Source organism: Oryza sativa, chromosome 8 (assembly GCF_034140825.1).
Source record: "Oryza sativa Japonica Group chromosome 8, ASM3414082v1".
Classification (NCBI taxonomy): domain Eukaryota; kingdom Viridiplantae; phylum Streptophyta; class Magnoliopsida; order Poales; family Poaceae; genus Oryza; species Oryza sativa.
This window is the reverse complement of record NC_089042.1, coordinates 19,972,972-20,116,437: the sequence shown is the minus strand read 5'-3', so window position 1 is coordinate 20,116,437 and position 143,466 is coordinate 19,972,972. Positions and strand designations below refer to the sequence as shown.

Below are 143,466 nucleotides of genomic sequence, written 5' to 3'. Positions count from 1 at the left end.
AAAAGGTATTGCAAATGGCACAATTCTGGATCTCATACTACCAATGATTGCAAGGTCTTTAGACAGCAGATCCAGGTGGCTATCGAAGGAGGCAAAATCAAATTTGATGATTCCAAGAAGCCGATGAAGGTTGATGGCAATCCTTTTCCTGTCAATATGGTGCATACAGCTGGCCGAATAGCTGATGGGGGTCGTGCAAGAGGTTTTCAAGTGAATTCAGCTAAGGTCATCAATAAGTACCAAAGGAGGTATGATAAGCAACAGAAGAGGCATTATGAGGAGGATAATAGTGGTTTTGATCCTCATTGGGGTTGTGTGTTCTTTAGTTTCTGCTGGAATGAGGGTATGAGACTACCATCTATCAAGGACTGTCCTGGATGAGGTGGTGATACAAGGGGTTCAAGCCGGCCGTATATTAAAATCAATCGGCTGGAACATGCAAGGGTTCCTGTTCATCAAAGATTGGGCCCGGTAAATCAGGATCATGACCCTAAGGATGACGAGGATAGGAAAATTCAGTGGTGTCCTACTGGTATTTTTACAAAGAATCAGAAGAGAAGGGTTCAAAGATTGAGAAGCCGGAAACGCTTTCAGGAAGTCGAGCAGGAAATCAATCATCGGTTAAAGAAAACAAAGCCGAAGCAGGAATGGCGCGTTAAGAAGCAAGTTCCTGTAGCCGATGAAGCTGTGGTTGATGAAGCAAAGAGATTAGCCAAAGGGAAAAGCGTTGTGATTGCGTCGGTTAACATGGTTTTTATCTTGCCAGCCGAATTTAGGGTCGACCAAGCCGATGTTGATGAGATAGAAGAAGAATCGGCTAAGTTGGTTTTATCGCCAGAACAAGCAGTCTTTGAAAAGCCTGAGGGTACGGAGAATCGGCATCTTAAACCATCTTAAACCATTGTATATAAATGGCTATGTTAATGGGAAGCCGATGTCTAAGATGATGGTCGATGGTGGGATTTGATGCCTTATGCTACGTTCAGGAAGTTAGGCAGAAACGCCGAAGATCTCATCAAAACAAACATGGTGCTCAAAGACTTTGGCGGCAATCCATCAGAAACCAAGGGTGTTCTAAATGTGGAGCTGACAGTCGGCAGTAAGACTATTCCTACTAAATTTCTTGTCATCGATGGGAAGGGTTCTTACAGTTTGTTGCTTGGAAGGGATTGGATTCATGCCAATTGCTGCATTCCTTCAACTATGCATCAGTGCTTGATTCAATGGCAAGGCGACAAGATAGAGATCGTGCCAGCCGACAGGTCAATCAATGTTGCTAGTGCCGATTTAGCTCTTTGGGAGATGGACGGCCTTGATTGTTTATCTGGGAAGGTTTGGGATGGAGATTTTCTAAAAGTGTCCGATTCTGGTATACAGCCAATTGAAGATGGAGAGCACAAGTTATTACATTGAGGGCGTCGTGGAGGGTTCAAACGTCTACAGCAAGGACACGGTAGATGATCTCGATGACAAACAAGGACAGGGTTTTATGTCGGCCGATGATTTGGAGGAAATAGATATAGGTCCAGGTGATCGGCCAAGGCCGACATATATTAGTAAGAATTTACCCACAGAATTTAGAACCAAGTTGATAGAGCTGTTGAAAGAATTCAGAGATTGCTTCGCTTGGGAGTATTATGAGATGCCAGTACTCAGCCGATCGATCGTTGAACATCGGCTACCTCTTAAACCGGGGGTTAGACCGCACCAACAGCCTCCGAGAAGATGCAAAGCTGATATGCTCGAACCTGTCAAGGCTGATATTAAGCGTTTATATGATGCTGGTTTTATTCGTCCTTGCCGATATGCCGAATGAGTTTCTAGCATAGTTCCAGTTATCAAGAAAAATGGCAAGGTTAGGGTATGCATTGATTTCCGAGATTTGAATAAAGCTACCCCAAAGGACGAATATCCAATGCCAGTAGTCGATCAACTAGTTGATGCTGCTTCAGGACATAAGATTTTCAGTTTTATGGATGGAAACGCGGGGTATAATCAGATCTTCATGGCTGAGGAAGATATTCATAAAACAGCTTTTAGGTGTCCTGGTGCAATCAGCTTGTTTCAATGGGTTGTGATGACTTTCGGTTTAAAGAGTGCTGGAGCTACATATCAACGAGCTATGAATTACATTTACCATGATCTAATCGGCTGGTTGGTTGAAGTCTATATTGATGATGTGTTTGTTATATCTAAAGAAATAGAGGACCATATAGCCAATTTGAGAAAGGTTTTCGAGAGGACCAGGAAATATGGCTTGAAGATGAATCCGACAAAGTGTGCTTTTGGTGTATCGGCTGGCCAGTTCTTAGGATTTCTTGTTCATGAGAGGGGGATTGAAATAACTTAGAGAAGTATCAATGCGATCAAGAAGATTAAACCTCCAGAGGACAAGACAGAATTGCAGGAGATGATCGGCAAAATTAATTTTGTTCGAAGGTTTATTTCTAACTTGTCTGGAAGGTTAGAACCTTTTACACCATTATTGAGATTGAAGGCTGATCAGCAATTTACTTGGGGGGCGGAACAACAGAAGGCTTTGGATAATATTAAGGAATATTTGAGTTCCCCTCTAGTTTTGATTCCTCCGCAGAAAGGAATACCTTTTCGGTTATATTTATCGGCCGGTGATAAGTCAATCGGCTCGGTCTTGATTCAGGAGCTCGAAGGAAAAGAGAGGGTTGTGTTCTATTTAAGCCGTCGGCTCTTGGATGCAGAGACTAGATATTCCCCTGTGGAGAAGTTATGCTTGTGTTTATATTTTTCATGTACAATATTGAGGCATTATCTACTGTCCAACGAGTGTACTATCATTTGCAAGGCCGATGTCGTCAAATACATGTTATCGGCTCCAATTTTGAAAGGAAGGGTTGGAAAGTGGATATTCTCTTTAACTGAGTTTGATCTTCGGTATGAGTCGCCAAAGGCAATTAAGGGTCAAGCTATAGCCGGTTTTATTGTGGAACATCGTGATGATTCAATCGGCTCGGTTGAGGTTGTGCCGTGGACTTTATTCTTCGATGGGTCAGTCTGTACTCATGGTTGTGGCATCGGCTTGGTTATAATCTCCCCTCAGGGGGCATGCTTTGAGTTTGCCTATACTATTACACCTTATGCGACTAATAATCAAGCAGAGTATGAGGCAGTTCTCAAGGGGTTACAGCTACTCCAGGAAGTTGAAGCCGATACTATTAATATCATGGGGACTCTTTGTTGGTGATCAGTCAATTGGCGGGAGAATATGAGTGCAAGAATGATGTGTTGCTAGTTTATAATGAGAAGTGCCAAGAACTGATGAAGAAATTTCGGCTAGTAACTTTGAAGCATGTGTCTCGAGAGCAGAATATTGAAGCTAATGAGGGCATCGGGATATAAGCCGATGATCAAAGATGTTCAGATTGAAGTTGCTACCATAATAGCCGATGATTGGAGATATGATGTTTATCGGTATTTATGGGATCCATCTCAGTCGGCTTCTTGGAAGTTAAGATATAAAGCATTGAAGTATACATTGTTGGATGATGAGCTTTATTATCGGACAATTGATGGGGTGTTGCTTAAATGTTTGAGTATCGATCAGGTAAAAGTTGCAATCGGTGAAGTTCATGAAGGGATATGTGGTACTCATCAATCGGCTCATAAAATGAAATGGCTGCTTCGACGTGCTGGATATTTTTGGCCGACAATGTTGGAGGATTGTTTCAGATATTATAAGGGTTGTCAAGATTGTTAGAAATTTGAAACAATCCAGAGAGAGCCAGCATCGGCTATGAATCCTATTATTAAACCATGGCCGTTTAGAGGTTGGGGAATTGATATGATCGGTATGATTAACCCACCGTCGAGTAAAGGACATAAGTTTATATTGGTGGCAACCGATTATTTTACCAAGTGGGTAGAGACGATTCCTTTGAAGAAAGTTGATTCTGGGGATGCTATACAGTTTGTTCAAGAACATATAATTTACCGATTTGGTATTCCTCAGACCATTACAACCGATCAAGGTTCAATCTTTGTGTCCGATGAGTTTGTTCAGTTTGTCGATAGCATGGGAATCAAATTGTTGAATTCTTCACCGTATTATGCACAAGCTAATGGGCAGGCTGAGGCATCTAACAAGAGCTTGAACAAGTTAATTAAGAGGAAGATTTCTCATTATCCTCGGCAATGGCATACTCATTTAGCCGAAGCATTGTGGTCTTATCAGATGGCTTGTCATGGGTCGATACAAGTTCCTCCTTATAAACTTATTTATCGACATGAAGCTGTTTTGCCATGGGAAGTTAGAATCGACTCTAGGAGAACGGAATTGCAAAATGATTTAACAGCCGATGAGTATTACAATCTTATGGCCGATGAGAGGGAGGATCTGGTTCACTCATGGTTACGAGCCCTTGAAAAGGTTACCAAGGATAAGGAGCGAGTTGCTCGTCATTATAACAAGAAAGTAGTGCCCAAAGATTTTTCGGAAGGTGAACTGGTATGGAAGTTGATTTTGCCGATTGGGACTCGGGATAGCAAATTCGGCAAGTGGTCACCGAATTGGGAAGGACCGTTCCAAATTCATAAAGTGGTATCTAAGGGAGCTTACATGTTGCAAGGACTCGATGGCGAAGTTTATGGCAGAGCCCTCAATGGCAAATACTTGAAGAAATATTACCCTAGTGTTTGGATTAACGCATGATCGGCTGATGTTGCCGATGCATGATAGCCGACGTGTTTACATTGCCTTGAGATGGCCGATATTGTTATATCGCCCTTAGTTCTTTTTATATTGTAATCGGTTGTGGTTTGCCGATGTACATTGGCCGATATTGTTATATCACCCTTCGTTGTTTTTATAATTTTATCAATGCTTTTTGACATTGTAAAATTAGGGGGGGCATATATATACAAATAATGGAAATTTTTGAGCAAATTTCGAAGTTATATTAATCGGCACAAAAGATTATCAATACAGCAAAGTAATTAGAGTATCTTAGCCGATTACAAAAAAATTTTCTAAAGTTTATTACATAGAAAGTCATTGAGACAAGTAGCGCTGGATAGCCGAAATAGCCCTTTGCCTAATTGGTTCTACTTCCTCAATAGCTTGGGCATCTTGAGCATCGGTGCCAGGGATGACTTTCAGAGACTTGGTCAAATCCGCAACATTCTTATAGCCGATTTGAGTTTGGCTTTTTGATCTTCAATAGACTTCGGGAGATCGGCTAACTTTTTGTGCTCCATATCCAGCTCGGCGTTGCATTCTTGAAGTTGTGCCAAGAGGTCAATCTTACGAGCTTCAAGCCGATCGATATTTGACTTGATCGGGCCCTCAGACAGCTGATCAAGCTTGGATTTCTCTACATGCACAAGTTGCTGATTGTGCTGAATTGTAACTTCAATGTCTTTGCGCTCCCGGCGATCGGCTAATTTCTGCCTGGCCTTCTCTAGCTTGAATTGGTGTTGCTCAAGGTAGACGGCCTGTAACGCCCCGATTTTCGTTCGGGAATAAAAATCATTAAATAATGCATTTTCTAGAAATTAAATAAAAGATAAATCAATTTAATCAAGTAAAATAATGGGAGAATTTGAAATTTTCCCTTAAAAATCAATGGCCGGGAATATTTTGTAATATTCTTTGTGCCCTAATGTACTCTCCGGAATTTTCCGTGAATTTTCGGAGCTCAAGAAGTAATTTTAATAATACAAAGTTCATTAATCAATTAAATAAAAAGAAAAGGAATTAAAATCCCCTCTTTGTCTTTGGGCTCAGCCCATTCTCCCTTCCCTTCCCTCCTTCCCTCCTTCTCTCCTTTCTTCGCGTGGGCCGGCCCAGCTCGGCTCCCCCTCCTCCAAGTCCACATAATCCCCAACCTCCAGCCCGGGCCGGCAACTGCCATGGCCGCCCGAGCCGCCCACGTCGCCGCCCCTCCCCGCGCGTCTTCCGGTTCCCGCGCGCTTGTGGGCGCGGTCCACCCCACGTCATCCCCTTCCTCCACCATTTCCCCCACTTTCCCCCTCCAAAACCGGCGCCGGCCGAGCCGCCACCACCCCACGTCGGCGCCCCACTTCCTCGGCGGTTGCCGCCCCGACTCCGCCTCTCCCAGGCTCGATCCGGCCTCCCCTCCCCTATAAAAACAATCCCCGGCCTTCCCTCATCCTTTTCCCCCATTTTCCCCAAGCCGCCGCGCCCTCCCTCGCTCTCCCCGTGCCGAGCCCACGCACCGCCGCTCTCCGGCGGACTCCGGTCGCCGTTTCCCGCCGCCACAGCCGTCGCCGCGCCGAGCCGCCGCCACCGCCAGCTTCGCCACCGCAAGGGGAAGTCCGGCCGCCTCTTATTTCCCCCTCTCCACCCCTCGAACACCACTCCCACCGTACACCCGAGGCCGCCGCCCCTTTCACCGCCTTCAGCCGCGCGCCACCGCCGCCCTAGCCGTCGCCCCAATGCGCCACCACTGCCGGTACCTTCGCCGCCTCAAAGTCAAGCTCGGCCGCCGCTCGGTTGTCGCCCCTCGCTGCCCGAGCACCAACTTCACCACCAACCCGAGATCGCCGCCGTGTTTGCCGTCTCCATCTGTGTCGCCCCGCCTCCCCGGTCGACGCCGGACTGCGCCGTTTCCTCCCTCGGATCGGCAACTCCGAGCCGCACCCCGGCCACCGCTTCCTCGCCTCCGGGAACCACTGAAATCGCCTTCTCCGCGCCCCGGTCGTCCCAGTCACCGTCCGCCGCCTCGCGCCGTGGTACGCCACCGGACCACCGTTGCCTCCCCGAGGAGCCCGCCGCCGGCTTCCCCGTTGCAGTCTCGCCGTCGCCGCCCTTGGTGAGCATCCCTCCTCTCCTCCCCGCGCCGTCGCCGGCCGTCGTCGCCGATGGCCGCGCTGCCGCGCGCCATCGCTCGGTCGGGCCGGCTCTGAGCCGTGCCCGTGCTCTGGGCGCCCTGCCTCGTGGCCGCCCGATCAGCTCGGGCTGATCTGGGCCGTCGGTTCCCGTGGACCGGCGGTGGACCACCCCGTGGTCCCGGTCCACGGTGGACCGATTCCCTTGACCCGCTGACGTGTGGGGCCCGCCTGTCGGCGCCGGCCTCACTTGATGACGTCAGCGGCAGCCTTTTTCCTTTGAAAAATTAAATAATAATTGCGCAATAATTCGATAATAATTATAGAAATTCATTAAAATGGCTCAAAACCTTCTAAAATTCATATCTAATTCATTCGAACTCCGAATTGAGCCATTCAACTTGCAAAATTCATCTAAAATTGAGCTCTACATGTTTGTTTACTTTTTATGTACTGTTTCTTTGGTTTTTATTAGAGTTTTTCCTCGTTTTGCGTGCCAGCGTGTAGTTTCCGTCGTTTCGGAAGACCGCGGTCGCGAGGAAAAGAGTTTAGAAGATCCAAGTGAAGAAGCAAGGCAAGTCACACATTCCCCTTGAGCATGTTGATCCCAATTTATAAATGTTTTACCGTTTGCAAATAAACATGCATGTCTTGCTAATTACATGGGAATAGGGTTTACCTATCTGCTCGCTTGTGCCATGTTTACTTGATATCTATCCTTTGTCAACCTTGGGTGATAAATTGACTAGCTCGTGTTACTTATGTGACCTAGCTAGAACTATATGCTTAGCCATGCTTAATTACCACTAGCTCAGTCGATGGGATAATTGCAGAATTAGACATTCTAGTATCTTGTTGAGCCGCGTGCTCGAGACATCTGGCCATGTTTCATGGTCGTAATTATCCAACTAAAATGCGACTGAATGGTGGGCTGTGGGTGCATGGTTTTGTGAGTCGCACCCATGGCAATTAAGGACCGGTTCACGGGAAACCCTGGAAGACTTACAGCGCTTGCCACAAGCGGGAATGGGTAACTGCTTGATCTGAAGTATAGCTCGACCCTTTCCTAGGCACCGGTGGCGAGGGTGGGCGTGATGGAGTTGGGTCGGCCGGGGTGTCCGGTTGTCCAGCTGCCGGATTCACCGCGGCGCAAGAGGGGACCGCCCACTGCCTTTTGAGGGGTGGGGGTGAAACCTTAGCGTGGTGTGGATGGTTAGGGGAGGGTTATGCGAAGGGTCTCGTCACAATCACTCGACATGGTGACGTGTGCATCATGGGCACATGATGACGCGGTGACATGTCGGTGGGTTGTGTCTTGTGGGTACAGTTGTGCACCTCTGGCCAGAGTAAAACTATTCGAATAGCCGTGCCCACGGTTATGGGCGATCGACCAGATTCACCGTGATTAGTCTCACACCTAATAAATCGACCCAATGCACTGTAGTCCAGGTGGGTTGGTTGGGCCTGTTCAACGTGGTGTAGCGTTGATCAGTGGAGATTTAATGTTACTTTAATTACTCAACAGTTTTACTGTTTTGCTCAATAAAATGTTTTACAACCGCCTTTATGCAAATAGCCACAAACCGTCCTTGTGTTCCCCTTGCACGTCTGCATCGTTGGTGTGGCTTGCTGAGTACGGTGGTTGTACTCAGCCTTGCTATTATTCCCCCTTTTCAGAAGTGTAGTGCTTCTGAACTGAAGACGAAGTTAGAAGACCAAGGCTCAGACCCCAGTTGAGTTTTGCCTGTGGAGTGGAGCTGAAGCCCCGCTAGGATCGCCTTTTTCCGCTGCTGCTGCTTTTGTTTCGGTGCAAGGACTAAGTGCCTCTTTTGTAAGTATTTTACGCGTTATTTACGTTTGGAACTGTTTATTACTTGTCGTTTTGTGTACCCTGGCTGGTCCTGGACAGGGATTTAATACACAAAATAGTCTGGAAATTTGGGCTAAATTTCTGGGCGTGACAAAGTGGTATCAGAGCCAACTCGACTGTAGGTTGAACCAAATGGTCAAACCCTAAGGACAAGCTTTCTGAAAACCCTACTTGCAAATTGTCTCCTCTCGCCCTTCGGCATTTCTTTGCGAAACGGTTTTTCAAAATTCTCCTCCCAGTCTCTCCAATTCTTTTAGTTGTCAAACCTAGAGGACCAGCTGTCAGCTTCGTGTCTGTTCGGAAGTCAAGTCAAGCATCAAGCTTCGTGCAGCAAAGAGCGGGAAGGTCCGTTCAGAGTCGTCGTTCCGCGAAGATCAAGAAGAGTTGTCCCGAAGTTGACCTAAACCCAATCTGTCCCAGAAGAGTAGTTTCGTTAGCTTCTAGATCGTGTGTTGTTTGCTTGTGTGTAGGGGTATGGTTTGCATCATTGGTGGGGATGCGACCATACTAGGTTGTTTGCTTAAGCAACTTAAACCATAAAAATCTACTCACAACAGATCAATAGGCAAGTGGTTTAGTACCTTATCTTTAGCAACCCCTCTCTTCCACCTCTCTTCCGTCCTGGCAGCAGATGGTCAGTGTCAGAGATAAGATCAATTAAAGCCACAGATCAATGGTTAGTGGAAAGCTGCAAGGTGTCCCGATGCCAGAAGAACCCCTGCTCGTGATCAACATTTGGTATCCAGGATCAGAAGATGGGTGTATTGATGCAGGAGATGCAAAGCTCGATGCAAGGTCGAATGTAGCGGAAGCAACTCTAGCAGTAGTGTGTTGCAGTCAAAGTCAGTGGATCAGTTCAAGACAACAAGCTACCAGCTGAGTCGGAGCACCACGCTCTGGTAAGATCCTGGCTAGCCAAGATCTAATGATGGATGTGTCAGATGTTGATACCGCAACCGCAGAGTCCAAAGCAGCAGATGCAACGACAATGTCTCCAACAACAAGTACAAGCTCAGATGCAAGCCGGAATCAGGATCAGAGTGAAAGTCAGTTTGTTTTCCAAGAGCAAGCACCTGCAACCTCAGACAGTACGCCACCAAGTCTTCTGCAGACCAGCACAGCTAAGTCACCCCCCAATCCCGGAGGCAACAAGTGCTACCTATAGTGGTTATGGTTTACAAGGTCAGTTCTTGCAAGGTTGTTCAACGGTAAGACGTCAGCGTCATCACATCCCTAACTCCTCAAGTTGTGTCAATTCCAATGCGAGTCGGTCAGTTTAGTTTTGAGATATCAACTACACAACCCATTTAGGTGGACGACACCGAAGTCAGGTCAGAAGAAGGACAGTCATGCCAGTAGTTATTACTGAGGGGAAAGTCGGTTAAGAGTTAGTAAGATCAGGAGCTAAATGAGAATTTCTTTATGTGGAATTTCCTATCATCAACTAAGGGTTAAGTTCCAAATCTTAATGGGATGAAAGTGCATCGTTGTTACTCTATTTTGATCGATCGGCGAAGTTTTTAGTTTTCAAAGTCAGGGCTCTTCGCAAAACAGAGGAGTGTTGGTTATTTTTCAAGGACAACAGTTCAAAGGTTCTCAGTCAGGCGAAAGTAAGACTACCCACTGTAAGGGGGGGTAGGTCTCTGAGATGAGTTTTGGCTTACCTCGTCGCCGTTTCAGTCAAAGGATCGACGAGGTGAAACAAAGTGGTTAGTAGTTAAAGGAGTCAGTTGCGAGCCACTAGCAAAGTTACCCCAATCTCAAGTCAACAGGTTCGATTCGAAGGTACACCCGTGAGGCCAGGTCAACAGTTCAGCTTAGAGAAGTAGCATCGAGGACGGTTGCAGTTCAGACGAAAGACAGGTTAAGCAGGTTTCCTGGAATTACGTGTCATTCGAGGCAGGACCCATCCAAGCGGACGTAGGATCAATGAGTTACAAATGCCAGATGCAAGATTCAAGAACAACTCCATCCTTCTCTAGCCAATTTGGTGAACTGTCAGGTTATCAAGTTGCTAGCATCAACAGTTCAGTCCAAGATAAGTAAGTTTCAGGAGTATCCGCAGTTCTGGCCTAGGTCAGTTCAAGCAGAACCAGTCGGTCCAGTTTTGGCAAAGCAAAGGAACAGAAAGGTCGAATCCAGCCAGTGCAATCGTGCAGGTTCGATCAACCAGTCAATCAATCAGTTCGAAGCAGAATGTGGCAGTTCAATGTGCAGATCAGTCAGACCGCCCACCAGCACCGGCTTTCTTTCTAGCCATCCCAGAATCTCGGGACGAGATTCCTGTAAGGGGGGTAGATTTGTAACTCCCCGATTTTCGTTCGGGAATAAAAATCATTAAATAATGCATTTTCTAGAAATTAAATAAAAGATAAATCAATTTAATCAAGTAAAATAATGGGAGAATTTGAAATTTTCCCTTAAAAATCAATGGCCGGGAATATTTTGTAATATTCTTTGTGCCCTAATGTACTCTCCGGAATTTTCCGTGAATTTTCGGAGCTCAAGAAGTAATTTTAATAATACAAAGTTCATTAATCAATTAAATAAAAAGAAAAGGAATTAAAATCCCCTCTTTGTCTTTGGGCTCAGCCCATTCTCCCTTCCCTTCCCTCCTTCCCTCCTTCTCTCCTTTCTTCGCGTGGGCCGGCCCAGCTCGGCTCCCCCTCCTCCAAGTCCACATAATCCCCAACCTCCAGCCCGGGCCGGCAACTGCCATGGCCGCCCGAGCCGCCCACGTCGCCGCCCCTCCCCGCGCGTCTTCCGGTTCCCGCGCGCTTGTGGGCGCGGTCCACCCCACGTCATCCCCTTCCTCCACCATTTCCCCCACTTTCCCCCTCCAAAACCGGCGCCGGCCGAGCCGCCACCACCCCACGTCGGCGCCCCACTTCCTCGGCGGTTGCCGCCCCGACTCCGCCTCTCCCAGGCTCGATCCGGCCTCCCCTCCCCTATAAAAACAATCCCCGGCCTTCCCTCATCCTTTTCCCCCATTTTCCCCAAGCCGCCGCGCCCTCCCTCGCTCTCCCCGTGCCGAGCCCACGCACCGCCGCTCTCCGGCGGACTCCGGTCGCCGTTTCCCGCCGCCACAGCCGTCGCCGCGCCGAGCCGCCGCCACCGCCAGCTTCGCCACCGCAAGGGGAAGTCCGGCCGCCTCTTATTTCCCCCTCTCCACCCCTCGAACACCACTCCCACCGTACACCCGAGGCCGCCGCCCCTTTCACCGCCTTCAGCCGCGCGCCACCGCCGCCCTAGCCGTCGCCCCAATGCGCCACCACTGCCGGTACCTTCGCCGCCTCAAAGTCAAGCTCGGCCGCCGCTCGGTTGTCGCCCCTCGCTGCCCGAGCACCAACTTCACCACCAACCCGAGATCGCCGCCGTGTTTGCCGTCTCCATCTGTGTCGCCCCGCCTCCCCGGTCGACGCCGGACTGCGCCGTTTCCTCCCTCGGATCGGCAACTCCGAGCCGCACCCCGGCCACCGCTTCCTCGCCTCCGGGAACCACTGAAATCGCCTTCTCCGCGCCCCGGTCGTCCCAGTCACCGTCCGCCGCCTCGCGCCGTGGTACGCCACCGGACCACCGTTGCCTCCCCGAGGAGCCCGCCGCCGGCTTCCCCGTTGCAGTCTCGCCGTCGCCGCCCTTGGTGAGCATCCCTCCTCTCCTCCCCGCGCCGTCGCCGGCCGTCGTCGCCGATGGCCGCGCTGCCGCGCGCCATCGCTCGGTCGGGCCGGCTCTGAGCCGTGCCCGTGCTCTGGGCGCCCTGCCTCGTGGCCGCCCGATCAGCTCGGGCTGATCTGGGCCGTCGGTTCCCGTGGACCGGCGGTGGACCACCCCGTGGTCCCGGTCCACGGTGGACCGATTCCCTTGACCCGCTGACGTGTGGGGCCCGCCTGTCGGCGCCGGCCTCACTTGATGACGTCAGCGGCAGCCTTTTTCCTTTGAAAAATTAAATAATAATTGCGCAATAATTCGATAATAATTATAGAAATTCATTAAAATGGCTCAAAACCTTCTAAAATTCATATCTAATTCATTCGAACTCCGAATTGAGCCATTCAACTTGCAAAATTCATCTAAAATTGAGCTCTACATGTTTGTTTACTTTTTATGTACTGTTTCTTTGGTTTTTATTAGAGTTTTTCCTCGTTTTGCGTGCCAGCGTGTAGTTTCCGTCGTTTCGGAAGACCGCGGTCGCGAGGAAAAGAGTTTAGAAGATCCAAGTGAAGAAGCAAGGCAAGTCACACATTCCCCTTGAGCATGTTGATCCCAATTTATAAATGTTTTACCGTTTGCAAATAAACATGCATGTCTTGCTAATTACATGGGAATAGGGTTTACCTATCTGCTCGCTTGTGCCATGTTTACTTGATATCTATCCTTTGTCAACCTTGGGTGATAAATTGACTAGCTCGTGTTACTTATGTGACCTAGCTAGAACTATATGCTTAGCCATGCTTAATTACCACTAGCTCAGTCGATGGGATAATTGCAGAATTAGACATTCTAGTATCTTGTTGAGCCGCGTGCTCGAGACATCTGGCCATGTTTCATGGTCGTAATTATCCAACTAAAATGCGACTGAATGGTGGGCTGTGGGTGCATGGTTTTGTGAGTCGCACCCATGGCAATTAAGGACCGGTTCACGGGAAACCCTGGAAGACTTACAGCGCTTGCCACAAGCGGGAATGGGTAACTGCTTGATCTGAAGTATAGCTCGACCCTTTCCTAGGCACCGGTGGCGAGGGTGGGCGTGATGGAGTTGGGTCGGCCGGGGTGTCCGGTTGTCCAGCTGCCGGATTCACCGCGGCGCAAGAGGGGACCGCCCACTGCCTTTTGAGGGGTGGGGGTGAAACCTTAGCGTGGTGTGGATGGTTAGGGGAGGGTTATGCGAAGGGTCTCGTCACAATCACTCGACATGGTGACGTGTGCATCATGGGCACATGATGACGCGGTGACATGTCGGTGGGTTGTGTCTTGTGGGTACAGTTGTGCACCTCTGGCCAGAGTAAAACTATTCGAATAGCCGTGCCCACGGTTATGGGCGATCGACCAGATTCACCGTGATTAGTCTCACACCTAATAAATCGACCCAATGCACTGTAGTCCAGGTGGGTTGGTTGGGCCTGTTCAACGTGGTGTAGCGTTGATCAGTGGAGATTTAATGTTACTTTAATTACTCAACAGTTTTACTGTTTTGCTCAATAAAATGTTTTACAACCGCCTTTATGCAAATAGCCACAAACCGTCCTTGTGTTCCCCTTGCACGTCTGCATCGTTGGTGTGGCTTGCTGAGTACGGTGGTTGTACTCAGCCTTGCTATTATTCCCCCTTTTCAGAAGTGTAGTGCTTCTGAACTGAAGACGAAGTTAGAAGACCAAGGCTCAGACCCCAGTTGAGTTTTGCCTGTGGAGTGGAGCTGAAGCCCCGCTAGGATCGCCTTTTTCCGCTGCTGCTGCTTTTGTTTCGGTGCAAGGACTAAGTGCCTCTTTTGTAAGTATTTTACGCGTTATTTACGTTTGGAACTGTTTATTACTTGTCGTTTTGTGTACCCTGGCTGGTCCTGGACAGGGATTTAATACACAAAATAGTCTGGAAATTTGGGCTAAATTTCTGGGCGTGACACGGCCGGAGTTAGGGCATCGGCTAGTTCATCCGGGAGTAGAGCTTGGATATCTGTGAACCTTGCCCGGATTGAGCCACAGTTGGTCACCAAATTGTCTAGGGATGCTTCTAGCCGATGAGAGATATCCTCAAGCGTTTTCTTCACATCATCAGACAGAGGGGCTATGGCTTTACTAGTGGTGTCCTCCTCTGTTTCATCGAGATAATCCTTGATGTCGAAAGAAAACAGATCGGCTAAGACCCGTAAGAGATAGTATTATCGATAGTTAAGGATCAAAACATTGTTGGCCGATCTTAAATTTGTGACAACAAGACTTACTGGGATAGTAGGAGCAGCTGGTTGTTCTTCCTCCTCGACATTATGACTATCTGCAGCCGATGGAGTACGGTTGCCTGATTCTAGCTGCACAGCAGGTGAAGGAGGAAGAGGAGGCTGTAAAGGAGACAAATGTTAGACATAATCGGCCAGGATCGGTTAAGGAGAGGATCGAGAATATCTTACTGGTGGAGCCGGTTTGAGAGTTGGCACTACCGATTTCTTCTTCACAGCAGTTTTCTTCTTCTGCAACTATAAAATCAGTGAGCAATCGGCTATAAGAGAAATGATTGCAGAAGGAGTTAAGGAAAGCTACTTACTCTTGAAAAATGAGCCGGAGCAGAAGAAGTTGGAGGAGTTTGCTTAGGCGAAGCCGATGGTGTTCTCTCTGTATTGCTCACTTCGGCTGCAGCCTGATCAATGTCATCTTCAATGGCTTCTTCATCCAGAGCTTGTTCGATGGATGGATCCAAGACAGGCAGGTCATCAGTTGGCTTGGTTTTCTTTGATTTGATTTTCTTCTTGGGAGCCGGAGCTGATGTGTCCACAGCCGATGATCTGGTTTTTCTTTTCTTGCCTGCATCGGCTGGTTCCCTGATTAGGCCTTAGAGGAGGGTTGAAGTCCTGGGGGCATGATAGCCGATGACAGGGGGAGATGGTCCACTTCCATTGGGAATTAAACCTGGAGCATATTCAATATCCTTACCATTGTTGCTCTGGCGAGGAGGAGAGGATTCTGTTGTCTGCAGGTAGGAAGAAAAGATTAGTCAAGATTCAAATCGGCTACCAATTGTTCAAGCAAGATTGATAAAGTAAAGATTTACCTGAGGGATAACATCAGGGAATAGATCTGTCATGTACATAGAAGCTGGTTGATGGAAGATATGTTGTTTCCATTCACACCACCATCTGTCAAAGTTCTTGCTCCTGAACCTTGCCAGCTCTATGTTCTCAATACTGCCCAAGGGGGGTCCTGGGATGTTGAGTAGCCGATCCATCATCAGGGTTGATGAGATTTCTCCTCGGCATTAGATCTTGTCGGCAAAGAATAAGCCGATTGGGAGTTAGCCTAATCCAAGTAGTCTAGCCGAGCTCATTGGATGGTAAAATTCATAAGAGACTTGGATGTTTCTGCCCTGATGAATGCCAACAGGAAGGATGCATGGGTTGATTGCAGCTGCAAGAACTTCTCTGGATTTCTGGTATTTTTCATGATTGATATCTTCGAATCTGAAGTCTGATGGAAGTTCAAGATCTGCTGAGTCCTCATAAGGAAACCAAACCCGGGCATCTTTCTGAAAGCCTTCATAAAAGCTGCAGAACCAATCCTTAAGCAACTCAGCCGACAGCTTAGCTCCAGCATCAGTTGGTGTAGAAGCATATTCTCCATATGATATGCATCTACGATGATTGCGTTCTTCTCCATCATCTTCCACAATCGGCTCCAACCTTGGAAATTCAGCTTCTGTCACAGATGGCCAATTGACGACTTTCATAACTACCAAGTTTAGCCAAGTTTGCAGCAACCACCATGGTCCACCTGCCCCAACTACTGAGCTGACGGCTATCTTGGCCGATGCGTTATTCAACATTTGGTATAGATAGCCGAGGAGGATTTTGCCCAAGGGAAATTGTTTCTTTGATTCTAGGGCTTCGGCTACAAATTGCCAATTGGTTGTAGGGCCACAGCTTGATCCACAGAAAAGGAATTTCTCCAGCCACATCAGCAGAAATGCTACATGCTCTTTATGAGTGACAGACCCTTTACCCATGTATGCTGCTACGTACCCAGACCAACCATCTATGCTTTTGGTCTTGAAATCAAATTGGTTCTTGGTGTTCAAGCTCATGGGATTGGCCGATGAAGTTACATCCAATCCGGTGATCATGGTGATGTCGATCAAAGTCGGGGTCATCGGCCCTTGGTTGAATAGGAAGGCGTTGATGGTGTTGGACCAGAAATAGGTGGCTGCAGACATCAGGGGTTCGTCCTTAGCAGAATTGGCTATGGTAAGGGCAAGCGCTTGGCTAATCCCGATCTCATCCCAGTGAACTGCCTTGCTAGTCGATACACGCTTGTACCACGTGGTCCAACTTTTTTCAGGGGCAGTTTTCTCAAGAGATGGCCAAGATTTGAAGGTATTCTTCCAGTGACTCAGATTAGGGTTGGCTAATATAAAGGGGATTCTGTTGGTTTCACCAGTGATAAAATCAATGGGGTCAAGGTAGCCGATTGGGCCAAGTAGTGGTTCTCATGTGACAGACTGGGAATCGCAACCAGGTTGGACAGATGCTACAGACGCAAATGAGGGTAGAGAAGAAGAAAGAGATCTAGCCGATGGGTACTTACCTCTGCGTATTCGGACAATGGCGCGGCGGATGGATTGGCGGAAGTCGACATTGCCACGGGCGGAGATCTAACCGGGGACGGAATCGCCTTGAAATCGCTTGTGCGCTGAGGGGATCGCCGGAGAGACAAAAGAAAACGTGACTTGCTTCAGCGGTGAAAACGGAGGAAATGGTGTGAAGTTTCTCGGGGGAGATGGTTAGTATTTAAAGAGCTGGAGTAACGGTTGGAAAATGGCAAGCGCGATATTCACTCGGAGTCGATATATGGCAAATCCGAAACATTACCAAATATTCCGGACTTGGGGGGCATGTGTTAACGACCAAATTTGGTAATATCAGCATCGGAAAAGAAGATTAGATCGAAGCAGAATCGAAGATGAAGATCGTTGCGGAAACAGAGCAAGAATCGGCTGCAATCTGAATCGGCTATGGTCAAGATCGGCAGAGTTCGAATCAGACAGGGCTAGCCGATACAGCCGATTCCAAGAATACGACTCGGTGTACATCATCGGGTTGAGTTGATATGCTTCAAGATGATTGCCACGCATGGATAGAGTCCTGAGAAGGCAATTGTATCTATTAATTATGATATTTTATGTAATTTCCTTAGAGATATGTTTAGGTAAAAGTCTGCCGCAAAGACTTTTGGTATCTTAGAGTTTGTTAGAGATAATAGTCGTGTCCGGTATGGACATATCTTGTAATTCTCGGGTATAAATAGACCCCGAGCCCTATGTAAAAAAGATAGACACACATTCAATACAATTTCGGCGCATCGCTACCCTTTTTGCTTTAGTTTTATTTCGACGAGTTCTTGCTTTCGGGTTGAGCTGCATCGGTTTCGATCTTCAACAGGAGGTAAAACTTGTTACGGCGACTTGTGTTCTCGGGATTAGTGTTTCCATCTTTATGACACTCTAATATTGTTTATGTAATTCGTCAAGTTATCATATATCTCGTATAATCTTCAGTAATATCGTCATCTAACCTACAATCGGCTAACATCTACTAGTAGAAGGCGGCCGATTAGGTTAAATAGCGACGTTAGCTTGGATTGTATAAGATATCTACCACTCTATGAAACATCCAGCGGCTTGATTGTCTAGATATTGTTCTTCTTTTCATTCTTAATGCTGCATCAGTTGAGTTTGATCTATTAAGTCGTGCTTAGAATATCAATCTCTAGCCTGCTTCCTGGTTGCCGATTAGGGTAGCATCGGGGTTTCAGCCGATCTTACTTGATTTAACTTCTTTTACCTTATATGCTTAATTGATATGTTAAATCTGCCCTTTATGTTAAGATCTTGTTGCATTTAAGTATATTATGCTTCTGTTTGATATATTCTACTTGCTTTAACATCTTAATATAAAGTAATATCGGAGTATTAGCCTATACATGCTAGATCTATCTGATCGGCTATGCTATGAACGTATATAGTTCTATTGTTAATTTATATTTCGATCTAAGTGATTTATACTGTCTCGGCATGGCGACCGATCTATCCCAATCACTTGATTTAAGTATATATCGACATAAGGGTTATATATTGTTAATATCTACAGCCGATCGAATAGATTTAGTTCTTCCTTACTTATTCATGATTGCCGATCGATGTACACATGACATCGGCCTAAAAATAAATGATATGTCATCGGCACCTAGCCGATCGGCTATCATTTATAGGATTAATCGCGGTTTCTTTGTCTTTATTTCTTGTTGATGGCAGGATCAAATCAACTGGCACGCTCATACAACCGAAGGCGAGTTTTGGATCTGCACTGGAGTTAAGCAGATCTCCCAGGCCTCGTGTTTTCTGTCAACAACATCACATCAAAATGCAACATTCATATGGTCTAACTTACTGACATAAAGGATAATAAAGCATCTAACGGTCATTACATCCAACCATAATAGAATACGATTACATGTCCATAAGAGAGGAATAATAGAGAGGAAATCAGCCTGGCCGGAACCTCCGGATCACAGGACCCGGAACTTCCGGCCAAATGACCAGACAACAGTCAAGGCAGCAAAAAAGATTTAAATGACCCCCTTCAAAGCACAAATTCTCCCCCTATGGCATCAAGGCACCAAAAAGCAAGAAACCATGAAGAGAAGAAGAGGATCACTCATCGCCATATGAGGGAACAATCTCAGTATCGCCGGAGAGATGAGACTCATCGGACTATGCAGTGGTGTCACCCTCATCAACATCAGTGGGAGCATCCTCAGCAGCTGCCTCGGTGTCACCCTCATCATCATCATCATCATCATCATCATCATCATCATCATCATCTGAATGGGAAGACTTTTCATTGAAGTAGGAGGATGGACCTTCACCGGCAACGTTGCGGGCTGCCTCATAAGCCTCAAATGGATCAACATAGACCTCATCTTCAGAATCATCTGACACTTCTTTCCCAGCCTCTCTTCTATCTTCCTTCTGACGCCGTTCGATCTTCTTCACTTTCTTAGCAGTCTTAGCACACAAACAGAAAATTGCCTGAAGTGTCTTCTTGATGGGAGAAGAACTTGAGGAACTCAGTGGGGCACTAGAAGATGGACCAGCTGAGGTAGAAGGAATGGATCTAGGTACCACTAGAGAAGAGGCAAGTGGAGCACGAGGGTGAAAAGGATTGTGGCGCCCATCTTTGATGTAGAACACCCCGGTGACTGACTCAATCATCTTCATAATGAAAGGAGCATAGATGCAACCCCGCTTAGGCTCAAGAATGGTGTTAGCTATCTCATACCAAATCAACTTCATCACACTGAAGGGAGGCTGATGATAGCGCATGCGACTGAGAAGATGAGCATGCTTGGATGGCAAAGCTGTGGCATCTCCAACCTTTGGAAGCAAAGACCAACGAAAGATGGAGTACAACATCTTGTAATTTGGATGCAAACCATGAGTAGTTCCCATACAAGTCCTAGGAGCATCCTTAGCATACATGAACTTGGTCTTGATCATGGGGAAGAGTGCTTCACTATGAATATTAGGCCTATTGAGATCCTCATCCTCTAAGCCCAATATCTCAGCAAACTGTGCCATGGAAATCTTGTGCCTAACACCCTCAGTCAACCACTTCACATAAGGGGTTCCCTTCCTAGTAGTACCAAAGAATGCTGTCGCATAGAACTGTGCAATGACCTCCTCATTCCAATCATACTCCAAGGCAAGAATATCTCCAAGATTCTTGTTGTGGCACACTTGCATCGCTTGGTTGAACACTTCATTGTTCTTCTTCCTCATGTAAACCCAATCAATCCACTTCATCTCAACCACTGGATTTTCTCTAGCCATAATCACTGAGTTATACCAATCCAATTGAGTGAAAGTCCTGAAACGAGGATCCTGTGACTCCTCAGGCTGTATCTCTGGATCAATCAAACGGTCCCTTCTGCACTTGGCAAGCTGATGAAGGTAGTTGGACTTGGGTCTTCCAATGTGGTGCATAGGAGTGGTGTCAAATCCAAGAGACTTGTAGAGCCGAACGGGATTCTCACGAGATCCTACAGGGAAATCATGAGAGGCCCTTCCAGCCCCAGAACTGTGACCACCACCTCTCCCACGACCTCTTGTATTAGGAGCATCACTTCCTTGACCACTGTCAACATCCCAAATCTGAACAGGACGGTTGTTGGATTGCCTGGTGAACCTGGGAGAAGTACGAGTGCCACTGCCACCGCCGCCCTCAACCACTTTCTCTTTACCCAAACGACCACGAGGAAACCGAATAGGAGGACTCTCATCACCGGACACATCCTGAGAGGCTTTCTGTCTTTTCTCACGAGTCATAGTGCTTACTGCAACAGGAATCAATAAATTGGAGTACAGTAGTTAGGCAAAATTGAGAGAAGCAAGAATGGCAGGCTGGCTGGACAGCGCCCGGAGGTTCCGGGTGCAAGAACACCGGAACTTCCGTCTAGCAAAAATGAAGAACAGAGGTCTCAAAAATAGCCAGTGCATGTGAACAAATCCTATAGATCAGTGATCTACAAGGCAGCAGAAACAAGACTATCCAAGTGGTTTTCTCCCTAGATTCACAGATTTAGAGATCGGGATAAAAACACAATGAACCAAGAGAGGGAATCAAAAAGTGCTACCTTGAGAGAAGAAACTGCGAATCGATCACGGAAAGAAGCTCCCAGCCACCAATGTGGATGAATCCACGGAGAAGAAACGAATTTAATTGGTGGAAAGTGAAAATCGCCACTTGGGGCACTGTAGCGACGACTAGGGCTGGCGTCGGGGAGGGAGAAGAAATGAGGAAAGAGACTAGAGTTTCTAACTCCCCCTGAGAATATATACTCCCCGACACCCGGAGGTTCCGGACAGAGAGGCCCGGAACTTCCGGCCTGACAGATAAAGGGCAGTTAGGCCCAAAAACAATGTAGAGACGAGAATTCAACGAGGGGAATTAGGGAACTATGGACATGCAGAGACTTATGATGCATATGACCAGTCAACAATCAACATTACATAACAATGGTCAATATACATCACAAGAAGGGGATAAAAACCAAATTTTCGCAAGAAAGACACACAAGAAATTTCGCAAAAAATTTCACAAAAGGTTTTTTTTTTGGATATAAGGGGGAATGTTTGAGCTTTATTCCTAGTATCAAGACCATCTTCTACACAAGAAGTGATATCAAGACACAAAAGCTCATTTTTTTTAATTTACATTATAGTGATACATGTTTGGCTATGAATTAGCCAACCACCTATCACCTAATGTTACGAGAGTCTAAGATATTGAGCTCACTCATAAGCTCGCAAAATCTTTTCTCATCTAGAGGCTTGGTGAAAATGTCGGCTAATTGGCTCTCGGTTCTCACATGGGTAAGGCATATGTCTCCTTTAGTCTCATGATCTCTCAAGAAGTGGTGACGAATGTCTATGTGCTTGGTTCTTGAGTGTTGAACGGGATTGTTGGCTATTTTGATGGCACTCTCATTGTCACATAGGAGTGGAATCTTGGTGAAGTTGTAGCCAAAATCTTTTAGGGTTTGTTTCATCCAAAGGAGTTGGGCACAACAAGAACCGGCGGCAACATATTCGGCTTCGGCGGTGGATAAGGCAATGGAATTTTGCTTCTTAGAGGACCAAGAAACAAGGGACCGTCCAAGGAATTGACAAGTCCCGGTTGTGTTTTTTCTATCAACCTTACACCCGACATAATCTGAATTATAGTCTTTTAATATAATCCCCCTACATAATGCTGCGTATAATTGAGCCAGTTAGTACTCAGTACAGCACTAACCTCACTGACTTCTACAAATCTAACATGAAACATCCCATTGTTTATTTATATGCTTATTCGAATAATTTATTAGCAAATAAAATATTTTTATGAGTAAAACTTTTATGTACGTGTTATTAACTACTAAAAACAAATGTTATAAACTAAACTCACCTCCCGCACACGCAAAATGGAGCAGAGCATTTTTTTATGATTAATTAAGTATTTACTAAATTTGTTTTAAAAATAGATTAATATAATTTTTTAAATTAATTTTTTTTTATAAAAAACACACTATTTAGTAGTTTGAAAATGTGTGCACATAAAACGAGCAAGGTGAGTTGGGAAGCCACCAGGAAGAACACAGCCTAAGATGAACAAACAAAAAATATTAAATTTTACTCTCTCCGTCCCAAAAAAAACTTAATTTCTATAGTTTGAATTTTGTCCCACAAAAAACCAACTTCTATCATCCTGCCTCCCTTCAGCACGTAAAACGAGAAGTTTTATTCCTTAAATACTCATCACCTACCTATCACCATTACTACTTTTTTCATTAATAAGGGTCATTTTGGTTATTTCTACTTCCCACTAAAATTATCTTGGGATGCTAGAAATCCTCTCTTTTTGGAACTTTTTGGAACGGCGGGAGTAGTTTATAACTACTCCAAAAGTATTCTAAAAGTGGTCCAGATTCAGCCACCTAGCAACATTGTGGAACTAGTCCATAGGAAAGAAATAACAAAAGCTACCCATAAGTATATGGGATGCCCATAGAAAATAAAATATATTATTTGTCTCTATCTCTTCTCTCCTACCAATACTATTTGCTATTCATATACATTATGAAGGTTATAATAGTTAAAGTTCATATATGTGAGTCCTATCTTTATGTACTACTTTTGTCATATACATTGCTGTTGTCCTAAGCACGAGCGAAAGAACGAGACCAGAAGCATATGATTCCCATAATCCCATTTCTCATGTTGAAAATATAAAATTATAAAACCAGTGGGCGCCACGCCATGAACAGCTCAGCTCACCGCATCCTTTGACTTTTTAACCAGCTGTCTACTAGTAGTACTACTGCTACCTGCCCCTGTCAGTCACAGAGCAAGAAAAGCCACGAACTCCGGCGACGGCGAGGAGCAGCAGCGGCAGCCCATGGCGATGGCGATCCCCAAGGTGGACCTACGCGGGCTCGAGCCGGGGACGCCGGGGTGGGAGGCGGCCCGGGCCACGGTGACCGCGTCCATGGTGTCGCACGGCTGCGTCGTGGTCGCGCACGGCGAGCTCGGGGCGGATCTCCGGGAGGCGCTGTTCGGCCGCGCCGTGCGGGAGGCGTTCGCGCTCCCCGCCGAGGCCAAGCGGCGGAACGTGTCCACGGTGGGGCCTTACAGGGGGTACATCGCCAACATCCCCGGGATGGACTGGGAGAGCCTCCGCGTCCACGACGCCGACGACGCCGCCCGCGTCCGCGAGTTCGCCGGCCTCCTCTGGCCGGAGGGCAACCCGGAGTTCTGGTAAGGCCAGCTGCCTCTTCGCGGCCTCGCCGCCATGTTCGCCAGCCATGTTCTTGCTCCTCAGAGTCAGAGCTCGATTTCTCATGGGGGATTGGGGGGGTGTTCGTCCGGGGGATTGCAGTGAGACGATCGTGTCGTTCGCCACGAAGATGAGGGATCTGGAGCGGACGGTGGAGAGGATGACCCTGGAGGGCCTCGGCGTCGGGGAGGACCACATCGCCTCGCACCTCGCCGCGCAGGACTACGGCGTCCGGCTGTCCCACTACGGCCCGCCGCCGGACGCGTCGACCGCCATCTCCCTGCAGGCGCACCGCGACGACAGCATGACCACCATCATCGTGCAGCACGAGGTGGAGGGCCTCGAGGTGCAGGCCGGCGACGGGAGCTGGCACGCCATCCCCCCCGAGCCCGACACCATCGCCATCGTCGCCGGCGAGCTGTTCAGGGTACGCGCCAAACGCAACGCAATTCGCCGTCGGCGACACGTTGATCTTGAATTCTTGATCGATCTCTCTCTCTCTCTCTCTCATGGCGCAGGTGGTGACGAACGGGCGGGTGCCGGCGAGCGTGCACCGCGTGAGGACGCCGAGCGGGCGGGAGCGGTACTGCGTGCTGGTCGGCAGCCGGAGCAAGGACGGCGCGGTGCTGAGCGCCATGGACGAGCTCGTCGACGGCGAGCACCCGCTGGCGTACAGGCCGTGCAAGGCGGAGGAGTTCATCCAGTTCCGCTACTCGGAGGAAGGCCGCAAATTCAGCGACCCACTCAAGGCGTTCTGCGGAGTAAACGCTACAGAATGATATCGCACAGATGTAATGATAGCGTTCGAATAATTGTGACAGTTAATTAGTCCGTCCGTCCTAAAATATAGCAACTTTATACTGGATAGGACACGTATACTGGATGTGACATATCTTATTAGTATAAATTTGCTATATTTTGAGATGGAGGGAGTATTTATAATCAATCGTCTTCAAGTTGATTCTGAACTTAGCTTATGAGATGAAATTATTCGAGTGATTTTCTTTCAATACATTAAGATTAATCTTGCGTGTGATGTGAGGTGTACTGGCGAAGTGGCAATGTAAATTTGACCTCTGTTTTTCTTTTTCCTCACAAAAGAACGTGATTTCTATCGGAGGTTTCTAATGCGCGATTTGATATTAGGTTTGAATGGATGGATCATGGAAGAACGTATGATTATATGATTTTGTGGTAATAATCAGGGCCCTCCCGTGAAATTAAGGGACCCTATGCGAAATCTTGATAAGTTTAGTACTAAACTTAGTTGATGAAATAAAATGATAACGAATTTATACTTTTTTTTGATATTGGTGATTTCGAAGTGTTCAAGGTATTGAGAATGCCATTAGGCCAATCGAATCAATTAGAATTCATAATCTGTTTTACGCTTAGACGAGATAATGCATATGGAGTTCTGGCGCCACGATCAGGGTAGGCCGTAGGCGGAACGACGAACGGGCGATCAAGGCAGCCAAAAGGAATGAATCGATGTCCGTTCTCATACGGACTTCTGGCCTGCTCGGTTGCTTTCTTATTGGGCCAATGGGTTGCCTTCACCTACATATATACTTGGGCCTACGTGGAAATTGGGAGGAAAAAATACATCTGAGGTACCTCATCTTGTCACCGAATTACAAAATTATTGCTAAACTGACAAAATCAAATATATGGCATCCCTCAACTTACAAATTAGATTACTCCAGTTATTTAGACAGTATTGACTCTGGTTGATCCTGGTTTTATCTGACGTGGCAGTTGAGGGACCCACGTGAGCCCCATATGTCAGTGAAACCCTAGCTTCTTCTTCCCCTTTTCCCCCTCTCCACTCTCTCCCCCCATCTCTTTACAGTGGCCAGATTGGCGCCCCGCCCCCACGGGCCCCGATGACGGGGCGAGCGGCGGGTGGCGGGCGACGACCGACGAGCGCCACGCCTCACTACTCTCCTCCAGCTCCCTCTTCCTAAGGCTGACATGTGGGGCCCATGTTATCTCTTTGCCTTTGAAAATCTCAAAAACCCGGGACTCCCCTCACTGCTGTTGTGAGACGCCGGTACATGGGGGTGCATAGTCCATAGAATGTATACCGCTTCCCTACAAAGAGCCTTCAAAACCATCCCGTGACATGTCTGATGTGTTGAGATTAGACTTATATGTTAAGCAAGTCACAGAGTATGAGAAAACCATGCATCCACTACGTTGGAAGTAAACTAATCTATTCAAATAGCCATACTCACGGTTAAAAGAGCAGCTGGACTTGTACTACTCTTTATTAGTCTTATAATTTTGAAAACTAATGTATATATATGGTGGAAATGTCAGCATATGTGAATGTTACCCGTGGAACGGGTACATTGGAATGGCTGAGATTGTGAAATTGGTTCTAAAAGCACGCCGACCCAAGCGAGGATTGGGGAAGGGTGGACGTGACCCTCAGTGTATGATTAAACAATTGAGCATACCTTTGTTTTAGTTAAAATGTCAGGTTATAGAAATCGTGAAAATGATTGTGAAAACTTGTTTTGCACAAATCAAACCAAGCCATCCATGAAACCTGTATGCAAATGAGCATTTTGCGTGGTGGCTTGCCTAGCATTTTTGTACTCGTGGTTGCTCAATTTTTTTTAGCAGAATTTATAATAAGGCAGATGAGAATATCTTGCTAGTATTTTAGTATGCTAGTAGGAAGATCGGAGAGCTGGTCTATCTTAGATCGTGGCCCTCGTTGACTATTGGTGAGCACGTCATTTGGCTCCTACTACTAACGATTTCCACTGTTGTTTTCTCTGATAAGTCGTGGTCTATGTATGTGTACCAACTACTAATCTTTTCATTTTTAAAAACTTAGAGACTAAGATCTTCTCTCAGTATGTGAGTGGAAATTTTTGTTATTTTAAGATGGATGCAACAATTTTTATTTCGGTATAGCTTAGATAAAAACACGTTGCACTAGCAGTGCTGGTTTTGTCCCACATCAGTAATTGATGATGGGGAAGCATGACTTAAAAGATGCAAGCAGCCATTACCCTTCAGACTAGTTTTTTTGATTGTGTAAACCCATAACCTAAAGTTGTGGCTCCGGTTGAGCCTGTAATGGAGTGTATCCAATGGAACCCTGAACAATTTTCATGGGTCACAGGTGAACACGACTTAAAAGATGGGGTTGGTCCTAACCCATCATACTTGTCTTTTACGTTGCTAGTTTTTTACATTGTGTAGACCCATGATCTAAAGTTGTGGTTCCAATTAAGCTTGCGATAGAGCAGGTCCGATATGACCTGGATGACCCATGGTTAATGGACCGGGCTGCGCCTCTAACAAGCTGACATTATGCCACAGGAACCCACAGCCCCATCCTTTGTCTTTTTATATAACTGCTGCTTAATCTGCTACTAGCCCTGCCACTCAAAGAGCAAGAAAAGCCACGAAGCTCCGGGCGAAGCCGAGACGAGCCGGAGCAGCAGCACCCCGCCCGTCGCGCGCAATGGCGATCCCCAAGGTGGACCTGCGAGGGCTCGAGCCGGGGACGCCGGGGTGGGAGGCGGCCCGGGCCGCGGTGACCGCGTCCATGGTGTCGCACGGCTGCGTCGTGGTCGCGCACGGCGCGCTCGGGCCGGAGCTCCGGGAGGCGCTCTTCTCCCGCGCCGCGCGCGAGCTGTTCGCGCTCCCGGCGGAGGCCAAGCGGCGGAACGTCTCCACGGTGGGGCCTTACAGGGGCTACATCACCAACACCCCCGGGATGAACTGGGAGAGCCTCCACGTCGGCGCCGCCGCCGACGCCGGCCGCGTCCCGGAGTTCGCCGGCCTCCTCTGGCCTGATGGCAACCCCGAGTTCTGGTAAGAGCTAAGCAGTCACTGTTCGCCGTCGTCGTCCCTCATCTTGCGCGGAGCTCGGGTTTTTCTTCTCACCCTTAGGTGTTCGTCCAGTGACACGATCGTGTCGTTCGCCAAGAAGATGACGGAGCTCGAGCGGGCGGTGGAGAGGATGACCCTGGAGGGCCTCGGCGTCGGGGAGGACCACATCGCCTCGCACCTCGACGCGCACGACGACGCCGTCCGCTTGTCCCGCTACGGCCCGCCGCCGGACGCCGCGAGCGCCATGTCCATGGGGGAGCACCGGGACGACACCGTGATCACCATCATCGTGCAGCACGAGGTGGAGGGCCTCGAGGTGCAGGCCAGCGACGGCAGCTGGCACACGATCCCCCCTGAGCCGGACACGGTCGCCTTCATGGCCGGTGAGCTGTTCACGGTAAGCACAATAACCATCCTCGCCGTACGTCGGCGCCGTCGCCGGTGATCGATGGAGCTAGCTATTTCACCGGCGACAGATTTCATTAACCTAGCTAGCTATTCCCTCCGTCTTAAGTTATAAGACATTTTGACTTTGGTCAAAATTAAACTGCTTTAAATTTAACTAAGTTTGCAAAAAAAAATTATTTCAACTCAGGACAGATTTATTATGAAAATATATTCAATTATTGATTTGATGAAACTAATTTAGTATTATAAATATTACTATATTTGTCTATCAACTTAATTAAACTTAAAACAGTTTGACTTTTATCCAAGTCAAAAACGTCCTGTAACCTTAAACGGAGGGAGTAGCTCCCTGATGATCGATCGATCACTTGCCACCTTCTGAACTTCAGGTGGTGACGAACGGGCGGGTGCCCGCGTGCGTGCACCGCGTGAGGACGCCGAGCCACCGCGAGCGGCTCGTGGCGCTGTTCACCACGCGGTGCAAGGGCGGCACCGTGGTGAGCGCCATGGACGAGCTCGTCGACGGCGACCACCCGCTGGCGTACAGGCCGTGCAACGAGGACGAGTACGTCCAGTTCCGCCACTCGGAGGAGGGCGGCAGATTCAGCGAACCGCTCAAGGCGTTCTGCGGAGTAGACGTACGCTAGCTGCACAATGATCCACTGAAGATGATCCTTGGATTGGAAGTATGAGTGGTAGTACCTATCATCTTCAGTTAGTGCTGGTTACTCGTCTTTATGGGTTGTTTGAATGTTTGTTCTCTTACGTTTCTGAAAAATTCAACGGCTTCATATATTAAAAAAACGAAGGAAGTATCATATAAAATCTTTCGAGTAACTATCATCTTCATATGTGAGAGGATGTGTTCGGAAAGAAAAAGACAGTGCTAAATAAAATTGCGCAACGATGACGATCGAGCGTGGTTCTATAATAAACTCTCCACTGAGATACAAATACAATATTTACTTTATCTATTATAGGTTTTTATATACTCTTTCCGTCCCATTATAAGTACAGCTATAAGTTCCTGACTTCCCGTGCCTAATGTTTGACCGTCCGTCTTATTTGAAAAATTTATAAAAAAAATTTAAAAGTTAAGTCAAACATAAAGTACTATTCATATTTTATCATCTAATAACAATAAAAATACTAATCACAAAAATATTTCAAATAAACCGTCCGTCTTATTTGAAAAATTTATGAAAAAATTTTAAAAGTTAAGTTAAACATAAAGTACTATTCATTTTTTATCATCTAATAACAATAAAAATATTAATCACAAAAATATTTCAAATAAGACGAATGGTTAATGTTGGACACTAAAACCTACAACTGCGCTTATTATGGGACGGAGGGAGTACCCGTGAGTAGATTTTTTATTCGGGATGCGTGATGCGCTACCATGTACTATAAACAAAATAATAATAATAACTACATCCGTTTCAGATTATAAAACTTTCTAGAAATGCCCATATTTATAAAGATGTTAATGAATCTAGACGCATATATATATATATATATATATATATATATATATATATATATATATATATATATATATATATATATATATATATATATATATATATATATAAATATAAATGTAGGTAATGCTAGAAAGTTTTATAATATAAAATGGAGGAAGTATTTGGGACCAAAAGATATACACGCACTTGTTAGGAAAAAAAATACAACATTGATCGCGTACCTACTATTGTCTCCAGGCGTGTCGAATGGTGGTTCGTTCTGAAAGTGACCTTCGAACGGCTCGTACCAACATACACCCATTTGTGAGGAGTTAAGAACAAGCCGACACTCTCCGGCCTACTCCTGCTTGGCATGCATATGCGTCCATATGCATTGCACAATTTGCATTTGGTTTGCTCCACGTTGCGGCTAGTCGATCGTGGTAATCTATCGAGAAATATGTGAATTTCTTTTACTCCTGCTTTGGCCGAATCTGTATTTAGATTAAGAGTAAATTGCATCCACGGTACAATAACTTGGCGGGTGGGTGCGATATAGTATAAGAACTTGAGAATTGAACGTTCAAGTACAACAACTTGACAGGTGGGTGTGTTCTAGTACAAGAATTTAACAATTTAGTATTTTGGTGCATCAACTTAGCTAAGCATATGCTAGGTGAGTTTTTTTTCATGATGTCAATATGTCATTATATAGCAATCCTACGAATATTACCTTATAATATTAAATTTAATCTTTAAGAATTATACTGCACATCTAATTACCTTTAAGAATTTTTGTTTTCTTCACCTTCCCAAATCTCAATCGAAATATAATAATTTCTATATTTAGTTTAATTAACTTACAGTTATTAGTTATTAGGATAAAAATATAAATATGCTTATATAAAAATCCATGCTAGTATACTGTCAAATAAGTACTTAAAAGTTGAATATGTATAAAAAAGTGCTCCAAATAATTAAGTTGTCGCATAATTTCTTTAACTTGTTGTATCAAAATCGTACATATCTTGCAAGTTGTTGCATTTATGTGATCACTTATAAAGTTGTTGTACTAAATTGCACTTAGCTACCAAGTTGTTGTATTAGAATGCTCATTTGTCAAGTTCTTGCACCAAATTGCATCCATCTACCAAGTTGATGCATTAAATTAGAAATGTCCTCATGTGTTATTCCAAAATACTCCCTCCATCCAAAAGATTCAGGCGTATTTCTTTTATCATTAAGATTAAGAAGAAATTATTTTATCCTGCATTTTATAGACTAAGGATTGCACATATGCATGCGACCAATAGATATTAAGATGATTTTTTGGTTCCTGTCAATAATTTAATCTAACACTATAAAACGAAAGATAACTTATTCTTATAGTCTTAGATGTACAAAGACTACAAATATAATCATCTTATTTAGAACAATCAGAAAATAAAATATGCATAAGACTTTTGGATGGAGGAAGTAATAGCGAAGTGAAAATACTTTTTCTTTTTTCGCATTGAGCTCTGCTCAAGCTTAATTTTTCACTGCGAACTATACAAAACCGGTTATTTTTCGCCATCAACTTTCAAACCTAGAAAAGAAAATCTAAACATGTTTTCAGTTGTTATGTTCGGAATAAAGGTGGTATTCTTAGTACATAATGCTATTAGCATATTTTACCGATATAGGTATCACTAGGGATGAAAATGGTCGGAAACGATCGAAAAACAGCCTCAACCATTTCCGTAACCATATTTTTCTCGAAAACGATATCGGAAATATCGGAAAACCGGAAACGGAACAATACAGACGGAAACATGTCGGTACAGATCGGAAACCGGTAACAAATACGAAAATATTAAACTATAAAAATATATATTTAACTTTACATAAGTATGTTATATGTATACATAAATTCAAGCTTACACTATATAAATTATAAATTAACTTCATTTTAGCCATGTATAAAATTTAGAGATTTGATTGAAGAGTCAATCAATCTGTAAGTTTTGGGTCAAGTATAGACATGCCCTATAAATATCGACATATTTAGAATACGGTAATTACCACATTATAAGAAACAGTAATTTCTACAAGAATACGGTAAATACGGAAACCATCGGTATAACAGCAAAACCATTTCCGTTTTCATTTCCATATTTTTTTACCATTTCTATTTTTGTTTCGGTCGATTACCATTTCCATATGGCTCGGCCGGTAGAAAGTCGAAAACGAACGCCGGTCGACCGGTAATTACCGTTACCGTTTTCACCCCTAGGTATCACGTAGGTAGGTTCACAACTTATAAAACTTAAGTAACTGAGTTCATGCATGTTAGCGGAAAAACACGGTCATATTGATCAAAGCCACCTTGGAACATATTTTAGGATATGATGTAGTATCTGGTTTTAAAAGTTTAGAGTGAAAAATAATTGGTCTACGGATCATTATGAAAAATGGACATTGAGCGAATTTTGAGGACAACAAATAAACTTCACTGTAATAACTTAAAAAAAACTACTGTAATACCGGTATGGTGTGAATCATGATAAGAGATGGGGTCCTACAAAATAGGTTGAGAGTTTAACATCCTCGTGGAGCCCACAAGAGAAATTATTTATAAAAAAAACTTTGTCTTCTTCCACTGATGCCTCATCCCTCCTTGTCTCTCTCAGTCAATCTAAACCACATCAAAATCATGGGACCCTATACAACCAGTATTGATTGATTTCATCATCAACCACCGAAAATCGGACCCTATACTACCATGGTCTTACTCCTACATCTATCATCTTCCTCCTTGATTTGTTCTTTTAGAGTTCTAATTTAAAGAAGAAATTTGAGTAAGTATTATTTAAGCCTTGCTATAGCCTATAGGAGCTCCAATGGCCAAACTCTGCACCATGATTAATTGTGCTCCTGCATCCCGGGGTGTGGCCAGGTCACGAGTATCTCAACTTTACTATTCATTTTCACTCGATCCTATTAAATCTTTGATGTGACCATGGCTACTACGGATACATCCGTTGCTCACATCATGGATGAACAACAAGATATCAAGTTCGAGTCCTCCAAGTGCCAAAATCCAATTCGGCCACCTGCTACACTGCTAACTTCAAACGGCCGCCGAAGCTCCATACGACCTCCGTTTTCGGCCCGTGAGTACTTGATGGAAAGCTCTCGGAGTCCTCTTTCCAATGCATCAAACCTCATTGCCAAATTCCATCTCAGTCGGCAGCAACTGAAGAAACAAGGTGCTGCGACACCTGTAATGGGCCTATGGGCTTGTAACTTCATTTGGGACCCCGGCCCAGGTGGGGCCCATGTGGGGTGCGCCCCAAGCTGGTGGAGCACGACCCTAGGCACCCCTAGGTCGTCCTCCCACCCCTATATATAGCTAGTTACCCCTTCAGGGTTTCTGGGGGGTTTTGTTAGATTAAAGTTTAGCCATTGCTACTTGCTTGCAGCGCGCGTGTCGGCTAGACCGTCCGTCTGCTTGTTCTTCGGAACCCCAACTTATCATTTGTATTAAATTCCTATTTGCAATATCAGATTGCTTTTTATCTTGTTCTTGCTTGTTTCTTCGATTTGCTTGCAGGAATAGGGTTGATCTGCACCGGCAAGATCAACAACCCACGGAGAGGTGTATCGATCGCTAAGGCGCAACACAACGTCTCGTACAGTTGTAGTCGGATCGTCAACGTTTCTCCCAAATCGTAGTTATCACAACTCACCGAAAGATCGGGCCAACAACAGCCTTGAGTGTCGAGAGGAACTCAGGGTTCATCAGGTGGTATCAGAGCTTTCGTTGCTCGGTGAGTTTTTATCTTCCTATAACCAGAAAATAGACATACAAAAAAATTCGTATCATTTACCTAGCCATATTGTGCTATTGCATTGTTCTTTTCAGTTTTTGCTTTGTTGAATTTTGTGTTGCATCGTCACGTCGTGTTGCTGGTCTTAGCGTCTAGTTCATTTAGAGTTTCGAGTTCTGGTCACGTTTTGTACCACAGTTGTCGCTGCCACCGTGTCTCTGTTGTTGTCGGGACCTACGAAAACGGAATCGGCTCGCTGCCACGGTTCTGTTTTTGTAGTTTTCAGAATTTTTTATCGGTCAGTTTTGGAGTTGCATTTAGGATTTGCTTGAGTTTCTGGTTTGCCCGTGAATAGATCGGCCTGTGCTTGTTGCCGGTGTAGAGAGGAGGAAGAAGAATTTCCAAATCTGTTTTTGGAAGTGTGAGAGTTTAATCTGGAAAGAAATAGTAGATCAGATTGATTGAAATCAGTTTCCCTTTTTCTCTCACCATAACCGGACTCCTAGGTAGTGCCGCATCCTTCCTTTCCTCACCCACCACCACCCCGGGTCCGCGACCAGGCCGAGTCCGAGTGTCTCCTCTCGGTCACGGTTTCAATCTATACCGTGATCTTGCATACTGCTTGGTGAAAATTTTTCGAGTATCGGATTGAAAATCCGTTTGCAAAAACGGAACCTACAGGACGAGAGGATTCCATTTTTGTATAGTTCTAATTTTGGGTTTTAACTTTTACATTTGAGTCCCTATAAATTTTGTATTTACTTTTGAGTCCCTGTAATCTTACATTGAGGTCCTTTAATCTGTTTTTGTAAAATAAAATCAAAAAAAAAAGAAAGAAAAAAAAAGGCAGAAAGGTGCATAAAAAAAGAAGAAAAGAAAAGCCGCACCCAAAAAAAAGAAAAGGAAAGGAAAGGAAAAAAAAAGAAAGAAGAAAGAAAGAAAAGAGAAAATATTGTTATGTTTGAGCTGAACTTCATATATCAGAGTTGTGCATAAGTTGTTCCTAGTGCTATCTTGTGGTATCGTTTGTGTCTAGGCTCGCGTCTCTAGTACGTTCTAGCCTAGGACCAGCACGGTGCTTGACTTTGAACAATTATTCAACTTTGCATTCTCTGATTTGAGCATTTGCTATTCCTTTGCTACATATTTAAGCCTACCCAGAGCTCCACAGATTTGATTGCAGCCGTACAACAAGTGTTCGCCAAGGCATCGATACATCCAACCTCCATTGGGGTGCTTGGTTGAGTCGGTGTATGTCACCATTCCGCTTGCATTGGTAAGTTCTTGTAAGAGCTTGGTTAAAAGCTTGAGTGTGTGTGATTTTTGAGCTGCCACTACCTAGTAGTTAATAGGAACGCGCATATTTTTGTGTATGTTTCTTGTTTTCTACTAACAATGGCAGGGATACGCAAGATAATTGGGGATAGCTGTGCTCACCATCGACATCTTCGTCGAGACATGAGGAGTGATCAACATGACCTTTATGAGGTAAGTGACAATGTTCTAGGTAAGATCAAATCTGCACTGCCTTATTTCGAGGGAAACTATGATCCTCATGCTTACATTAATTGGGAGCTAGCGGTTGATAGTGAATTTCAAAAGCATGTCTTGTCTGAGAAACAAAAGGTTATGTGTGCCTCTAGTGTTTTAGTTAAACATGCTTCTAATGATTGGAAACATCTTTGTAGGCATAACAAAATACCACAATCTTGGAAAGACCTGAAACGATATTTTAGAGATGTTTATGTTCCCATGTATTATGCTGATATTCTGCTCAACAAACTGCAATGTTTAAAACAAGATACCAAAAGTGTTACTTCATACTATCATGATATGCATGCTTGTTTATTACGTTGTGGCTTAGATGAATGTGAAGAAGCTACAGAATTGAGGTTTTTACGTGGACTTAACAAAGAAATTCAGGACATGCTTGCTTGTGAAAAGTATAGATCTCTTTCTCATTTGTTACAACTTGCTTGCAATGCTGAAAGTAAAATAGAGGAGGATATGAAAAAGAAACACGCTATGTCTTTGCCTCCAATTACTAACTATTTGCAGGAAGTGCGTAATCACGAAAAGGAGGAGAGAGACATGAAAGAGCCACCAATTCCATTGTTCACACTCAAGTTCGAGACACCTCCATCATCTAAAGAGGACATCCAAGGTAAAGTAAATGGTACTGAAATTAATCAAAGTGAGTGCATTGTTAACGAAGTAAATTTGTCCACTTTTCATGCAAAAGTAGAGCAACCGTTAGTGGAACCAAATGCTGGAGTTCCTTTGTCACAAGTTGATTTACTCGCTGTTCCTTGTGATAAAGAAGAGTTGTGTGATAATGCTTCACTTATATCCATGCCACAACTAGTGAATGAACATGCTATTCCTAGTGTTTCTTTGTGTGCTGATTTTAAGCATGTTGTTCACATTGCTAATGAAGTTGAGGAACGTAAATTGCTATCTTCTTTAAATACTTTAGGCTATGTTCAGTTTGATGATTTTTGTGAGCTCGATAATTTGAAGGAGAAATTATTTGCTAAGTCTGATTTGCCATGTCCAACTAATGCTATTTTTCATATCTTTGGCAAATATAATGATAGAGGAATATATTTGGTGCATAGAGTTTTCATTTGTTCGAATTTAGAGAAACATGTTATTGCTAATCACACTACTTCGAGTTTCTCTATTTTTGATTGGATGAAACAGGTTATTTTGAATGGACTATATGAAGAACACCATATGGAAAAACCGAGAACGGTTTTCCGTGAAGAATGGGAGGATGATGTGACCATGGCTACTACGGATACATCCGTTGCTCACATCATGGATGAACAACAAGATATCAAGTTCGAGTCCTCCAAGTGCCAAAATCCAATTCGGCCACCTGCTACACTGCTGACTTCAAACGGCCGCCGAAGCTCCATACGACCTCCGTTTTCGGCCCGTGAGTACTTGATGGAAAGCTCTCGGAGTCCTCTTTCCAATGCATCAAACCTCATTGCCAAATTCCATCTCAGTCGGCAGCAACTGAAGAAACAAGGTGCTGCGACACCTGTAATGGGCCTATGGGCTTGTAACTTCATTTGGGACCCCGGCTCAGGTGGGGCCCATGTGGGGTGCGCCCCAAGCTGGTGGAGCACGACCCTAGGCACCCCTAGGTCGTCCTCCCACCCCTATATATAGCTAGTTACCCCTTCAGGGTTTCTGGGGGGTTTTGTTAGATTAAAGTTTAGCCATTGCTACTTGCTTGCAGCGCGCGTGTCGGCTAGACCGTCCGTCTGCTTGTTCTTCGGAACCCCAACTTATCATTTGTATTAAATTCCTATTTGCAATATCAGATTGCTTTTTATCTTGTTCTTGCTTGTTTCTTCGATTTGCTTGCAAGAATAGGGTTGATCTGCACCGGCAAGATCAACAACCCATGGAGAGGTGTATCGATCGCTAAGGCGCAACACAACGTCTCGTACGGTTGTAGTCGGATCGTCAACGTTTCTCCCAAATCGTAGTTATCACAACTCACCGAAAGATCGGGCCAACAACAGCCTTGAGTGTCGAGAGGAACTCAGGGTTCATCAATCTTGGGTAATATCTCGATAGTATGATCCTATCAAATACTCCCTCCGTCCTATAATATAGCAACCTAAAACTGGATGGGACATTTCATATTACAATGAATCTGAACACGATTAAATCTTAGATAGTATCTCGATAGTACGATCCTATCAAATACTCCCTCCGTCCCATAATATAGCAACCTATAACTGGATGGGACATTTTATATTACAACGAATCTGGATACACTCCTGTCCAAATTTGTTGTACTATGAAATGTCCCATCCAGTTCTAGGTCGCTGTATTATGGGATGGAAGGAGTATTATTTTAAATAAGGTGAGTGTGAATAAATATGTTCAATTTACATAGAAACCAAATTAATTTATCAAAATCAATATTATATGCTTTAATTTATACAACATATTATATATCTATACATTCTGTAAAGCTATAGCCCGCTAAATCTAAAGCTCAACATGCAATCATACCGCATCGTCGTCCACTAGCAATAATTACATATAACGGAAGATGCGGACGGAACGTGTATGAGATGCTATTTTTGATAAGTTGGATGGGTCGTCAATTAGGACGAGTTTTTTTAAGAGAATGATTTTTTTTTACCTGGCTTCTATATCCAACCCGATATATATATGCAGCCATTTAAATTGGAAACTTAGCCCCGCAAACAACCCAATGTGAAATTCACTCCTATGAATATTTAAACTCAGAACTTTAAGATGCTATGCAGGACACTGCAACCACTATGTTACATGCCCCTTTTTCAGTTATGACGGGTTGGTGCACGCACGCGGTTCAGTCACGTCCATTTCTATATGCCTTCCGACCTTCAATGGTCGTACGTTTTATATTACTATATGATATGGCATAGTCTGAAAGTGAACTTCCAACGGCTAATAATGAACAGTACCCAATTGTTATGATGACTTTAGGTTGACATCTCAAGAGCAAGATGCAGGAGAAGTCGCATACTTGCTACTTCTATTTCCGACTTGCCTTGTAGTCATCATACCCTATTCAGTGGGTCCGGATCGCCAGGAGTTTGCCATGGCTCCACCAGGTAGATTGCGAAAGCTCCGCCATCTACTGTTTTCTATGGCTGAGATGGAGCCATCTAATCCTTTTTCTTGTGAAAAATAACTTCATCTAACCCCAGCGTGCTCTATTTCCTTTGGGCCATTTCATTTTCCAACCCAGCCCAACCCAACCCCTCCAAAGCCTTCCTATCTGCCAGGCCAGCCAAGTCCGGCGACGCTTACGTGACAATATTGATTTGGTCTTTGCCATGGCATTGATGTGACGGTGAGGCAGTTAATACGAGTAGGGTTTTTTTCATGTTTTTCACAATTCTAGCTAATGTTTTCTTCAGAATGTTGTACTTTGCTATGGTTTTAAATGTTTTGGGTGAAAAATAATTGCTCTGCAGTTCAATATGAAAAATGGACATTGCGCAAAATATAAAGACAATAAATAGACTTTACTGTAATAAACAAAAAAAAACCTAATTAACTTATGGTGTGGAACATGATGATGAGAGATGGGATCCTACAAAATCGGTTGAGAGTTTAATATCGTTTCGTGGAGTCCACAACAGAAAAAGAAACATTGTCTTCTTCCCCTGATGTCTCATCCCTCACGGGATAAACCATGCCAAAATCGGACCCTATATTACCGCCATTGATTGATTTCATCATCAACCACCCAAAAACGTCATTTTCCTCATCGATGTTGAGTTGTGATCCAAATTCATTTGCACTTAATAAAGACCAGCTTCTACCGTAGGTCGATGTTGAGTTATGATCCAAATTCATTTGCACTTAATAAAGACCGGCTTCTACCGTAGTGGAGCGGACGCCCGGGGTGCGGTGGAAACGGATCGTCATCCCTTTTAGGGTTCCACCATATATATACCTTTTGTAAGCCGCCGTGCGGCGACGTAACCTCACCCTATATATAGTGAAGATATTTTGCTGGCGCCCATAGTTTTTTCTCTCCTATTTTAGAAGGGTTTTCTACGTTAAAATCTCTCGTCTTTTGTGATTGATCTATTGTTATTTATCGTTTGTTTGACTATCGTTTCCTAACAATCGATTCGTCCGTCAACATAAACCATATTGCCATCACCGAATACAGTGTCGATGTTGATTGATTTCGCCATCAATCACCGAAAATCGGACCATGTACTGTCGTGGTCCTACATATGAATTGCAAAACGTAAAAGAATATTATCACAAACAAAAGTTTGATATTCAAAATTTCTATGGTTATCCGATATCACCTTTTGTATATGAGATAAAAAAAATTGTAAACTACTCCAAGGCTTCCACCAGGATAGTGGTTTCTAGTTTACATTTTTGGAGGAATATCCAATGAAAACCATTGAATAAATGAAAACCGAAACTGAATTTTTTTTCTAAATTCATGGAAAATTTACTAGAGATAAGTATAGGTGTGAACTACATTTCCACCAAATCTCAAGTTCAAACCCAGCTTCCTACTATTCACCAAAATTTTGTCTTCTTTTCCTTCCAAATAAAGTTGAGTTTAGACAAAGAGATTTGAAGGGAATGTAGTCCATGCTTACACATATTTCTAGTAATTTTTTCAATAATTTAGAAAACTTTTAGTTCCGATTTTCATAGGTTTTCGCTTTTTCGCCACAGATATCCCTGTTTGTTTTCTCAACAAGGGATACATCTTACAAACCTAAAAGAAGGGAATAAAGGTAGCTATGAATTCACTACGGAGTGGAAAAAAAGCATCGATTTGATTGGGAACCAAAAAAAAAAAGCAATAGCGCCGCCCTGTTGCCAGGTTCTTAACAGAAATTTCACTTGAGGAAAGTACAACCCAAGAACAAGAAAACATAAGCCACAAGAGAAGAAAGGAGCTCGATGGACCAAGTAGGTGGGATGGCAAATGTTGGAATCACTGGGACAAGCAAAGATCCCACAATCCAGCCACCCACAAAAACTCCAAACCTGGAAGAACAAAGGAGTAAACATCCTGTGCATGACTGAAAATTACTAACATTTTTTTATATGGAAAATGCTTACTAACCCTGTCATAGACGCCCTGGAAAGATTTTTCATCTTTTCATTGAGGAAATATATGCATGAGACGAGTGATAGTGCAAGCTGCAAAAGCAAGCTGTCAATAACTGGAAATTTATCATCACTGTAATAGGTTTTATCCTAGACGTGAACTATGTTTGATGATTCCAACTCTTAATCAAATGAAAAACTTATTCAGGTCACTGTGACTCTGTGAGGCCCTATTTTTTTGGGAAAAAAATTGTGGACCAGCATGTTGGAGCTAGCCTCCAGAAAATCATCTAAACCCATCCCTTCCATGGGAATCAAAACTTATGAACCTTAGTGCAAACGGACAGTCTGAGCTCTATCAAGTTCAATATTTGAGACTGGGTTGTTCTAAAAGCAAGTAATTCAAAAATACCTGGAAAGTAGGCCCAGTCTCAGCGGACGTTACAATGCTCCACCCAGCAATAAAAGCAAAAAGAGCAAGTCTTCTTGAAATAATCTCCGCTGATGGCACCTCAAAGAACCCAAGCATTGCCTTAAACCATGATGGGGATTCCTCGACTTGCTTTTGTATTTTGCTTTTCAGATTAATTTTGGATTTCTTACGGTGTGAGTAGCTTTTCATTATTATTTTTTCATAAGCACCTTCAATAGCCTCTTCGGTCTCTTCATGCCCAGCATATTGCTTAAGAAGAAAATTCCTTGCACTCCTGATCTCTTCTTCGGATGCATCATGATCAACACCAAGAATCTTGTAGGGGTCCCATGCTTGCTGTCTTGGGAACAACGGAGCATGCTCTGCAGATAGATTAAAAAAAAATTGGCTCAATTGCAGCTACAATTGCTTACAATGAAATAACAACCAGGACATCAACACAGTAATGTAATATTGAAGACAGAATATCCTATAATCTAAAGAAACAAAATAACACATAACTAGCATAAGAGCTGAGGAGGAAAATGCAAGGATATGTTGCTGCCTTGCTGGCTGATATGTTGCGCTCGTGACAATACAATACGGTTGACCATGATTATTATATACCAATATAATGCAGAGGAAACCCTCGTATAACCAATTTGTATGCATTCAGCCAATTCGACTGGCATGTGAATTCATTGAATTCTTCCAGTGATACATAGTGCACAGTAGAACTTCCATCATACCATCTACCTGGAAGCATTTATATTGCTCACAAGCACATTTGAACACAAAGAAACAGAAAGATTTGTGAATAACTCAGTCAGCAAACATCTTAATCTAGTTGGAAGCCGCTTTTTAAGGGAGTCACTCTTCATATGCATAAAGTGAGAAACTGTCTAAACTCTATAAGCTCTGCTCTGGTCTTTATGAGGGTTTGAACATTTGGAGATGGAACAGCATCTAGATTCTAATTTCCACCGTGGCCTTCTAAAAGCTCAAAAAAAATTCAATCAAGTTCTCCAGAGATTTAAACTAACCAAAAGAAATTAATTTCAAGCCCGGAAAGTGAAGAGCAGACTTTGTTTATTACTTAAAAACCACCTGGGTCAATGTCAGAACTCAGAAGAATAACAAAGACAGAAAAAATAGCTGCAATGATCCTTAAAAAAAAACGGTAATCGGTTGGGTGATACCAGATTAGGATTTTTATCAAGGAAAAGTTTAGGCAAAATGGGCTTGGATATTGCTGATTCATGGCAATCCATCCAGGCTCAATGTGTTGATCTCACAAGACATTGTTTTATGGCATATTTTAATCTAGTAAAATGAACAAAAAAAAGAAAAGGCAAATGAACAGTTCTCCTAGTCCTATACATCCCTGATAGGAAACAAAATTCAGGCACTTCCAAGCAGTTTTTTTTCCCTATTCACATCATCTCAACCTTCCTCCATTTGTGAACTGTGATCACATTGAGTTGTTTCTTTAAGGCGCGGTAGCTAGACAAAACCAAATCACGTTGAACAAATCATGAAGAACACAACCAAGAGGGGCAAAAGCACCATGGAATTTCTCACCATTTACCCAAAACTAACCAAAGGGGGCAAAAGCTAACCATCTCTCTAGCTTCTAGGGTGGGCAAGGTATCCATCAGATAGACGATCAGCGTTAGGACAGCACAATTTTGCAGTTGCAAAAAACCAACAACTACGGAATCATCAGCAGGAGCCGCCAAAGATTTTTCTCCGCCCTTTACTTACCATCACCGTAGCCACCGGCGCCGATCGAGAGGCTCGCAGAGAGCCGCGGACGCGGGAGCGACGCGCGCCCCCGTCCGGCCGCCACGCCACCAGCCTCCGCCCATCCCCTGCAAGATCCAATTCACCACCACACGCCATAATCAGCACGGGGTCAAGAAGAAGAAGAAGAAGAAGAAGAAGAAGAAGATGGGGGGTTGAGGCGAACGCGCGTACGTACAGGCGGTGCGGCGGGCGCCGGAGCGGGCGGGCGAGGAAGGCCGCCTGGCCGAAGGCCACGGCCGCCTGCTGCATCTCCGGCGAGGCGGGGGGGGGTGGAGGGAGGCGAGCTCGGAGAGAGGGAGGGGAAGCGAAGAGGAAATTGGATAGAGCAGCGAAAGCGTCAGACGAAGCCGAGACGAGATGACCGGCGAGGCGAGCAGGCCGGCGGCGGCGGCGAGGTAGGCGGGTGGGGGGGGGGGGGCGTCACACGTCATGGGCTTTTTTGTGGGCCGGGCTCATTTCAAGCTGTGGTGAGCTTGAGGGCCTCGTTTGGATGGGCTTTCTGTACCGGGCTATCCACGAGGATGGGCCGGGATTGAGGCCCATATGAGGCCTAGAGGTGTTATGTCTAAGTTATATGCAGCGTTTGGCTAATGGGATGGGGAAATGATTTCCCACCCACCAAAAGGCATCTTTAAATCCTAACCATTCATTCTACTTCTTCCATTTAATCCTAACCCTTCATTCATTTCCCAATCCCAATCCCCCCCCATTTCTCATTATTATCCAAATACAAAGTTTGTACTTGCTCTTAAGCCCTTCCGAACATGCCCTTTATAAGGGCTATGACCAATTCAATTGAAGCAACTATAATCAATCTATCAAGAATCATTTTATGTTCACCCTTTCCTTTTATCAGTTTTCTATATACTCTCTCATTTCCAAATTGATCATTATATATGTTTATGTACAAGACCAAGGATAATTTAAATCGTATCAATTAAGATACCATGTACACATTCTCCCACAATGCATGTATCGATTAAAACACTATGCCAATTACGTCTCGGCATGCACACATTATCTCATGCTGCATTAACTGTATTCTGATAAAATCCGTGTCCATATGGTTATATGATGATCAATTTGAGGAATTTTGAATTCTATTATATGATGATTAATTTAGAAAGGAGGGGTATCTTTCAAATTCCCTATTTCTTGTCATCTCTCGTCTCTACAATGTTAAAAATGTCCTAGCTGGACTACAAAACTTTGGACAAATCAGTGTACATTCTAGGGGTGTGTTATATGGATTGGTAACGTACTTATGGAGCAGGTGTTAAGCAGCATATTTGCATGTAAACGAACTAATCTTCCGTATATTTTGGGACAACTAGAATGTGCATGTCCATCTTTCGTATAATGGAAAAAAAAAAACCTTGTCATGGACGACTAATCTGAGATGAAAATCCCAAGCACAAAACTACTATGCATGTGTACTACTACCTCAACTTTCCAAGAGATAGCGAATCTCCCCGGTCTAAGCTGCCTGGCTTCATTGACTTCTTACTCTCCTTTTTCTTTCTTCAGAAAACCCGAACGTTGACTTATTACTCATGGGCAATGGCCATGCATAATGTTAGCAATCTCTGAATTTTCTCGTGTGGTTCATCCATCACACCTTCCCATGCTTTCCTATCCATGCATGCTGTTCCTTTCATCACTTTTCTCACGAACCATCCAAGTCAGGATGGAAATGGTTAGATATGGATCAAACGAGTTTATTGATCCATGATTTGATAAGGTCAATCCATTATGACTACATTATATCAATAGATTATCCATGGATATCCAAATGGATCATCTACATTATTAGTAGATAAAAAAACTTTTATTACATGTATGTAAAACTCAGATCTAAAATTTTTAAACTCGCGTTCACATTGTAAAAACTTATCAAATTTAGTTGAATTTTGTAGAGATGATTTATTATATGGAGAAACAACTTTGTTCAAATTTTAAGCCATTTAGACATGCGGGGCCCACGATGCATTATTAAAATCCGAAAATTCTAGTTACATGTGTGTAAAACTTGGATCCAAAATTTTTAAACTCGTATTCACACTATGAAAACTTATTAAATTTAGTTGAATTTTGTAGAAATGATTTACTATATATAGAAGCAACTTTGTATAAATTTTTGAAACATTTACGCATGTAAAGTCATTTTGGGTTGAACCGCTTAAATCTAGGTTCTTATGGTTTGAGCCGTTTGGTCTATTTATATTTTTGAGCGACCTAAAAATCTGTTAGTATAAATTTACGAATAGTGGATAAATGGATCGACCCTAGCCATTCCCATCCTGACATCCAAGTAAATTCGATTCTACTAGAAAATATTATTGGTTATTTTAGCCTTATTTTAAGTCAAACTTTTTACAATCAATTTCTAGAAATATGTATAATTTAACATCATAATATTTATATTTTTTAATTTACCATCAGAAATATTTTCATAATGCATAATTCACTTGTCGTTAAAGTAGATGAATTTCACGGTCAAAGATAGAAGCGTTTAACTTAAGACAGCTATATATGGTGATAAGTAATTTGAAACCAAGGTATTATTGAACTTCTAATCCTAGAATAATTGTTTAGAGTTTCTTCCAATTAGCTTACTTCCATCCTTTATGTCTTCTCATCATTGTGCTATACCAGAACGGCCTTCCTGATAAAGTGATAAGACCATGCAACCAAACTAATCAAGCAGACCCCTCTATGGTTTCTAAAGAACACTTGATCAATACTAACCTCTTTGGAGGCTATTAAAGTTTCTGGCAAACCATCTCATCATCTTAATTTCTCCCATGCAGGTCACTGTTGGCATGCGGTTTGTCGAAATGTAGGCTTGCTTATGCAGCAACCGGCAATCGCACACTCCCTGCTTGGTATTTGAGTAGTAGTAATTTTAATCGTTGATTTTATGAGTTCTAATAATAGTATAAAAAGCCGTTTATCTACTAATAATATTTGAGGTGTTGGATTATAAAATATAAACAATTTATAGATTGATTTCTACTATCTCTTTCACTTTCACTTAGTACTATTGTTTAAGGATGGGTTCTTTCCCCAACTCACCTCCCTCGCTTTCTGCGCGCATACTTTTCAAATTGCTAAATGGAGTGATTTTTGTAAAAAAAAATTCTTTACAAAAGTTGCTTAAAAATCATATTAATCTATTTTTCAAAAAATAGCAAACACTTAATTGATCATAGGAAAATGTGTCGCTTCGTTTTGCATGTACGGGAGGTGAGGTTTCCCGAACACAGCCTAAGGATGTTAACCGGCCTCCCATACATATATTTATCTTTGGTTTTTACAAATAAATTGAATATATAGATATATACAAATATCCAAAAAGAAAGTACTTCTCATGGCAAATATACTAATAAAATTTTCTACATCAAGTTAATATATTTTATGTATATTTAAATTTAAAATGTTGATTTTTTTTAACAAGTTAAAATTTGATATTTGATTGTATGCATCAAAATCAATATACATTTGCGAACTGAGGGATAATTAGGAAAGATCCCAGACTTATGCTGAAATGGGAGAAATTTTAGAGTAAATTTGCACGAATTAAGACAAAAATTAGAAGTTCTTGGTAGGAGTGAAGACAAATTTGTCGAAGGGTTGTAACCGACAATGGTATTTGTAGGGTATGAGAATCGTTGGTACTAAGGTATACACAGATTATAGTAACTAGATGGGAGACATGTTTTTATACTGGTTTGGGTCCTTAGGATGAGTAATAGCTCTACTTCAGTTTATATGTATATATTTGGTAAGTACTGCACTAATTACAACGGGGGAGAAAGTTAGTTAATATAATCCACTAGCTATGATCCGCCGAGAATTATCCAGCGACTTGTGATCGACAGCTAGCAACTATCTTCCTCCTGGTTGTTTCTCAATGTGGCTTATGGCTATGGGTAGTGATCCAATGCTCTCCCTTTTAAGAGGGTCTTCTATTTATACAGTTAGGCAACTTCCTTTCTAAGTAGAACTCAAAGAATCCTTGTAGGATACGGGCCGAGTAAACCTTGCCTCCTCCGACCAAACTCTTATGTTTTTCTATTCCCACGGAAGCAATTTTCTTTCTAATCTATTTTATTTTCATATTTGAATATATCTTACCGTATAATATTAGATATGTTGTATTTTTTTGACTGAATAGATATGTTGTATTTTTGGATGTCATGGATTCAGGTATAGGAGGTATGTCTTATCCGTAATACTCACAAAATTCCCATATTATTAAGGAGCTCTGGAACACAATGATGCATTTTCTTACCGGCAGTTGAGAGGCAGTGTCCAATTTGGGCTTCAGAACAAATAAAGAACAGAAGCTCACCTAGGAAAAGGGGCAAATTTCTTATGTGCACATGAGTTTTCATTCAACCCCTTATATGCCTCTAAATTTCATCCCATTCCTTACATACCCCTGAGCCTTTATATTCTGAAGCCTTCTATACCTGCTCTCTTCCTTGACCGTTAGATTTTTCTTAAATAGTCATATTGCCCATCTATTGATCTCATACTTATGTGATACTTACTGTAAAAAACGTATAAATGTCAATGTGATAACTTAAATTTATAATAATGCCAAATAAGACATAATTATTTGATGGTAAATTTGAAAAATAGAATTTCAATTTTCATACACAACTAATTTTTTATTAAATTCATACAAGAGTTTCACCAGAAGTTCAAAATCAAAATTATTTTTTCTCAGGTTTAAATTTTGGTGAAAATGCTATATGAATTTCATCAAATTTGATTTGAAGTTTATTTTTATAAAGTAATTTTTTGTTTTCAATTTTTCAGTCTAATAATTCCATCCCCTTCATTTTTCTTACAAACAAATCTTTTTCATACTCAGAATTGTATTTTTAAAGCTAACACGCGAGTACAAGAGAGGGCAATATCATCACTTTGAACAAAGAGTTAACGGTCATCTCACAATCAATTAGCCCAATGTGTATAGAGGAGATTAAAAGTAAAACTCAAAGACATACAGTGAATGGACAAAATTCAGGGGTATAGAAAGAATTGAGTGAAAACTCGTGGGAACGTGAGAAAATTTCTCTAGGAAAAATATCTGCCCATATGAACTGCTTTCACCGTCATTTGGGGTGACGAAACAGCACCATGCCAATTGCCAGTTTCTTCAGAGTATAATTACGTATGCAAAAGATAATCTTTTCCAATTAGCGTGTGCATGTCATGAGCTCATCTCACCTAACGCAGGATCAGAAGAAAAATAATTCTTTTGGTCTTCGGCCCGTACGGTTCCGTATGATGTGTTTGTGTCGGTGTTACAATAATACCAAGCCCTGTCAGATATCTGGAGTTCTGCTAATGTTAATTATAGAAGCATTCTTGCTAGATTCTTGTTATACAGTGCTGCAAACTCATATGCAATCATACCGGCTCAAATATACATCAAGTTAATATAACTGATTTTTGGCGTGGTCTAGAATTTTTTTTTATTCCTAATTGATTTGCGAGTGTGGAGGTCTTTTTTCTTTGGGACAAGGTTTTGTTTTGAGGAACAATTTCATTAGATTTAGGTCATGTAAGACTTTGTTGTGCCCTTCGCTTGAGGGTTTCTCTCTGTCAGAAAATATAGCTATTTGCAGTGTCATATTTATTTAAGAAGTTGGAGACTGCGGTTATGTAACTTTTTGTCAATTATAGTTGGAGATTTACAAATAGACTTCAATAATTATGATCTCCTTACGTTAGGCTGGATTCTTTATTATTCTCTATGGTGTGTTCTATTCATTTAGATTTACACTCTGTTCTTGAGTGCTACTATGTAATAATTGGCTGTAACTCCTTTGAGTAAAGGCCGAGATATTTTATTCCATTATCTAAAAATTTAAGAAGATATTTTCAGCTTGTTCCCACTCTACAATTCTCACAAAAAAATTCATGTTTTTTAAATGTTTATAATGGTATTTACTGATAGTAAAATCTGTCTAGACCATTTATATTTTCTACTGGCATTAAACTCGTAAATTAATGGTTAATGGTTGAGATCACATCTACTTAGTCATAACACTCCTGTACGTTTTAAGCCGAGCACTACCAAGGTTGTTTGTATCTCGATCCATATCCTAATATCTCATGATACTACGATTTTATTAAGTCAAAAATATACCGATCCCATCTAGTGTCATAATTTTAATAAAAATCTCAATCTTACTATTCATTTCCACACAATCCTACAAAATATTATGTAGTATCCCGATTATACGATCCTATAAAATATTATTTAAAATAAGGTAGATTGAAAATAATGTGAATAAATATGCTCAAGTTTACATAAAACCAATTAAATTATCAAAATCAATATTATATGTTTTAATTTCTACAACATATTATATATTTTGTATAAAAATATGTCTAAAATTGAAGATCTTTTTGCAAGTATTTTGGTACGTCATCCATGTATGAGTTATTTTTTAACTTCGTTCACTTTTGAAAATACATATCCGTATTTGAGTCAGGTTAAATCTCTTAAAAAACTCGCACATGTTAATTTGAGATGATTGGACTCCTAATTGCAGCTCATGATTTTTTAGAAAAATATATATCCAACCAAATTCTCAGAGTGAATTTTACCTTAACTAAATTATATACAATAATAAAATTAAAATAACATTCACTCGTTGCAACATACGGATATTTTTTTTCTAGTGATAGTACAAATAAAAAACGATCCTATATCCAGATAGATAGCGGATTACCTTGAGCACTACTCCTACAGTCCTACTCCCTCTGTCCTAAAAAAAGACAAACCCTGGATTTCCGTGTCCAATGTTTGACTGTCCGTCTAAAATGAAATTTTTTATAATTAGTATTTTCATTGTTGTTAGATGATAAAACATGATTAATACTTTATGCGTGACTTGTCTTTTTAATTTTTTTCATAATTTTTTCAAATAAGACGGACAGTCATACTTTGGACACGAAAATTCAGAGTTTTTTTTAGGACAGAGGAAGTACTATGTTATTAGCTTCAGGTGAAGAGTTTTGAAAAATCAGAGCTAGGAAGCATGGGACAAAGGCGTCGATGGACGCAGCTAGCCCCATCATGTAAGACCCTGTTTAGATGAGACTAAAACTTTTAAGTCCCTATCACATCGGATGTTTGGACACTAATTATAAATATTAAACGTAGACTATTAATAAAACCCATCTATAATCTTGGACTAATTCGCGAGACGAATCTATTCAGCTTAATTAATACATGATTAGCCTATGTGATGCTACCGTAAACATTCTCTAATTATGGATTAATTAGGCTTAAAAAATTTGTCTCACGAATTAGCTTTCATTTATGTAATTAGTTTTGTAAGTAGTCTATATTTAATGCACTAAATTAGTATCTAAATATAGAGACTAAAGTTAAGTCCCTGGATCCAAACACCACCTAAGAACGACCTTGAGTGCACGGCATCAAAGCGTGACTCACGAGGAAAGTCAGTGGAAGAATGGAAAGCCAGAGGTGTCCGTACTCTTCTGCTACCATTTGAATACTTTGATCACCTCCATGGCCATGGCCACAGTGAACAGCGAATGGCACACCAGTCAAGATCTCCTATATGAAATTGAACTTATTTTTACAAAAATAATAAACAAATTATTGCAAAACAAACACCTTTGAGATTCCTTATGTTACACAAAGCCTGAAAGTTGAGGGGCAAAAAAGGGAAGAAGCTCACACTAGGCAAGACACATGTGTTCTTCCCCTCTGTTCATGTGATCTGTTTTGCCTCGCAAGTGACAGATTACCAGAAAAAAACCCACTCTGAAAGTCTGAAACACGCATCGAGTTCATAGCTCCTGCCTGTACGGACAACACGTACTGGTGAGCGAATGACAGATATCGGTACAAGTCCATGATCGAAAAGCCCCATTTTCAAGACCCAAAAAATGAAAAGAAAGGAAATTTGATTCATAACTTCATATCAAGCTCAAGGAAGATCAGCTGAGTTTCATCCAAAAGCTTAAGCTTTTTTTTTTCTCTTCTCTCACGAACAGTCAAGTCAAATAAACACAGGCGATTACACGGATGATATATATATATATATATATATATATATATATATATATATCACTTCATCCACAAACACTGTAAACAATTCTTCGTGGAATCTCCTGACGAACAGCAAAATTTCAGTAACTGTTTTGATGGGATTCTCCGCATCTATAACAACATAGTAAATACTGTCGCTTGAATGTTTCGATGTTGGCGATGATCAATATAACAACATAAATATATATTTTGTTTGCTTAATTGGATTCTCGATGGTGATGAACTGATGAATCAGAAATCAGAAGGCGAGGAAGAAGCGCTTGTTGCGGCGGCCGATGGAGTCGGCGGCGACGAGGTTCTTGGCGATGAGCTTCTGCGCCTGCCTGCTCCTGATCTCCACCCTCATGCTCTCCGTCTTGTCCATCTTGTCGTACGTCATCATCGCCGCCGCCTCCTTCTTCCTCCCTGTCTTCCTCCCTCCGCCGCCGCGAAGCTTCGACTTGATCCCGTCCATGAACCTCCCCAGCTGCCCCATCACCACCATCTCCTGCAAAATTTAAAGAAACACACAAGTCGATGAACTACATGTACACTTCGAAATTTTGATTAACTAACTGCTAAGTTCATCGGAATTATAGTTACCTGAGCTGAGCAGGACGAGCAGCTGCACGGAGCTGAAGACAATTTAGTTAAATTCAGAGACAAGATGGAGTAGGTCCGTCTGTACCGCAGTGGTGGCCTTTATATATGTACATGTACAGGGCTGGACTGAAGTAGTGATGATGCAAAGCTGAGGTCGCCATCTGAAAACGACGTGAAAACTGAAACCTTGGCTTTTAGTTCCAGCTGAAGGGTGCGATTTTGGATTCGAGGTTTGACGAAATGGTGATCACGAGAGCGTGCCTGATTGCATGAGAGGGATAACAGGTACTGCTAATATATAGATTACGATCGTTGCGTGAGGAATTTGGTTTGGTTTGGTTGCGGTCAAACGGATGCGTCCGCCTGAAACCGGGGGGGTGCATGGAGCTTTTGATCGTCTGTATGTCTCGATCTTCTCGTGCGAAATGGCTGGATTCTGGTTGATTTCTGCAGCTGGGTTCGAATCGAACGGTCGCGTTCTGGACCGGGCTCGATGGGTGCTTCTCGGTGCAGCAGATTCACTAGTCCGGCAGCGATTGCAGTGGAAGAGCTTTGTGGTGGAGACGAAAAGGGAGGGGCTTTTGATCCCTGAAAATTCGCTGGTTTGAGGTTTCAGATCACGAGTTCTTTTGGTAGTCCAGTGACTGATTTCATTTCGCTGGTTTCATTTGCATTATGTGCTCTCACTTTTCCTAACCCATTTTTCTCTATTTTAGCGCGCACGTTTTTCAAACTGTTAAACGATACGTTTTTTTAAAAAAAAAATCTATACGAAAGTTGTTTAAAAAATCAAATTGATTTATTTTTAAAAATACTTAATTAATCACGCGCTAATAGACCGCTCAGTTTTCCGTGCATACAGTTCCGCTTGGGAACAAGCAATATCGAACAAGCCCTTATTCCTAACCAGAGAGTTATTGTTCAGCATATCTAAAATAGACTACTGGGTGCGTTCGGAGGTGAAGGTGAAGAACTTCACTTCATTGCACGCAAAATGACGCGATTCATTACCACATAATTAATTAAGTATTAGCTAAAATAAACTTAAAATGAATTAATATGATTTTTTAAAAATAACTTTTCTATAATTAAAAAAGCATATATATATATATATATATATATATATATATATATATATATATATATATATATATATATATATATATATATATATATATATATATATATATATTAGTTGTTTGGGAAAACGTGCACGTGAAAAGCAGGGAAATAAGTTGGAAAGAGGTGGTAAAGAACACGTGTATGATTGTTCAGAGTTACTATGTATGAATCTATTGTTTAGAGCTTTGCTGATGTGAACATGATTGCACTGAGTTTTTATCATCAAAATACCATACACTTACACTGAGATTCTTGCTTGAAAATAAGCCATATTAAAGCATTCTTTCACATGAATCACTTTATAATTCCAAGTTAGAAAATTACGTGCATAAGACCCAAGGGGTATAAAGGAGATATGATGCGGTGGCAAATCGAAACAGGAGCGTCAAGACGATGTGATGCATATAGCACTCTGTTGGAAGTGTTCCAGGCTCTTTCTGGTAGGTGATTGGGACAAGCTAGACAAATTGGCAGTAAAATTTGTCCAAAATAAACATTGGATCAATGACACAACCAACAAAGGCTATATCATATACACACTCTTTTGTCTATCATCACTGCCCGTGTCTATCTGACTTGAGATCCTCACATGCGTCGTGGCCGGCCTCATGTTACTTTGTACTAGTTCTTAAAGTTGTTCCACAACATGTCATGTATTATGATGTGTATGCGAGAACAAACGAATGCAATTTCCTATTGTTGTTTGATTTCTCCCTGCAAACTGTTTTTCATCATGGGGGACTTCTTTTGAGAATGATCATTCATTGTTGAGTATGTTTGCTATAGTTTTTTTTTTCTTTTGTATTTTAGGAACAAGAGCCACTGGAACGGATACCATCATCTCAATCGGGCGGTAAGCCCCATCTTAATCGGGTACGGTGTCCGTCACAGGTTAGAAGTCACAGATGTGAAGAGTTATCTCAATCGGGCAAACGGCCGTCACGGATGAATCTATCTCAATCGGGCCCTAATTAAAACCCGTCACCGATTGCTTTGACCCAGATGACCAGTCAAACTATAGCCCGTCACAGATGACCTATCTCAATCGGGCCACAACTAGTGTCCGTCGCAGATGACCCTTATCTGTAATGGGCATTAACTATAGCCCGTCACAGATGATTTTTTTTGGCTAGCCTCAGGTCTCCCAAGCCAGTCTTTTTTGAAAATAAATTTTATTTTTTTTTTGGCTAGCCTCAGGCCTCCTAGGCCAGTCTTTTTTGTCCTCACTCATGTGTATCCAGGAAGAACTTTTCGGTCGGTCACCCATCCCGAAATTGCTCCAGGCTAAGCATGCTTAGCATCAAAGTTTTTTGGAGATCGGCTTCCAAAAAAGTAGTTGTAACTTGTTGGTACGAGTTTTCTATTAATCCTATTAAGCCCTAGGCCAGGATGTCACACCCCAACATCCCCCATTCATATACATTCATTCACATACACAACCATCAATATATTTAACACAATCACATTCACATAACATCCATTTTGATCACATATTTCATATCCATTCACATATTTCACTAGTAAAACCGAGTTAATTGGATCAAATATATATTTAGCAAGTACTATCATGAAGAGGAAGCAAATCAGACTTCTAGAAAAAATGAATTTTGAATTGAATTTTATAATACTAAATAAACTCATATGAAAAAGCTGTCAAAAACAAAGTTATAGAACTTATAAGATCTGTCAAAAATAAAGCCCATCACAGATGAGAACTTTAAATTTAATTTTAGGCCGATTTTTGTGTGTCAAATGCAAAAATCATAAACAACAAAATTGTATAACTCATCGAGATGTACAACTATTGTATCGGTCCTTTGTACAAATAAGTTCATTTGAACAATCGAAATTTTGAATTTTCAAAACTTGACAACTTCGAACAAAAATTAGGGTTATTAAATGATTTCAAATAGAAAAGTCACCAAAACCAAAGTTGTAGAACTCATCGAGGTGCAAAATTTTTATTTTGGTCATTTCTCCATCTGACTCTATTTAAACAATTTGAAATTTGAAATTCAAAGTTTGAAAAATTCAAATAGAATTTTAGATCAACGAACGACTTCAACTGAAAAAATCATCGATAACAAAGTTGTATAGCTCATTAAGATCTATAACTTTTATTTTGGTTATTTTTCTATATAACATTTTTTGGACCGTTTGAATTTGAATTTGAAAATATGACCACTTCAAACAACATTTTCAAATACTAAATGATATCAACTGAAAAAGTCATCAACAAAAAAGTTGAATAACTCATCAACATCTAAAACTTTTATTTTGGTTATTTCTTCATACGACAAAGTGATAGTAACATTATTCACAAAATTGACATAACTCTTATCTGGTTTTATAAACTATAACACATATATGTAAAATTTGTGAATAATTTTCTAACATTTTGTCAGATGAAGAAACAACAAAAATAAAAGTTTTAGATCTTGATGAGTTATTCAACTTTGTTGTTGATGACTTTTTCAATTGAAATCATTTAGTATTTGAAAATATTGTTTGAAGTTGTCATATTTTCAAATTCAAATTTAAACTGTTCAAAAAATGTTATATAGAAAAATGGCCAAACTAAAAGTTGTAAATCTTGATAACTTATACAACTCTGTTATTGACATTTTTTTCCATTTGAAATCATTTACTACCCGTAAAATTATTTTGACTAATAAAATGAATTATTATACTGCACTTAATTATTTTGCTATAGTTCAACTTACAAATATAAAGATTTCATATGAAAAATGGAAAAATATTCATCGGTGTCGGGCTTTAGTTAATGCCCGATAGAGATTAAGTATATAGCCGTCACTGATGAGTCATCTGTGACGGGCCTAGTTGTTATCTCAAACGGGCCTCAAGTTAGTGCACGTCACGGATGATGGTCATCTGTGACGGCCCCCAACTTGAGGCCCGTTTGAGATATGGAATGTTATCTCAAACGGGCCTAAAGTTGGTGCCCGTCACAGATGATGGTCATCTGTGACGGGCCGCAACTTTAGGCCCATTTGAGATATGGAATGCTATCTCAATCGGGCCTAAACTACGGCCCGTCACTGATAGGTGTCATCTGTGACGGCTTAAGTTTTATACCCATCTAACATGTCTGTGTGACCATATCTCAATTTGGCACTTTTCGGTCCGATTGAGATGACTTCCTTGTGACGGCCCGCTATTTCTAGACATGTTAGAGGCCGTCACATATAGAAGGATCTGTACTAGTGAGCTAACAACAATGTTGCAAATTAGAATAATTTATGGAGCATTGCTACATAATTTCATCCCTTGTTTTACTTGGAGTTAACCACCTCGGCCTCAATCCACGTCCTATTATACGACAGTCATTATGGGCTTATGGCTAGCTCTAATATTAATTTGTACATACTAGTTCAAGAGCAAATATGGTACCCTCACAAACTATACCTTTTTTTCTGGAGAAAGGTCTAAAAAAAAGTTACCATATATAAGGGGCTGATATTATACAAGCAAGCAAAGTTTCAAGATCAAATTCAATGACATATTGAATATATAAAATTCACAAGTAGCCAACAGAATACTGCTAAAATTCAAAGATAAATTGAATATATAGCACATAGATTAAGTATTATTCTTTTAAAGTTTGAAATAATAATACTTGACACCAGATTGAAATACTTTTATAACTATTAATGGTATTGCCACAAAACAAAATAACAAGCCAATTTTCCCATATTTGAAACATATGCAAATTTATATGGATAAAAGTGTTATACACATTTCAAAGTCATACCATTTTTGTAACATGTCAAAATCAATAATTGAATAATTCCGATATTATGTTTCCATCTTACACATCAACCTATAGTTGCTTGTCACGTAGGAAGAAGGGGAGGAAGTTATGGTTGTCCTAGTCAAAGGGAGAGAGATTGAGTGAATTTAACACAAAGATAAACCAATATGAAATTTTGGAATTTTTCCACCTCGTGCATGAATTACCTATCAGAGAGAGGTGAATGAATAGCAGTTACTCATCAATATGTTCTTCTTTTGGAATTGGCTATATGGTATTATGACTTGTGAATATTTTATATCCCCAAATCATTTCAATAGTGGACCGTTTGATCTTAGTCCGATGCTAATTCAGATAGTCCTCCCAATCTATATAAAGAAGGAAACCTGAACCCTAGCACTCTACTCACCTCGCCGCATCCCTTTTCTTCCTTCCCCAAACTCAAGCCCCCTCTCCTCTTGCCTTTACTCGTTGGTGGCCTCTCTTCTAGGCTCTGGCAAGATTGATCCCCTAATGGCCTCTTCTCTAACGAGATCCGCCGCCCCTGACTGGTATGCCCTTTCATAAGATCCACCCATTATGGCCTTATTTCCGATAATATGTGCACCGATGACCTCCTCTATGACTAGATCTGCCCCTATAACTGTCCTATCTAATAAGATCTTCCCTCGACGGCCTTCCCTACGGTGAGATCTGTACTCAACAGCCTCCCCCCCACCCCCACCCCCACCCCCCGGCAAGAAGATTTGCCCCCGACATACTCTCCGACAAGATCTGGCTCCAACAGCCTTCCCCTTGGTGAGATACACCTCCCTAACAACCTCCTCTCCAACGAGATCCATGCGAGTTTCCTATCTTATGTGTAAAATATTAATTGCGTCAATGCATACTCTTTTCTAATTAGGTTTTGTCATCCATAGTCATATCTCTCCCCCAATGTTGATCCTACCTCTCATGAAATCAATGGTTCTACAATCGGCATTATGGTCACCTATAGCTCATCCATTATTTTCCCACCCTCTACCTCCCATGCTCCTAAATGATGGTTTCTCTTCTCACACTTGTAATTAGCATTGCCACTTGTGCTGGAATCGTCATCATAGCCTCAAGTATAATATAAGGTTTTTTCGCTATAGTACTTAGGAATAAGTCTATTATGACTCCCTCATCTTTTTCCCTTGTTTGAATTGCATCCCTCAACCGCAAAATCGGATATAACGCCTCCCCCAACTTAAAAAACCGGTGCAAATTGACTCCTTCAGTGGTTTGAGAAGAGGTTTTTGCCGATGTTATAGTTGACTTGGTCCAAGTGTGCTGATGTGGCAGCCTAGTCTTCAAAGGAATTAAAAATAGAAGTGGGTCCCACATGATAAAAATATGGTGGGGGCTAGTTGTCAGCCCCACCCCTCCTCCTCTTCTTCTTCCCTTTTATTTCCCCACCGAGCTGGTGGTGGTCTCAAATTGGGTTGAGAAGGAGGCGGAGCATCGCGAGCACTAGCAGTCGCGCCTATTATTCCCAAGCCACCATCACCACGAGCCATTCAGCAGCAATGACACGTCACCCCTGACAGCTGCATGAGGCCGCAGGTGGACTCGAGCGATGGGGCCACGCCCAAGCCACGCGGTGCAGGAGAGGCACGCACGAGGACGATGCCGATGAAGCAGACGACGAGATGGGCTAGGGGTGGAAGGATGGGATGAGGAGGTGTGGTAGGGAGGGGAGGTACGATGAGAGGTATACCCCAATGGCGAGGGAGATGAAGAGAGCACGAGAAAAGAAGAGCACCTTGTTCCGGTTGTGGTGCTAGCCGGCGAGCCCCATGAGCATGAACAACAACATGTATGCTGCAGCAGAAACCATCGGTCGACGGGGTCCCCGTCCCACGCACGAGTGCACCGACGTGCGCCAATAGATCTGGGCTTGCGCGGGATGACGGGAGGCGAGTTCACAATTATACAGGCGGGGGAGCGAAGAGTTGGAGAAGATCAACCCCTTGCCCCACCCCATCCCACTGTCACAGAGAGGAGGCGAAGGTGTGGGGGGCGTGAGCAGGCGGATCAGCCGCCATCGCAAACATTTCCCTCTCTCCATCTTCGTCGGTGTTGCAAGAGGCAAAGGATGGGACGATCAAGTGTTGCCCCGTCCAAGCCGATCCCGTCTCCTCCCACTGTCGCACCCTTTGGCGTCCTGGCCTTTGTTGGCTTCTCGCCGCGCTCCATTTGCGCACCATTTCTAGCCACTCCACTCACCTCACCATAACACGACTAAGGGGGCGACAACCAGTGCCTGTGCCGTCGCGAACGAAGACGAACATGGGAGGCTCTGAGTATTTGTGCTCCGTCCCACTGCGGCCGCCATTCGTCGTAAGTCATTGCCCCGCGCTCCCTTGCCAACATCTATCCCCTATCACCCGCGGAGAAGAAGCGGAGACTAAGGAGATAGAATCAGAGAAAAGGGTTGAGAGAGAGAGAGAGTGAGAAAGGGTAACTGGCACATGGGCCTGATATTTGTTTTTATTTTTTTTACCCACTGACATGTGGATCCCATTTAGGTTTTATTTTTTAGTGCCATGTAAGCGTCACGTTGATGTCACATGGGATAAAAACCAAGTCAACCCGCCACATAAATATCACGTAGGATGAAACCGCTACTAAAACCGCCGAGGGACTCTATTTACACCGGTATTGCGGTTCAGGGAGGCGATTCAAAGGCTAGAGGTAGGCGAAATAAACTTATATGCAGTACTTATGGTCCAGGAAAAAGTACACCGGAGGTCCCTCAACTTGTCATCGAGTTACAAAATCATCCCTCAACCGCAAAACCAGATATCCGGTGTCCCTTTACTTCCAAAACCGTTCACTTTAGGTCTTTCGGTGGTTTTGACCCTGGTTTTATCTGATGTGGCGGCTGAGGCAGCGTGGGACCCATGTGGGTCCCACCTATCAGGATGCCACGTGTCACCCTCTCTCCTTCCCCTCGTTTCACTTCCTCCTCTCTCTCTCTGTCTCTCGCTTTTCTCCTCTACCAGGCCAGCCGGCGGGTCGTGAGGTCGCCGGGGCGAGAAGGGAGAGGAGAAGGCCCGACGGCTGGCGATAGGCGACGAGGCGGCGGCGGCGGCGACGCGGGAGTAGGCCGGTTGGGAGGAGGCCAGCGACACAGAGGCCGTAGGCCGTGCGGGCCGCCGCCAGGGACATCTCCACGGCCGCCGTCGTCTGGGCGCTCACGCACGTCGTCCAGCACGGCGACACCATCCTGCTCCTCGCCGTCATGCCGCCGCCGCACAACTCTGGTATACATGGCCATGCCTTCCTCTTGAACAGCTTGCCAATTTACGATGCCATTTTTATACTGTATGATTGGGCTCTTTGGATTTGTCTTCATGGATGAACTTTCACTAGTCCAATCATGGATTTGTCTTCATGGAGGTCGCCGGTTGCAGAGGGGGAGCAACGGCGAGCGAGCGCGGCAGTGGGCTATGGCGAGCGGCTGGAGCAGGAAGACGGAGCGGGCAGAGAGCGGAGCCGGCCGAGCGGAGCGGCGGGCGAGCTCTCGCACGAGGATGTCGAGGTCGACATCGTCCTCGACCGGCCGCAGCGGCGCCGCCTCCGCTTGCGCTGGGACGGAGCGTAGGATGGCCCGAGGAGGTGGGTGAGCGCGCGGCGGCCGACGGAGTGGAGCGAAGCAGCAGCGGGCGAGCACTGCATCGAGCGGGCGACCGGCAGAGCGGAGCGCCGACGACGACAAGCAAGCGCGCGGCCGGCGAGCAAGCGGCCGCGAGCCAGCCGCTGGACCTTCTCCTCTCTCTCGTCGCCCCGCCGACCTCCTCTCGACCCGCTGGCCTCCTCCCTTCTCTATGGTCGCCGCCGTCACCGCCACCGCGTCGCCTGTCGCTGGCCGCCGACGCCCGTTCGTCTCCACGTTCGTCGTGGCGCCACTGCAGGGCCAGGTTGAACCTGCAGCCGGCGGCGGTGCGGCTATTCGGCGCGGCGATGCGGGCGGGGCTGAAGGACACACTCTTTCCCGACGACCCGTTCCGCGGGCTCGGCGGGATGCCACCCGCGTGGCGCGCGTGGCGGGTGGCGAGGTACTTCGTCGGCGGCCACGTCGTCACTGCTGGTGGCGTCCATCGTCGGTGGCAAGGTGAGGGCTTGCGACGACCCACGGCTGTACACGCAGCTCGTCTTCACCGGCGTCCTGTAGGCCGCTCTTGGATTCCTCAGGTAACGCGAGATCGATATGATCGATCTCTTCGATCTTTGTGTGTGTTCCTGAGATTTCCTTACTGGTATATATATCGATCTGTGTTTGCTGCAAGGCTGGGGATCCTGATGGATTTCATGTCACGGCCAGCGATCACCGGGTTCATGGGCGGCATGGCGGTCGTGATCATGCTGCAGCAGCTCAAGGGCATCGTCGGCATGACGCACTTCACCACAAAGAAAGTCTCCGCGTTCGTCGTCGGGGCCGTTGCGCTCATCGCCACGCCGTTCGCCGTCCCTTCCGCGTCGTTCACCCGTGACGTCGGGCGCGCCGTTGCCGAGCGCGCGGAGCGTGACGGCGGCCATGGACGGGGAGAGGCGAAGGCGGCCCGCGAGGCGGGAGACCGCCGGGGGAGAAGTGGGACCCGTGGCGGCCGCGAGGACGCGAAAGTGGAGGAGGAGGAGCGCGAGCACCGGGGAGGGAGGCGCAGCGCGGCGCGGCGGGGAGAGAGGAGAAAAGTGTGCGAGAGAGAGAGGAGGGGAAAGACAGGGTGATACGTGGCAACGCTGACATGTGGGGTCTACGTGGGTCCCACGTTGATTCAGCTGCTACGTAGGACAAAACTGGGTCAAAACCACCAAAGGACCAAATTGAGCGACATCCTGTATCTGGTTTTGCGGTTGGGGGATGATTTTGTAACTCGATGACAAGTTGAGGGACCTTCGGTGTACTTTTTCCTATGATCCGCTCTCAATTGAGCCCAGCCTAGCCCAGCTCCTAGCCCAGTAAGGCCCATCAGTTCCTTCCAGAATTCCGACCCAGAGCCGTCTTCTCCTCCTCGATGGCTTCGATCGATCGATCACCATCCTGTACTAATACCCCCCGGCCTCACAGGTCATACTCCTCACCCCGCCACCATGGCCGCCGTAGCGCCTCCTCCCGACGGCCTAGACCCGCCGCCGGCGACGCCCCCCACCGCCGCCGCGGGCACCCCGCCGCTCGCCGTCCCCGCCACCAACACGCCGCCGAACCCCGCGACGACTCCCACCCCACTCACGCCAAACCCTAACCCTAGCCCGACGCTGCCCCCGCCCCCGATGTCCACCCCTCCGGTGGTCGCGCCGCCGATGCACTCCTTCGCCCCCTCGTTCCGCCCGCTCGGCGCCCCGCCCCCGCCCCCGCCACCGCAGCAGGTGCAGGTGCAGGTGCCGCCGCAGTACGGCGGCGTGCCGAACCCGGGGTACCCGATGGCGCAGCAGATGCAGCCGCCGGGGGTCCCCCACGTGATGCCGCCGGGCGCCGTGCGGCCGCCCGCCATGTACGCGCCCCAGCCTGGCGTGTACCTCCAGCAGCCAGGCGCTGCTCTTCCTCCCGGTGGGTCCCTCGATCTCCCAATCATCTCTCCGTGTATATACGTACGCGATGCTCTCGAGGGATTAATGAATGATGATAATATATGTTTATGCTTGGACCCTGAATTGTATACGATATCAAGGCGATTCGTGGGCCGCGGTGTAGGGAAATCTCATCGATTTGTGTGGGGGGGAATTGGGAGGATTTGCCATCTGGCGTGGTTAAGTGGGAGGTGTTAGTGTTGAGGGGTTGGGTTTGTGAGATGTGGGATACCCTCGCTTGATAACGATGACCGGGTATTTCTATGCTACAGCGGTGCGCGCTCATGCCGGCCATTACTCCCTACCGCGAGAGGTGCTCGTTCATGTTTGATTCTGCAGCTCTAACTGAAGATCTAACCGATCATTCGCTCCCTCACTGCGTGTGGTATGCTGAATGCTTGAATTTGAACTGGTTATATTCTTCATTGTTTAATTGATTACATGCCTTAGTTCGGCTCACTGCTTAATTAGGTTCAGTTTCTTTATGTACTTAGATCCTTCAGCAATGGGTTGTGGCAAAAATGTGCCAAGGTATCATAATTTCCTATCGCTTAAATTTCTTGTCAAGTATTCCTTTTTTTTCTGCTGGCGTGTTTTAATTTTATCCTTAATAAGAAATTTAGACATAGTGACATGTTTTCTTAAGCTTTTATATCTGAGTAGTGCATTGCAATGGTGTGAGCTATCCCAAGTTTTGCAAATAACCAATACAAGTACATTATCCTGTCCATGGGATACTAAAAGGTAAGGCCAGCTTGACTTAGTTGTTTAATTCTTGTTTTATTTGGCAAGCATATTGCTTTTTTCAGTGTTGATTACTATTATTATGAGCTAGCAAACTTTTTTTCTGATCTTCTCTGTACCGTTCCTATTTATTTATCTTATGGTAACCTATTACTTTCCGTACTGCCGTTGCTTTTGACTCCACATTCTTAGAAAGGATCATTGTTTTCACCAAGCATGTTGTTTTCTGTACTGTTACTAATATGGTAGCATAGATGTTTGTTTGCTTGTTTCTGCAGGTATGCCTCGCTACCCTGGACCATACCCTATGATGCGCCCTGGCTTTCCGCCACGCCCGATGCCTCCAGTTGGTGTTATGCCGCTTCAACGACCACCAATTATTCCTGGGATTCGTGGTGCACCTCCTGTGGTTCCCCCTACTGCCCGACCACCTACTCCAGCTGTTACACCTCCTGACAAACCGCCAACTGCAGTTTATGTTGGCAAGATTGCTCCAACAGTGGACAATGAATTTCTCCTTTCACTTCTCCGTGTATGTCTCTTTTCTTGTATTCTCAGAAGATATTTCTATTTATTGTTGAGTACATCTAATCAGTTCTGTTGGATTTTGCCTGTCTTAATTTTCTCCCATTGTCAGCTTTGTGGCCCTGTCAAGAGTTGGAAGCGTACGCAGAATCCAAGTAGTGGAAAGCCTGTATCATTTGGCTTTTGTGAGTTCGAATCTGCCGAAGGCATCCTTCGTGCAACGCGGCTGCTCAATAAATTGAGCATTGATGGACAAGAACTTGTGGTATGTGTATCATTATGTATTTCTATTGTTTGGGGTATTTATGGTCATGTTTTCAGTTGTTATTGACTGATTTATATGCAAATAACTGGCAGCACTGACCTCAATTATTTTCTGATATCATTTGTTATGCATTTACCATCTTAATGTAATTACCAAATTTAGTGTGCTTTTGTGCCACAAACATGCCGTGCCTGAATTCTGTCAATATCTTTTTAGATAGGTTGGGAATGTTCATGGATCAAAACTTCTAAAGATTCTTGTATTAAAATGAACCAAAACACAAGGGAATCCCCCCCCCCCCGCCCCCTTAAGTGAGGGCATCCTAGATTTCTAGCTATGTAGGAGTTATTATTAACTGATGGGGGAAGCATCAGGCATTTTTGGATTCATAAGGTTTTTACTTTCCATGCGCCCCTTATACCAACAGGCCCTAAAGAGATAATTGGGTGACACGGAACACCACTTAATGTTGAAATGGTAGTAGATCAACTAAATCTGTAGTGCACCATGTTTCAGTTTGCTGAGTCCTGGCTATGCATACAACCTACTAAGCTAACCATGCCTCTGTTGGCCTGCTACCTACATTTGAATTGAGCTTTAGCACTACTGGTTTCAACAGTATTCTCAAACTAGAAGTTCTGTGTTGCATAAATTCACTATTTGGATCAGGCACCCAGAAAATGAGTTTTTTTAATATATTTTTTCAGACGGTTTACCCTCTGTGGTTTCCTTTGAATAAATGTTTCTAGGTTTTGTAAAGTTTAAAAAACAAGTAATAACTACTATGCATCCTTGTGTTCTATTTCAATGGCAAGGTTAACATTAATGATGCCACCAAAGAGTACCTGAAGAAACATGTTGAAGAAAAGAAGAAAGCACAAGAAAAGACCAAAGAAATGGAAGATGGAGGTGGTAGTGGGACTACTGCTGTCACTGGAAATGAATTGTCAAAGCCTGTTTCTGATGAAACAGAGACAGGGACAGGAGATGCTGGTGATAAGGGCAATGAAGAAAATCCTAAGAAATTTGGGATTGTTACAGAGGAAGATTCTAAGGCTGATAAGGATGTTGCTGAAAAAATTAGTAGTATGATTGAAGAGTGGTTAAAGACTAGACCACCACCGCCACCTCCCCCAGTTGAACAATCTGCTGACATCTCTTCCAAACACAAGAATGGAGAGTATAGTGTAGATGTGACAAAAAATGGTATACTGCAGTTATAATTCCCTTTTATGCTAATTGCATTTGTACATTTGAATTGCCTTATATTCACATGTTGCTGCTGCAGATTCTGAAGATAAGAGTGGCACTGGAAGTGATAAAAGGGCAGTTAATGAGACCGAAAGGATAGAAACTGGGTCTCCTGATAAGAGGAAGGAGAGAGAGCGTGATAAGGAGAAGCGGGACAAGGATAAAGAACTTGAAAGGCATGAACGCGAGCGAGAGCGAGAAAGAGTCAGGAGAGACAGAGAGAAGGATATTAAGTATAAAGAAGTGGAGAGGTTGTACAAGGAGCGCCTCAAGGAGTGGGAATTTAGAGAGAGAGAAAAAGAATATCAAAGACAACATGAGAAGGAACGAGAAAAGGACAGGGAACGTGAGCGCAAAAGGGAGATCATGAAGCAGGAAGATGATAGTGATGAAGAGGACAATAGGAAAAGACGACGAAGGAGCAGTGGCACACTTGAAGAGCGGAAAAGGAGGCGGCTGCGTGAAAAGGAGGAAGACTTAGCAGACAAATTAAGGGAGGAGGAAGAAATTGCTGAAGCAAGGAGGCGAGCTGTAGAGTTGCAACAACAAGCGGATGAAGCGGCTGCAGCGGCAGCGGCAGCGGCAGTGGTGGCAGAATCTGCTACAGTTATGGAGGTTGATGGCGATGATGGAAAGGAAAGAGATGCACAAGACAAACCAGCTGTTGTGGATGTTGGTAACAATGATGCCTTTGCTAATGGTGTTGATTCCGGTGAGTTTGATTTTTTTTTCCCAACAAGTTATCTCATTTTCTTGGTTATAATTACGCAGTATTATTTTGTTTTCTTGCCACAGGTGTTAATAATGGTAAAGATAACATTGGTGATGACAAAAACATGACACCTGGTGAAATTTCGGATACCAAGCATAATACCAGTGCTCCAGCAAAGAAACTTGGTTTTGGTCTGATTGGCTCTGGCAAGCGGACATCTGTACCTTCAGTTTTTGCTGAAGAGGATGACGAAGATAATGATGATAAGCGGGCAAGACCTTTAGTTCCTATTGATTACTCAACAGAGGAACTGCAAGCTGTTCAGGCCAATTCTTCTACTGGCCAACCAAATATTGTAGCAGCTGCTGAATTTGCCAAGCGCATATTGGTAACAAAGGATGATAAATCTGATGTTGAGAAGGATAGGAGTTGGAGATCAAGTGATAGAACGAACCAAAGGGATAGAGATAGAAATGATCAAGATGTTGGTCGCACCAGTGATGAGAGAAGGGAAAAGACACATGACCGAGAGAAAGATAAGCAAGATAAGCCAAAGTCTGAGAACAAGAATATTTTGGATGCAAAACAATTAATTGACATGATTCCGAGGACAAAGGAAGAGCTTTTTGCCTATGATATTAATTGGGCGATATATGACAAGGTAAAATATATTTGGTGACTTTGCATTCTCAGTGTTCAGAACATGCCTTTTTTTTCTGTCATTTCTTGTTCTTTATTTTTACTACTATGTGCATGCATGTACCTGTTGATGTTGTTACTGTGCCAGCGTTTGTGCATTCATGTCAGTAAATTCCTTTTTTTAGTGTTATTTTCAACTGTTTCAGATCAAATGGCAGTTGCTGCCTTTCCTTTCCTGTAAATTTCATCATGTTTCTGATTGTAATAGATTCGTTATGAACTCAAAAATATGTTTTCACAAGTACAATGTTAAACATGTTGGTGTGTCTTCATATTGACCATAATTCACAATTAGTTGGTGAGATCAGCTGTCAAATATTTTAGTCATGTTCAATGTCATGAACAAGATTATTAGTTGGCACATTTATATGTAGTATATTTTAGCTTTCCTGTTCCTCCTTTTCTTTTTCCCTTGTGCTATAATCCGCTAACATTGTCAAATCTTTTGATGCAGCATGAGTTGCATGAGAGAATGAGGCCCTGGATTGCAAAGAAGATTATTGAATTTCTGGGTGAGGAAGAATCAACTTTGGTGGATTACATCGTCTCATGCACCAAAGACCATGTCCAGGCATCAAAAATGTTGGAGCTTCTACAGTCAATCCTGGACGTTGAAGCTGAAATGTTTGTCCTTAAGATGTGGAGGATGCTTATATTTGAGATCAAGAAAGTCGAAACAGGACTATCAGGGAGAGCAAAGGCATGATGTTGAGCGATTGCTGTTATTGCATTTTGATTTACTAGTTCCACTGCCAGCTCGCTTGCAGGCTAATAGTGTAAGAATACTCAGCATCTAAATACATCGATCTTGACTCCGGATTTTTCAAAAAGATTAAGAGGTTGAATTAATGTTTATCATTCGTTCTGTTGTATACATGAACCGATAATAATTGCTTCTTGTAACTTTTGAGCTCATTTGGTTCGACTATTAACATCTCACATTGGTCCTGTCATTGCTTAGAGAGCATTTAGAGAGATTGAATTAACAGTTCCCGTTAGTATGCAGAAAACGATTGTACTTTTGCATTGTTTTAAAAGTACTGTTGTTTACAGTCCCATTTGATCTTCTCCAGCGGATGACTGGGAACTGAAAATGTTGCAGTGGCTGAATGGGCGCACAACCTTTTCTGCAATGCCTTCCTCTGCACTTGCAAGTTGGAGGTATTAGTTGTTAGTGCACCTGGAATACGAGGATAAAGCATATTTCTTTTTCTGTATATTCTGTAGTAATATAGCTATCCAAGTCAGAATTGTTCGTATAAAGAAAGACTACGGTTCTATTGGCGGCTAGGCTTCCTGGTTCCTGCCCTTGTAGGTAGGATTTTTTTCCCCCTTAATTATTATGGGAATGAAATTAAATTCATGTAAATCCTGAATTATAGTTCTAACTTATAACCTGTACGTTACTACGGGCGAAGAAAATTACACCTTGTAATACACGAGCATTTTTTGCAGTTAAGTTTATATAAGGGAAAAATCTAACAAATACTTGCTATCGAACGCTACTTATGCCGTTGTTTAAGGTAAAGGTAAGTGCTCCATCAATCCATCGTAGTCCCCACGCGTATGTGGGGGTGTGAAATTCTGTGAGGTGTACGAGTTGTAAGTAATCTTGTTCTTGGTGTGCATGCTTACCAATATGTGTTTTAGCGTAGTCGAGAAAAAAATAACACGAGCTCTCACAATTACGATAATATCCTTTTAACGCTGGACGACATGTATATTGACAACAAATGTCTATCGTGACTTTATCAATCTTAGTTGTTAACATAAACCAGTCTCATCGGTTGGAAGTGCTAATAGGAGAAATTTAACAATATGCCACTCAATAGATGTGGCTTTAATAAAATGCCACCCTCTAGGATGTATTTATAAAAATACTACTCAATAGATGTGGCTCTTTAATAGAATGCCACTTTGGGCTGTTTTGAGACCTTTTTTTTTATTTTGTTTATATTTTTTTCCAGACTTTGCTCGCGAAATGACCGAAATGCCCCTTCCTCACCTTCGTCCTCCTGCTCTTACGACATCGTCATCGTCATCACCGTATTCCTCCTCCGAGGAGAAGTCGTCGGCGTCCTGGTCGGCGACAGGTTTCTTGAGGAGGTTGAGGGTGAAGGAAGGCGGCGCAAAGGGGTCAAGGCAGGCGCGACGGGCGACCTGGTACTAGGGGCAGTCCTCGTTGACGGCGGAGAGGTCAATGCAGCGAGGTGGTCGGCGGCGGCCTTGGTGCTAGCGGAGAGGGTGTCATGGTTGACGGCCGAGGCCGCTGTGGCGGCGTCGACGGAAGAGGGTTTCCTACCCCCGCCCCTCCCCCACCGCCATCGCCCTGTCTGCCTTTTCCCCACCACGCCGTGCCCACCGCAGCATCACCGCACGCAAACCATCGCCGTTGCCGGGGAAGAAGTCCTCACCGCCTTCGGCCTCTCTTCCGGGCATGTGAAAAAAGACTAGGGGTGTTTTTGTCATTTCACGTGAGATTTCTAATTAAAAGCTTCAAAACAACCTAAAGTGGCACTCTATTAAAGAGCCACTTCTATTGAGTGGACTTTTTATAAGGACATACTATAGGGTGTGGTATTCTGTTAAAGCCACCTCTATTGAGTGGCATATCGTTAAATTTCTCAAGCATAGGGTACGGTCTAGGTGCACCTGGTTCGTTCATAGCCTCTGTTTTAATTTTTTAAAAAAGGTTAATTGGATATATGCCATTGCATATTTGTCAATATTTTTTTTTAAAAAAGGCATTACTATTTGTGAAATATGTTGCATGCAAGAAAATTTATTAAAATTCAACCCAGGCTTACTGTCGTCACATTTTGTCATTGCCTACTTCCATCATATTGCTACAGTCAAGATCAGGCCCACCCATTAGGCGTCTTCAACCTCTAGCCAATGTCTCCTCTCTCCCAGTGAAAACCCTAGCATAGCGCCTCCTTCAACTTTTCTCCTTCAGCTATCCTCTTTCCCAATTGATTGAGGGGAATTACTCCCCCCAACTTCCTCTTCAATTTCCCTATAAATCCTCTTTTAATAGGATCTCGAATCATCTTCACAGCTGGATGTCAAGCTAGTCCTTGAAGAGGAGCATGGTGATGAGGTCGTTGGTGGCGGATGACACGAACGACTCCTTGGGAACTCGAGGGCTGTTATGTGGGGAATACCTTTTTGTGCACTGTGAGAGGGTGGGGCTACAATGAGTGCCGAACGCGTGGGAGTGATATCGGCATACTTATCATTGACTACGATAAGATTAGTTTTATCCCTTTAAATTAGCTCAAGTAGTTTTTATCCTTTTCAATGTAATGGTCTATATAAGACCCAAAGTTTATAGAATAAAGCGGACAAGATTGATATATCGAAAATACTTTTTCCTCTTCTTCTATCGAAACAACCACGGCTCCCAGGCGGCGAGGTTATTATTGGCCTCATCCTCCCAATCTCCCATCAAGCACACCTACAAAACCTTAGGAGTTGCACTGTTATGGTGCTCCGCCGGTAGTTCCTAGCATCCTGGTCTCAGCTTCCAACAATCATTCTCCACCACAATCCATGTCTGGTGTTTCCAACAATAACAACGAATGGCAACAGTGTTTTGCTAAGGTGCTGGAACGGCTCAACGCCCTGCACGACCAAGTGTTGGAAAATCGACCAACAACAACTTGCCCACCATGTCGCCATCAATCGCCTGGAGCAGGGTGTGCGCGATCGCGGGCGTCACCAGACGGCCATCCCAGCGATAATTTTGGTCGCAGTGGCGATTTTTGTTGCCTTTGAACTTGATTACTTCGGTCACGACAATAACTACATGGACCGTGATAGCGGTGACTACAAGGACCAATGATCATAATGTTCTTGGGAATAGGCTTGGTCATCTCATTATCGTAGCCTGTTCCCAATGACCCGTGTCATCTTGTTGGGAAGACACAGTCCGTTCCCAATGACATGACACAACATGTTCTCAAGAACAACAACATATCCTTGGAAACTTCAGGGCCAAGGACAACGAGATGGTCCACGATGTTGGCCAGGGTCATCTCGTTGTCATAGCCCTTGCTGTCAGCTCACCAACATAACCAACATGTTCACCTTCCCTATAAATCAATCTTCTGTAAATCACTACTAGAAAACATACTTTTTACAAACGGCCAAAACATATTTTTCCAGGTAGCCATCCACCCCACTTACACTTCAAGGCTGGGAAAATACACCATTTTTATAGATAGACATCAGTCCTGCTTGCAAAAATGATTTTCTCAGGTGACCTCTCTATTTTTGAAGGTGCCACAGACAGTCAGACACCCGCATGCGATAATCATTCTCATCGAACAAAAAAAAACATCGCCGCCGCTCTCCCCGGCTCCTTCTTCGGGCGTCAGATCTAGGGTTAGGGTTTTGGGAAGGAGAGTGAGGGAAGGGGAGGGAAGGTTGCGGCACCGCTGTCGCCTACTATGACTGCCACTGCCGCCACCCCCTACCCTCCGGCTGGATTTGGGAGGGAGGGAGCCACGCCGCCACCACCACCCTCCCCTCCTCCAACCGGATCTAAGAGGGAGGGAGACAAGGGGGAGACCTGGGAGGGGAGAGCCGTCTCCGTTGCCGCCGTCATTCCCTTCAGCCGGATCTGGGAGTGGGGAGGGAGGAAGGGGAAGGGAGCACTGCCTCGTCCTCCCCTCCTCTAGCCGCCTGCTGTGGCCGCGCTATGCCTTCCCCTCCTCTGGAAGCCTATTGTGGCCGCGCCGCGCCCTCCTCTGCTCCGGCTGCCTGCTGTGGCCACGTCGCCTCCGTCGCCGCCCTCCCCTGCCACGTTAGCGAAACCACCCATATATACTGCCGTAAGACCTTGATTGCACAATTTTGAACATTTGAGAGGTGAAGATCTATGATACGGAGTATTGGGGATTTAGGTATGTCATATAGACTCGACATAAAGTTGAGGGACGGTAGGTGAACTTATTCCTCTTACAAACGCATCCCTTTTTCTCCAGGAAAAAGTACACCGAAGGTCCCTCAACTTGTCATTGAGTTACAAAATCGTCCTCCAACCACAAAACCGGATACTACGCATCCCCCAACCTACAAAAACCAGTGCAAACTAAGTCCCTCGGTGGATTTGACTCCGGTTTTTTCTGACATGGTAGCTGACTCAGCGTGGGATCCACGTGGGTCCCACATGTCAGCATCTTCTTCCCCTCCCCTTTCCACCTCTCTTCCTCTCTCCTCTTCTTTTCTCTCACTTCTCTCCTCGGTTGGGCAGGGCAACCGGCGGGTGGGGAGGAGGCTGGTAGGGGAGGCGGGAGTCCGGCGGCCGGCGACGGCAACGACGCGGGAGCAGGAGGGCCTCCCCCCACGCCGCCGCTACCGCCACTGGTGGAGGAACAAGGTGAGTCACCTCGAGTGGGCTCGCTGGAGGAAGTCGGTGGCGGTGTGGCAGAACACTAGCTCATGCTCCACCCACCGGTATGATGCGTTGACGAGGCGGGGGTCCCAGCCGGCGGCGCGCACGTAGCACCACGGACTCCGCCAGCGTGTCACGGCGGACGATGGGGAGAGGCGCGCGGTGGCCGCCGGCGGTTAGCCTGAAGACCCATCCCATACTCCTCCTCGCCGGCTAGCCTATGGTGGCAGCGACAGTGGTTCACCTCGACGGCACACACAAGGGGATCTGCGGATAGATGACGGCGACGATGCGTCCCTATCATCCTCGCTCTTCCCCGGCAGCGCTCCCGCCGCCACGTTGCCACTGTTGTCCCCGCGTCACCGGCCACCGGACCTCCTCTCTTGCGTCGCCGGCAGCCGGCCTATCTAGACGAGAGAGAGAGAGAGAGAGAGAGAGAGAGAGGGGGGGGGGGAGAATCTGACCTCGGCGGCGCGGCCTCCCCTCCCGCGTCGCAGCCACCACCACCGCCGCCGCCTCGTCGCCCGCCACCTCCTCCTCTCCCGCCTCACCCCGGCGACCTCCTCCCCACCTGCCGGCCGGCTTGCCGCTTGCAGAGAAGAAAAGTGAGAGGAAGATACGAGGAAAGGAGAGGAGAGGGAAGAGAGAGGGCGCTGACGTTGCATCCTGACATGTGGGCCCACATGGGTCTCACGCTGACTTAGCCGCCACGTCGGATAAAACCGGGGTCAAAACCAATGAAGGACCTAAAGCGAAAGGTTTTGTAAGTTGAGAAATGCCATATATCTGGTTTTGCGATTGGAGGACGATTTTGTAACCCGTTGACAAGTTGAGGGACCTCCGGTGTACTTTTTCCTTTTCTCCAGGGAAGATAGGAGTGAGCCCAGTGGCCCATTCACATTCTCCAGCCCAGCCCGCCAAACACGCACCGTCTCGCAGCCTCGCAGGTTAACCCTGCTGCCTACTCCGCCGCCTCCTCCTCCCCCCGCCTCGCCTCGCCGCCGCGGCCGAGACCTCAAAGCCCTAAACCCACCCACCCACCCCATCTCTCCCTCTCTCCTCCCTCCCATGGCGCGCCTCAACCCCTCCAAACCCAGCTCCCGCGGAGGCAAGCCGAGGTCCTCCTCCGCGGACGCCATGGCGGAGCACAAGCCGCTGCCGGGGCGGCCGAAGCGGGAGGGGGAAGGGGCGAGCAAGAGGAAGGCCAAGTCGGGCGGGTTCGAGTCGATGGGGCTGTGCGAGGAGGTGTACCGCGGGGTGCGCCACAAGGGGTACCGCGTGCCCACCCCCATCCAGCGGAAGGCCATGCCGCTCATCCTCGCCGGCCACGACATCGCCGCCATGGCGCGCACGGGCTCCGGGAAGACCGCCGCCTTCCTCGTGCCCATGATCCAGCGCCTCCGCCGCCACGACGCGGGCGCCGGCATCCGCGCGCTCATCCTCTCGCCGACCCGCGACCTCGCCACGCAGACGCTCAAGTTCGCGCAGCAGCTCGGGAAGTTCACTGGTGCGTGTCCCTCCCGCTCGTTACCCACCCCCCAGCTAATCTAGCTCATTAGCTTGGTAATAATCTGATTCGCGTAAGCCACATTTGATCTATAGGGTGGTGGTTATACTTTCTCGTGATGCTTCTGCTTTGAGATTTTTGATGTTTTGCCAAATTATGTCGTTATTTCTTAACAGCAGTCTATGGGTTGGTTATTTTGCTTTAGGATTGTTGTATGTCTCTGAAATTGTATGGTTATTGGAGTTTAAGCTTCCTATGTTGCATTGAATCATGCATCGTTGGGCTGAAATATCCATAAGCCATTGATTAATTGATAGCATGCATGCAGCCTCATGTTATTCGTTAGCTTACTTTTTCATTGTCACTGCTGATTTTGTTGAGTGTTCCTCAATATCATACTTATTAGTTGTGTTAACGATATGACACAATCTTTAAACATGATGCAACACGTGTTGAGCTGCTTGTGACCCTCAGTAATTTTCCAGTGGTGTTTGTAATATATCCTCATTATAACTTGGATAACATTTGTTTATTTTTCTAGGTTGTGTCTTTCTATCTGCCAGATAAAATACTATAACAATGTTGATGAGTATATATATTTTCCTTTTTGTAGATCTAAAGATTAGCCTGATTGTTGGTGGAGATAGCATGGAGAGTCAGTTTGAGGAATTGGCAGAAAATCCGGATATCATAATTGCAACACCTGGCAGACTCGTGCACCATCTGGCGGAGGTTGAGGACTTGAATCTTCGGACAGTGGAATATGTTGTGTTTGATGAGGCAGATTCCCTCTTTAGCTTGGGGTTAATCCAGCAGCTGCATGACATTCTACATAAGCTGAGTGATACACGACAAACATTGCTCTTCAGCGCCACCTTGCCACAAGCCCTTGCAGATTTTGCAAAAGCTGGTCTACGTGACCCACAAATTGTAAGACTTGATTTGGACAAAAAGATCAGTCCTGATCTTAAACTTGCCTTTTTCACGCTGCGTCAGGAGGAGAAATTAGCTGCTTTACTGTACTTGGTCAGGGAGCGAATCAGCTCTGAGGAACAGACAATAATATTTGTTTCAACCAAGCATCATGTGGAGTTCCTAAATATTCTGTTCCGGGAGGAGGGCTTAGAACCTTCCCTTTCCTATGGTGCTATGGATCAAGAAGCCCGCAATATTCATATTTCAAAATTCAGGGCAAGGAAAACTATGATACTTATTGTGACAGATGTTGCTGCAAGGGGTCTGGATATTCCATTGCTTGATAATGTGGTGAACTGGGACTTCCCTGCAAAGCCTAAATTATTCGTTCATAGGGTTGGCAGAGTAGCTCGACAAGGTAGAAGTGGCACAGCATATACTTTTGTCACTTCGGAGGACATGGCATATTTATTGGACCTACATCTTTTCCTTTCAAAGCCTCTTAGACCTGCTCCAACAGAGGAGGAACTTCTGAAGGATATGGAGGGAATGAATTTAAAAATTGATCGTGCTCTTGCAAATGGAGAAACTGTGTATGGGCGTTTTCCTCAGACAATCATTGATCTTGTATCTGATGGAATAAAAGAAGTCATCAATGGATGTACAGATCTAATTGCATTGGAAAAGCCATGCACTAATGCTTTCCATTTGTATCTGAAGACTCGTCCAATGCCTTCAACAGAATCAATCAGAAGGGTAAAAGATTTGCCTCGTGAAGGTCTTCATCCAATTTTCAGGGACGTACTTGGGTCAGATGAGCTTTCAGCTCTTGCATTCTCGGAACGCTTGAAATCATTTCGGTAATTTCTTGAGTTAGCATTACTTCCAATTTTTCTTGCACTTGCTCATTCTGTGTCATGTAATGGGTCTCATTCTGAATTAATGATTATGCCAGGCCGAAGCAGACGATTTTAGAGGCTGAAGGTGAAGCTGCTAGGGTAAGAAATTCCAAAGTAATCAAGTAGTTCTTTTTTTCAATTTGTGAATTTTGAAAATCATGTTCTTATGTTTCTTCTAAACTTGCAACAGGTAGCTAAATCTAATTTTTCATATACTTTTAGATGTCTGGAATGTAATACATCCAAATGTGACAGATGTGCAATTGTGTAATAGCATTTCATCAAACTTACCTGACATCACCATCTTGGATTGCTTGTAGGGTTCAAATCAATGGCTAGATGTGATGAAGAAGAAAAGAGAAGTGCATGAGGGAATTATAAATTTAGTACATCAAAAGAATAATGTTGATCATGAGCCAAAGGTAATTATTACTCTTAGAAGGACATATGCTTCTTTCTTTAATGGAATGCCACACAGATCTCCTGCGTGTTTGAGATGAAAGGACATACGCTTGTTTGCTCTCATTAGACGTGGCATGTTTCGGACCACAACTTGGATATTTTCCTAAGACACAAGTTAATTGGATATAAGTTTATTAGATCATGGAAACTCTAGCAGTTAGGTGTGGCAGTTCCAGTCAGGCCATGGCTTACTTAAGGTCTTTAATCAGACCTGTACTATTTTGTAGTGATGTGTAATTTATGTGAGAAGCTAATCTAAAATAGCTCTCTCTATATATATCCTATATAGTTGGAACCAAAAGCTCAACATGCATTGAGCCACATCATCCTAAAAATCCTGATCGCTGGAGGGTTAGAAGAAGGTCTTAGCTTATGTGAAACTGTAGTTAGTACTTTAATTCTCCTCTATTCGCATGCATCTCATCGTTGTAATTGTGGTACATTCATACAGCTCTATGTTTTAGTTGGAAGACTGTTGATCTCCTCGGCCATGCAACTGAAGAGTTTAAGTCCTTTAATTTTATTTTGTTCATCTTTTCTTTTTCCTTAGCTTGCATATCTTTTTAAAGCCATTTATCTGTACATAGTCATCCCACAGCAACACGTGGGGTATCGTCTAGTTATTCTAGTAAATACGATCACTACAAAATAGAGCAAGTGGAGATTGTATTTCTAACAAAGCTGACTGATAGAATTTACCATGCATGTTACAAACTGCAGAATATTTCCCACACATACTATTTTGTATATATGACGGCCTTGTGATGTTATCTACTCACATCTGATGTTTACTTCTACCTACCTTGGGAGCCAGTAATGATCAGTAAACAGCTAATTCTGTTTGTTGGGAACTTGGGATGCTTCTATTGGGATGCTCATTAGCTTGAGTTGTTTACTACTCCAACTTTTTTCAGATGTGATATTGTACTTCTGTATTATATCTATGCATGTGTGGCTGATGTTTGTTTAGCAATATATGTTTGTAAACATTGTTACATGAAAGTATGTAACATCGCAGATGTAGATCAACCATGCATGGTAGTGATTGTTAGCAATTGATCCTTCTGCTGTTTGTTAGTTTCTCATACTCATTCAGCTGCCCACCTAATGATATTTGCAACCTTGTATGACTGTTTATGTGTTCAACTGCCCTACAGTGATGGGGAGGGCAAACAGAATCTTCTGTTTTTCAGATTAATCGCTTGTTAGATTTTAGAATGTAAATGGAAAAACATGACTTGCTAATATGAACACAAATATACTTTTTTCCTATTTTGCCTGTGCTACATTTAATGTGATGCCTTTTTTTTTCTTATTCTTTGAATACTGATTTTGTGATTTTACTTATGCAGGAAGAATTGGTAGAGAATATTTCAAACTGGGAGAGAAAAGGTCCTAAATTATTTTCTCCCTTTGATTGTCATTGTGCAAGCAATACCTCTGTTATGCTGTTTAACTTAAAAGGGCTTCTTGAAGTTTCTTGCTCACTGACAGTATTCCTGTAGAAGTCGCACCATTATCACTGTGATTATAATTTTTTGTATTACATATCCATTTCAGATGTTTGTGGTAATAAGCGGAAGTTACAGAGCTTTAGAGATGAGGAATACTACATAAGTTCAGTGCCTCAAAACCAAGTATGCCTCCTAAACCCAGCATAAAGAATCCCTGCTACAAAATATGTGCGGGCTTATAAATACTCGAATTTCTTTATTTCTTATTTAACAGCTGCCTGATGTAGCTTTTCTTCCTCATTAATTTTTTTACTCTAGCATTTGGAAGCTGGACTGTCAGTGAGGGCCAACGAAGGATTTGTTGAAAATAGGTATGCACTTGTTGATATATGATTATGACCTTCAGTTTTGAGTCTAAGTGAGCTTTTCTATTGACAAATTTCAATCAGCATAGCAAATAAATTGTACACCTACTGGGAAAAATTATGCTGTTTATATCAGGGATAAAAGTTTGGTACTGGGAAAATTTATTGGAGCTAGGACGGTAGCTTTGAGCCAGCTTGTTTCTTACCTCTTTCTGGTTTATTTATGCTTGCTTTTTTCATCTCAATATTTTGGTATACTTTCTTCAAAGATTCGTGTCAGTTTTTGTCTCTGTAAGCAGTAGTAAAATGTTTGAATTAGTAGGAAAGAAAGCATACCTTTCCTGGCAGTATGACCTACCTGTCCAACCATTTTTTTCTTCCCTTGCCTGGCCGACTCGGATATCATGCTATGTTGAATTGTATTTTGTTATAGCGTCTTGGCATTTGCTGCTTTAATATCAAATATCCCCCTACAACATATTAAATATTTGCATGATTAAACCAAAAGTACATAGAACTCCCTGTAGGATCTGCTGTCTTCAACTCTAAGAATTAAGGCTAATAATTTGGATGCACAGTACTTTTGTCCAAACTATGTTTTTATTATTTGTGAAATGAACCTGCGGCCTCGTTGTTTTGTGCCTTAAGTAAAAGCTTAGTGCTATCATGCAGATTGGATGCTGCTGTTCTTGATCTAGTTGATGATGAAACTTCTGGTATGCAAGCACAGAAAACTCGATATCACTGGAAAAAGGTATGACTATTGATAGTGACATTAAATTTGGTGGCATGCAGTTCACACATAGTCATGGTGCTTATTTTATTATTGCAGAACAAGTTTGTCAAGTTAAATAGTGGGGATCGTGTCACTGCCACAGGAAAGGTAAGTGTTGGTTGCGTTAATAATCGTGTTTTGGATTGCTGGACTTGTAAACATGTTGATTGGCATCTCTAGAGTGAATTGAATTGCTTTATTTTGATTTAAATATTCTGTTTCCTTCTAATGTGGTATGGACTTTACAATTGTTTCGCTAGTCATAAATACCCTGGAATTCTTGTGCTGTATCAAATTGAACTGGAAATAACTGAACTGTTGGAAATAGTTTCTGCATTCTTAAAATATACTTGTAGTTGTGTGGATGCATTGATTGATATTCTCTCCATCTGAAACTATGCAGAACTGATATGTTAGTAAAAAATCGGTAATGGAATTTTAGAACATAGGGGTTCCATTGGAACCTATAATTTATTCTAACATCAATTGTGTTAACTACTATATGCGATAACTCCCAGCATGATTCTCCTCTTGTACCGCATATGAGTGCATTTGGATAGTGTTATCTAAGAACTGATTTGATGGATTGTTGTGATATAAAAGATGGTACTCATGGCTCTGGTAAATATGTCTTCACAATATGCTAATCATGGCTACTTCCATTTCTCTGAGATTAATTATCATCATGGATTCGATTTCAGTAAAGAAAAAGCATAAAGAATAAGTGGGGAAGTTTGAATTTGTTAGTTTTACTGCTGGAGACTTAGAGATAATGTTTCTGCATCTTCTACGATATTTAGGAGAAGAGTTCCTTATTTGCCATGCAAAGTTAGCAATTTCCTTCTATGCCTCTAAGAACTTTCCCCATCCTTTTTATGCCTCCCATACGCATTCTGTTAGCATCCTGTTAAGTATAGCCTGAAACTGTGGAGTTGCCCTTTTCCTCCTGACCACCACCTTTGCCTTTCATGATCTGTACCATCACTGTTTCTTAAATTCCCACCAAGGATTAGAGCAACAGTAACATGATTAAACTAGGAACCAGATTATGAAGTACGAACTCAGGCAAACACCTATCCTTTAGTACAATTCATGAACTGTACACACACATCGAGGCGAATGCAGACACATCTATGAAGACATTGCAAGTTGAGTGGTGCGGTTGTGGCCTTAGGCTGTGTTCAGCAGCTCTTGTTCCCAACTACACCTCCTTCGTTTTCCGCGCGCATGCTTCCTAAACTGCTAAACGGTGCGTTTTTTGCTAAAAATTTCTATATGAAAGTTGCTTTAAAAAATCATATTAATCCATTTTTCAGGGAAAAAAATAGCTAATACTTAATTAATCATGTGCTAATGAACCACCTCGTTTTACGTGTTTGGAGGGAGAGTTGGGCCTACTGAACACATCCTTAGTGGAGTTCTTTCATTGGTGTGCCTTGATCCATGGCCTGCTCCTCATGCTGGCCACAAAAAAAAAGGCCAGGATCGATAGAGCCAAAGGAGTGATTGCAAGGGTGTCAACTGAAGCAGATGACAATCATGGGCACTTGGCAACAACTCATTCGTGCTAGCCTGCTAGGATTACAGGAGTTGAATGAGAAAGCATGTAAATATCATCAATGGACTAAGAAGAAATCAGATATTTCGGTGGAATACAAGGAAACTGAGTAATTTTGCACGGGGAATAAGGAGTTCTCCCAATATTTAGTGGTCACTAGTCAATGTGTAGTTTGCCCTTTCCATACGGGAATATGTATGATGCTCTTTCCCATGCGTAGGATCTATTGATATTTTTTTTCCATAATCCACAAAACTGGTTGGCAGGTCATTTTTTTACCTTTTGTTTTTGTGATTGAGATGATTTTTCCACATTGCTTATCTGCGTCACATTGAGAGTTTCTGTTTATAGTTCATGTTTTGCCTCTATGTCACTGAATACATAATAATGGAATTTCTCATGTGTAAAATCTGCCAACTTTCCTTATAGATTAAGACAGAAAGTGGTGCGAAGTTAAAGCCAACAAAAACAGGGATATACAAGAAATGGCAACAGAAGACACATAGATCTATCGATACTGGTAGAAAATTTGGTGGCTTTGCAGAAGAGGGTGCATCCACGACAGGTAATGCTTTATATATCCTCTTTTTGTACATCACATGATCGCAATGCCTTCTTTTTTGGTCAACTGTTTTGAATTTTATTGTAATTTTTATCAGCCCATTTAATATAGAAGGGGTATTGACCAGAATTGGTTCATAAAGATCATCAGAATCGCCATCTAGTGGGTGCTATAACATGTCAACTTCCCAAGATTCCACTCATAATTTCTCATATGGCGAGCTTATTTTTAATTGACTTCCTTTTTGTGGGGTTTATGAATTACAGATAGTTCTGCGATGATCTAATATATGCTCACTTGCCTGTTCATCCAAATTCCAAAATTATATAAACTCAGCGTCAAGCCATAACTTTTGTTTGGAGCACTAAGTAGGTAGAGCTAAAGCTACTGGTTCACACCAGCCTACCATGGCATAATTTACCCATAGGTCATAGTTGCCATCGTTGTCTGCATCCTTTTTGCATCATACATGTGTAGTTTAATTTTGATTGCAAGTGATAGCTGATTTATTTTCTCATTGATGAAACATTGGGGGATTCTATGGGATTGCGAAAGCTTGGGAGAGATGGCTGGGTAAACCATTTTTTTTATTAATAGGGTCGAGTAATATGTTTAGCCAATCTTTAGTTGATTTGCAATGTTTTTTTTGGTGCAGTGGTCCTTGCACCTGTTCCATTCCTGGTTAGTTTAGTGGTGCACCTGTCACAAATGGTTGGACTTGCATTATTTTGAGGCAATGGTTGAAACTTAGTGTACAAAAATAAGGAGAACCCTGGTGATGAGTTGACCAGAATTGACAGGAAAATTATCTGGAACCACAAACATTTGAATGGGGAAAACATTGCTTCACATGAACTTTTAGCTGCCTTTTGCAATTATTGTCTGCTTGCTTGTATCTTTCATGAAATTTTGTCAGCATGGCTTTCTCCTGTTCTGTTTTGTGCCGTAACAGCTCTAAGCCTCTAACGCTGCCTCATGCCATGACACTTTGCAGGTAGCCATCAAAGAGGAAACAGAAAACACACTGCAGTGGGACGGGGGCGTCGCTATATACCGAACGCCGACGTACCGTCTGAGATTAGAAATCCCGAACAAATACAGAAGAGCAGGCAGCAAAAAGCAATGGATATTGCCCGCATGAAGAACAGATCCACAAAAGAGAGTAAATTCCAGAAATTCCAGAAGAACAACAGGAGGCACGATGGACCCTTGAAAGATGGCAAATTCCAGAAGAACAGGAGACCGGATGGCAATGGAAAGAACAGGAGACCGGATGGCAATGGAAAGGGACGGGGGAAAGGCAAAGGAAATGCAAATGGATTTGGTAAAGGGAAGGGAAAAATGAAAGGGAAGGGCACAAGGTGATTTGACGAAGAAAATGTTATCCAAAGCACAGGAGAGGGGCTGCTGCGCTATCAACAGCAGGTGCTGTTTGCCTTCTCGTGTATTCCAGTTTTGTTTGCTTTCCTAATCGTTCCTCTAATTGTAATTCAAAGCATCCGAGATCTTACCGAGAATATACTCGTTCGCGTTACTAATTTAAACATTGGATAGTTTTGTCATCTTTTCTTCTGTTTCCGTTTTAGATTAGTTGTGTCAATTGGGAAGCAGTTGCCATTACTTGTGAAAATGCTAGTCTTGCTTTGTTTTCTTTTCCCACAGAAGCGAATCCTTTGATCCGTTTGCACCATCTGATGCCTGGACCAGCGGCTGCCGGGAATGCCAGGTGCGTTTCGCTTTGCATTTGCAACCGTCGAATTGGAGCACCATGGCTACGCAGCCATTGCCATTCATTCCCCCTTGCCAAGGTAGCAAAATTCTGTAACGTGACGATCCGTTACCACCCACCCCACTTACCGCTCTTCCTGATAATCAAGAGACGATGATCCTCCTTTTTTGTGATATCCTTTTTATGCTGCTTCTGTTGCTGATGTTGCTGTTACACTGTCATCCAATAAGCTGCCTATATGCAACTTGAGTGATCTACCAGGATTTGGCATGCTTTGGTTGCTTATCATATGCTTTGGATGAGAAGTTTGTGGGGCCAAATCAAGTCGCAATTTTTGGTTAGCAGATAAGTCATTGAGAAGCGATGGCTCCTTTATGGGAATTTTAAAACTTGCTTAATTTATGGGAATTTTATGGGAATTTCATATTCCTACAAAACTTGCTTAATTTATGGGAATTTTAAAGAATTTCTAACATGAGGTTAGACCTCATGGAAAACGTGTCAATCTGTCCCAAGATCCTACAATTCCTATTGAGCATCCAAACAAGGAGAAAGTCCAAATAACCCCCCTAAACTCTCGATGGAAGTCCGTTTAGCATTCTAAACTTTGAAACCGGACATTAAACCCCCTAAACTTTACAGTACCGTTTATATAACCACCTAAGGTGTTTTTTGCATAGTGGTTTTTATCTAATTTGTGTATAAGTTAGATGAGTTTGATCACATGACATTCACATTGGACATATATATAAAAATTTCGATTTAAATATTTGTTTTTACTCTTTGTTAGCTCTCAATTACAAACAAGTACCAATATAATAATAGTATAACATCACTATATAAGAATAAATTGATAACTTACAACTGATGATATGCAAATATATTAGATTAGTTATTCAAAGTTGCTCATTTAAGCTTTTAAAATATGCAAAAACCATCTTTGAGGATAACATGGATGGTATGGCAAAGTTCAGGAGGTTGGATGTCCGGATTTAAAGTTTATGGTGTTAGACGGACTTCCATCTAAAGTTTAGACGGGAGAATTTCAACTTTTTCCTCAAAACAATAAATTTCAACAGTTCCTATGAACTATAATCCCAAAAGATTCAACTAGACATGCTACCTTGATTTCTACGTTTTTCTTGTTCTATGTTTTTGGATTTCTGCATTTCAAAGTAACCCTCAGCTGTGAGTCGTTGACGCTGGACGAAGGCGTGGCACACAACAACTTATGACTAAAAGACCAAATCCATGACGAGCTAAATTTTATCTAGAAAGCTGCACTGCTGGTAATAAAGTTTTGCAATGGAGCTGACTATAGATCATGGTGTGTGAGTCATATTAGTGTGGCCATGGACCATAGGTTTTCCCTTTGGTGATTCGCAGCTCACTAATGCACAGAGCTCTCCTCTAACTAAGCATGGGCTCCTCTTTCCAAGGCCTTTTTGCTCCCCACTAGTAAAATGAGCGTTGTGAGCCATTCTTTTTCCATCATCAATAATAGCACACATTTTGACCTGGATCAATCAGTGTAAATCTCGCATGATTAGCAACCATTTGATAATCCTGATTTTGCTGACTTGTTCTTCTTCCGCACTCAGCAGCTAGCAGTGCCCCTTCGTTGGTTGGTTGATGCCATCCAACGTAAGGACTGACCTATTGTTGACGTGGCTAACCAGGGCATGCAATGTGACACTAGCACCGAAGAGACGTACTTAAACTCGTCACGAAAACAGGGTAGCTTATGTCAATATGAAAAGAGTAATTTTAAAAGTATAAATACTGTGATGAAACTATTGCAAAACTACATAGTCAAAAAGATGTATCATCAAACTAGTACATATTTAGCATTAAATTTATTACAGAGCTACATATTTATAATATATCCAAACAAATAAAAAATTAGTAATAAAGTTATCACGATACGTGTTTGATGTCTATTTAATCCTAAAACTGTAACATTTTAACTTGAGCATAATAATAGTTATAGGAATTCAACCTCTAAAATACGTAAATTTGTGATAACTTCATTATTTCATTATTAAATTTGTAGTTTACGATAACTTACATTGTATTTGTTCGATAGTTGATGTAAAGTATATGTAGTTTTATAAAATTTAATCATAAAAAGGATACCTAGAATACGTTTCGATGAGAGGCCTACGGCTATCCTCTCATCCTTAACGTGTGAATAAGAAACACGCATGCGTGTGTGCGTAGTGGTGTATATGGACGGAAGGGAGGGGTTGTGTTCCTCATGTACCCTGTCAAAAAAAAAAATTGTCAATTTGGTCCCTATTTTTTTAAGTTGTTAGTTGCTGGAGCCTGGAAGTTGATGGAATATTTAGGTGTGCGACTTCCCAATGCCCTAGTGGATGCTACTACTAGTAGTCTAGCTAGTACTCCACACAGTTTACCTCATTACCTGTTGTCTCTCAGCCCAGTCATGAGCCATCAGATGGAGGAAAGTCAGAAACCCCAATTTGCCTCTCAAATCACATGGTACCGGGTGATGGCAGCGAGCTGATTGGAGCACACAAATGGTTGATTGGTTGTTGGGCCTGAATAACTTCCAATTTGTGTCACAATTAGGCATATTCGACGCAGATTATATCTAGATTCGATCACAAAGTAGATTGGTGACTTGGTCTCACGCAGCAACGTGTGTGCACAATTTCTATGTTTTGCTCATATTTACACGCATGTTTAGCTTTGTCAACACCAAATTAACCGAAAAGGATTAGTGATTTATGACAGTACTTACACGTGGCCGTGCAATGCTTGCTTAGAGTACTTTTCTTTTTTTAAAAAAATAATGGAATTGAATCTAGCCTCTACATTTGCCCCCCCCCCCCTTTTTTTTGTGAAATATGCTTAGATTTTGGTTGACATTTATTTCCATTCCATACCATGTCATCTTTCATTGACATGGTGATGGAGGTATATATTGATGATCCAGGTTCCAATGTATAGAAATAGAAGACAGTTGCATGAAAAAAAAAAACAAAGTTGTATAAGTTTCAGCATTGCTTAATTGATCTTCCATGGGCAGCAAACTGTTGATAAGAATAAAGCCTTTAAAGTCAAGAATACATGCATAGTTATAGTGTCCTACATGACACTCCTTCATACCATTCCTATTCAGCAATACGGCGCAATTTATTATGTTTTTTCATTCTTTTTAGAGGCAAAGTTTCCTTAGGTATCATAAAATCCATAATACTTCTGCAGCTCAAATTGACTTGGATTGTCAATGGTGAACATGCCATTGTCCTGAAAACTGTATTGTTGAGCCCATGTAGGTACATTTTTTTGAACAATTATCACATAACATTGTTCTGCTCTTTCCTAGCACCATCACATTTGTTTAAGCAAAGCTTGTTTTCTTTTGTTTATCTTGGCCGTTTTTCCCTCTTAGGTCCAGTGGCAATGCGCCATTTGGTCAGACAGGCAACTGAACAACCCAATAGAAATGCTATAGCCAGATAACTTAAACAAATAAAGTAATTGTCACATCTAGATCCAAAGATTTGTTATTGCTTTTTTTTTTCACATCTAGTACATCATACAACTGGACAAAGTCAGATCTGTTCCTGATATGGAAAATACAATCTCAACTCCAAAACCTTCTCCTGCCCAGATGTTGAGCACCCAGAAATGCTGAAAAGGATTCTCTACCAAGAACAGAAAGGTAGTAGCTTCTCTTCAGTAAGCAAAATAAGGGCCCCTTTGAATCGTAGGAATGAAAAAACAGAGGAATAGAAAAAACACAGGATTCTGACAGGAATACAATTGTAAAACAGAGGATTGCAAAACACAGGAAAAACACAGGAATGGCCGTTTGATTGGACCACAGGAAAAACGCAGGAATCAGATGAGAGAGATAGACTCAGAGGAAATGTTCCAAGAGGTTAGACCTCTTGCTAACTTTCCTCCAAAATGTGCATAGGATTACCCATTCCATAGGAATTTTAAAGGATTGGATAGGATTCAATCCTTTGTCTCAAAGGCCTTCATAGGATTTTTTTCCATAGGATTGAAATCCTCTAAAATTCCTACATTTATCCTACAAATCAAATGGGCCCTAAAAAGGTCATCAAGATAGGGTAGAAAAGGATTGGAGCCTTTTTAGTCAGTGGAATCATATTTTGACTGCATCAACAGCTGCCGCTGCTGCAATCCTGAAAGAACATGTGGTTGGCTAAAGACATGACATTTGGGTACTTTGGTTTCTTCAAGAATGTGGAATCTAAGCTAAGATAAGTGGGTGGTTTATTAAAAGATGTATTCCTTTATCCTGAGTAGCATAACAACTATTCCTCATGTCATCCAAAGCATGGCACAGGCAAGCAAAAGGGCATCTTACTGTATATTTAGTTCAATGATTTGTTCAAGTATTCAGGTAGGGCACTTAATTATTTAACCCATCTCATCTACACTTTGTTTATTACAATGAAATATCTGGGGTCGTCTGATGTATATTTATTTCTCTTCCTGGACAAAAATACTAATAAGAAATATCTCTGTCAACTGCAAGGCTGTAGAGAAAAATATTCAAAAAGAAAACAAAAATTTGCGCTTTCTCTGTAAATACTTTTATTCCTTCTTAATACAAAGATGCGCCCCTCGCGTATTCCAAAAAAAAAATTTGCGCTTTCAGCTTAAATAACTGAGACTAAAATACTGAATTTATCTGAACATAAAAAAAATCCATCAAGCATTTCACTATGATGTGTGATTTGATCATTCACCAATTTGTCAGCTCGTTTTCTACACAATTCATTATTACTTGTTATCACAGAGCAAAGGTAAAGAAAAAGCTAGTCATCATTTTTTTTCATTTGATCTCATCTGCTCAAAGAAAATGCATGGAAAAACATGTTCTGATCCCCAAATATCAGATCATATCTGCAAACTACATCTAACAGAAATGTCATCCACTGTACTTGTACAGAATACATTCTGGAGAGCATTTGTCTGCTCTCAGTTGAAACACTGAACTGCATCCACTTGGGAGAGAACTGAATTCCTTCTCTCCTGTCATGTTCATGACGCAGTAACTTGTTCCTGATAGAAGTGAGCCATGAGCTATCAATTATCATGACATGGACAATACAAATCCTAGCAGTACATAACCGGCTAAGCATGCATCCTACTACCGTGCATTATCCACCACTGTACTCTTTTCTGATTGAAAACCAAAGAGTGACTACAAACTCTGAATTCGTCCTACATCGCAATCACTGAAAGTCTGAAGTAAAACACAACTAGGAGAGTACGTAGGAGAGATCTTCTCTGAGCCACGGAAACGAATTGGCTTCTTTTTCTTTAGCAACTGGGGAGTGCATGTTGGCCGACAAAACTAACCAAAAGTCATAATCAGGCGCCCTAAGTAAATACAAACCGAGAATGGTTAAGCCGTATCACCTCGTACAAGACTTTTGTAGGGGATGGATGGGTGTGGTGTACAGGGGGCCCTCACTAGTCACTCAGCATTTTGTTCTGAGCGATATTTATATACCTTTATATAATGGATGTCTGCTCTGGAAGAAGTGTAGTGCTTTTTTTTAAAGCAAACTGGGGCGAAAGCTCTGGAAACTCCCATTATATGAAATGGGTTCAACGTTAAATTATGAAGAATAGGATGAATTGAAATATCGTTGATGTGACAAAACTCAGCACAAAGAGCTAACTGGATTGTCCTAGTGGATAAATCAGGAATATGGAAACAAGAACGACAATTGAGCCAGAGATTGAAATTTCGCTCCGAGATAGATTTATAGAAAGATAACTAAGAGTACATCTAGTTTACAGGAAAGCACCTTGAAACTGAGCAAATTGACATAAGATCCTAAAATAAGGAAAGAAGGACTTCTAAAAAAAGGTAATCAAGTCCCTTCTCTACTTCTTCCACAAAGCCGACAACGGACGATCCAACTAGTTCGATGGCAAAGGAGAAGATGAAATTGTGGCAAGATGCAAAGAATATAGCCAAAAAGTGAACCCAAAAGGGCCTCGGCGGAGAAATCTAACATTGTGCCATTGTCAAAAGTGGGTTTTATTGAAATGCCATTTTGCAAAAGGGATTCGATAGAATACCATTCTCAGCCCATAGCAACACGTTAGAATATTATCTAGGATTAAATTGCCCTCCATTCCTTTTCTTTCTCCCTCCAACACCATCCACGCTCGCTGGCAGCCACAGTGCACCATTTCCAAGGTTGTGGACGAGCTCCATCATCGTCGTCGTCGCCACCGCTTATACGCTAGCTCCGGTTCCCTAGCCATCGCGGCTTTCCGGTCCACCATTGATGCCCGTGAAGAAGAGCATCGCCCTTGTAGATCTGCTCGCTATACAAGCAAAGATCAACAGACACGACCTCCTCACAGGTAAAACTAGAAGACGTAGAGCTACAGGCTCTGAAGACGAAGGCGTCGGTGATGTACCTAGCGGACACCGACCGGACTGCATATGCTAGAGTAAGGGGTCTATTGGAAGCAATGAAACTACCCTCTGAGTCATCTCCTAAGTGTAATTGTTGCTAGTTCTAAGGTCTTGGCTTTTGGATTGTGTGATTTTCTTTTTTTTTCTTTAATGAAGCCATTGTTTTAATTATTTATTTATTTATAGCCTTTTGGATGGTTGTTTTATCATGTAGATTATGCATAACCTCGAAGAAATGATATATCTTAGAGAGAATCCACTCAGTGCCATTGAGTTTTCACTACTTCTACAATATACCACTGACTTTGTCAAGTTGAATAATATGCCATCGTGTTTTCCCGAACGTCTACTGCGTGCCATCACAGTCCAGAAGCTGTTAGTTGGGCATCTGTTAGAGCTGTAAAAAGACCTATTTGCCCCTAACTCATTGTACATGTTTTTTTTTTTGCCGAGGGACATATGTATTATATGAATACATATAGAGAAACTGATTGAATCATATAACAGCCTATGATTGCTAGCTTCACGCGTTGGTAGAGACGTAGTGAACTAGTGATCTGTTGACTTTGAAATGGGACATATCGGAAAAAAATAAATGTACATAATGAAAAAAAAAATCAACCCCATACAGTTAGATATAAAACAAGTTTGAACATGGTGCATGGCACTGAGCTCATATAGATATAGAAATGAATACCAAAATATTTTACTAAAACAGGTGCTAGGGTTTATTAGTCATGGGCATTTTAGTCATTAAGAAAAAATTCAATACACCAAACGGATGCACCCTAACGGCTTGTGGACGGCGATGGCACGCAGTAGACGTTCGGGAAAACTCGATGGCATATTATTCAATTTGACAAAGTCAGTGGTATATTGTAGAAGTGGTAGAAACTCAGTGGCACTGAGTGGATTCTCTCTATATCTTATGTTTATCATTTCATGGCATAAACTTTCCGCAACAACACATGAACAAAATTTTCATCTGGTTATATTTTATCAAAATATATGCAGTCGATTTTCTACATAGAATAATTCAGGGCAAGTCAATATATTGCCCCAACTCGACCCACACTATCCATAATTTTGGATAATTCTTTTTTGCCAACACACATCTATTTACGATCAAACATATCCATAAAAAAGTAAATACAGGGTACTCCAAATACCAGGGGCAGCATGGTTTTCTTTCACCAGCTCATCCAAATACACACATCATCATCAGCTGAGGTAAGGCAAAAATAAATCCATTCTCCCACCATGCACTGTGAACCAGTCATTTTTGCTCCTACAAACACAAAAAGTCAATTAAGTAAAGGTTAAACACTTGAACCCCCGAGTTTGAAGCTGCTAACTTTTGTCCACGTCAGCGCCGATCGAGGTCGCCGTCTGCGCGTGCCGATGACGTCCCTGGGTTTCCTAGCCGTTTCGAAATTATCAAGATGCGCCTAGGGCTAGCGGCTGCACGCAAGCCGCTGCTCATTCGCTGAACCAGCCGACTGGGAAGAAAGCGACCAATTTGTACTACTTCTGCTGCAAATTTTTTTTAAAAAACAAGAGATTATTAATTTTGATATTATTATGCTAATGTGAGATTAACGACGGGAGTGGGTGGAAATTAGCTAGCTAGCTACCGGCTTAATTAGCATGCATGGGCAGAAATTTTATAATTTTTGGCTGCAACTAGTTTTTGCTCATCTATGTGCCAATTAAATAGAAGGATATTCATTTTAAAAATATGACTATCAGGCTATCTTATTAGGTCATGGGGACCTAACAAACATCAAACAAGGCGCTGATATGCTGATCTAAGGTTGTTTTGGATTTTACTTCAAATCAACAAGCAGATATAAGGATGGAATAAATTAGGTAAAAGTGACAATACTTTTAACAATTTAACTATTGAAAAACTGGCATAATATCGTAAAACTAGATATCAGTATCAAATTATGACAAAACTCAATATTTAAGCTATACATATTTAGCGGCATTCTATTGTAACACTATAAGTTTTAAAAATTCCATTAGGACAAATATGGTAATAATCAACCCTTAAAATGTTTAGCCTTTTTATTTGATTTCTTAATATTTTGTTCTACGATATTATGGCTAAAATATGTAGTTTTATGATAATTCCAGTGCTAAATTTATAGATTTATTATATATTATATACTTAAAAATCAATAATTTTGTCGAAATACCGGTAGAATTGTGAAACTTACTCATAAATATTTATATTAAATTCAATAATTTTATCAAAATATACATAGAATTGTGAAATTTACTCGTAGAAACTCAGTAAAAGAGACATGTATTTCGACTAATAGAACTTTTGATGAAAAAATATATGGGTGACAACCAATAATGATCACTATACATATAGTTTCTTTACGAGAGCGGTTCTCACTTGCAATGAAGCATCCACTTGGCTTACAAGTGAATGTACAATTGTACATTAAGTGCATGCCCCCTACCATATTATATATAAGTTAAATCTCACAAACCAACAATTTGCCATCCAATAATTCTGAATTATAGCTGAGACTGTCCCCTGTGAAATCTACGAAAAAACAGATATAACTGTGAGCCTACAGTCCTACACCCACATAGATTATCAATCAGACAAAAGATAACAATTTCTTTTTTGAAAGGAAACAAAAGATAACAAATTGCAAAGGAGGGAATTGAAAGCCAGCTCAGGGATTAGGAATGTGAGGATCATATTTCTTGACATATCCTTTTAGCTGGGTCCCACGTGTCATGTGACAAGATACATATTCTTAGTGTATATCCAAGTCTATGCAATTTAATTCGCAAAGCTGATGACAAAAAAACATTACTAATTTACTTCAAGTGTGACAACCCTATCATAATCGGAAAAAGGAAAACAGTACCCATCATCATCAAACTTAGGCTTTGTTTAGTTCCAGAATTTTTTTTTACCAAAAACGTCACATCGAATTTTGGATATATGCATGGAGCATTAAATATAGATAAAAAAACTAATTGCACAGTTTGCATAGAAATCACGAGACAAATCTTTAGAGCCTAATTAGTTAATGATTAGCTATAAGTGCTACAGTAATCTACATGTGTTAATGATGGATTAATTAGGCTTAATAAATTCGTCTCACGGTTGCGAGTTATGAAATTAGTTTTTTCATTCGTGTCCGAAAATCCCTTCCGACATCCGGTCAAACATATGATGAGACACCCAAAAATTTTCTTTTCGCGAACTAAACACACCATTAGGTATATGTCAAAAAAATCACAAACTTAAGCTGATAGAAATATGCACTAGACAAATGCATATGGTCTTTTATCATGCTAGGCTGTATGCACATATAACTATTATTTTCTTTTTCTTCATTTTTTAAATTGTGCTACTGGGGGGAGTACTATTTGGTAATCCAACATAGTTGCCCTCGCTTAAACCTAACAAGTGTCTCAAGATCCGCGATCAGTGGCACCTTAGATCCCTCAAACCACATTAATTAACACTAAGATGCCCCCAAATCCCCCAATTAGGAGGCAAAGCCACACGCTAATCAGGGGCATTTTTGTCAAATCCATACCCTTCCCTTGCCTACATAAACCCAACCCCGCAGTGGCTCTCAACTTTAGCAACAAAATTCAGAAGTCAAAAAAATCCCAAAAACAAAAAATAATAAAAAAAAAGAAAGAGAGAGACATTTCGCATCTGCTGCCCTGCCTCCTCTCCCATCACCTGCCCATTTTTTCACATTGAGGCCCCTCTGAAAATATTATATTTACAACTAGGTCCCTGGCCGGGCCGGCCGGCCACCGGAAGGAGCACCTCGCCGGAGAAGGCTTTGTCTCTTCTTTTTCTTCTCCTCCTCCTCCTCCATCGGCGGCGGCATGGGGTTCTCGCTGTACCCCATGAAGACGTCGACGCGCATGCTGTGGAGCACCAGCTTCTTCCGCCATAAGGTCGCCTCCTCCTTCTAAGCCCACGCCCTCTCGGGCGGCGGCGGCGAGCCGGCGGCGGAGCGCGCGGTTGGTAGGTGCGCGTGCGTGCGTGAACGGGAGAGCAGCTTCGAGATCGGGTTTTCTTGGGTTCTTGGAGAAGGGAGGAGAAGAGGGGGAGGAGAGCATGGATCCCGGCCGCGTCGTGTTCGACTCCGGCGTGGCGCGGCGGGCGTGCCCCGGCGGCGCGCAGATGCTTCTCTTCGGCGGCGGCGGCAGCGCCAACAGCGGCGGCTTCTTCCGAGGTAAACAGAGATCCAATAGAGATCGTCGTCGTCTCCGTCTCAGGCGAGTGACGCGTGTTATAACGCAGGCGTGCCGGCGGCGGTGCTGGGGATGGATGAATCGCGGTCGTCGTCGTCGGCGGCGGGGGCGGGGGCGAAGCGGCCGTTCTTCACGACGCACGAGGAGCTCCTGGAGGAGGAGTACTACGACGAGCAGGCGCCGGAGAAGAAGCGGCGGCTGACGGCGGAGCAGGTGCAGATGCTGGAGCGGAGCTTCGAGGAGGAGAACAAGCTGGAGCCGGAGCGGAAGACGGAGCTCGCCCGCCGCCTCGGCATGGCCCCCCGGCAGGTCGCCGTCTGGTTCCAGAACCGCCGCGCCCGCTGGAAGACCAAGCAGCTCGAGCACGACTTCGACCGCCTCAAGGCCGCCTACGACGCCCTCGCCGCCGACCACCATGCCCTCCTCTCCGACAACGACCGCCTCCGCGCGCAGGTCTCCCACTGATTTTTTTCACCCTTCTCAATTAATTAATTACCGCAGTTAATTTCTTGTGATCGAAGGACCGCTCTTTTAAAATTCGAACAAGTTCGGGGGCTTCGGTGCAAAATGGTAGTACCGTAGTTTAATTTTGTAAAAATAGCCCCCCCCCCCCCCCCCCTTTTGTAAAAATACAACCGCACTTGTAAAATAAGATTCCACTTTTTGGCGCCTTTTCATTGGATAGCGATCAGCGGCGACCCACAACTCGATGCGTTTTTTTAAGTTTTTTTTTAAATCAAACTTTTTAAACAGTGGTTAGGAATCTAACGAACATATTTATGCTCGTTTCCCAAAGTCTAAGCACCGCTAATCTAAGCAGCACATGCATATTTCTCTTAATTTTTTTTAGAATATCCTGACGACTAGATGTACTCTTTGTTTTGTTTTTTCTCAGCTCGTGTAATCACGTGAATTCATATGGTTGCTCCGTTTCACAGTTGGCTACTGCTTCAGCCGCGGTCAAATTTTGAAATTTAGAGCTTATTTTTAGAATTAATTTAGAGATTGTTTCGTCTTTGTCAGCCTTCAGCCTTGGCTTTTAAACGCTAAAACTATTTTTTTTCAGCGTAGGTCAAGTGCCTTTTAACTTGTAACCCACAAAGAAGAAAAAAAGAAGCCTTTCAAGCTGGTGGGTATTTCACCAAGCTAGAACAGATGTTTATTTGTCCAATCACTTTGTTTTTTTGTTAATATCATGTTCATGTAAAAAATAAGGCAAAAATGTATTTTTGTTCAAATTACTAGGCAGAGCTTCGTGAGTTTAGTTTAGTTTTTTTTAGGGTCTTGAGTTTAGTTGCAACAATGGTGAAAGCATCATCCTTATTTTTTCAATTAGAAGTTGCAAAAATGGTGAAAGCATCATCTTTATTTTTTTCAATTAGAAGTTGTTGATCTAAATTCTAGAGCATGTTATTTTCTTAGTGAGGAAGAGAAGTAGAGAACATCATAATTTGAGGAATTTCTTATCTTGATATAAGGAGTGACCATGCATTCATGTTTTTCCTCAGCGGGTGCACATTTGGTTAAGATTGTCATCGTTTATTATCAGCAAGCGATATATATTCTGTATCAAATCCAGGGAATCTACAATAAACCCACCTAACATGTTGTTAGAGGGGGCTTGATTCTGTTAGCTGTGTCATACTGTTGGATTAGCAACCGCAAACTAGCATGTTCTTGCTATCCCAGTAGTATAAACTTGGGCACTTGGAATCTCAACGGTGGTTCAATAGTTGATCATTGATCAAAACTCAAATTAAAACTGGTTAGACTATGGTTCACATGCATGGATGTAAAATTCATGTCACTCCAGATGTACTCCCTCCATTCCAAAAAAAGACAATTGTCTAGATTCATTGTATTAGGAGGGGTCCCTTCTTAGGTTGGCTTTTTTTAGACGGAGGGAGTACGTCCCAGGACAGATATACCGAAGGACAGGAATTATGTACTGTGAGATTGACTTTGGAGAACATAGAAGCAGTACATGATAAGAAATGAAAGAGTCAACCAGGGAAATTTTGAAAATACCATTAACATTTTTCTTGCATAGTACTAGCATTAATTTCTTTAAAGTCCACTAAACACCAACAAAAAAAAAGTAAAAATGAACTAGGATACTGAATTAGTTCACCTTCACTTTGCATTTTGCAACAAGAAAAATAGTAGATCTAGCTATTCTTCAGGTGCTTCACACAAGTCATTTTTGTGTAATGCCTCGAGTTGTACACGAGCATCACATGGTGTGTCTTAGACTAGACTTCACGAATCTTGAGGCTAGATCACACACATGCCTGCATGTACCTTGGCCGGTGGATCAGATTGAGACAGCGATGCCGGCCAAGTGATCAGCATATATGCTTACATTGGGGGTACAGTGTCAGCATTGGATCCCAATGACTTCTTGCAAAACCTATGACATAACTGCATATTCATAGGAAATGATATCATGCCTTGAGCATTATCAGCAGGGGCGGATCTACAGTAGTATGAGCGGTGTCAGGCGACACCGACGACTTTCGGCAAAATCTATAGCGAAACTGCTTATCCACATATTATAACACTATAATCTAAATATAATTAACATACTATGACACCGATAGACACGTTATGACACTAACGAATCGATTTTCTGGATCCGCCACTGATTATCAGTAATTCAGTATATTGTGACACCGGCAGGGTTTAGTATTTTGGTTTAAGATTTTGGGAATTTCGGATCCCCTGGCATGAAACTATTTCTCCTGAATTTACTTCAGATTTTTGTGAATTTACCATAATTTGATCAAATTCAGCCAAAATCTTTCCAAATTTCAAAAATGTTGCCCCCCTTTCTGAATAGTCCCTCACTGTAATGCTTAATGTCACAGGTAATCTCATTAACCGAGAAGCTGCAAGACAAGGAGACGTCGCCGTCGTCGGCGACCATCACCACCGCGGCGCAGGAGGTCGACCAGCCGGACGAACACACGGAGGCCGCGTCAACCACCGGCTTCGCCACCGTCGACGGCGCATTGGCGGCGCCACCGCCCGGCCACCAGCAGCCGCCGCATAAAGATGATCTTGTGAGCAGCGGCGGCACCAACGACGACGGCGATGGCGGCGCGGCCGTGGTGGTCTTCGACGTCACCGAGGGCGCCAACGACCGCCTCAGCTGCGAGTCGGCGTACTTCGCCGACGCCGCGGAGGCGTACGAGCGCGACTGCGCCGGGCACTACGCCCTCTCGTCGGAGGAGGAGGACGGCGGCGCGGTCAGCGACGAGGGCTGCAGCTTCGACCTCCCCGACGCCGCCGCCGCCGCCGCCGCCATGTTCGGCGCCGCCGGAGTTGTGCACCACGACGCCGCGGACGACGAGGAGGCGCAGCTCGGCAGCTGGACCGCCTGGTTCTGGAGCTGATCGATGGAAGCATGGAGCATTGGAGCCATGCTATCAATGAATGAATGAATCAAATGACCTTGAGACCCTCCTCTCCGTCCTTTCTTTTGCCCTATTTTTAATCGCTGTTATATGTTAATTATGTGCAATTAAAGTGTACGTGTTTTGTCGTAAGTTGTGTTTGTTCAAATTGTATGTTTTGAAGGTGTCATGTATTCATACACGATATGATATATAGACGGGATCATGAATGATACTCGGAAAGATTGGAATAATTCCATGTAGTGTTGAGCAATAATAAACATTTTCCTCCGATAAGATGTTTTTATGATTAGAAGAAAGTCTTTAAGGTTAAACTTCACATTGGTTTCTTATAAAGCACATTCTTGATAGAACCTTAATACTACATTGCATGACTTAAATCTGACCAATTGTTGGTCAAAATATGCAAAGTTGGTTTGTTTTAAATATAAAAAAGATGCCATATATACTACTCTTGTAAATAATGGCATGCGTCCGCTGCAAACCGGAGTTTATTATGGTGTTCTTGTCAGGGAAAGACAGGAAGCTTACACGTAAACTCTATTCTTTGGCGCAGGAATATTTCAGACACAGACCAAATGTTACAGGTGGCGTGGCTAGCTCAGAGAAAGAGATTTATCAATGGTAATTGCAGCTGTTAGGGTGCTTAATTAACAGTAGACGATGACAATTCTGTAAAGAAAATTGGTGGTCAACTCTTGTATGGAAATGATGAGCTAATGCAATTTGCAACCAGCGTACGTACGTCGAACGTGACTGCGTGTTTTACAGGCGATAAGATTAATCTCTAGAAAGAGATCTAGAGAGACAGAGAGAGGATAACCTGCTGACCTGATCTCTAATTAAGCTAGCCAGTGAACTCTCTGCCACTTGTTCATCTTGCTTCCAAGCTACAAATTGGCGTCTTAATTCATTTGGTTTATAATACATTTGTGGTGGTTTAGATAGAACCTTTGGTTTAACATCGTTTGTGATGGATTATACTAGTAAGCTTTTTTTTAACACCATGCCAATTTCAGTGAATAAATAACTGTTTATACTAGTAATTAAGGTCGTTGTCAAGTTGCTGCCTACAGATTATCTTAATTTGGCATCCGCCATTATATTTCTCGTGTCATGGGCGGGGGGCAGTATAGGGTCATGGGTGTACAAATGCATGCCCACCCAAGTTTTTTTACTAATAGTCAAAGCTACGGTCTTTCTGTCAAATTGTACTACTATAATTTTGACCAAATAGATGGATTTTCACTTGAAACATCAATTTCACATCATTAAATCACATGTACAACTATTTGTCCATAATTTTTCGCTACAAAGACCTTATTATTTCAGCTCATTAATCAGTTCTGTACACCCATGATAAAAAAATCCTGCCTCCTCGTGTTCAGACAAAATGTCTCCTAGTGTTTAGAGAAGAAAACACAGCCAGATTCAGGTACAGAAAAAGCACACAAATTGCTACCCTGACGGGCAATATGGGTAGACCTAGACCGGTACACACAAGTGTTGCGACTTGCGAATATTTACACAAATATAAATCATACAGCAGCGCATGCAGTTATCTCTTCTTTTTTTTTTTTCAGTTTAGTTCAGGGCCTAGGCTTCTGGTTTTGTACTAACCCAAATCTGAGGGAAACGGTGATACTGTACATCCGGGTGCGGAGGGAGATGGATTTTTTTATGGTGGGCCTCGCGCAACGTTCCCATTGAGTATAGCCCAGCCCAGAGAATTAGAGGGCTTTTTTGTGGTTGGCCTATTTGGCGGACCAATGCACTTAGGCTATGTTTGGATAATGGGAAAGGAATAAGTTCACCGGAAGTCCCTCAACTTAACAACGAGATTTTTTAAGGTCCCTTAACCACAAAACCAGAAATATGTACCCCTCAACTCACACAAACCGTTCAAAGGAGGTCCCATGGCAGTATATGTGGGTGGTTTCGTTGACGTGGCATCCTAGTCAACAAAAAAATTAAAAAAGTACATAGGGCACACATGTCAGTTGCACATTTTCTTTCTTTTATTTTCTTTTCCTTCTCTTCTCTTTATCTCGGCGATGGGCGGGCAGCGTGCAAGCACGGCAGCCGAGCGACGGCGGGCGGCGGCAGCTGAGCGCGGCCTGCGGGCGAGCGGCCGAGCGCGGCGGCGGGCAAGCGGCCGAGCACGACGGCGGTTAGAGCGGACGAGCACAACGACGGGCAAGCAGACGAGCGCGAGTAACCCTTACACCACAACGGCCATGGCGCCCTGTGCCGCAGCTCGAGTAACGTCCATTAATTCTTCTGTCACATACAGATAATCTGGTTCTTTAATTTGTCTTTGCTTACCGTGATGAGCTCTGAATTTGCAGCCAATGGCGGGATCCATGGCAGCCTCACCGGCATCAGCATCGGCGTCGGTGTCAGCTCAACACAGAAAGTATGGCGCAGCCTGCAGGCATTCGGTGACATTGCCTTCGCCTACTCCTCCAACATCCTCATTGAGATCCAAGTGAGTGAGACTGACACCATTAGCTACAAAGTTAATTTGCTCTGTTTTTTTTTCTCTGAGCAAACCTTGTTTGTTCACCGCTGCTTGCTCTGTTTTGTTGTTCAGGACACGATCAAGGCGCCGCCACCATCGGAGGCGAAGGTGATGAAGAGCGCGACGAGGCTGAGCGTGGTGACGACAACGGTGTTCTACATGCTGTGTGGGTGCATGGGCTACGCGTTGCTGAACAACCTCCTCACGGGGTTCGGGTTCTACGAGTCCTTCTGGCTGCTCGACGTCGCCAACGTCTCCATCGTCGTGCACCTCGTCGGCGCCTACCAGGTGTTCATCCAACCAATCTTCGTCTTCGTCAAGCGCTAGGCGTCCTGCCGGTCGCCGGACAGCGCGTTTATCGCCAAGGAGCTCCGCGTGGGGCCCTTCGCGCTCGGAGTTCGTCTGCCTCACCACCGTCGTCGCCATGCTCCTCTCTTTCTTCGGCAACGTGGTGGGCTGAGTAGGCCGGCGGAGCTCGCCCACCGCTGCCACGCTCCTCCTTCGGCCACCTCCGCCATTGCGGCCCCCTCCTCCGCCCGCCGGGCTCGCCCGCTGTCCGCTCTACCCGCAGCCCGCTGCTCTTGCCTTCCGCTCGCCCGCCGCCGACCATCATCGCTCTGCCCGCATCCTGGCGCCGCTCCGCGCTGCCGCTGCTCCGCCCGCAAGCCGTGCTTGCCTGTCGCCGCTCGGCTGCCGCGTGGACCCGCCGCCGCGCTCGCCCACTTCCCGCCCATCGCCGCTCTGCCCTCTCCGCCGCCGGCCTCACTCACCAAAGAAGAAGAGAAAGAGGAGATTTCAGAGAAAGAGAAGAGATAAAAGAGAAGAGAAGGAGATGAGAAGAAAAAAAAGTGCTACTGATATGTAGGCCCCATGTACTTTTTAAATTTTTTTTTTGCTGACTAGGATGTCACGTCAGCGAAACCACCCACATATACTACTATGGGACCTCCTTTGAATAGTTTGTGTGAGTTTAGGGGTACACATTTCTGGTTTTGTGGTTAAGGGCCTCAAAAAATCTCGCTGTTAAATTGAGGAACCTCCGGTGAACTTATTCCTAATGGGAAATAAAGGGCGAGATTAGAATTAGGAAATGAATGAAGGGCTAGGTTAAAATAAGGTGAAGAAAATGGATGGCTATGATTCAAAGTTACCCCTTCATAGGTGGGAAATCATTTCCCTTTCCCATTATCCAAATGGGCCCTTAGGAATAAGTCCACTTTACATCCATCATCTTTTCATCGAGTTTAAATCACCTCCCAAAACTGCAATAGATATCTTGACTCAACTTGCAAAACCGGGTTAAATTAGGTCCTCCGGTATTATAAAAGGTTTGTTTCGCTAACGTGACAAATGAGTCAGTATGGGATCCACATCTAAGGCACACAAAAAATATATAAGAAAAGATGTAGGTCCCATGCTGACTCATTACTGCTTCTAGCTCCTGACTTGTTTTCTTGTTGGATCTGCTACCGATGGTAATGGGTACTGTAATTTCTATTGACTAATTGGAAATAGTGTTGCGGCAATTGGAATAGTGTTGCACACCTCGGCAGATCGAGCAGATGGAAGCTTGGGAGCTCGTGGACTCATTGCGGCCCAGCCAAGCTTGGCAGCCCAACTTGCAGGACTGCGGCCTGCTGGGGTGGGGGTGTCTGGGCCGCCGGTAGATGGGCCAAGCGCACCAGCCACTGGGGCTGTGTCCGGGAGGTGAGCTCGCGCACGCCGAACGAAATGACGCACTTTCTTTATTTTTTAATTAAGTAATTATTATTTTTTAAAAAAATGTATTAATATGATTTTTTTAAGTAATTTTTGTATAGATTTTTTTTAAAAAAAAACACATCATTTAACAGTTTGAAAAGTGTCCGCGCGGAAAACGAAATATGTGGGTTGGGAAAGTTGTGAAAAGAACTCAGCTTAAATGGATAAAGAAAAGCAATAACGAAGTTTTTTTAAAAAAATAGACAAGCCACTTGATTAGACTATTATGGTGAATGATATTTCCTTATAAAATCGTATTATTCAAGTAATATTTTGTTTAATAATCCGCATAATAAAAAGTCAAAAACTCATGTCACTATATTTTCGGAATACCATATCCTAATCCACGTCTGTTGTGTTTTAGAAAATACTGACAATATCCTCACTTTAGTTGGATTCACGGCGGATCGGACCGGACTCCCTACTTGCTTTCAAAATACATTCTTGTCTGTAGTTTATAAAATTGATCCAACAAAAAAAATATCAGGTATTACTATTTTTTATACTTCTAAGTTCTAATTAAAGCCAACACAGAGAGATCAAAACAACCAATAAATCCTTAAATTGATTCTAGAATTAAGTTCTGGTCCCTATGGACCAAAGCAGATGTATAGATATTCAATAATTTACCTCCTGTTGGGTACAAGCATGTTCTTCCGTACAAATGTAATTTGTGATGACAAGAAATGACATGCCAACCAAAAACATGCATTTTTTTGTGTGTTAAATAAGCTTGTAATGCTAATACTAAATATGGATTTGCATGTACCGTCTGATTTACTCAAAACTATAATAATATGATAAGTAATAAACAAATATTCCACTTAAAAAATATTCTTAAAACCAAACGTTAACATTCAAATTCGCTTTGAGTTATAATCTGAAAGAGTGTCAAAGCAGGGCCTTGTTTTTCTAAATTAATTGCAGTAGCCAGTATATTATCTGATCTAATGAGAAAGGACGGATGGTTTTTTTTTTGGCTTTAAAGGACAGATGCTTTCTTTCTTTTTTGGCCTTTAGGGCATTCAATTATATTTCAAAGATTTTGATGGGTAGCCATTACAACATATTTTCCACCAGGAAATTGCTATATGTAAGGACGTTGATGCTCCACCGAGCACCTACCATGATGAGATCATTTAAATCACCGGTCAATCATATGTCACGCATGATTTCATTTCATTTCATTTTCTAGCGAAATCCATATTATATATATATAGTATGAACACCAAGCACAACCACACGGAAGAATCTACATATAAATTGTTATTTGTCCCTCCGTTGTTCAAAGTCTTCTATAATAAAGATTCATCGAAATGAAACACATGACCTGAAGCGTGTCCAAAAACGAAAAAAAAAAAGATGTCTTCGCGGCAGAAGCTGGACTTGTATTTTTGGCTCGTTGATGTTGGGTTAATACCTTAATGGAACTTTATACGTTGTAACATTATTATGATACGCTTCGGAGAAGAATCTGCCTAATGCCTGTGTGTTTTAGTTGGTTGTGTTGGATTGTTGGGGTTTAGCAGAGCTAATTAACTAATCAAGGATTAAACAAGAAAGCAGCTTTGATTATGTCATCAATCTATTCGCACTGTCTCACGCCCTACAGACATGGTTGAGAAGACAAGCCTGCTTCTTAAATCTTACCCCTCCATCCCATTCTAAAATATAAGAAAATAGTACTTGGTAGAATATATTATAATGCTGCAAATCTATAAAAAAATAATCATGAGCCGCCTCCATCTCAACACTGCAAAATTTTGAGAAATTGCACAAACTGCAATTAAAGCGTGTGTGAATCAGAATTGAACAAATTAATCCCCCGAATGCTAATTAAGAGGTTTGCGTTGAATTCAAACCTAATTTGCCTGAGTACTGAGTTCAAAATCGAGCTTAATAATGAATAAAAACAATAAAAAACACGCCCACCGTGGGGCTCGAACCCACGACCACAAGGTTAAGAGCCTTGCGCTCTACCGACTGAGCTAGACGGGCCTTTGTCCAATTTTGTACTTTTAATTACACATCGTATTTTTTACCTATACAAACAGACTATTTTCAAATACTGGCCTGAATCTTCAGAAAACAGTAGGTCAGCATTGCAAGCAACCATAACTTGCTGAAGCAAGATACTATGATCGATCGAGCGAACATCATTTTGCTTTTTCAAACGAGACCTCCAAAGCTGAGGTTGCTCGCTTACGCCTTCATGAAGAATTGCATGTACCACAAGCAAGAACAATCCCAAATAAATTCAGTCAAGCAACCTATCAAATTGTACTACAATAACAAATCGACATCTTTTGCCCGGAGAACACTTGACAGATAGAAGAAAAATGCAGAGTTGCAAACCACTTTAGTCACTCGTACAATTATACATTATTGTGTCTGTACAACTATACACACATAAATAAATGTACATGCGTGCGTGTATCACAGTGGAGTAAAACGAAAAATCAAAATCCATCCCTGCTCTTCAAAAATTCAAGCCGGGACAGAAAATATTTACATCCCCAAAAAATCCAAATTCAAATGTACACCGTATATACCACAAAGCTCGCGCGTGTACTATACGATTCTCCCAAAAAAAAAAAGGATTCGTGTACTATACTCGAATGACACGGTCGCCGGCCGGCGGCGCGGCCACCGGCGGCTGCCGCTGCTCGTAATGCCGGTGGATTTCGTTGACGAGCCACCTCGCCTTCTTGCTCCCCTGCGCGCCGCCGTCGGCGATGAGCGCGTACAGGGACGGCATCAGCCCCGGCGTCTTCCCCAGCAGGGCGACCACCGCGTCGCCGCCGTGCCGGCACAGCGACGCCAGCAGCGCCGCGCAGTGGTCCTTGGCCGACCGCGACGCCGACGCGCCGAGGAAGTCGACGAGCCGCGTGACGAGCGCCGAGCTGGAGAGGACGGCCGCCGCGCCGGCGGGCTGCTCGGCGAGCCTCGCCAGCAGCGCGACGGCGTCGTTGGCGAGGTCGTCGCGGTCGCCGGGCAGCAGGGACGCGAGCGCCGCCACGGCGCCGGCGGACACCGCCCTGCCGTGGCCGCCCGCGCCGCGCTGGAGCACGCCGTAGAGGCTCACCAGCGCGTTCTTCCGGCCGCGGTACGCGCCCTCCCGCACGAGCCGGACCAGCGTCGGGATCGCCTCCGGGATGCGGCTGATCTCATCGCAGTAGCCGGCGTCCGACGAGAGGTAGAACAGGATGGCCGCCGCGTTCTGCTGCGCCTCCACCTTGGCGGCCACGCTCACGGCGTCGACGATGAGGCCCAGCCCGCCGGCCTCGACGAGCGCCCTCCTGCCGGCGGGGTGCTTGGAGAGGTTGAGGAGGCCAGCCACGGCATTGTCCTGGACGGAGGCGTCCGGGGAGGAGAGGAGGTGGAGCAGCCATGGCACGGCGCCGGCGTCGACGAGGCACGCCCGGTGGAACACGTTCCGCTTCGACAGCTTCCGGCACTCGTACGTCGCCTTCTTCTGCTCCTCCGGCGTGCCACGGCACAGCTTGGACACGAGGAACGCCACGGCGAGGCGCGCGCCGCCGGCCGCCGCGGCACCGAACGGCGAGGCCGTCTTGTCGACCGCGCACCGGTGCTTGCTGCTCGGCTCGTGGAGCGAGACGCCGCTGCTGAGCAGCAGCTGCTCGACGATCCCGCGCACCGCGACGTTCGGCACGACGTCGGCGCTACGGAGCTTCTCGCCGGTGACGGGGCACGTCCGGCACCCGCTCTTCACCCACCGCTTGATCGACGCGCGGTCGTAGGTCTGGCCGGTGGCCAATGTCACCGGATCAGTCATCAGCTCCAGCGTGATCGGGCATTGCAGCCCCTCCGGATTGATTCGCGCCAAGTAGCTCGCCGCCCTCGGCGCCGGCGCCGGCGCCGGCTCATCAGCCTTGCCGTAATCAATGCGGTCGAACAGGACGACGCGGCAGTAGAGCAGGAACGTCAAGAGGCCGCTGATGAGCACGAGGTCGTTGTCGTTCTCGCCGCCGGCCTCCAGCCGCTCGAGCATCTCGGCCTCGAGGAAGGACACCTCCTGGGAGCAGTCCCACCAGCTGGCGACGCCGACGCGGCCGAGCACCAGCCTCGCGTCCTCGGCGTCCGGCGTGGCGCCGCTCCTGAACCGCGCCAGCATCGACCGCACGCTCCGTGCCGCGCGGGAGTCCTCCTCGTCCGGCCGCACCGCGGCGCGCCACGCCTGCTGCGACACCAGCGCCGCGAACTCCCTGGCGTCGTCGGACGCCGCGACCACGCCGGCGGGGAGCACGTCCATCGCCGTCGCCACCGAGCCGAGCACCACCCGCAGCTCCGACGCCACAGCCTCCGCGTTCATCAGCACCCACATCCGCGCCCCCTTCCTCCCGCAATCCTCTAGCAAGAACCGCATCTTCTGCAACGCCACGTGCAGCTCGGACATCCCCAGCACAGAGCCACCGGGGAGCTCCGCCGCCGCCGCCCACCGGACCTCCTCAAGGAACTCCCGGAGCAACCCGGCGACGCGCACGGCCACGCCGACGCCGCCCCGGAGCGCCGGCAGCCTGTCCACGTCGCACCCGTCGGCGACGTCGGCCGAAAGCGTGGCGAGCGACGCCAGCAGCGTCCCGGGCGAGATGTCCTCGCATGGGCACACCGCCGGCATCGCCAGCATCCGGCGGCGCGGCGGCGGCGGCGGCGGCGTCATATCCAACACAGATCGGCAAACCCAAAATTACCTAAGCGGTGGAGAAGAAGAAGCGCGCGATCTCTCTCTCTCTCTCTCTGTCGTGTCTCGCGGCGGCGAAATTTGGAAGGCGAAGCCACTTATAGAGGGGCGCGCACACGTGTTGCCCGAGGAGGATAGATGGCTCTGATGCTGACACGTGGCGATCCGCACGGGTGGACGGCGGCGGGGATGCTTCGCGGATGGGGGAATCTCGTGATGATTGATGGCGACTGGCAGCTTCGTCGACGATGGCCCAATTTAAACAACAAACTTCTTTGCTGTTAACACGAGCTGTCAGTGCTAATTACTCCTCGGTTAGAGCTTAATCACATCCGTGACGATGAGAAAGGAAGGGCGTGGAAATGGGTTAAAAAAAACGTGAAAACCTTGCGAATTTGCACGCAAAAAGGCACGAGATTGGGTTGTATTTTCGGCGAGGGATGAGGCGCGCCGAATATTAGCGAGCTGATTTGGGAAGGAACCACCTATACATTTGTCGATAAATTTTCTCTTAAAAATTTGATAAATGTAATTATAGTACAATCGTAGTGTAATTACACTGTAACTTATATGTAATTACACTGTAACTTATACATAACTACAGTGTAACTTCTATATAAGTTTCATGTAATTTTGAATCTTTAGATCTATTACAAGATTTGTTTTGGTGATGAAGAAAAATAAAATCACAGCACACACATATGTGTAAGGATTTGTTCGCACAACCTCTATTTTACCGAAATAACATATTACGTAGAGATTTTAAAAGTTATATACAAGTTACACTATAGTTATAGTGTAATTACATGCAAGTTACAGTGTAATTACACTACGATTGTACTGTAATTACATCTGTCAAATTTTTAGGAAAAAATTTATCGACAAATACATAGCAAAATCGTTTGGGAAAGAGGAGAAAAAAAACACACGCACGATGCGTTCTTCCTCGAGTTCAATGCTTTGGAAGTGGCACAATTACTCGGATTCGCTCATTTCAGGCAACTCGTGTTGCTGTCGTCGCCGCCCAGTGAGGCAGCGAGCATATGTGCTGGTTTAGGCGGTAGGGTTGTGGGGCCCGGCCCAGGTGGGGCCCGCTGGTCAGTTGCGGACACGTGGCGGGAGACCTTGCTCGCTGGGCTCACGTGGAGGCCCTGGTCCCAGGAGGAAGGCGAGGGGGCCCACCTGGCCGACACGGTGAGCCGCCCAGGTGTCCGCGAGATGGCACGTTCGCTTTGAGATTCGGGCAGCGGCGACCGAGCGGTGGATTACCGCAGATTCTGGCTGCTGCTGTATACGAGTATACGGAGCTGAGCTGACCATTTGGACGTCTGAGATTATCGTTGATATTCATGATGGGGCACCTGGTCATGGGTAATTAAGGTCGCTCCTAAGTCCTAATGATCACCTGTTAAGCGACGTTGACAGGGGTCTACTAATTAAGTAATTAACTACTCGGTGATAATGAGTGTATAGTACATACGACTGGAGTAGTACTACTACACGTGTTTAGCTCATCATGAGTGGCTGGGCTCCACCGCAACAGGGCCCCTACACGGGAAAAAAAATCGCAAACTGCTGAGTGCAGTCCCAACCCTCCACCTAGAATGGTGTTTATAGCATTAACTATATTGCCATATAGGATTTTTAGTTTATGTGGCAATATATTAATTAAGATAGAGAAGAGAGGAAGAAACTGGGTCTCATGCAAGACACAGTTTCAACACGAGAACCTATGCACTACACACTATCAAGTTTTGCATTGGGAGAGAATAATGTCTTCATAATAGAGGAAGAATAAATATGATTGGTAGATAAGAGAGTTGGTGTATTTATTAATGGCTCACTTTAAAAAAACCATGGGTTGTAGAGTGTAGTTTTTATTATGATGTCTTATTGACATGACACCATAAACACTACTTATTGACACTATGGGTTAGGACTGCCCTGATAGCTTAGTTCGACACTTCGACATGTTGGGGGGTAATAAACCCAACTGTTTTATCATTATTTAAAAAAAATATGGAGCTAAAATTTACTCCCTCTCTGTCAGGGTTACGGGTAAGGTATACCCTCTACCCTTCAATATACGTCACATATCGATATGGTATACTTGCGCACATACGGACGTTTTCGGCATAAGTTAAGGAAATTCATTATGGAGTTCACAGATGTAAGGAGTCCTACTCGGATAGAATTGGGTCGTCATTGTATCGTATCGGGTCCGATGTCTCCGAGTCCTACTTGGAGACCAGTTGACCTGTGGTATAAAAGGGACCCCTGGGAGGACCTAAGGCATCGAATCTTACCGCCAACACATCCACCACAGCCTACGAAGCCGGAGCTTACAGGAGCCAAGTCGCCGGGTGATCTAGTCGAATCAACTCGACTACGATCTCGTCGGTATCGTCGAGTTCCACTATTCCCTTTTGTAATCTGTGGTTTCCATCATATAATCCCATATCAACTGGATTAGGGCTATTACCTATCAAGGGCCTGAACCAGTATAATCTTTGTTTTCTACCTGCTTGATGTCATATTACGTAGATCCTCGTACCAGCGTACCCCAATACCCTCTATATCCGGTCTACGAGTATCCCTCGTCGACAGTGGCGCGCCAGGTAGGGGGACTTGGTGCTCAAGGTTCTACTACTGTGATATCCAGCTTCGTCGACAACAGCGTCAACACCAACCTCAACCAAGGAGTTCCTACTTCAATAACACTGGTGTGGACTCAAGTCGGCGAAATCGTCTTTCCGGTTTACACCACAGTGCCGATCTCAGCTAGTTCGCCAATGGCCGGAAACGAGAACGCAGTGGCTACAACTCAGGGCGACTCCATGTCGAAGGATCCTCCCGCCGAAGCGGAGATCGGAACGTCGACGACATCCGAGCCTGAGGAGGATCCTAGTGCGGCCAAGCCTTGTCTTTTCGACAGGAATCTCGAGCCGACGAGGATTACTTCCGAGGTGACAAGGTCCTGGTGTCCTATCCACAAAACCAGAAAACACACCTTGCAAGCCTGCTGGGTTTTTCTCAACGTCCATGCTGAAATTCGTGCCTGCAAAGAGCGTGGAATTCAACGTACCTCTCCAACTCGTGATGTCTATTGTCCTATTCACAAGACAAAGAATCACGACCTCTCAAGCTGCAAGATCTTTCTCAGCGCCATGAAAATGTCACCTCCTAAGGTCCAGCAGTCACGCATCCCCCTCAGGGATGAGGACAAGGAACAAGGAGCGACGCTGATTTCAGATCGATTTGTTGGGGTAATCGATATCGATCCCCACGAACCATCAGTCTTGCACCTGCTCGAAGACTATGGATCATCGCCAACGAGTACGCCACGTGAGGTATTGGCTATCGACGAGACCGGCACGTCAGTGTGCACCAATGCGGAAGCGGAGAATCAAGTGACTACACCGGCCCAGTACATCAGGGCCGTCAATGCAATACTGGAAACCCCCTACGATCCCGTTCTGAACGACGATCTCGCACGATGGACAGAACGATTACAGGAATCAGTGACCAACCTCAACGCATTCGAAGAGGCCGCTGCTGCAGAGCACTCGGAACAGCCACCAACTGGCGATGCTAATGGTGAAAACCCTGAACAGCGGGAATCGACTCATCGAGCCACCCCTCCACCTCGCGGCACCAGCGATCTCCGCGATCACCTGAATGGCCACCGAGAGGCGCGACGCACACGAGACAACGAGATCCGTTCCCGACATCGCGTCTCTCCACGGCATCACGATAACGAAGAACGAGGAGGTCGTTCGAGCGAAGACCGAGACCGTGATAACCGCTGCGATCACGACGATCGCGAACGGCGGATGCTAGGCGATACTAGTCGAGGACGTCGCCATAATGACAACGATGATGGAGATCGGCGCCGAGACAACAATGGGTGACGACGACAGGGTTCTCGAGAACCCGGCCGACGTCCTCGTAATCGCACGCCGGAACCAAGCGACCCATCGTCATCGTCGTCATATTCCTCATCCTCATCATCAGATAGATATCCGCGAAGGACGTACGATCGCCGACAATCCACCGCCCCCAGCGCTAGGTGTAGAGCTTTCGGTCGTTCACTTCGAGATGTTCGATGGCTTGAAAGATTCCGACCAGGAGCAATAGAGAAATACGATGGGAGCACCGACCCAAAAGAATTCCTTCAGGTTTACTCCACGGTACTCTACGCTGCCGGAGCGGACGACAACGCATTGGTGAATTACTTGCCAACTGCATTGAAAGGCTCTGCGCGGTCATGGCTGATGCATCTTCCCCCCTACTTGATTTCTTCGTGGGCAGACCTGTGGCAGCAGTTCGTCGCCAACTTTCAAGGAACTTACAAGCGCCACGCGATCGAAGACGACCTACATGCGTTGACATAGAACCCGGGTAAATCCTTGAGGGATTATGTTCGGCGCTTTAACGAGTGCAGGAATACAATCCCCGAAATCACCGACGCTTCTATAATTCGCGCTTTCAAGTCCAGTATCAGAGATCGCTATACTACTCAGGAGTTGGCAACAAGGCGCGTCACGACTACTCGGAGATTATTTGAAATTGTCGATCGATCCGCTCATGCGAACGACGCACTGAGACGCAAGAACGACAAACTGAAGACCGGAGGAGAGAAGAAACCAGCCAAGGACGCACCTGAGTCAAGCAAGAAGAAAAATCGCAAGAGTGGGAAAAGGAAAGCTCAAGCAGAAGTTCTCACAACATAATACGCGGACCCTCCCAAGCGCCCAGACCCACAAGGCAGCGACGCAAAGAAAACATGGTGCCCTATACACAAGTCAGACAAACACTCTCTAAAAGATTGCCTCGTCTTCAAAAAGTCGCTCGCAAAACACATGACATTGGAAAAAGGCAAGCGAGTACGTGTGGTAGAGAAGGACGCTGAGGCGGCTACTCAGGAATCAGACTCAGCATATCCAGACTCCGATCTCCATGTCTCCCACATCTTCGGAGGTTCCACAGCATACTCCTCAAAGCGAGAATACAAGAAGGTGGAACATGAAGTTTGTTCGATGTGGCAGGGGGCTGCGCCCAAGATGAAGTGGTCTGAGCAGAAGATAGAATTCTCAGAAGAGGACCACCCCAAGACTGTGGTCATCGCAGGGCGATATCCGATCATGGTCGAACCCACTATTCGGAATATCAAGGTCGCACGAGTTCTGATCGACGGCGGTAGCTCAATCAACCTTCTCTTCGCCAGCACCTTGGATGCGATGGGGATCCCACGAAGCGAGTTGACACCCACCGATCAACCCTTCCATGGAATCACTCCTCAGTCATCATTCAAACCATTGGGCAAAATTACGTTGCCTGTGACTTTCGGCCAAGCAAATAACTTCCGAACGAAACAGACCACCTTTGATGTCGCTGAATTCGATACAGCATACAATGACATCATTGGGAGAACTGCACTCGCGAAGTTCATGGCCGCATCTCACAACGCGTATCAAGTGCTCAAGATGCCGGGACCGAAGGGAACAATCACTATTCAAGGGAATGCTAAGCTGGCAGTGCAATGCGACAAGCGGAGCCTCGACATGGTCGAGCACACACCCAGCCCACCTGCCACAGCTGAGCCACCCAAGAAAGTGAGCAAAACAAACAAGACGCCGAAACCGGACGGCGCAATCAAGATCGTTCCACTCTCCAGTGCCAACCCCGACAAGACCATCAAGATCGGGGCATCACTAGGCGAGAAATAGGAACTCGCGCTCATCACCTTCCTCCGTGACAATGCTGACGTGTTCGCTTGGCAGCCGTCCGACATGCCGGGGGTACCTAGGGAGGTGATTGAGCACAAACTCATGGTGCGACCCGATGCCTAGCCAGTAAAGCAAAAACTACGGAGATTTGCACCAGATCGAAAACAAGCCATACGAGAGAAGAACTCGACAAGCTTCTCAAAGCCGGTTTCATCAGAGAGGTACTCCATCTAGAGTGGCTAGCCAACCCAGTCATGGTGCGGAAGGCCAACGGGAAATGGAGAATGTGTGTCAATTTCACCGACCTCAACAAGGCGTGTCCCAAGGATCACTTCCCTCTTCCTCGAATAGACCAACTGGTGGACTCAATAGCCGGTTGTGAGTTGTTGAGCTTTCTTGATGCTTACTCCGGCTACCACCAAATCAGCATGGCGAAAGAGAACGAGGAGAAGACATCATTCATCACGCCGTTCGGGGTATTCTGCTACGTTAAGATGCCGTTCGGACTAATAACCGCAGGAAACACTTTCCAGCGCACGGTCCAAGGTGCACTTAGCGACCAACTCGGAAATAATGTCGAGGCCTACGTCGATGACATTGTTGTCAAAACCAAGATAAGCGACTCATTGATTGATGATCTGCGGGAAATGTTCGACAACCTCCGACGATATCGCCTCATGCTCAATCCAGAGAAGTGCACGTTCGGAGTACCATCGGGCAAGCTGCTCGGTTTCCTCGTCTCTGGCAGAGGAATAGAAGCAAATCCCGAAAAGATCAAGGCAATCGAGAACATGAAGTCGCCTACAAGACTCAAGGAGGTACAGAAGTTAACCAGATGCATGGCGGCACTAAGCAGGTTCGTCGCTAGGATGGGAGACCGAGGACAACCTTTCTTCGCTCTGCTAAAGAAGCAAGACAAATTTGTATGGACACAGGAAGTCGAAGAGGCATTCATTGCACTCAAGCGCTACCTATCAAATCCCCCTATACTTGTTGCCCCCCAACCTAATGAAGAATTATTTCTCTATATTGCCGCCACGCTATATTCCGTTAGCACTGTCATTGTTGTCAAGAGAGAGAAGGTGCAACGACCAGTCTACTACGTCAGCGAAGCTCTCCACGACGCAAAGACAAGATATCCACAGATCCAAAAACTGCTCTACGCAGTAATCATGACATCAAGAAAGCTACACCACTACTTCCAAGCCCACAGGGTCACAGTTGTATCCTCCTTCCCTCTCGGTGAAGTAGTGAGAAACAAAGACGTTGTCGGCCGCATTGCGAAATGGGTAGTCGAGATAAGCCAATTTGATGTCCGCTTTGTGCCATGAACAACCATCAAGTCCCAGGTACTTGCCGACTTCGTAGCCGATTAGACTATGCCTAATAACAGGTCAGACAACCAAATCGACAACGAAACGTGGACAATGGCGTTCGACGGCGCACTCAACAGCCAAGGAGCAGGGGCAGGATTCATCTTAACATCACCTTCGGGAGATCAATTCAAGCATGCAATTCACCTCAACTTCAGGGCGACCAATAACACAGCCGAGTACGAAGGACTACTCGCCGTGATAAGAGCTGCAGCTGAACTCGGAGTTAGGCGACTAATTGTGAAAGGGGATTCCGAACTAGTCACGAACCAGGTGCATAAAAATTACAAGTGCTCTAGCCCCGTGTTATCCAAGTATATCGCAGAAGTCAGGAAGCTGGAAAAAAGGTTCAATGGGATCGACGTCCGACATGTATACCGCAAAGACAACATCGAACCGGATGATCTAGCACGGCGTGCATCCAGACGAGAGCCACTTGAACCTGGCACCTTTCTGGACGTCCTGACCAGGCCATCAGTGAAAGAGGCAAGCGGCGAAGATAGCCCGGTCGCCCCCAACATCAGCTCGGGGGTTACAGAGGCAGAGCACGCCGTTGCCGATATCGAGACCACAGACGACTGGTGCACCCCACTCATTAAATTCATAGGCAGCGAAGAGTTGCCCGAGGACGACGCAGAAGCCGAGAAAATATCCCGTAAAGAAAAAGTCTATTGTATGATCAGCAACGATCTATACAAGAAGGCACCAAACGGGGTACTCCTAAAATGCGTCTCGTCCGACGACAGCAGACACCTCCTTATCGACATACATGAAGGCATCTGTGGGTCACATGCCGCCGGTCGGACATTAGTCGGAAAAGCTTTTCGACAAGGGTTCTTCTGGCCAACCGCCCTCAAAGACGCCTGCGACATGGTTCAGCGGTGTGAAGCCTGTTAATTCCACAGTAAACACACAAGGCTACCAGCGCAAGCACTCTAGACTATCCCTCTCACTTGGCCGTTCTCGTGTTGGGGACTAGATATACTCGGGCCATTCCCACGAGGACAGGGCGGCTACAGGTTCCTATTCGTGGCGATCGACAAATTCACTAAGTGGATTGAAGCGACACCCACGGGGGAAATCAAGGCCGACAACGCCATCAAATTCATCAAAGGGATATTCTGCAGATTTGGATTGCCCCACCGTATCATAACGGACAACGGCTCCCAGTTCATCAATGCCGATTTCCAGGATTACTGCATCAGGCTGGGAGTCAAAATCTGTTTCGCCTCGGTTTCTCACCCTCAGAGCAATGGACAAGTCGAGAGGGCAAACGGCATAGTACTACAAGGAATTAAGACCCGCGTCTACAACAGGCTCATGTCACATGACAAGAAGTGGGTCGAGGAACTTCCATCATTACTATGGGCCGTGCGTACCACACCGACAACGTCCAACAAGGAGACACCCTTCTTCCTCGTGTACGGCTCAGAGGCCATGCTCCCCACCGAGCTACGACATCAAAGTACACGAGTACAGAAGTATTCCGATGAGGATCAGGAGGAACAGCGAACCGACGATGTGAATTTACTCGAGGAACATCGCGAACGAGTTGTCGTTCGAGCAGCCAGCTACCAACAGGCCCTTCGTCGTTACCACGAGAAGCGCATCCGAGCACGCACGCTTTCGATCGGTGACTACGTCCTCCGATGGGTTCAAAGCCAAGCAGGGCGAAACAAGCTCTCACCCAAATGGGAAGGACCGTACACGATCACACAAGTTCTGCGGCCAGGCGCATTCAAAATTGCAGACTGTGATGGTTGCGAGTTGGCAAATTCCTGGAACATTGATCAATTACGTAAATTCTATGTATAAGTCAATAGTATCCATACTTGTAAGACATCTTACAGCTTCAATAAAGCCTATTTTTCAGGTCCAGACCACAATCAAAGTGTTCTTTCCCGATGATCCCTTACCCAGATGACACCTAGCGTTGAAACCTATCCTCATGTCCCTTTACGCCGTCTTGACAAGGCCTCCGAGGAACCTAAGGGAACTTCGGCTGGGGACGCCCAGAGCCGATAAAGCATTGTCAGATCCTGTAGAGACGAAAGACCATGTAAGATCTAGTCGTGTAAGAGTTCTCGCCGTGCGTATAAACCAAGCCGTGTAATCGGAAATAAATTTTCCAACTTCATGGCTGGGGGCTAGGATCAGTGCTTGTTCAACCGAGGCAGGTCAAAGGTCCAAGAGCCTTATCTTCTGAGAAGAATTCTCCGATGACAAGGCTAGGGGCTAGGGAGAGTGTATAACTCAAACGACTAATTGAAGTCGCGAAGTGAGAAGACACTCATACACGCCACATCCAGAGTAAGAAAGCTTAGTTAGATAGATTTCTTTTCTATATCACAAGTACTTCTTACAATTCCATCAAAATCCAAAATTATATTACACTTTTTCCCTAAGACATTTGTCACAGGACGCGGAGACTACCAGGAAGGCCAACGCCAGTCCATCGACTGGAAGACCTTCTCCGCCAGCGGCGCCATCGACTTCGCCAGGCCATCTATCTCCGTAGGAGTTCTCCGAGAACGAGAAAACCCTTCGCGGAGGAACTCGTGGTGCAGCTGCGGACGATGATCTCGTATGCAAGCCAACACATGCCCCCCGGCATATCGGCTTGATCGACGACACTCCTGCTTCAAGGCTTCATCGATACGTTGACCGATGCCTTCGAGCTGGGCGCAGGCCCCATTCAGCCACGAGATATATCCGGCCGCCGATTCCTCGGGATCCCCACGAGGTACTCGGAGCTCTCTACAGACTCTAGACATGGACGTGCAGCAACTCTTTAGATACGAGTTGAACCACACTTCACGACCCCGGAGTGTCTCTACGGCCTGGTCCTTCTTCACTTCCAGCATAGTTCTCTCGAGTTCTGCAACCTCAAACTTCGTCCTCCAATACTGGATGCGACGATCCTGGTCAGCGAGCGCACTCTCGAGGTCTGCGCAGCATGGAAACGATTCTCTCCCGAGAATACAACAAATCAAGTCGATCCAGACGGAAGGGTAAAGGAAATGATAACAAAGACAACCAACCTAAGGGAGTCGTTGCCACGCTCGTTTCCACAGGCAAACTTTGATCTACATCGCCCCCCGGCACATGTGGCTCGAACGCAAGTGCCGGAACGATCACTGGCAACTTAGGCTGCCCGCGTTGCTGGACATCCTCGACATCAACATCTCTACAAATGACAACAAAGTACTCAAGATCACAATGCTAAAGAAAGCTAAGGTGATGACCGCATACACAAAGGCAGTTGGAACCAATAAGAGTTTTACAAAGCATGACTAAAGAGTACAAGAGAGCTAAGATCCTACTCTTCAAAAAGCGGGAGGACAGACTCCCCCAGATTGCCGACCTCCTCCATCACATCCTTGCGCGCATCGCTAGCCGCCCCCTAATCCAAGATCTTCCGCAGATCGAGTTTAGGGTGCGCTAGCCTCACACACGCAAGGACATGGCACGCCCCGGTATAGATCCCGTTGGACGTCTCCTCTCCGATCCTGGCCGCGTGCTTGGAGGGGATCGCCTCCGTCGTCGTCACTAGTTCCGCAAGTGAAGACGTCAGCGAGAACTCGTCGGGATTCGCCGGGATGGTGGCCTTGACGCCGAACTCCCCGACGAGCTGGTGCAGACCGGTGTAGGTGACCCGCAGTGAGCCACGGATCTCCGACAAGTGGTTCTCAAGCTCCGAGATACGGTGCTCGAGCCCTTGCCATTGTCGCTCATTGCCAGCCACCAGCTCCCGCATCTTCTGAAGGTCCTCGCGAACCTCCGCCAAATCGCGCGCCAGCCGGTCAGCGCTCATTCGCCGACGCCGCCGCCGCCGCCCTCGCCTCCGCAATCTCGCGGCTAATGCCGCAAGTGCCAGCCTCGAGGAGGCGCCCCATCTCGACCTGGAGCACTCCCAGGTGAGGACGGCAACCGGTGGAGCACGACCAGCCACGAGATCGCTAGCTGGCCCGCTAGGTGTCGCCTCGTGGCTCCTGGGCATGACCACAACATCCGTCGAGGCCACAGCAGGAGACGCGCTGGAGGTCCCTCCAAACCCGTCTTGCGCCACCTTCGCCCACGCCACCCTGCGAAAGTCTGCAATTGAGATAGACTGCAAGAGTTCGACGAAATCATGAAACCTCGAATTCATTCACTTACTTCTCGCCGAGCGTCACTAGCCGCTGCCGTCGCGGAGGCGGGGGAGACACGTCCGAGGCCTAAAGCATGACAGATCTGATGTGAGGTGAAAATCTTCCGATTACGTGATGAAAGAACTGGAGAACTTACCAAGGGGGTGGGCGTCTTCCGACGATGTCCGACCACAGAGGAGAATTTCCTCCCCTTTTTCGGAACGTTGCCGCCACTCGTTGTGGCAGCGGCAGCAACAGCGTCAGACGCCTCCTTGGCGATTTTCTCCTTCAACGACGCCGCCACCTGATGGTCCACGAGCGGCCTGATGATATCAGTCTGAGGGAGAGCCTACGCTTCATGAAGTCATAATGCGATCCCGGAAGAAAAATGCAAAAGAACCGCTGAGTACACTTACATTGATGGCAGCATCGCGCTCGGCTGCCCCTTTCTCGCAAAGGGGGACGGGGACGTTGCTCGCCGTTGTCGGGCCACTGATCATCAGTTGGCCGACGCGGCGCTCCACGGTGGCGCTGTCCAAGCCTGTAGATCGAGACCAGAATCCGATAAGCCGGGAGGAACATGCGCATAAGGGAGTCAATTTAACTAAAAAGGAAAATACCCCGAGGAGAAACCCGGGTCGCGTCCTCTGGCCCAGAATAATCAAAGGCTGGATGGGCTCGAGCCTGAAGCGGCTGGATCCGCCTACCAACGAAGTCGGCAGCGACTTCATACCCCGACAACCCCCGTTCTCGGAGGTCGTCAACGATATCGATGAAAGATAGGAGGGATGGGGTCAAGGCGGGTTTGGTGGTCCAAGATGGAATCTTGTCTGTTTGCTCCTCAGGAACAACGAAGACCGGATCCGAATCCTCTATCTGAAGATAGAACCACCTCCCTGGCCATTTACTGCGAGATGAGGGACACTGGAAGGGGATGTTTTGCGACTTCAGGCCATCCCGAAGTCGGAAACCAACACACCCGGACACCTTTTTGGGTTCCATCCAGCGTAACTCATAGTAAAAGCGGAAGAGGTCAAGAAACGGCTCTACCCCAATGTAGGCCTCACAAAGATGTGTAAAAATACTCAGGAAGGCGATGGAGTTGGGGTTCAAATGGAGCAAGGAAAGACCATAGAAATTCAAGACCACAAGGAGAAATTCAGAAGGTGGAGGAAGAAAACCGCAGAGAATAAAGTCCTCGATCGCAACCATGCGACCCAGGACAGGCTGGGGTTCAGTACCTCCTACTTCCCTCTCCGCGGTCCCGCGACCGGGAAGGGCGCCATCCTCCTGCAGTTTCTTCAGTGACGCGCTGGTGGAGGTAGACTTGTCGAGATCCATTGCCGCCGGGGATCGCCGGAGAAAGGACCGAGATGAGCTAGCTAGGGTTTTTGCGGGAGCGAAGAAGACGAGAGGCGCTTGGAAGCTCGAGAGTTTTTTCAACAGGCGGACTTCAAATTGGATCCCCAAAACTCCCTTAAATAAACACACTTCCGACGGTGCAAATTCCAAGGAAAGGACAGAGATGGCCGCCAGAAATTTCTGGGTCCGTTACACGCGGCAATTTTTCAGACTTCAATTTAAATTCACTCATGACCGTTGAAGCTTCACCCGACGTTGTCGATCACTCCTCGTCTCTCGGTCCTCACATCGAGAACAACGACAACTCCGACATCAGAAGTTGCGATCGGTCTCACGAGTTCATTTAAGCAGAAGTCGGGGGGCTACTGTCAGGGTTACGGGTAAGGTATACCCTCTACCCTTCGATATACGTCACATATCGATATGGTATACTTGCGCGCATACGGACGTTTTCGGCATAAGTTAAGGAAATTCATTATGGAGTTCACAGATGTAAGGAGTCCTACTCGGATAGAACTGGGTCGTTATTGTATCGTATCGAGTCCGATGTCTCCGAGTCCTACTTGGAGACCAGTTGACCTGCGGTACAAAAGCGACCCCCCAGGAGGACCTAAGGCATCGAATCTTACCGCCAACACATCCACCATAGCCTACGAAGCCGGAGCTTACAGGAGCCAAGTCGCCGGGTGATCTAGTCGAATCAACTCGACTGCGATCTCGTCGGTATCGTCGAGTTCCACTATTCCCTTTTGTAATCTGTGGTTTCCATCATATAATCTCATATCAACTGGATTAGGGCTATTACCTATCAAGGGGCCTGAACCAGTATAATCTTTGTTTTCTGCCTGCTTGATGTCGTATTACGTAGATCCTCGTACCAGCGTACCCCAATACCCTCTATATCTGGTCTACGAGTATCCCCTGTCGACACTCTCCCTCAAAATAAGTGTAGTTTTAGACCGTTCATGTTCGACGTTTGATCGTTCGTCTTATTTAATTTTTTTATAATTATTATTTTTATTATTATTAGACGATAAAACATGAATATAAATTTATATGTGACTAATTATTTTTAACTTTTTAATAAATTTTTAAAATAAGATGGACGGTTAAATGTTAGATACGGATACTCACGACTGTACTTATTTTAGGACGGATGTAGTACTAAACTTTTAAGTTAAAATATTTAATACCTAAGATGGGTTATAAAAGCAACCATGCACCCTGCCCATTACCACCTGCAAGATCCATAACATTTGGCATAGATTGCTCCTCTCTCTCACACGTGTATTTGTGAAAAGTTGATGAAATACCAGGTTGCTAATTCTTATTCATTGCTACTATTAATGTTTTATTTTTCTCTCTATTTTTGTTGAGAACCTAAGCCTGCAAATGAAAGAATGAAAGTAGTATTACCACTACAACACAGATTCATTTCAGTTTTCAGTGGTTTCTCGTCCAAACAGATGTATTATTTATAGTCTGTTTGGTAGAGCTTCAGCTTCAGTTCCATCTCTCCTGAAGCTGAAACTCAACTAAATAATTTTAGCTACATCCAAACTAAGAGTAAAGCTAGCTGAAGTATTATTACAAAATAAATTAGAGATATGAAACATAATAAACTAATTTTAGAAACCAGAGTCCTACCAAACATATCTTATTGTACTTTTTTTGTGAAAAAAATCCTAAAAATGTATTTAGGAGAAAACGCCCAAGTATCTTCTGATTAGCTCCACGAGGTGGCGGGGTGGCCGGTCTGAGTTAGAAGTCTCAACTCTTATATTTATTTGATATTAGATACTTCTCTAATATGGAGGATTGGATTTTTTTAGATAGAGGAGTGGGTAACGCGCTGCATCTTGTCACTTTGTTGTAAGCATGCCAAATCAGCAAGCGTGTTAATATGGCACGTGGGGTTGATTTTGACTGGCAGCGGTACGTAGTACGATTAGTGAGACTTGACGAATGCCGGCGAAGTCTGGTTTGCGCGTGTGCGAGGTTAATTAGGGTTAGCTGGTCTAATTATGTTTTAGGTTGGCTACTTAGCAATTGGGCTCTGACAGTAACCGGACCCGCGTGGGCATCTCTGTGATAACAATTGCCTCTACGTGTCAAACAGCCATTTTCCCTTTTTTCCCCCTTTTTGAGAAGTATTAATATTAATTACCCCATCTCTAAATATTTGACGCAGTTGACTTTTTTAAATATATTTGACTGTTCGTCTTATTAAAAAATTAAATAATTATTAATTATTTTCCTATCATTTGATTTATTGTAAATATATACTTTTATGTATACCTATAATTTTACATATTTTATAAAAGTTTTTAAATAAGACGAACAGTCAAATATGTTTAAAAATTTTAACGGCGTTAAATATTTAGAAACGAAAGAGTACTTATCTTTCTTTTTCCCTTGTTTCTCGAGGGTAAGAAGAGAATTGCATAAGAAGACTACACATCCACGCGGATAGAAGCTTGTCCCTTTCGATAGAACGGATAGCTCGTGAAATTAAACGCCAACTTGCAGCAGCCAATCCAATGGCTTAGAGAGATTGCTTAAGACACAAACATGTTCGACACCATGTTGGTGGTTAATTAGTGCTCGATCACACGTACGTACGTTCACACGGTCGATCGATCAGTACGATTAAATTACATTACTTTACTACACAGTGTAGGCACAACCACACACAAAAACAGTGACACGGATCGCTCGATGGATACGACCACAATTAAAATCATCATCATAACGCCATCACTAGCTAAACCTTTTCAAATAATTTTGTAAAATATAATGCCATGTGCCCTGCTTGACACGACTCCGATCTTGCCAATAAAAATTTTGTAGTTAACTTGCAATGGTTGCATGCACGCGGAGTCGTCGTGAGGCTACGGCGAAGCCCACATCGTGTTCCCGACCGACCACACACACGGACACAGGTGCCTGCACTGAACACGGCGGCGTACGTACGAACCACCAGCATCTCACAGATCCCATCATGGCCTATTGGCGCGTCATCCATCCATCCGTTCGTGTTCGTTGTAAGTCATTCTAACATTTTCTATATTTATATCGATATTAATGAATCTAGATAGATATATATATTTAAATTCATTAACATCAAGATGAATGTGAAAAACGTTAGAATGATTTACATTGTGAAACGGGAGGAGTAGTAGTATATAAATGTGGCCGTTATTATTAAAGAAAAAACCGGCACGGTCGGGCGGTCGGGTCGGTCGAGAGAATGATTGATTGGGTTGGCGGATTGGCGCTATGGCGCGGCCGGCACGGAGACCACATCGACTCACGGACGCGGCAACCGACGACGTGGGTGGGCGTTGGCTTCCTTGCATGCGGGCTGCGTGACCTGCGTCGCGGGCCGGGACCAGTCTGCAGGACTGCAGTTGTGCGAGCGGCCCAGCGTTTCAGCCCAGTACAGGGAGGAGAAAGGTCCAATTTGGCTTGCTCAAATATACGTCCCATCTTATTCGTATGTGTTTAAAATCGGATAATATCGATCCTCTAATTATTCACACCATTCAAAATAACTCCATTGGTTGTTTCGAGGGCAGTTTTCGCTGACGTTGCATCCACATGTCGCAATGGCCCGGTCTTCATTTGAACATGTCATCTACGTGCCGATACAATCGTAACAAATAAACGTTGAACCCATAGGTCATAACACATCTTCTTTTCCCTCTATCCTCATCTCGCCACCTCTCCCAATCTCCTCTCTCTCACTCACGTTCTCCAACGATGGCAACGACGAGGTAGGAGGCGTTGGCGAAAGAGCAGCTAGAGGTAATATCGAGGCAGGTGGTGTCTCGCATAAGAGGTCTATGGCACCTAAGGGAAGAGAAGCCAGAGACGAGGAGGAGGCAGGTGACATCCCGCATAAGAGGATCTGCAGCACCTAACGAAAGAGAAACCGCAAGACTGCAACGAGGCAAACGACACCCGGTAGAAGAGGAGCGAAGGAGGCACCGAGGCAGGCGGACGGACACCGTGAAGGCCGGCCGCCCCTAAGCATGGTCACTGTCTCTAGTACTCCTCAATCTGCAGATCTAGCTGCCCTCGGCTGCTTCCTCCATTGCCTGCAGCTTAGCAACATTAACGGAGCTGAGATCACGGTGACCTCGATAGCAGACCAGCTTCCAGCTTTAGTCACTGGCCTCCCCAAGCTTTCCCAGCGACGGATTCGGCGACAGCTCCTCGAAGTCAACCTAGAAGCACCCATCAGGAGTAGGATGATGGGCGGGCGACAGCAGGGCGGCAACGACGACTTCCCATCCCTTCCCAGTTCGCCTTACCTCGGTTCCCTACTGCATCGCAAGTAAGAAAGCTACTTTTAGAAAGGACACAACTATACCAAGAGTGCTAGCTGGATAGTGCTAAAGAGATACACCCTTCTTCCAAAAAAAATCTACTAGTACACTCATTTGTACACCGTTGTGTTCGTAACAATTAAATCTTTACAACAAGATCTCACATGATTATATTTTGATTCGCAAGTAAAGTGTAGAGAAGATTTATAAAGTCCACAAAATATAGAACTAACTAAAAACAATAATAAAAATAATCAACTTAGAGCATTATGAATGTATAGAAGTAATTTATTCTCTAAAAGTAACTTATATATATGATAAAAGTAACTTACGTATATAATGAAAGTAATTTATAAATATAAATATTTTTTCATCGTAATATAATCATGTAAGATCTTGTTGTAAAGATTTAATTGCAACGAACGTAATGGTGTAATCAGATTGTAGATCGGATAAATAATTTGAGAGAAAATTCTATAAAAAGAAAAAAAAATAGACATGCATTGTGTCCACTAGTAACAACTGGACATTTTCTCATGTAGCTGTACTAGCAGCACATGACCTTCTTTCACATACTAGTAGCACTGGACCTTCTCTCACGAATAAGTGCGTCGCTCTTTAACACTAAATCGAGAGCGCTCTCAGTTTAGATTTTGCGTTTTAGGAAGCTAAGAAAGCTACTTTTAGATGCGCAGATGGGCCTTGACGGCAAGGAAGGCCCAGAAAGATTAGCCCAAATTCTGCACCAAAACGCCTTATCCATCTCAAGTTGTTCAAGCCCGTTGTCGCTTCTATCTTGGGCCTTGGACCTCTTTACGGCCCGCTCTGAGATGCACGGGCCAAAATCGCCTCCTCCAATTGGTTTTCTCCAGTCCTTTTTCCTTTTTTTTTCCCCAATTTTTTCACTTTAAGCGACGCTCTCCGTGCAATGCAAGTTGCAACTTGCAAGATGATGCCTGAGCCCTGAGGAGAACGCACATGGCCTTCCACCCTTCCTCAAAAGCTACTACTGCTAGTCTACTTTATTAGTTCTAAACTTTTTCTTCAAATTTCCAACTTTTTCATCACATCAAAACTTTTTTACACACACAAACTTTCAACTTTTCCGTTACGTCGTTCCAATTTCAACCAAACTTTTAATTTTGGCATGAACTTAACACACCCCAAGCAAAAATTCTCCTCCTCTTGTTTGTTACTAGTAGTAAGAGTAAGTTATTTATAGCCAACTACTAGCTTCAAATTATTTATAACCAATTCATACAATAGTTTGCTTACTATACTATTAATATCTGGTCCCGCCTGTCATACACACATTACGTCTTGGAGCAGTGCTGCAGCTGACTACAGATCTATAACCCGCTACTATTCTCTCACTTCTTTATCTCTTTAAAATATGTTTATAGCTGGATTATAGTCTGCTATTGTACCTGCTTCTCTCACTTCTTTTATCTCTTTAAAATATGTTTATAGCTGGATTATAGTCTTCTTTTCTCTCACATCTGACAGAGACGTGTGACCCCACGGGACACACATCTGTACTCATGCTAGCGGGAACGCCACGATAGCCCTTCGTAGCTAACTAGCTACTCCCTTCGTCCTAAAAAAAGGTAAATCCTGGGTTTCCGTGCCAATGTTTGACTGTCCGTCTTATATGAAATTTTTTTATAATTAGTATTTTCATTATTGTTAGATGATAAAACATGATTAATACTTTACGCGTGACGTATCTTTTTAATTTTTTTATAATTTTTTCAAATAAGACGAACGGTCAAACGTTGGACACGGAAACCAGGGTTTGTCTTTTTTTTGGAACGGAGCGAGTATCGAGGAGTTCACGCGGCAAGACTCCTAGAATGTGAGTTCGTCTCCCTTCTCGGGGAAGACCATGCATGGAAAGGATGACCCACTTAATCGGTCTAGTTAGCTATGCTTAGAGCATAGTACACGTGGTTGTTCCTAGGCAGCCTAAGGCCCAGTTCTTTTCTTCAAATCTAAACTTCAATTTACTCATTTTCCATTAACACGCTTTTCAAACCGTTAAATGATGTGGTTTTTTCAAAAAAAAAATTTATATAAGTTGTTTTAAAAAAAATAAAAAAAAATCATTTTTCAAGTTTATAACTATTAATACTTAATTAATTACATGATAATGAGCTTTCTCATTTTACGTGCGCTAAAAATCTCTCACCAAAAGAGGAGAACGAACGCAGCCTAAGTTTCGAGCCTCATCTTATACAGAGCCTCGAGTTAATTCCCGTGCAGCCATCACGTCAGTTCTTCGCACCCATAAGCAGGCCATGTCACCGTCCCCGATCAACTCTGAGCTACCGCATAGGTTCTCGGGTGTCTTGGCATCATCTTGGTTAGGTTATACGACGAGAAGGTACGTGGACCTCCTCGCAAGATTAAAAAGCATTACCTTTCTAAAAAAGGTGTTGGCGCACTGACTACGCAGTGCGACGTCATGTCTACCCAATGAAGCAAACTAGTCTAGTAGGGACCCCTTTACTAGAATGCTAACATAAGGAGAAAAAAAAAGATGAAAGTCTAACTGAGAAGATGATTCAAACTCAGCCTAAATTTATGTGGTCATACTAATAATGGAAAAGTCCGAGTTACACCCGTGAACTATTGGGTGTGTACGAATTACACTCATGAACTATAAGGCGAGGCTCGGGACAAGCGGCGGCACCCCATCTCTCTGTCACCGAGAGGCAACGGCGGAGGCGAAGCTCGAACTGCCGAGAATGGCCAGCGGCGGAGACGGCCCTCTCTGTTTTGCCTACCCTTCTATCAATCAGTTTGGACAGTGAGCGACAGAGGCGGCGCTGCATAGTGGGGGTGGTGAGCAGCGAAGGCGGCTCCTCCTCGGCTTCTACCGGCGCGAGCCTCCTCCACAACCGTCTCTTGAGCTTACCGCTGCTGCCTCCTGCGCTCGAAAGATGTCTGGTTTTCGGTTTAGGTGGGTAATTCGTACTCACCCAATAATTTAGGGGTGTAATTCGGACTTTTCCCAATAATAATATTCATGTTAAATTATAAATGTGGTTTTACAGTTTAATGTTTCTCATATAAATTATTGGTTTCTTATCGATACTTGTACCATACATATATAGTTTCAGTATCAATTTTCTGATACTTTCGATACTATTTTCTTTACCAGCTGTACAGTTTTATATTCATTTTTTTAATTATGATGAAAATGTGGTTACGAAAATCCAGGCTGTTTGGCCGTTTTAATCGTTCATGCGGCTAGTACAAGCTGGGGCCAAAGCTGGGACCTGGGTGAGATCTGCGAAGTCAGCAGAGTCATTGTATAGCAGCATCATCACTGACAGCCTAGCTAACTGGGAATAGCTAGGCGTACTTACTGTAGAGTGTAGACTACACACCGTCCATTCAGTGTCACGTGCGGGTCATCTGCAATATACTCCCTCCATCCCTAAAAGAACCGATTCCTAGGTTCCCAAGACAAGTTTAGTACTAAGGTGAAAAGGCGAAAATGCCCCCATTAACTACATCCAGTTATCAGCCCTGTCGTTTCTCTGCAGCATTTAATTACACACAAAAGGCATCTGGAACAGAATAAACAATGCCAAAAAAAATTCACTTGCCGAAAGAAAATAGAAAATCTCTGATCTCTGCAATATGAGGAAAAAATTGTTCTTAGTTCACCTATCAGACTATTACTGCAACAGCAAGAACCCAGAATAGAGAAAAAAGAAAGAAAAGGAATATAGAGAAAAAAAAAGAAATATGGCGGCTCATGCATCGAGCGCCAACATCAGATCTGCCACAGATTGAAGACACACAAGCTTCGTCGCTGACTGCATCGCAACGCCACCCAAGCCTACAACGCGCCCGGTGCATCCGAGCTGCATCCATCAGACTCCATCGGATCTTCCTCCTCGCCACCACATCAAGGTGGATGCGGAAGGTTGTGGGCAGGGAGAGGGAGGTGGAGCAGGGCCTGCAGGGGAGAGCGGGAGGGAGGTGCGGAGAAGAGTGGAAGAAGGTGGAGCGGGAGAGGGAGAAGCAGAGTGATGAAGGGTTGAAGGCCAGCTGCTTGCTGCTTGCCTGCTCGTAGAGGAAAGAAATCGGTGGAGTAGGAGATAAGGCAGAGGAGAGAGATGAGGCAGAGATAAGATTCCTGGTGTTAAAGCGTGAGTGATAGGAGAGAGAGGACAAGATCATTTATTGCTTCTAGTGTTTTGCGCAGGGATCGATTTTTTACGGGACAAACTCTCTCCCCTATGAATCGATTTATTGTGGGACTCCCTCCATCCCATAATATAAGAGATTTTGGTGAGATGTGACACATACTAATACTACGAATCTGGACAAGTCTCACATCCCACCAAAATCCCTTAGGTAGTGTTTGGTTGCAAGGATGGGATGGGATGGGATGAGATGAACCCACTTTTAGGAGTGTTTGGTTGAGAGGTGAGTGGGACGGGATGGTCCCTGGAGAGGAATATTCCTCTCAGATCCGGGATGAAACGGTCCGCCGAAATCGGCCGGACCAATCCATCCCACTTCGACGGAGCCCATGGCGTCAGCTCCCGTAGCCTCCCGCTCGGCTCCGCCGCAACGCCGCCGCCTCATCCGCGTCGACCTCCGCCTCCGCGACCGGCCGTCACCTCGTACGCAACCGCCTCCGCGACCGACCGCCGCCACTCGTCGTCAGCTCCCACAACCTCCCGCTCAGCTCCGCCGCGGCACCGCCACGGCCGCCCGTCCCTCCCCCGGCACCACTCCCTCTCCCGGTGCTGCTCCGTTCTCCTCCGCCTGCTTCCTCCACCTTGCCTCGCCTCCACGACCGGTCGTCGCCTCGTCTGCGACTGACCGCCGTCGCTCGTCCGCGTTCGCCTCCGCAACCGGCCGCCGTTGCTCGTCCGCGCCTCGTCGCCTCCGCGACCGGCCGCCGCTCGTCTGCGCCTCGCCTCGCCTTGCCTCCACAACCGGTCGCTGCCTCGTCCGCGACCGCTTCCGCGGCCAACCACCGTCGCTCATCCGCGCCTCGCCTCGCCTCTCCTCGCCTCCACGACCAGTCGCCGCCTCGTCCGCGACCGACCGCCGCCACTCGTCCGCGCCTCGCCTCACCTCGCCTCCGCGACCGGCCGCCGCCGCTCATCCGCGCCCGCCTCCGCCTCTCCTCCGCTCGCGCCGACGAGCTCCTCCATCCCCATTCTCACCACTCGCTCCAACCTAGCCGCTGGGAGCAGACGGACCTAACTGTCCGTGAAACATTGTCCATCCCATCCCATCTCAATCCTTTCTACCAAACAAAAAACTATAACCATCCCATACCACAAACCAAACATACAACTGGAACCATCCCATCCTAAAAAACTGGGATAGGTCTAACCCATCCCACTTGGTCCCCAAACCAAACACACCCTTATATTATGGGACGGAGGGAGTAGAAGAATTAGGCATGTGAGCTGCAAGAGGGATAGCTTGGGGCATTTACAACCAAAGCCACTCTATGTGCCATCACTAATTAGAGCCACTCTATGAGACACCCATCTCCCAATAGGGGGGGTACTCGTAGCTAGGTTTTTCAAAATCTCAAGCAACCAGGTGAAAGTACTCTAACGCACAACGCGGTGCCCCAACCCACGTAGCCACAGGTATTATTTCCTCCCCTACCCCTGCTTTTTTAGCCATCTCTTCGCTTCTCTTATCTTCTCGTCTCCTCTATCTCCACTCTCTCTCCCTCTTCACTCCCGATGAGCCGCCCCACTGCGTCGCCTCCAACTCAGGCCCAGCATGTCACCGCAGTGGCTGACGACGAGCGGCGGGTAGCTGACGGCGTCGTCATCCCTGGCCTCCTCCGCCTCGCTCCGTCGCCGGCCGGGCGCAGCAGATCCAGTACCGTCCTCCCCGTCCTCCTCCGCCTCACGCCGTTGTCGTCAGCCTCCCCGGCCTCCTCTGCCTCGCGTCGTCACCGTCCACCCCAGTCTCCTCCACCTCGCTCCGTTGCCGGCCAGGGGTGACAGATCCGGCGCGGTCGTGGGCGGATCTGGTCCCCCCTCGCAGCTAGATCAGTGTCGAGCGGCGTCGACCGCGCTGCATCGATGAGCAAGATCCACCGCTGCTCTGACTCCGCCCGGCGGCGGCGGTGGCACCGTCGCCTCTTTCTCCCTCCGCCCGTCATCGCCTCTCTCTCCCTCTTCGCCGTCGCCGACGAAGGTCCTCTTCACCGTCAGATCTGCTGGGGCGAGGGGTGGAAGGGGAAAATCCAAGGGTGGGAGCAGTATCATGAGCCACTCCCCTATCCACGGTGTGTCCAACGCGGAGCCCGACTCCATGGCTCGACGAAAAGGGGCAAGGAGCGAAGGGAGGCGCGTGCCTTGCAGAGGGATCACGCCTGCTGGGAGACAACTCCGACGTGAAACCCCAACGGTGTGAATAGGGGCACGGGCCAGGGTACGAATTGTAGATGGCCTTAATTACCTTCCCCTCCATCTTGAAATATTACTCCCTCCATCCTAAAATAAATCAACTTCTGGAATTTAAATTTTGTCATATGATAAATTAACTTCTACCTTCTTATCTACCCTCGGTTCGCAATAAAAAAAAATATTCCTTCAATACCCCATACCCTCCTACCCACCAATACTAATTTACTAATAATAAAGGGTAGTTTGGCCATTTATCGTCTCCTTTTTTGCATCTTTGCAGGACAGAGGGAGTACTCATTCTTCTTAAAATATAGCAACTTTATACTGGATGTGATATATTCTTCTACAACGAATGTAGACAAACATCTGTTTATAGTCATTGTACTAGGATATATCCCATCCATATAACTCCTATATCCCATCCATATAAGATTGATATATTTTAGGATGCATATAGTAGTAACCTACAATTAAATTAGATAAGAAATCTGTCAAGATTCGTAATGATAATATGTTGGTTCAGTTTTGGATTGATATTTTGTAACGAAGGAATAAATCGATTGCGTACTACTTTCTTGGTTGAAAGAAATGACTTAATTTAGTACAATACTAGATTAAACTATATTTAATGTTAGATTTGTTTTTTAGAGCGGAGGAACTGTACATGGGAGAGGGAGAGATTGAGAGACCTGCGACTGCGAGATGCATCCATGGCTGTGTTTAGTTCGGTCCAAAGTTTAAAATTTAGTTAAAATTAGAGACGATGTGACTGAAAAGTTGTGTGTATGAAAAATTTGATGTGATGGAAAGTTAAAAGTTTGAAAAAAAAACTTTGGAACTAAACACACCCCATATCCGTTGATCTGCATGCCGACATGCCACACATGCTGTGCAGTCTGGAGTCTGGAGGAGTAATAACGTCGTCGTCGTGGAGCTTTGACTCAAAGGATCCATCAAGCAGCGGGGCAGTGCAGCACGTGCGTTAATAGAACCTGGTCGTTCTGTGAGCACGGTCAACGCTCAAGGTCTCGAGCAAGGTGAGCAAGGTGCGTTAATAGGAACGATCATTTGTCAGCTTTGATATATCACGGTTGTCGATGACCGGCGATTCAGCCCTACACTAGGTTCTCCCCTTCTCCCTGTTTTTCGAAACATACTCCATCCGTGCTTGAGGAAATTTATTTTTATTTTTTCCTGTTCGTTGAAAATAAGTGGGGCCACCTATACATTTGTAAGCGATTTTTTTTAGAAATTTGACAGATGTATAATTATAATATAATTATATTGTAACTTACATTTGACTGTAATATGATATAACTTGTATGTAACTTTTATTAATCCCTCCGTACATGCTATTTCCGTAAAACAGATGTCGTGAGAACGAGACATCTTACATCTATGCGCCCTGTAATTTTTTTTCCTTTCCCACTTGCACGAATCTTAAAAATAAATCTAAGGGTTCAAACTTTTGTGAAAGTTATATACAAGTTATATTACAACTACATGGAAGTTATCATATAATTACATCTATAATATCGATCCACGAGAAGGACAAAACCCGTATGTAAAAAAAAAATTTATAGGCGGGCTACGAGCCTATTAGGAGGCTCGTCTCGCACCAGGCCAGCTGTCGACCCATCCCCTCCCCTCTTCTTTTCTATCCTCTCTTATCTACTCCACACTCTCCTCTTCGCCTTCTCTCTCTCCTCTCCTCTCCTCACTCCTCCAATGCCCCCATTCTCACCCCCTCCACCCCTCGTAGTTCCTAGGAGGTGGCGGCTAGAGCGACAACGGCGAGTGGATCCGGGGCTAGCGGACAGGGAGACAACGACGATGGCTCCTCTGTCACTCCCTCTTCCTCTCTCTTCCTTTCTCATCCGCTCCTAATCCTCTCTCTCTCCCACTCAGCAGGCCAGTGGACTGCAGTGATGATGGTGGTGGGTCCAGCGGCGTGCGAGGAGGTGCGCTTCGGCGACGGCGACGGCAACAGCGTCACCTCCTAGGGGCGTCTCCATCGCCTCGGGAGTGACTGGCCCCCTCGCAGATCTGGTACCATTGGTCTTCTTACTCGCGGATCTAGCGGCGACGGCCTCGGAAGGGGCGTGTCTGCCACTGCCGGTATCAGGTGCGGCGGGGTCTAGGGCGATTACGTGCGAAAATCACCTTTTTCATGCGATTATGCTGCCCGTGTGAAAAAATGTTAATTTTTATATATATTATGAGGAAAGCGGTTTGCGCTGCTGGGTGCAAAAACACTTTTAGCCGCTTGTAAAAATGTTTTATGTAGTTGTGACAATGACTCATTTGAAGAACACCGGAGGAAGTAGGGCTTGTTTGGTTTGCAACCATGCCAAACTATTGGCAATGCCAAATCATGGGCAAGATTTTGCCAATGCCAATATTTTAGCAACATTTGTGTGGTATTGGTAAGTATTGGTAGCAAACCAAATATTGCCAAAATTACTGTTCAAAATACCAATATTTTGGTATGGCAAGTTTTGGCTTCAAACCAAATCAGCCCGTAGTCCACGAACCAATGTTCCCGTCGTTGCCGTTGGAGTATGCACGTACGTACGCACACGTCCGTCCGCGGCCGCAGCTTTTGCGTCGTTCGAATTGTCAACCGCCCCCGGACAAACAAGCCGCGGCGACGCGCAACAAGCCAAACAAAGAAATTTTTGAAAAAAAGAAACATGCTTTCGCATATCTAACACGGTCCTTTCATCGTATTAAAAATTTTCTGGGATAGAAATTTCGATATAGGCCATGTTTACATTCAAATTCAAAAATTAAAACTTTCTGGAACGGATGGAGTAGACCATAAACCGTTATCGTCAGCCACACGTCATATACTTATACAGAGTATACTAATGCTGCGTTCGGGAGAAACGGAGCAGCAATTAGAGCGTGATTAATTAAGTATTTGCTATTTTTTTTAAAAAAAGGATTAATTTGATTTTTTTAAGCAACTTTCTTATAGAAACTTTTTGTAAAAAAACGTACTGTTTAGCAGTTTGAAAAACGTGCGCGCGGAAAACGAGTAGGAGGAGTTAGGAAGCTGGTTTGCCAAACGCAGCCTAAGATTGTGTTCAGCATAAACCGATCGAGAGAAAATACTCTTTCGTTTCTAGCGTACGCTTCTCGATCTGTTGGACGATACGTTGTTGAAAATAAAAATTTAGAAATTTTGTTTTTAAAAAAGTCATATTAATTCTTCTTTAAATTTGTAAAAGTAATATTTATTTAACCATGCGCTAATGGCTTATCGCTCAAGGAAATGCTCGATGGTTTTGGAAGGAAATTAGTTTAAGCTTAACCGGAAAAATCAAACATGAGAAATTGAAGAGGCACGATGACTTGCATCGTTTCTGGAAAAATAGAAATATGGTTGTGTTTAGTTCACGTTAAAATTAGAAATTCGGTTGAAATTGAAACAATGTGACGAAAATGTTGGAAGTTTGTGTGTGTAATAAAATTTCAATGTGACAGAAAAGTTAAAAATTTGAAGAAAAATTTTAGATCTAAACACGGCCTATATCAGAGGAAAAAAATTGCACATACGTAAACTTCGTACTCCAGATGCAGTACAGAAAATGCTGCAGCTAGAATGTTGGTGCCCTACCAGAAAAACGAGAAGAGAAAGCGATACAACAGCGTGTCAAGTCAACCATCGCGCTTCGGTTCCGGATAAGGCCGCGGGCCGCGCCGTGAGTGGGTGGGTGGGCCCAACACATGGTCGTGGGCTCGCTGTCCTAGGCGGCCGCGGAACGCGGCGACCCGCGGCGCGGCGCCACGTGGGGGCCCACCGCGCGCCGCTGGCCACCGCATCTTGGCCGTCCGTTGCGATCCTGAGGGTGTGGGGGTCGGGGATCGGACGGCAGCTCCGTCGCGGGAGAGTCCGTGGGGCCCACGCTCAGACAGCACAGCCAATGGCGTCGGTTCGCGCGTCTCACCACGTGGGGGCAGGCAGGCTGGCCCAGCCCAGGGGGTGGGGCCGGGCGAGACCCTGGTGGACCGGGTCTATGCATCAGGTGAGAGGATTTAGCAAAATCACCACTGGTATCGTTGCCATTACTACATAGTACTCCCTGGGTTCAACAAAGAACGTTTTTTTTCTATGTGTCCAATGTTAGACCATACGTGTTTTTAAAATCTTATGAAAAAAATTAAAAGAATAGTCACAAATAGAATATTATTTATGTTTTGTTTTCCAATAATAAAAGAAATACTAATCATAAAAATTTTAAATAAGAAGAAAGAGTCAAACAATGTACCAAAAACTGAAAAATGCGTTCTCCGTAGGACAGAGGGAGTACATGAGTTGTATAGTGCTAGTACTACAGCATTAAATTTTTTTAAGGAATGCCACAACAATTTGTTACTACTCCCTTTAGTTCCATATTAATTTAGTTCCATATTAATTGACGTTTTAGACAAGGTTGATGTCAAATTTTTATAACTTTGACCATCAATAACTTAAAAAATATTTAGTTTAAAGGAACTAGAACAACATATATAGATTTGTCTTTTAAAGCACTATAATAAAAGTAAACATATATTTATTTATTATATATATTATAGTAGAAAAATAAGGTCAAAGATATATTTTTGTAGACTATATCATTGTCCAAAATATCAATTAAAATGAGACCTGAAGGAGTATTGACGAAAACTGTTACATGCCAAAACAATTTGTAAAATTCAAACCGTCCTCGTGTCGTCAATCTTTTATCACCTTCTTTGCCAATCCCATTGTGTAATGGATCTAAGATCATATACAATAGCAGATTATAAGCCAGCTATAAATACTCCATCTGTTTCATAATGTAAGTCATTCTAGTATTTTCTATATTTATATTGATATTAATGAATCTAGATATATATTCATTAACATCAACATGAATGTGGGAAATGCTAGAATGACTTACATTGTGAAACGGATGAAGTATATTTCAAGGAGATAAAAGAGGAGAGAGGTGAGCAGCCTACAAATTTGTAGCCAACTATCTTGACAGGTGGGACCAAATATTAATTGTGTAGTATATGGTTGTAGGTAACTATTGTATGAGTTGGCTATAGATGATTTGGAGCCAACAATTGGCTATAATATTAAACTTGCTCTAAGAGCAAGTTCAATAGTATAGCTAACTACTAGCTCCAATTCATTTATAGCCAATCTAATAGCCTATTCATACAATAGTTGCATACTACACTATTAATACCTAGTCTCACCTGTCATACACACATTGTGTCTTGGAGTCCGTGCTACAGCTGGTTATAAATCTGTAGCCCGTTGCCTTTCTATCTTATCATTTATCTTATTAAAATATGTTTACAGCTGGCTTATAGCTTGCTATTGTACCTGCTCTAAGATGACTCTTTCACCTTGTCTCTTCCGCTCTCTGCTTCGTGATGATTGGTGATAAGTGCAAGAGGTGGCGCGACCAGCAAACAACGTGCAGAGTGATGATGGAGACGATGCTTCGCAGAGTAATCAGCGAGCGTGTGCGAGAGGCGGTGCAACTAGCAGACAGCACACACACGTCACAATAGTGGAGGCAGGGTTGTGAAGGGCGACCAATGAGACATGCGTGCAGTGGCATCCCGTGTTGGGTCCGTAGGCGTGTACGCTGGCGCTGACCTCGCCACCATCCATTTTCAGTTTCCCCTTTGTTCTACTCTTTGGACGGCGGTGCAGAAACTGGAGAAGGTGGACGGGAATTGGACACAACCCTTTGGTGGCGGTTCTTGATGGCAGCAGCGATGGAGAAGGGTGATCTGGATGGGTACCGTCGAAAAACTTATCAGTATTACTATAATTCGAATTCCACAAAATTCCAGTGGCACGTAATAGGTTTTATAATTTTTTTTACGGTAAATTTGTGGCACGGATCTAATTAAACTTTTTTTTTACTTGCAAAGACAATTCAGCTGTACCCAGTACCCTTCTTACTTCGAGGAGCGACAGCTCATCCGATGGACGTTAGTTTACCGACAGTTTCAACAGAAGAAGGAAGATAAAACAGGGAGAGAGGGTTTGCAGTGTGCACTGTACGCAGCACTGCGCGATCAACAAGTTGTGATATGCACGTTGTATCCACCAGTAGAATTTAATAATTAATGCATTGATAGATTATACGTATAGGACTAGGAGGCGATCAAATTGTGATATACTCGGCGTTTTGCACATGTGAGAGATGCCGACCGGGTGCGGAAATGCTACCTAGCGATCCATCGCTAGGGGGTAGCTAGCAGCGATCAGATTAGATTTCCTCCCCTCCACCTGGTTTTCTTTTTTGGCACCGCATTACTTTCCTATTTTAGTAAATTTATGCACCTAAAGTTTATACACCTTAAGTTTACACATCTAAAGTTTAGAGACTCAAAGTTTATAAATTAAAAGTTTATATATCTGATTTAAATTTAAATTTGAATTCAAATATTTTTATATATATATAGTATTTCTATACATCTAAAGTTTATACACCTAAAGTTTATAGACCCAAAGTTTATAAATCAAAAGTTTATATACCCGATTCAAATTTGAATTTGAAATATATCCGATTCAAATTTGAATTTGAATTCAAATATCCGATTCAAATTTGAATTTGAATTCAAATAGTTTTCATATATAGTATTTCTATACATCTAAAGTTTATACACCTAAAGTTTATAGACCTAAAGTTTATATACCCGATTCAAATTTGAATTTAAATTATATTCAAATTTTGAATTTGAATTATATTCAAATTTGAATTTGAATTCAAATATTTTCTATATATATATACAGTATTTCTATACATCTAAAGTTTATACACCTAAAGTTTATAGACCCAAAGTTTATAAGTCAAAAGTTTACATACCCGATTCAAATTTGAATTTAAATTCAAATATTAGTTTATAGACCCAAAGTTTATAAGTCAAATATTAAATTTAAATATTTATGGTGTAGTAGGAAGAGAAAAAGGGGAGGAGGAAGGGGAGAGAGGAGGGAGCGTTGGAGTATAGGGGGGCCGGGTGATCGCTCGCAGCGATCACCCGCCCATTAGGTGTCCCCGACCGGGTGCGGATGCATTTGGCCCGTTGGGTAAGTGAAAGAAAAGGTTGCCACTTGGTTCGGTGAAATTACGAGTAATTTCTTTTTTAGCAATACGTGCAATGTAAGGCTGTGCAACATGTGGATTTTCTTTTCTCTACTACTACTAATAAAGGGCCATTTGAAAGACAGGTTTGAGAAAACACCGGAATAAAAAAATGTATAAATAGAATATCATACTCACTGAATTTAAAGATTCCCGCAGGATTTTAAAATAAAAGAAAGTTTTAAAACAGTTGTCTGGTTAGCACACAGAAAAAACACATGAAGAGAAAAATATGAGGCGGGATATCTTATTTTCCTGTAAAATTATTTTAGAATGATTCATTCCATAGAAATTTCAGAGGAATCGATAGAAAACAATCATTTGTTTCAAAGAGTTTTATATGATTATTTCCTATAGGATAAAATCCAATATAATTGTTATGGTTTTTCTTTCAAAAAGGTCTAAATCATCCAAATATTGAACCACAATATACGCGTATTAGTATATAGTACTATCTAGATAATGTCCTAATCATCCATCTTGCCTAACCCAGTCTAACTCAAAATCACTGCACACAATTATCACGTATGTGCCTTTTATCACTGTTATGCGTTATCATATAATTCATCTCCTTCACGCACCTACTGCTACGCTACCCAAATACGGGGATACGGATACGGATACGCGATACGGGGATACGAGGATACGGCATTTTCTTAAAAACACCGATACGGGAATACGTCAATATATATTTAAAATAATAAATATATAGAGGTAAATAACTATGAGGCTGTAAATAGAGATAGCCAATACATGACATCAATTGATCAATACACCAATTTTTTTTTAGTACAGGCTCACCTTGGAGCTCCCATGGATATTGTGCTCCCATGTCTGGTCGCTAGTACTACTAATGAATCTGCAAAGTGCAGCCGCATAGCCACGCTAGCAGTAGCAGTACGTACGAGTGCTAGAGATGCACTGCCACTTCTAAAACTCATTGGATTTAGGAGAGGAGAGAACACTTAGCACTAAGATGAGATGGGGAAACACGCAAGAAATGCAGATCGAGACTTCAATGGGAAAGAACCAAGTAGCTTGGTGGCGTACTGATGGTGTTGGTCTTGGCGGCCAGTGGAGACGCTGCACCCGGTGGAGGAGATGCGGCGACCGGCGGTGGCCCTGCGCAGCTGCGCTCAGGGGCGGCGACGCGCGAGGCGCTCGAGCTCGATTGCGGGCTGGTTGGGACCCTGCGGCTTGGTTGGCGATGCGGCGGCGGAACTCGACAGCTAGCGGAGGACTCACGCCTCGGGCATGGATGCGGCGATGGGGAGGACGTGGCCCGTGGGAACTGCATCAGGGATTGGAGCAATAGCAAGCGGCGCGGCGACGGATTGGATCGGCGCTTCGTCTTCCATGGATGGGTTCGGGCGTATCAGGAGCGACGGGAGGGGACGTATCAACGAAGTATCCGATTTAATTTATTTTTTCAAAAATCGAAGTAAATAGCGATACGTACGGGATACGTATCGGAGCGTATCCGATACGTATCCGTATCCGATGGCGTATCCGATACGGATACGTGGCTTTTCAGCCGTATCTGGGTAACATAGCCTACTAGCTCTCACATACATCTTCCTTGCCATCGACGTCCTTTTACCATTTTTCCATTATACTAGCTCTATCTCAATCCGTCGTACCCCTTTTCCAAGTTTCCCATGTCCTAGAACAATTAGGCCCTGTTTAGATGGGACTAAAACTTTTAAGTCCCTATCACATCGGATGTTTAAAAATTAATTATAAATATTAAACGTAGACTATTAATAAAACCCATCTATAATCTTGAACTAATTTGCGAGACGAATCTAATGAGCCTAATTAATCCATGATTAGCCTATGTGATGCTACAGTAAACATTCTCTAATTATAGATTAATTAGGCTTAAAAAATTTGTCTCGTGAATTAGCTTTTATTTATGTAATTAGTTTTGTAAGTAGTCTATATTTAATACTCTAAATTAGTGTCTAAAGACAGAGACTAAAGTTAAGTCCCTGGATCTAAACACCACCTTAGTATCACCTCCATCACTCCACAAGATCTCCTTCACAATAAAGTTTGCAAAGAAGTTGTTGGTGTCCGAAGCAACTACTCCATCCGTCCCACAATACAAGGGATTTTAAGTTTTTGATTGCAACGTTTGACCACTTGTCTTATTTATTTTTTTTTGCAAATATAAAAAACGAAAAGTTGTGCTTAAAGTACTGTAGATAATAAAGTAAGTCACAAATAAAATAAATAATAATTTCAAAATTTTTTGAATAAGACGAGTGGTCAAACGTTGCAAGTAAAAACTCAAAATCTCTTATATTATAAGACGGAGGGAGTACTATACCAAGCTGAATCTGTATTGCCTTCCCTACTTTCACTCCTATCAGTAACATATTCGTAGTCTGCAACGGGCTAGAACCAAACTAGCTGTATGGTGCATTAAGAACAAAGCAGTACACCTTGTAACGGTTGGGTAAAGGAGTGATCGAGTGGACGACCTCCTGCGCGCGATGAGGAAGAGGACGGAAGGAGAACGACTCCCGCTTAAAGTGGTGGAGAAAGTATAGATGAATGGTAAAAATGAGAAAAATGTAAAACGGTAAATAGAAAGACAAGCCCTCGATCGAATGGGTTTTGAATTAGCTCACCGATCAAAAGGTCAAAATTTGAATGATTTTGAACCACAATCCACTTGTTTGCTTGCTTGCTCAGCAATTCCATCGGGGAAAAGCACCATGGCGTGCACTGCACACCTGGGCTGCCCGGCAAAACAGTCCAACACTGTGGCGACTACAGCATTTTTGCTCGACCTTGCCGGGGACACGGCCTAAGAGCAGGTACAATAGCAGGCTATTAGCCGGCTATAAACATATTTTAATGATATAAACGATGAGAGAGAAGAGCAATGGGCTATAGATATGTAGCCAGCTGCAACACGAACTTCAAGACACACTGTGTGTATGACATGTGGGACCATATACTAATAGTATAATAAACAACTATTGTATGAATTAGCTATAGATGAACTGGAGCTGTCATTGAGCTGTACTATTGACTTGCTCTAACTTGCCACCGCCAACAAGGGCGAGCAAAAGGAAAAGGGAAACAAATCTCAGGCTCAACTTTGCCAGAAAGAGAAAGGGCTATGCTTAGCTATGCCGCCGTTGGGGCCCACCTAGCTAGCTACTAGTAGCTGGAGTACTAGCAAAAAATTAAAAAAAAAATCTAGGATTACTAGCTAGTAGCTACTCCTGCTCCCGTTTGCTTTCTAGAGTGGGGTCAGTTGGGTCAGTGGCTGTATCCAGAAAAGGAAAGCAAGTTGCTTCTTGAATGGGTGGATTAAAAAAGAAGAGCATAATAAACACAATTTGAATAATTACAGCAGAGCATGATGTCATATTTATCTTGCATCCAACTATCCAAGTGGAATATACAAGTTAAAAATCTTTAAATCTTGTTCGTGTTCAAGATCAGGTCATTTGACGCTTGCGTCAACCTTGGGAGATTACTTAAGAGCCACATTGTACTGATCTATAAGGTCTACTCCCTCTTAAAAAAAAAGAAAAAGAAAACCAACATCGTACTAATATATGACACATCCTATTATAACAAATCTAGATATACTGTATTAAGATGTCTCACGTTCTAGTACTAGGTTATTCTTTTTTTTTTACGGAGGGAGTAATTGAGAGACAAAGGTTTTTCTTAATACAGGAATTATTAACTCACGAGGACAGTTAAGAAGAGATATTTCATCCCATAAAAGGGACTAAACGGTAAATAACTACAATGTCGAGGGGGCTATCTGTGAAAGTCTGGCCTTATCCGGTTGGTCGAGTGCAGCGATGCCAGCTCAGACGTCGCGTGGTCGGGCAGCGGCGCGCAGTCGCAACGTCACGCCCTTCGAGTCGTCGCGGCGCATACTCGTAGTAAACCCCTAAACTAATCACGATTAGCCCTTAATTAACTAGTAAGGTTTAGTACACTAATGCACCTTTACCTAAGCAAAGAAAATACATTAAGTAAAAATAAAATTCCAACCTGTAATTATCCGCAGTAATAAACCATCGCCTCGAAAAGACGCGACAGGGCGGACAGTGTCTAGCTAGCTCCGGGCGTGTTCCAGCTGTAACGAGTCAAACCCCCCTATGCGAGACGCGCCCACCCTATGACACGTGGGCCACCCCTCTCTGGGGTCCCACTTGTCATTGGCAGTGGTGTACGGCGTCGGCGTGGACGGGGTGTGTCTTGAGCTGGCAAGGCTTTACCGTGGGGCCCCCGGCTTTAACTAAACGTTATCCACTCCCGGTTTACCCATCTGACACCGGGTTACCGCTGTAATTACAGGATTTGCCACTGGAGGTTTTTGGTAATGTGGTTTATGTGATTCTGAAGTTCATAGAGGACTAGCAAACATGCCCGTGCGTTGCAACGGGTGAAAAACCTAATGATAATATACGTTTTACATGTATAACTATGTCGATGACAAACAGAAAATCAGAAAATTGGAACATCTTAAATGTAATGGCCCAACCTCAATGATGGCTACCTTACCGATGTTTGCTTTACCTAAAATAATTGGATTATTCATATGACAACATGCATATAATCTACAATATTCTTTTAATCTCATTCTTGCAACCAATCAAATCCTAGACTGCCTCGCATGGTCAAGTCTACACAAAATAGAGTCACTGTGCACTATTCTCTAAATAACAATTAAAATATGTTTATTTTCTAATATTATTTCCATATAATATGTTATCAAGAATAGTAGCTATTCTTCATAAAAATTGTCTGATAATTGCCTACATAGATGTGCAGGGTCTCCAATACAGGAGAATAGATGACGAAACAAAAGCAGTGTAGGAGATGGAAAAAATCGATGGATCCTATACGACCAAGCGTCCATCAATTTAGCTTTTTTTCTGACAGTTTTTTCCTCATATGCTTTTCTTTTTTTTTTGCTTTTTTTTACAGACGATGGAAATATTTTTTTCTCACATGTTTTTTCGGACTACGCAAACCTTTTTTTCTAGCGCATTTTCTTTTGCACTTTTTTTTGACATTTCAATTTTTTAAACCCTTTTTTTTCTCGTGCATTTTTCTTTTTTAATATAGTTAATATATGATGGAAATTTCTCTTTTTAAATAGTTAGATTAGATTAAATTAGAGATAGAGAAGAGATATATACGGACTACTAACACTGCGAATAAAAATTAGACTTTTTTTGCCGTGCTTTTTTTCGCCCTTTTTATTTTTTTCTCCAGCTTTTTTTTACGAACGGTTTTTTCGCCACTTTCTTATAGAGTCGGACCTTTCTATATGTTTTTTGGATTTTCTTTTATTTTTACGGATTTTTTTTTGTTTTTCGCTTTGTAGGAATCGGACTTTTTTTCTGTTGTGGGAATTGGATCTACGTTTCTTTTTTTAATTGGCCAGGAAACAGATTTTTTTTTCCGTTTAGGTGGGAATCGGATATATTTTTTAAATCTACGTTTTTTTTTCACCAGGTATCGGACTTTTTTTTTCCCGTCTTAGGTGGGAATCGGATTTTTTTTTTCGCCAGGGAATCGGATTTTTTAGTTTTTTTTCGCTGTTTTTTTTATGTTGACGGACGACGGAAACATGTTAAATTTTTTAAGTAGTAGAGATATATTCATGGAATATTACCAAAGGCTCTCATGGTCCTTGTTTTATTATAGTGGTGCTAATAGTGTATTAGTGTTGTTAGTCTTCTTTGTGTGTCCCATAAAGTAATGGTTGATTATGGAAGGTTGGGATTAGTTAAATTAGGATTGGATCATGTGGGGGGGGTGCAATGTGGATATGCTTGATATATAGAGTATATATATGGATATACATGTATACCAAAACCATGCATGCACTAATGCACAGTGGTGATCAAAGCTGGTGGTGGTCTTTGAGATCTCATGGTCTTTTACCATGTGGAAGGAGGAGGATTTGTTTAATTAATCCTACCCTAATCCTGTCGGTCAAAGTTCATTAATTTAATGGATTTGGATGAGGGATGGAAAAAAGATTTCATTAGTGTTTGTTGTGATATTAAAAAAGATTTCATTAGTCTTTGTCGGTCATGTTTAATCAGGTGTCAAATTTCAACGGCATACAAGGAATAGGTCATATACAGAGGGTGTGTTTAGAGGGTGTGTTTAGTTCACGCTAAAATTGAAAGTTTGGTTGAAATTGGAACGATGTGACGGAAAAGTTGGAAGTTTGTGTGTGGCTGTGTTTAGTTTCAAAATAATTCTTCAAACTTCCAACTTTTCCGTCACATCGTTCCAATTTGAACCAAACTTCTAATTTTGGTGTGCACTAAACACACCATGTGTAGGAAAGTTTTGATGTGATGGAAAAGTTGAAAGTTTGAAGAAAAAACTGGGAACTAAACTCGGCCAGAAACTAGGATAAATTTAAATTGCTCTGCAAAAATGAAGCAGACGATCTTTGACCTTAATTTCTCATGCATATTACCCTTTTTGATTTGAAGCATTGTATACTAGTACCAATTAAAAGTACTGAAAATCTTTTACCATGTCGTGTGAAAGTGTATTGTCAGTTGATCTTATCCTAATCTTATCAATCAATGTTACTTAATTATAAGGATGATTATTGTGGTTGGGAAAGATCTCTTTAATTTATCTTCTGGTGGAGGTGCCCATCTTGGCACAACAGGAATTTAATTGCTGAGATTATTTGAAAAACAAGAGGAACCAATAAAAAAAATGTCCCAGAATATATTTGACTTTATGTTTTGTTATGCATTGAATTAATGGAGTGACATATAGACACTCACAAATTTCCCCTGCAATGATAATCGAATTGGAGAAATTTGTCATATCTGTGCTACGCTACAAATCCAACTTGATTTATCTTTAGTGTACAATATCTACACTACAATGTAATATTTGTACAATTGGCTACATTACAATGTCGTATATGCGTGCTAAAATCCGGATTTCTAGTGTGGCTTTGGTCAAAAAGCTGTCTTTGCCCCTGTTTTTTCTAATGATAGTGTCCAACTAGATAACCAATGAAGGATAAGATAAACAATGGTCCTGCCTATCCATGATATTTGTTAAACACGCATTAATGGATTAGCATGAGAGCAAAGTTGTAATATAGTCGATCTTGACCTAATTAAGGTTATCTCCCTTTCTGCTCTTGCTTATCCCCTAAGAGAATGCAGTGGTATTAGCGAGTAGTGGAAGTAGGAGTAGCTCCTAGTTGGGTATTTTGGCTTGATTAAGCCGATTCGATCAAGTATTCAGAGGATAATAACCATGTTCTAAGATGCATTTGCTGTTATAATTGTTTTTAAGTACACGGTGTAAAACATGGCAAAATCATGAGAAGCTTCATGCGTTGTCAGATACTCAGATGTGTAAGGGGGTGTTTGGGTTCAGTCCCTCTCACCCAAACACCCCCTAACTACTGGTACTAGTTAGGTTGTGTTCGTTTGTACTGGTTTGGAACCTTCCCTTCCATTACGGAAAACGGAGAAGCACAAATTAACTTTAAAAAATGGATTAATATGATTTTTTAAAACAACTTTCCTATAGATTTTCTTTTTTTTTTTAGAAAAACACACCATTTAGCAGTTTTAAAAACGTGCGCACAGAAAAAAGGGGGAAGTTAGGAGTGTAAATGGATCAAAATAAGCGGGTTCATGCTTTCACGGGTTTGCCACTTACTCCGTCCGTTTCACAATGTAAGTCATTCTAGTATTCTCCACATTCATACTGATGTTAATGAATCTAGATAGATATTTCCCACATTCATATTGATGTTAATGAATCTAGATAGACATCAATATGAATGTGGGAAATACTAGAATGACTTACATTGTGAAACTATATCTATCTAGATTCATTGACATCTATATGAATGTGGGAAATATTAGAATGACTTACATTATGAAACGGAGGAAGTACATCTTTAGTACTGGTTAATACTTCGATGAGATGGTGTTTGATTTAATGAAACTAATTTAGTGTTATAAGTATTGTTATATTTTTCTTATAAATTTGGTCAAACTTTCAAGAAATTTGATTAAAAAAAATCAAAGCGATTCATAATATAAAATTGAGGAAGATTTAATTAATCATGTACTAATATAACGTTCTACGTGTCAAGAAGAAATGGTTCTCAACCCTCTCAAAAGAATACATCCTCATCCTTAAATTCTAGTACCCATTTCTCGGGTGAGGATCCTCTACCATAATGTCACTACCATTACAGCCACTGGTATGTGGGTTCCACTCTCATATTGTCCCACATGTTAGTATTTATAATGGTAGTGCCATTATGATAGAGGATGTGAACCCCCATTTCTCACAGCTATAGGTACACAACAACAAAAATTTATAAGGTTCATATACATATATTTAGTGGGATGTAAAGCATATATTTAGTGGGATGTAAAGCACATTCACGATTCACGATAGTGAGTATACACAACATATGTGTATAATGATACGTGTGTATGTACATCTCTATACCACATTCATCTATAATCAGATAGAGCAGTAGTAAAAGCGAAAAAGTTATGAAAAACGGATGGGACCAGCCATACTTGTATTCCTTGAATATACTATAGTAAAATATTGTTAAAATATAGCACTCTCTCCAGTACTGCAAACCTAGGGGCAGTTCCCATTTCTCCCTCATCGTCATCTTTGGGTGCAAAACCTCAAAAAATAATAATTAAAAAAGATGGTGCCTAAAATAGCACCTCACACCAGTAATTCCC

At 44.0% G+C, this 143,466-nt stretch overlaps 8 protein-coding genes, 1 long non-coding RNA gene, 1 other non-coding gene and 2 pseudogenes across 15 annotated transcripts; 7 read left to right on the top strand and 5 right to left on the bottom strand.

Moving 5' to 3' along the window:
- Positions 1-23,327: 23,327 nt before the first annotated feature.
- On the top strand, positions 23,328-24,742 carry LOC4345583 (probable 2-oxoglutarate-dependent dioxygenase AOP1). The gene is made up of 3 exons (XM_015793001.3): positions 23,328-23,746; positions 23,868-24,192; positions 24,284-24,742. The coding sequence occupies exons 1-3, from the start codon at positions 23,388-23,390 to the stop codon at positions 24,542-24,544; spliced, it is 945 nt and encodes a 314-aa protein (XP_015648487.1). The 5' UTR covers positions 23,328-23,387; the 3' UTR covers positions 24,545-24,742.
- A 2,423-nt stretch (positions 24,743-27,165) lies between these two features.
- Positions 27,166-28,865, top strand: LOC4345582 (probable 2-oxoglutarate-dependent dioxygenase AOP1). 2 transcript variants are annotated; one of them, XM_015793176.2, is made up of 3 exons: positions 27,166-27,602; positions 27,693-28,017; positions 28,418-28,865. In XM_015793176.2, the coding sequence occupies exons 1-3, from the start codon at positions 27,250-27,252 to the stop codon at positions 28,673-28,675; spliced, it is 936 nt and encodes a 311-aa protein (XP_015648662.1). In that variant the 5' UTR covers positions 27,166-27,249; the 3' UTR covers positions 28,676-28,865. The 2 variants fall into 2 exon arrangements, with proteins under 2 accessions (XP_015648662.1, XP_015648661.1); XM_015793175.3 differs by having other exon boundaries at positions 27,681-28,017.
- Positions 28,866-39,622: 10,757 nt separating this feature from the next.
- On the bottom strand, positions 39,623-42,502 carry LOC4345581 (protein CHAPERONE-LIKE PROTEIN OF POR1, chloroplastic). The gene is made up of 5 exons (XM_015793144.3): positions 42,312-42,502; positions 42,095-42,201; positions 40,331-40,713; positions 39,935-40,011; positions 39,623-39,855 (listed from the first exon to the last, which is right to left on the bottom strand). Exons 1-5 carry the CDS (start codon positions 42,383-42,385, stop codon positions 39,705-39,707), a joined length of 792 nt encoding a protein of 263 aa, XP_015648630.1. The 5' UTR covers positions 42,386-42,502; the 3' UTR covers positions 39,623-39,704.
- A 7,638-nt stretch (positions 42,503-50,140) lies between these two features.
- LOC4345580 (uncharacterized) lies at positions 50,141-50,896 on the bottom strand. The gene is made up of 2 exons (XM_015793368.3): positions 50,826-50,896; positions 50,141-50,730 (listed from the first exon to the last, which is right to left on the bottom strand). Exon 2 carries the CDS (start codon positions 50,725-50,727, stop codon positions 50,482-50,484), a length of 246 nt encoding a protein of 81 aa, XP_015648854.1. The 5' UTR covers positions 50,728-50,730; positions 50,826-50,896; the 3' UTR covers positions 50,141-50,481.
- A 7,647-nt stretch (positions 50,897-58,543) lies between these two features.
- On the top strand, positions 58,544-60,923 carry LOC107282061 (uncharacterized; annotated as a pseudogene).
- LOC4345578 (RNA-binding motif protein 25) lies at positions 60,827-66,463 on the top strand. 4 transcript variants are annotated; one of them, XM_066303590.1, is made up of 8 exons: positions 61,316-61,699; positions 61,809-61,845; positions 62,313-62,590; positions 62,696-62,848; positions 63,664-64,054; positions 64,137-64,811; positions 64,895-65,472; positions 65,965-66,463. In XM_066303590.1, exons 2-8 carry the CDS (start codon positions 61,836-61,838, stop codon positions 66,214-66,216), a joined length of 2,337 nt encoding a protein of 778 aa, XP_066159687.1. In that variant the 5' UTR covers positions 61,316-61,699; positions 61,809-61,835; the 3' UTR covers positions 66,217-66,463. The 4 variants fall into 4 exon arrangements, with proteins under 4 accessions (XP_015650047.1, XP_066159687.1, XP_066159688.1 ...); XM_015794565.3 differs by having other exon boundaries at positions 61,581-61,699; positions 62,337-62,590; XM_015794561.3 differs by lacking the exons at positions 61,316-61,699; positions 61,809-61,845 and adding an exon at positions 60,827-61,294 and having other exon boundaries at positions 62,337-62,590.
- A 3,142-nt stretch (positions 66,464-69,605) lies between these two features.
- Positions 69,606-71,526, bottom strand: LOC9270840 (uncharacterized). The gene is made up of 2 exons (XR_001548346.3): positions 71,373-71,526; positions 69,606-70,310 (listed from the first exon to the last, which is right to left on the bottom strand). It is a non-coding gene; the product is annotated as an uncharacterized lncRNA (long non-coding RNA).
- A 288-nt stretch (positions 71,527-71,814) lies between these two features.
- Positions 71,815-80,966, top strand: LOC4345577 (DEAD-box ATP-dependent RNA helicase 29-like). The gene is made up of 11 exons (NM_001422568.1): positions 71,815-72,415; positions 73,029-74,190; positions 74,286-74,328; positions 74,550-74,651; positions 76,044-76,083; positions 76,252-76,328; positions 76,464-76,516; positions 77,183-77,264; positions 77,343-77,393; positions 79,273-79,408; positions 80,400-80,966. The coding sequence occupies exons 1-11, from the start codon at positions 71,977-71,979 to the stop codon at positions 80,768-80,770; spliced, it is 2,556 nt and encodes an 851-aa protein (NP_001409497.1). The 5' UTR covers positions 71,815-71,976; the 3' UTR covers positions 80,771-80,966.
- A 10,235-nt stretch (positions 80,967-91,201) lies between these two features.
- Positions 91,202-95,541, top strand: LOC4345576 (homeobox-leucine zipper protein HOX5-like). Of its 2 annotated transcripts, none has more exons than NM_001422567.1 (3): positions 91,202-91,811; positions 91,880-92,283; positions 94,698-95,541. In NM_001422567.1, exons 1-3 carry the CDS (start codon positions 91,694-91,696, stop codon positions 95,223-95,225), a joined length of 1,050 nt encoding a protein of 349 aa, NP_001409496.1. In that variant the 5' UTR covers positions 91,202-91,693; the 3' UTR covers positions 95,226-95,541. The 2 variants fall into 2 exon arrangements, with proteins under 2 accessions (NP_001409496.1, XP_066168975.1); XM_066312878.1 differs by lacking the exon at positions 94,698-95,541 and adding an exon at positions 92,902-93,325.
- A 2,034-nt stretch (positions 95,542-97,575) lies between these two features.
- LOC107278264 (amino acid permease 4-like) lies at positions 97,576-98,768 on the top strand (annotated as a pseudogene).
- Positions 98,769-101,453: 2,685 nt separating this feature from the next.
- Positions 101,454-101,526, bottom strand: TRNAK-CUU (transfer RNA lysine (anticodon CUU)). The gene has a single exon. It is a non-coding gene; the product is annotated as a tRNA-Lys (tRNA).
- Positions 101,527-101,865: 339 nt separating this feature from the next.
- LOC4345574 (U-box domain-containing protein 19) lies at positions 101,866-104,300 on the bottom strand. Its single transcript, XM_015793535.3, has one exon. It carries the CDS (start codon positions 104,207-104,209, stop codon positions 102,137-102,139), a length of 2,073 nt encoding a protein of 690 aa, XP_015649021.1. The 5' UTR covers positions 104,210-104,300; the 3' UTR covers positions 101,866-102,136.
- Positions 104,301-143,466: the final 39,166 nt, after the last annotated feature.

Coding starts and splice junctions, on each gene's coding strand:
- LOC4345583 (XM_015793001.3), top strand. CDS start 23,388: ATGGCGATGGCGATCCCCAAGGTGGACCTACGCGGGCTCGAGCCGGGG. Junction 23,747..23,867: donor GAGGGCAACCCGGAGTTCTG/GTAAGGCCAGCT, acceptor GGGGGATTGCAG/TGAGACGATCGTGTCGTTCG. Junction 24,193..24,283: donor TCGCCGGCGAGCTGTTCAGG/GTACGCGCCAAA, acceptor CTCATGGCGCAG/GTGGTGACGAACGGGCGGGT.
- LOC4345582 (XM_015793175.3), top strand. CDS start 27,250: ATGGCGATCCCCAAGGTGGACCTGCGAGGGCTCGAGCCGGGGACGCCG. Junction 27,603..27,680: donor GATGGCAACCCCGAGTTCTG/GTAAGAGCTAAG, acceptor TCTCACCCTTAG/GTGTTCGTCCAGTGACACGA. Junction 28,018..28,417: donor TGGCCGGTGAGCTGTTCACG/GTAAGCACAATA, acceptor TCTGAACTTCAG/GTGGTGACGAACGGGCGGGT.
- LOC4345581 (XM_015793144.3), bottom strand. CDS start 42,385: ATGCAGCAGGCGGCCGTGGCCTTCGGCCAGGCGGCCTTCCTCGCCCGC. Junction 40,012..40,330: donor AGACTGGGCCTACTTTCCAG/GTATTTTTGAAT, acceptor TTGCTTTTGCAG/CTTGCACTATCACTCGTCTC. Junction 39,856..39,934: donor TCCAGGGCGTCTATGACAGG/GTTAGTAAGCAT, acceptor TTGTTCTTCCAG/GTTTGGAGTTTTTGTGGGTG.
- LOC4345580 (XM_015793368.3), bottom strand. CDS start 50,727: ATGGTGGTGATGGGGCAGCTGGGGAGGTTCATGGACGGGATCAAGTCG.
- LOC4345578 (XM_015794561.3), top strand. CDS start 60,838: ATGGCCGCCGTAGCGCCTCCTCCCGACGGCCTAGACCCGCCGCCGGCG. Junction 61,295..62,336: donor AGGCGCTGCTCTTCCTCCCG/GTGGGTCCCTCG, acceptor TTGTTTCTGCAG/GTATGCCTCGCTACCCTGGA. Junction 64,055..64,136: donor TGTAGATGTGACAAAAAATG/GTATACTGCAGT, acceptor TTGCTGCTGCAG/ATTCTGAAGATAAGAGTGGC.
- LOC4345577 (NM_001422568.1), top strand. CDS start 71,977: ATGGCGCGCCTCAACCCCTCCAAACCCAGCTCCCGCGGAGGCAAGCCG. Junction 74,191..74,285: donor GAACGCTTGAAATCATTTCG/GTAATTTCTTGA, acceptor TGATTATGCCAG/GCCGAAGCAGACGATTTTAG. Junction 76,329..76,463: donor GTTCAGTGCCTCAAAACCAA/GTATGCCTCCTA, acceptor TTTTTACTCTAG/CATTTGGAAGCTGGACTGTC.
- LOC4345576 (NM_001422567.1), top strand. CDS start 91,694: ATGGATCCCGGCCGCGTCGTGTTCGACTCCGGCGTGGCGCGGCGGGCG. Junction 91,812..91,879: donor CAGCGGCGGCTTCTTCCGAG/GTAAACAGAGAT, acceptor GTTATAACGCAG/GCGTGCCGGCGGCGGTGCTG. Junction 92,284..94,697: donor ACGACCGCCTCCGCGCGCAG/GTCTCCCACTGA, acceptor TTAATGTCACAG/GTAATCTCATTAACCGAGAA.
- LOC4345574 (XM_015793535.3), bottom strand. CDS start 104,209: ATGACGCCGCCGCCGCCGCCGCCGCGCCGCCGGATGCTGGCGATGCCG.